The 107,250-nt window shown below is 46.6% G+C and overlaps 1 protein-coding gene across 5 annotated transcripts; it reads right to left on the bottom strand.

Annotated features, from left to right (window-relative positions):
• Positions 1-11,526: 11,526 nt before the first annotated feature.
• LOC115083925 (zinc finger protein 501-like) lies at positions 11,527-100,313 on the bottom strand. 5 transcript variants are annotated; one of them, XM_029588032.1, is made up of 5 exons: positions 100,127-100,313; positions 66,523-66,697; positions 61,941-62,132; positions 36,804-37,007; positions 11,527-13,742 (listed from the first exon to the last, which is right to left on the bottom strand). In XM_029588032.1, exons 2-5 carry the CDS (start codon positions 66,533-66,535, stop codon positions 12,538-12,540), a joined length of 1,614 nt encoding a protein of 537 aa, XP_029443892.1. In that variant the 5' UTR covers positions 66,536-66,697; positions 100,127-100,313; the 3' UTR covers positions 11,527-12,537. The 5 variants fall into 5 exon arrangements, with proteins under 5 accessions (XP_029443892.1, XP_029443891.1, XP_029443890.1 ...); XM_029588031.1 differs by lacking the exon at positions 100,127-100,313 and adding an exon at positions 84,355-84,418; XM_029588030.1 differs by lacking the exon at positions 100,127-100,313 and adding an exon at positions 84,286-84,408.
• Between the last annotated feature and the right edge of the window lie 6,937 nt (positions 100,314-107,250).

The raw sequence follows: 107,250 nt of genomic DNA, 5'->3' as shown, positions 1-107,250 counted from the left end.
CAGGAATTTTAAGAACCTCTAGTAGATATTTTTTCCAAATGTCCTTAGGAGGAACTGTAGGATCTATGGGAAAGTTAATAATATGCAAATTCCTCCACCGCACCTGATTCTCCAACTGCTCCAATCTATTGGTTAGAATGTGATTTTCTCTAATCATGGATTGTTGAACTGCAGATACAGTTCTAATTTCTATCTTAAGACTCACACAGGAATTTTTGTTCACAGAGACTCCACTTTCTACTATTTTCAGGCGATTATCTATCAAACCCAGAGAAGTAATCTCCAGGTTTATTTGTTTGGAGATTATATAATTCAGAGTTTGTATTGCCTCCCAAATTGATTCCAAAGTAATAGAAGCGGATCTTACCAGTTCAGGCAACAATATTCCAGGTGTACTGGTTTCTTCTTCCAACTGATGTAGAACAGAGGAGCTAGCATTGTCCACGGAATCCCAGGAGACTTCAAGAGGCACCGGGTCTTGTACCGATGCAACCACTGCTTCAAGACCCGAAGGGCTATCCTCTTTAACAATGAAGGATGCTGATCCACCAAGCAATTGTGCTGCTCTGGCCTCTGTGGGATTTACCGGGGCCATCCGTTGCTCCAGGGAAAAATATGTCAAAAGTTCAGGGAGGGAGTCGGATTCTGCTTCCTCCCACTCACCTCCAGCGAACCGTCTCCAGGATTAAAGGATCCCTGGCGCACATGGGCTTCCATTAGACCCAGGACTTTAGATGAAGAAGGTAAAGGCAATACTTCACACTCCCTGGCCAGGTGCATTCTGCCAGAATAAGGCATATTCAATGCAGTCCGGCGCCCAAAGAAAGCGTCTCAAGCGCATCTCATGCCATCGGCCATCTTGGATCCTCATCCAGAATATCCTTCTGGATTTTTTACAGGAAGGACTCTCAAGGGGTTTGGCTCTTAGTTCCTTGAGGGGACAGATCGTGGCTCTTGCATGTGACTGAGGGGCCGTATATTGCATAGGCCCTTCTCTTCATGACTTGCTGTGGGTCATTTTTGGAGGAGCCATTAAGCATCTTAAGCCTCCACTAACAATTTCTTTCTATCTTGAGACCTGAATTATGTGTTGTCTTTTATTATTAGCAATGAATATGAATACGATTCATATGGTGCCTTTGTTTCCTCCTTCCTTTCCTTTGAATCAGTCTGCTTGACTTCGTTTAAAGGAGCTTGGGTTTGAGTATAGGCTGCTTCATGCCTTGGATATGAGGGAAGTTCTCCAGCAATATCTCAAGAGCACTCATGCTTCAGGCAAACAAATCATCTGTTGTACTGTATGGTGGTGCATGGAAAAGTGAGGCAGCTACTAAAACTATTACTAATTTACTTGCATATAAGGAATGACATCAACGAACCTGTAAGTGTCTTTCTCCATGTGCTGGTCAGTGACCATAACCCATTCATCTGGAATGTTCTGCTTGTATTCAAGGAAAGGAAATTCTTAGGTAAGAACTCATTTTTCCATAGTTGAGAATGAAGACTTATAGTGCTGAAGTATAATAGAGGCTGATTCTTATTGAGCAAGAAACCCAAAAGAACAGGAAGAAACTGCTGGGCTCTTCACCCCCCAAAAATTATGATAGTGTATACTTAATGTTGCCTTAACATTTGTTTGGTTGAGAACAGTAGTTCATGACATCATTGCTTTTTGCATTATCTGGGATTCTGTGGTGTTTTATTTAATATCTTAAAGTACAGTTATTCAATCTAACAAGGATTACATAAGAACATAAGAACATGCCATACTGGGTCAGACCAAGGGTCCATCAAGCCCAGCATCCTGTTTCCAACAGTGGCCAATCCAGGCCATAAGAACCTGGCAAGTACCCAAAAACTAAGTCTATTCCATGTTACTGTTGCTAATAATAGCAGTGGCGATTTTCTAAGTCAACTTAATTAATAGCAGGTAATGGACTTCTCCTCCAAGAACTTATCCAATCCTTTTTTAAACACAGCTATACTAACTGCACTAACCACATCCTCTGGCAACAAATTCCAGAGTTTAATTGTGCGTTGAGTAAAAAAAGAACTTTCTCCGATTAATTTTAAATGAGTCACATGCTAACTTCATGGAGTGCCCCCTAGTCTTTCTATTATCCGAAAGAGTAAATAACCGATTCACATCTACCCGTTCTAGACCTCTCATGATTTTAAACACCTCTATCATATCCCCCCTCGGCCGTATCTTCTCCAAGCTGAATAGTCCTAACCTCTTTAGTCTTTCCTCATAGGGGAGCTGTTCCATTCCCCTTATCATTTTGGTAGCCCTTATTATTGAGGAAGTAATATAAATAGTAAATATATTTATATATTTTTTGTAATTTTGTGTCTTTAATGTAATTTAAGTGCATAAGCTTGCCCCTTACTTATCCATGTGTAACATTCAGTTTATTTTTAATCTTATATTTAATAAAGGCCTTGTATAGTATAGGCTTTTTCATGGATGGATATTGCACATGAGGAAGGCCATCTGTTTTGAATAACAGCATTACCACTGTGGTTTAATTCAACTTGTTAGTGAATTCTTGTTGTTCCTTGTATTGAGTTAGTCATTAACAGGATCAGTTGTAAATTTGTAAAACTTATTCAACAATAAATACTTTCACAAAATCCTACAGAGATGCCTTTTTTTTTTCTCAGCCGGGTAAACCGTTTAGATGGATAACTATTATGTTATCTAACTAAATGGTGTTATAATTCTTTAAGGTTGTGGACCCTGGATCGTAGTGAGAGCTGACTCCACCCACAGGGAGGAGCCCTGTGGGGCCTCATCAGGATAGGCATGGCCCCTGCTGAGACAGACACAGGAGAGATGAGACTTTATTAGTCTAGAACGTGGGTAATACCCACCGAGGTGGAAGAAAGACACAGTCCAGAGTTGAATAGCTGCTCGATGATGATATCCCTGGTAGTGGCCCGCAGAGCGGGGTACGCCAGAGAACTCCTCTGATGACTTGACTCTCTGGAAAGATCCTGTAGTGGCCCGCAGCGCGGGATACGCCGAGAATAAGTTGGTAGGTCAGAGAGGTGCAGGAGGGCAGTAGAGCAATGTAGATGATGGTACTCACTCCGAGGTGTAGAAGCAGCAGTTGGGATGAGCACGGTAGTGGTCCGAGGCACGGGGTACACCGGCAGTTCCGTCAGCAAGTCGAGAGATGTACTTCACAAGGCTGAACACGGCAGCATCTTGGTATGGACAGTAGTATTCTCCAGGCAGGTAGACTCTCCGAGGAGCGGATAGCCAGAAGGTGACAAGGCCCACGAGGAGCGGGTACCTAAGGCGCTCTAAGTCCAAGTGTTCAGGAACGAGTTCAGAGTAGCAGTGAAGCATCTCCAAGAGGAGTGGAATAAGCAGGAAGGAAGTCCTTGCTAACTTGTAGGAAGCTTAGGCTGGAGGATTTAAATACAGCTGGCGGATGACATCATGCGGAGGGGACACCCCCGAGGTTCCCGCCATAAAGTAAATAAAAGAGGAACTGGCGCACGCGTGCCTTAGGTAATCCCCGATTCAAGATGGCGGACGGGATCGCCCATGCCGTCCTGGGGACGCCGAGGAAGGCGGCGTTTGCAGGCTGAGGCCGCCATGGCCTTGAGAATCGCTGGTGCAGGAAAAAGAGAGGCGAGCAACAGAGGTTGCAGCCGTCTGTGACCGACGGGCACAACAAATGGCTTTTGAATATGGGCCTCTAAGAGTTCTTACACTGTGACAGCCTGAACTTTGCTTGCCTTATAATTTTGATTTCTGGCCTTCCCGCTGCAGCTGTCGCAAAACATGGCATACTCTTTCAATAAATTTGTTTGTTTGAGAAAAGAAAGACACATTTATATTTTTTACCACACCTCTTGCCTTCTCATATGTGTAATCTTTGGTGTTAGTACCTACCATGTTTCTGCTTGTGGTTTGCTAAACTGCCATTTGTACTATTTCTGTGGGATTATTAGATGCTCATGTTTCCATCAGCCCCAGAAGATATTAGCAAGGGTTTGTACCTCTCGCCACTGTGGTTTGTAGTGGTCTTTAGTGTCAAATTCCCCAAGCAGTGCCAGATTCACACCAGTCTTTTGAGTGAAAAGTGTAGCAGGAGTCAGGATAACTGGAGAATCTGGATTGGTAGATACAGGAGCCAGGGCTTTTTGTATTAATGGCAGAAATTTAAACTCATGAGCGACTTGCATGTTGTAGGGCAGATATGATTACAGATAAAATCTGAAATTAAAAGTTACTTGAAAATGACAGCAGAAAAAGACACAAATGGCTCATCCAGTCTGCCCAGCAAGGTTTTTCAGGGTTTTAACTGCTGCTCTAAGTAACTCCCGTGGCTTTCTGTTTAGGGTTGTAATTGCCACTCCATGCATGTTACTCCAGTGCTAGGTCTCCTTTGTATGTTCATCCCATGCCTTTTTGAATTTTGGTACTGTATTTCTTTTTCCTACCACCTTCATTGGGAAGGCATTCCAGACATCCACCACTCTTTTTGTGAAAAAATATTGTATGACATTGGTTCTGAATCTACCTCCTTGGAGCTTTGAATCATGCCCATTAGTTACAGAACTTACCTTCCATTGAAAAAGGTTTGCCTTTTGTGCATTACTAATCTCTTTCAGGAATTTAAGTATGAATTGTATCGCACTTGCCTCTCCTTTTTTTCTAGGGTATACATTTTTAGATCTCTCAAGTTTTATCTCATATGGCTTCTGATGCAGGTTCCACACCATTTTAACTTTGCAAGCCCCGGGACGCGCATAAGACCCGGGGCTTGCAAAAAGGGCGGTCGGGGGCGTGGCCAGGGTGCATGGTTTCGGATCGGGGGAGTGTTCGGGGGCGTATGGGCGGTCTGGGGTGTGGCCGAGTGCCCCGACACAGCAGCCTGTGTCGGGGCCTGCTGCGCCGGTGCGCGTAAGTTACTACTGCTCGGAGGCAGTAGTAACTTTTCAGATAAAGTTGGGGGGGGGGTCTAGATAGGGCCGGGGGTGGGATAGGGAGGGGAAGGTGCGGGGGGGGGGGGGGGGGGTGGAAGGAAAGTTCCCTCCGAGGCCGCTCCGATTTTGGAGAGGCCTCGGAGGGAACGGGCAGCGCGCGCAGGGCTCGGCGCGTGTAGAATTATAAAATCTACCCCACAGTGTATATATACGAAGTAATATTTAAGTGAAGATTAGAGCTTGGAGTTACATTATGGTGACATTGTTTCATAAAAATTATAAAAAAAAACAAAAAAAAGAATTTGGATAAAAGGTGTGTTTGGACATTTAATAAGCTACTTTTTGATACAATGTTTGAAGATATTTTTTAACTGTTTTTCACGCTCAACAACCAAATACAAAAAGGTTGGTGGTGGATAGTTCATGAGTATAAATCTAATTTACATTGCCTGTGGGTAATGGGAATATAGCAATATATGAAACTTCCCACTCCTTTAAAAAATGTTTGTTGAATATATACAATTAAATGGTATGTGCATTGAGTTGATTTTTGTTCAGCCAGAACATTTAATGAAGATGAACAAGTGAAGTGATTATAATTGAGTTGATGTATTTGTATCGTGGATCCCTCCATAAGTGACAAATTTACATATAGAAACATAGAAATGACGGCAGAAGAAGACCAAACGGCCCATCCAGTCTGCCCGGCAAGCTTTCGCACTTTTTTTTTTCTTTCACATACTTATCTGTTTCTCTTGGCTCTTAGTAACCTTTTTTATTCTATTTCCCTTCCACCCCCGCCATTAACGTAGAGAGCAGTGTTGGAACTGCATCTCAGTGAAATAGCTTAATTAGGTAGGAGTATTAACCATCGCAATAAGCAAGCTACACCTATGCTTATCTGTTTAGCCAGACTATTGTTGGTTGTTGCCTGAATATAGATCCACTTTTCTTCATTCCCCCCTGCCGTTGAAGCAGAGAGCCATGCTGGCTATACATTGAAAGTGAAGTATCAGTCTTGCACCCCTGCCGTTGAAACAGAGAGCTATGCTGGATATGCGTGAAGTGTCAAACTTTCTCCCCTGCCGTTGACGCAGAGAGCTATGCTGGCTTTGCATTGAAAGTAGTTTGGTTTCTCTATAGATGTAGTTTGGTTTCTCTATAGATGCCTTCTATTATCCGAAAGAGTAAATAACAGATTCACATTTACCCGTACTAGACCTCTCATGATTTTAAACACCTCTATCATATCTCCCCTCAGCCATCTCTTCTCCAAGCTGAACAGCCCTAACTTCTTTAGCCTTTCCTCATAGGGGAGCTGTTCCATCCCCTTTATCATTTTGGTCACCCTTCTCTGTACCTTCTTCATTGCGACTTTAATCTTTTTTGAGATGCAGCAACCAGAATTGTACACAGTATTCAAGGTGTGTCTCATCATGGAGCGATATAGAGGCATTATGACATTTTCTGTTTTATTCACCATTCCCTCCCTAATAATTCCTAACATTGTTTGCTTTTTTGACTGCCACAGCACACTGAGCCGACGATTTCAATGTATCATCCACTATGACGCCTAGACCTCTTTCATGGGTGGTAGCTCCTAATATGGAACCTAACATCATGTAACTATAGCATGGGTTATTTTTCCCTATATGCATCACCTTGCACTTATCCACATTAAATTTCATCTGCCATTTGGATGCCCAATTTTCCAGCTCAGTGACAGATATTTCCCTAAGTCTGGGTCTTCATGCTACCCCTCCCCTCCTCAACTGGCCTATGGAGCTGCATTTGGGAACCCTGGGCCTTCGTTGAAGGTCAAGCAGGCAGGAGCTATCACAAGGATTGGGGGAATGAGATTACCGGAGAATGAGAAAGTAGAACAGCCTGATGAATCAGGAAGCACAACACTCCAGGCAGCAAAGGGGCAAAGAGAGACCTCGAGGGCAGGCGGTGAGGGTGAGGCTGTATTACTGGTGCTAAGCAATGTGATAATATCTTCTACTTCCCCAGCTGATGGCAGTTCTGTAGTTGCAAGTTTAATCGGATCTAAGACTGTTGCTTTGGACTCCATTTAGTGTGCAGTGGTATCCCTCTGTCAAGCTATTTCTTTTTTAGCAGTTTTAACCTCACAATACAGAGTGTGAATGTAGACTCAGGAGTCCAAAACAACTGGCCAAGCCTAGGAAATCAAGTGGATTTCTGGACAGGTTAATCAGTTAGCAGCTGTCCAGTCATCTTTAGTTCAAGATAAAATAGTTACTAGTTGGAAACTGGAAAACTTTTCAAGACACCTCAACCTTAGTGGCCACTTCTGGTTAATTTTCCTAAAGTGGCTATTATGTCCCTGTTGGATCTATTCAAAAAGTATTTGGTGGAAAGTTTGAAAGTACCTGATAATCTTATTCCTCCTCGCAACAACATTTGCTTTCTACCCAGTGCCAGAAGATTGGAGGGTCAGATGGATGATCAACCTGATTGCTTTGCTGTAACAACGTGTTGAAGGTGAATGCAGGAGGACTATATAAGAAATGGCATACTGGGTCAGAGCAAAGGTCCAGCAAGACAAAGATCCTGTCTCTCAACAGTGGCTAATCCATGTTTCAAGTATTACATGTATGATTATCTCCCAGTTGGTGAGAGTGTGTGCCTAGGAACTATAACAGGAGCAGTAAGCACTCTGATTGCAGAGCTGCACCACAGAAGAGGACCACCACTGCATAGGACAGTGTTTCCCAACCCTCTCCTGGAGGCCCACCTAACCACTCAGGTTTTCAGGATTGTCACAATGAATGTGTGCGAGATAGATTTACATAAACTGGATAACCCATCGTAGCAATCTTGTTTTCCAACCCTCCAGAAGAGGGTTGGAAAACATTGGCATAAGGTGAGATAAGAGAGTTCGGGCACAGCACCTGATGCACAGCCAGACATGAAGCAGCAGCGAACTTGGAGCCAGTGAAACAGAGGAACTACTGGAAAGATGGTTTCGTGGTTGGAGACTGGGATTTTGATGATCTTCCTCATGCTTTTGGATACTGTTTGAAGGAAAATAGGATATCTAGTAGGTCCACCAATAAGTTTTGGGGACCAGAAAATGTCCGATTTTTTGGATCCCATTCTGTCCGACCCTGTTCTTCCCACTCTCCAGATTTTGTTCTCTCTCTCTCAATCCTTCCTAATCCTAAAGATTCTCTCCTTTGGGTTCACTGCCATCCCAACTTCTCTTCCTCCTCAATCTTGAATCTTTCATCCCATGCATGCCCTTTTGCCACTGCCCCAGCATGATTCTGGGTCCTGCCTATCTGCCCATTTCTCTAGAGCAAATGTCATCCTGATATTGTCTGAGAAATTCTTCACTACATTGAGTTGTTCTGGTAAATGACCATCACAGAAGCTGTAGAATTTCAAGTTAGCTACAAATAGGAGGTGAGATGTAAGTAGTAGCTCTAGGATTAAGGCTAAATCTATAACCCAAAGGAACTGATGAGAGTAATCAGTGGATTCAGTGCCAGACAAAAACAAGAGTGGTGAGAGGGCCTCGGACTGAAATATTCTTCACTTAATCTTGTCAGGTATAACATTGTCTATCTTTATAATTCAGATGGCATTTAATCTGCCACATTTTCATAGTGAGCAACCCAGGATTTACATTGTAGATTAAGGCATTCATTATCCAAACTCACGGGATGTTAACAAAAGCTCTCTTATAGTTAATCCCATGCTACAATGAGGTTTCAACCTTCCATACAGCTGGCCATAATATCTTTATTCAGCATTAACTGGTCTTTGGTTCACATGCTTATTTTTTGCTACCTGTCTGTTTTGTTGTCTTGATGTTATAGGATTTGATGGGATCGTATATTCTGTGTCTACTGTAGTGAAATTATACACTGTAGCTAGGTAAGTTGTTGGTTGGTAATTTTTAGGAACATTACTTGGGTCTCCCTTTGAAAGAAGTGTTATTCTTCTTTAGCCAGTGTGGTGTTAGACAGCCAGAACTGATAATTGATCTTTACAGGTTTCTACAAGTTAACATGTTTGAATCAACAGTTGAAAACTATCAGGGCCAAGGGGCACTTCCAATTTGGAACTTTAACCTGGTTTCTAACTCTTGTTATTTCAGGTCACTGCAAAGGTTTAAGGTCTGCTTCTCCCTGTATGCTGTTTAGCCATTCTGCTTCTCTATTGTGTTCTACAAGATCCTCATATAAATTTCTACAAATCTTTTATGTTTTATTTTTGGCTGGTGGTATTTTAACGTTACTAAAGTTCTTCCCAATTCCCTGTAGGACTGCTTTGGGTTCTCGCTATATTTACTAAGCATTTTTCCAATACGCACAAAATGGAAGGAAACCTTTAGGGGCCGATGCTATAAAAAACGCGGAAAGCAGGTGCTGAAAAGTCAGCACCTGCTTTCTTAATGTGCGCATGGCGCCTGGAAGGGGGGCACCATGCTATAAGCTACCGAGAATTTTTTTTTTTTTTTAACTTAAGAAGTACAGAAAAGAAGAAGTTTTTTCTGCTTTTCTTTACTTCTTTTACATGCGCTCAGCTATTAACGCCTGCTCTAGGCAGGGGTTAATACCTGAGAACTAAATGTGCGTCTGAGGTGCACACTTTTTTTGAATGCGGAGTGAATGAGCAATAGCCTCATTCACATGCATGTGCATGTGAGGAGCGCTATCGCATTCACTCCGCGTCAGACACGCGTTAAGTTAAATAGGTGCTAATCCCCCTATTGCATTATGAGGTGGATTAGCGCCTATTTAAGCCACGTCAGACTGCGGGTTATACAGTGCGCTCGGCTGAGCGCACTGTATTGCATTGGCCCCTTAGTGTTTTATGTTGATGTTTCTCTTTTCTATTTTCTTAGAATTGTGCAACTTTTATTTATTTTTTTTGGTAAATGGTATTTTATTGAAATCGTCTGACATTATTATAATAGCATAAGAATTTACAAATTGAAATAAATTACATTTTCAAAAACCAAAATTGTCTCGATTGCATCATTTTCAGTGGCATGTATGATTGGAAATACAAAGATTGCATAATGTGTACCTCAATCTGGCTTGGTGGGCCTTAAAGACCATCTAGATAGAGGAATCAACCTAGCCTCTATACCTGCTTTATTGTGTAGCCCTCCATTGAACATACGGATTCCACACCTGAGAGAACCTGGGAAACGGGGGAGGTTTGCAGGCTGTTAGCCTATAAAGTTCACACATCTTATCCAGCTTAGAGAGTACCGCTGTTAACTGAGGGGCACTAGGTGCTTTCCAAGCTGCTGCTATAACTCATTTGGTTCACTAGTGTCCATTCATATTTAGAGCATTCTGCGGGGATGTTCAATAAAGCTGTTTCAGGGGATAACTGTAAGGGAAGATGGAGTACGTGTTGGATAAGATGGGATACTGCTCTCCATAATCGCCTTATGGAGAGGGATGTGGATAAAAGATCCTTTTTGTCCACATCCCTTCCAGCATAAATCATCACTGCTGATGTGAGCTTTATGTAACCTAAAACAGGTGTAAGATGCCATATGAGTAATACTTTTATAGCTATTTTCGGATAATAGCACAGAAATCGAGCTGTTTAGTTTGAAAGAATATCCAATCCTGGTATGGATCCTTCTGGAGGAGGCTATAAATCTTGGAAATTCCTCCTTTAAGCCTGTCTGCCTGCTCACACCAGTGATCAAACTGGGAGGTCCCTAGGACTAGATTTCCCTGACTGTACTGTTATTTATTTATTATTCGAGTATATAAATTAAATCTTCAATTAGTTAGGCATGTATCAGCTTTCATTTTGGATTTTTCTAATTATTTTTTATGTCCTTGAGGTACTTGTCTGCCTGCCATACCACTGCACCCAGTGCTTTAATGTTCTCTTGTTTTTCTGGCCTTGTGTCCTTTTTGGTAAAACTCTTTCACCATGAGTAGTGTCTCCAATTGGGTTTATTTTTCACATACCTCAAACTGAATGAACCTCATTTCTAAGTCAGAGTATGGTGGGAACCATTTCAATCTTTTCCTGTGTGGATGTAATTTCATGTTTTCTTAAAGCTTCTATCGGTCATCTACCTTATCACATTCCGAACATTTAAAGCGTTTCCCCTCTGCTATGGGTAATTTCATGTAGTCTAAGGCTTCCTTTGTAATGGAAGTGTCTCTCATTTTTGTTTAACTTTTTATTTATGCATTTCAAATTACAATACTCAACATCAATCTTGAAAAGGAAAACCAGGATTAGACAAATAGGAAAAAAAAAAGAAAAATTATATAAAGAAATGTACATGTTCAGTTCAATTCAATTCCCAATCCTCAAATGAGGCTTCAAAACCACAACCCAAAGCAAAGAAAAAAAAATATATATATCCCACCAACTTAGCAGCAGCAGCTGCTTCTAGTGTCTCATCCAAACCCTCCCCCCACAAAACATAATAAGAGGCCCTCAAATAAAGTTGATACAGCTAAATTGGTCTCTTCCACAGAAACAGAAGATAATACATGACATCCCATCTCTGATTCATCTTCCTTTCTCTTAAAGGAGGAAGATAATAAGCCTTAGATACTGGAAGAATAAAATAATCAAGCAGCTTTAATACTTTCAAGAAATATTGTTTGAACATCTCCCTAGGAAATACCAATGGCTATTGAGGAAAGTTTATAAACGAAGATTCTTATGCCTTATAATGTTTTCAAAAGTTTCTATTTCAATTGACAATGATTTTTGTTTTCACAAGAGGCACTTGAATATACTTAACATGGCCAATTTCAAATTTAAATGGAGAAATTTGCTGATCAAAATTAGTTAGAGCTTTCCAGAAGTTGAATACATTTTTCCACAAAGGAGTCAACAGAGGCAAGATGGCGCACCCCAGACTTTCAATGGCTTCCCAAATGGATGCAAGATTACACTGAGTTGGTCTTACCAAAATTAAAATTTCTCTGAGCAGATTGAGACAATATAACATGTCCATGCAGAAGGAGAAACCTCTTCAAAGCCTCTGTCTTTCTCCTCTCCGAGCCAGTGTCTCCTCTGAGGCCCCAGTAATGCTTGGGCCAGTCAATGCTGGGCAGAAACACAAGCTGCAGCAGGACTCATTGGAAGGGGTTCTGTTAGGCTCAATGATGCCAAAAAGCCTGGGGGAGATGAAAGCTCATCTTCCCCTCACAATCTCTCCAGCAGCTCAGCTTCTAGTGGCAGAAGGCCATGGACAACGTGGGCATCCATTGGTCTTAAAAGGGGATGCTCCAGTGGAGCCACAAGGAAGATACCATACTGAGCCTTCCTCTTTCATCCCATATGTAGGAACAAAATAAGAAAAAAAAAAACCCTGGAGGTCAAAATGAAGTCACTCACCATGTTGCCAGTTGCATTGCATTAAAGATCCTCCTCCTGGAGTAATTGTTATAATCAATGTATGCTTATAAATTCTTCTTAATCAGGCCAGTGGCATTCAATATAATTGAGATTATTCTGTATCTTTCTGCCACATTTGCATGGTCACAGATTGCATTTCATGGTACATAAGGAGCTTCACTATCTCCATATGATTCACAGAATAGTTGCTGGCCATTTATATTTCTATCAACTTCTTCTTTCGCTTCTGGCATTTTCTCCTGAGTGGATCATTTCATGCTTTTTCAAGGTAGAGTTCTGATTGAAACTTTTATCACATTCAGAACACTTAAATGGTTTTTCACCTGTGTGGATCATTGCATGTCGTTTCAGGGTACATTTCCGATTGAAGCTTTTATCACACCCAGAACATTTAAAAGGATTTTTTCCTGCATGAATCTTTTCATGTTCTATCAAAACACATTTCTGACGAAAGGTTTTATGACAGACAGAACAATTATATGGTTTTTCTCCTGTGTGGAGCATTTGATGTTCTCTCAGATGAGATAACCTACTAAAGCCTTTATCACATTCAAGACATTTAAATGGTTTCCCTCCCCTATGGATCATGTCATGTCGTCTCAAGCTAGACTTCTGATTGAAGCTTTTATCACAATTAGAACATTTATACTGTAGCCCTTCGCAATGGATCATTTCATGTATTCTCAGGCTTACTTTGGAACAGAAACATTTCTCACACTTAGAACATGTAAATGTTTTTTTTTCTGTGTGGATCATTTCATGTTTTCTCAAGGAAGATTTCTGATTGAAGCTTTTATTACATGCAGAACAATTAAATGGCCTCGCTCCTGTGTGGATCATTTGATGCCGTTTTAAATGAGATAATGTAAAGAAACTTTTATGACACTCAGTACATATCAATGTCTTTTTACCAGTGTGGATCATTTCATGGTTTCTCAAGGAAGATTTCTGATTGAAACTTTTATTACATTCAGAACAATTAAATGGCCTCTCTCCTGTGTGGATCATTTGATGTCGTTTTAGATGAGATAACACACAAAAACTTTTATCACACTCAGTACATGTGAATGATTTTCTCCCAGTAAATCTTGGAGGTTGTGATACAAGAGAATTTTCCTCTGTAAAGTTTTTGAGCAAATTAGTATACATGTGTAATTTCTGTTTTATTGAATTTGTATGGCATCGATTTGTGCCTCTTTTTGAAATAAGAGTCCATTTGTCTTGTCTTTCCGCTGCAGGACATTTCATTGCCTTGTTAATTAGAGACTCATTGTTACAGGCTCTGCTGCCATCTGATTTAGGAAAAGCCATGCAAAAATTTTCTCTCTCTTTGTCAGATGGCAGGTTGTTTGTTGCAATAGTTTTAGGATCTCTCTTATAATACTTAATTTTATTTTTGGGTCCTTTACCTGCTGGATAAAAATAAAAGGCAAGGCATTATTTCTTGTTTTTTTAAAAAGGGAAAAGTCTTAGTGCTCTACTGGTAAAGCCTTATTATTGAATATCCTGTGGACACATACAGTAAGAAAGCTCCTAGGTCATTCTATATAATTTCAATTTCTCCCTCATTAAGGCTGATCATAGAATAGAGGGGTGACCAACTCCAGTCCTCATGGGTCACAAACAAGTCTGATTCTAGGATATTCCTAATGAATATGTATAATCTATATTTCTATGCACTACAGCCAATCTAGTCTAGTCAAACATGTCTCATGCATATTCATTAGGGATTTCCTAAACAGCACATTGGTTTGTGGCCCACCAGGATTAAAACCGGACACCCTTGTACAGAGATTTTCATTTTACAAAATATGTAATGCTTTTCTCTTTTTAAATTCAATTTGCTATACAAGGCAATACTAATAAAAAAGAAAACCAGTTATCTCAGTTAGAAACAAGATAATATAAAATCCTCTATGTATTGTGTAACAATTCACCTAACTCAATTATGGCCTGCAGAAGGTGAAAATCAGTAGACTTCTGAGTTTTCCCCAACTGGTGTTGGTGCAGACAAAAGCTCTCATTCTCTTCAAAAAAGGTAACAATTTTATTAGTAACTGACTCAGACTATTACTGGTTACATTCTGTCCTTGTAGGTAATCATAAGAACACAAGATATGCCATATTGGGTCAGACCAAGGGTCCAACAAGCCCAGTATCCTGTTTCCAACAGTGGCCAATCCAGGCTACAAGTACCCAAACATTAAATAGATCCCAAAGTACTAATGCTGGTACTTATTGATTAATAGCAGTTTATAGACTTCTCCAAGAACTTATCCAAACCTTTTCTAAACCCAGCTACACCAACTGCCTTAACCATATCCTCTGGCAATGAATTCCAGAACTTAATTTTGCATTGTGTGAAAAAGAATTTTCTCTGATTTGTTTTAAATGTGCTACTTGCTAACTTCATGGAGTACCCTCTAGTCTTTCTATTATTTGAAAGAGTAAATGTGATTCACCTTTACCCCTTCAAGTTCTTTCATGATTTTGTAGACCTCTATCATATCCCCCTCCCCCTAGCCGTCTCTTCTCCAAGCTGAACAGCCTTAATCGCTTTAGCCTTTCCTCATAGGGAAGCCATTCCATGCCCTTTATCGTTTTGGTCACCCTTCTCTGTACTTTCTCCAGTGCAACTATATCTTGAGATGCAGTGACCAGAACTGCACACAGTATTCAAGGTACAGTCTCACCATGGAGCAATACAGAGGCATTATGACATCAACCTTTTTATTCTTCATTATAATTCCTAACATTGTTTTCTTGACCGTCGCAGCACACTGAGCCGACGATTTCAATGTATGGCACCTAGATCTCTTTCCTGGGTGGTAGCTCATAATGTGGAACTACAGCAAGGATTACTTTTTCCCTAAATTCATCACCTTGCACTTATCCACATTAAATTTCATCTATCATTTGGACACCCAATCTTCCAATCTCACAAGGTCCTCCTGCAATTTATCACTATCCACTTGCAATTTAACTACTCCGAACAATTTTGTGTCATTTGCAAATTTGATCACTTCATTCGTCATACCCCTTGCAAGATCATTTATAAATATATTAAAAGGCACCGGTCCAAGTACAGATCCCTGGGGAACTCCACTGTGAAAACAGACCATTTAATCCTACTCTCAGTTTCCTGTCTTTTAATCAGTTTGCAATCCAAAAAAGGACATCTTCTCCTATCCCATGACTTTTTAGTTTTCTTAGAAGCCTCTCATGAGGGACTTTGTCAAACGCCTTCTGAAAATTCAAATACACCACATCTACCGGTTCACCTTTATCCACATGTTTATTAACCCCTTCAAATTTGTGATGCAAGACTTTCTTTGGGTAAATCCATACTGGCTGTGTCCCATTAGATCATGTCTGTCTATATGTTCTGTGATTTTATTCTTTATAACAGTTTCCACAATTTTTTCCAGCCCTGAAGTCAGGCTCACTGGTCTATAGTTTCTCGGATTACCTCTGGAGCCCTTTTTATAGATCGGGGTTACATTGCCCACCTTCCAGTCTTCAGGTACAGTGGATGATAGGTCAAATTCCATTTTTTTATTTCTTTCAGAACCCTGGTATGTATATCATCTGATCCAGGTGACTTGCTACTCTTCAGTTTCTCAATCTGGCCTACTATAGCTCCCAGGTTTACCATGATTCGGGCCATTTCATCTGAATAGTCACCCTTGAAAACAGTCTCTGGAATGGGTATTACCCCAACATCCTCCTCAGTAAACACCAAAGCAATAAATTCATTTAGTCTTTCCATGATGGCCTTATCTTCCTTAACTCCTTAATTATCTAATGGTCCGACCAACTTCCTCGCAGGTTTCCTGCTTCAGATACATTTTAAAAGGTTTTTATTATAAATTTTTGCCTCTACGACCAACTTCTTTTCAAATTCTCTTTTAGCCTGTCTTAACATTTTACATTTAACTTGTCAACGCTAATGTTTTGTTTTTGTTTTTTTTTTTTTTGAAGGAAAATCTTTTAGCTAAAATAGCCTCTTTCACCTAACCTTCTAACTATACTGGCAATCGTTTGGCCTTCCTTCCACTTTTCTTAATACATGGAATACATCTGGACTACACTTCAAAGATTTTTTTTTTCAGAGTCCATGCCTGTTGTACACTCTTAACGTTTGTAGCTGTTACTTTCAGGTTTTTTTTCCTATTTTCTCATTTTACCAAAGTTTCCTTTTTGAAAGTTTAGTGCTAGAGCTGTGGATTTACTTATTGTCCCCCTTCCAGTCAATTCAAATTTGATCATGTTATGATGACTATTGCCGAGCGGCCACACCACCTTTACTTCTCACCAAATCCTGCTCTCTACTAAGAATTAGATCTAAAATAGCTCCCTCTTTCATTGGTTCCTGAACCAATTGCTCCATAAAGCTGTCATTTATTCCAACCAGAAACTCTCTCTCTAGTATGTCCTTATGTTACATTTACCCAGTCAATACTGGGGTAACTGAAGTCTCCCATTATTATTGCACTACCAATTTTGTTAGCTTCCCTAATCTCTTAGCATTTCATCGTCTATCCCATTATTTTGGCCAGGGGGACGGTAGTATACTCCTATTGCTATACTCTTCCTCAACATACATTGGTTTTCTACCCATAACGATTCTATTGTGCATTTAGTCTCTTTCAGGATCCTTACCCTGTTGGACTCTATGCCCTCCCAGACATAAAACTGCCACCACCCAACCAAATTGCTCCTTCCTCATTGTGATATAATTTATACCTTAGTATGGTTATCTTCAGATATGTCTCACATGCCAATTAAGTCTCTCTCATCATTCACAGCTATACACTTTAGCTTTCTGATCTTACTTCTTAGACATCTGGCACTGGCCTACAGAAATTTCAAAATGTGGGGGTTTTTTTGTTTGTATTAATAGCCTTTTAGCTCAGGTGATTCTTTACTTATAAGCACATGGACTACTTTTATTATTGGAATTTCTGTTGGAATGCTATAACTCTCCTGCTTTATTAGTATCCTTCAGAGATAGTACTGTTGAGCAACTATTTGCTTTCCCCTTAGTTCTAGCTTAAAAGATTAGCGCCAGCAGCCTGGTTCCACCTTGGTTAAAGCGGAGCCTGTCCCTTAACAAAAGACTCTCCCTTTCCCCAAAACTGAATCCCTCTTTCTTGCACCATCATCTCATCAAAGCATTGAGACTCTAGAGCTCTGCCTGCCTCTGGGCACTTGTGTGGAAAAGGGAGAATTTCAGAGAATGCTACCCTGGAGGCTCTGGAGTTCAGCTTTCTACCTAAGAGCCTAAATTTGGCTTCCAGAACCACTCTCCCACATTTTCCTATGTCATTGGTGCCCACATGTACCACAACAGCCGGCTCCTCCTCAGCACTGTCTAAAATCCTATCTAGGTGATGCGTGACGTCTGCCACCTTCACACCAGGTACGTATGCTACCAGGTGATCCTCACATACGTCAGCCACCCAGTTATCTACATTCCCAATAATGTAATCACCACCAGTGTATTCTAATCCCAAAGCCACGTGTCTTGAACATCTTTCTCGCTGTGGATGAAAAACTGCTCATCCTATCCTACTTTCCTACACTTCTATCAATGTAATTCAGACCATTACTGCCAATGTATCCTCATATTACAATATCACTGGCACTACCCTGCACAAGACTGCCAAAAATCAGACAATTGCCAGAAACAGATTTCTATGGATGAAAATCTTTCTAGGCAGAAAGTTGTGGAGTGACTAGTTATCCCCATGTGGTAAACAAGGGGTTTTATTTGTACTGTCATTTGTTTTGTCCTAGGATTTGTGGTTTCTCCACAGAAAGCTCACTTCTTTTGAGATGGCCTGCAGGTGGTGTTGAATCTTTATTCTTTACATTGTAGTTCAAACTGAGGCTTGGGATGTTGTTCTACTTAGAGTGAGGCTTGAATAGCATAATCTCCTAGTATCCTTAGGGAGTGGTGAGACTAACATCCTGCAGTGCCATTGGTCAGAAAATTATTATTGGTCAGCAAGCCACTGGTCAGAGAACTATTTCTAATACTTTGTACCCTGATTGGCCCTTCAGAAATCTGAGAACTAGCTCTGAAGTTTATTTTATTTAAAATGTTTTATATTCCGCGTAAGTCTCGGCTGGGGAAAAAAGGAGACAGATCTCTGTGCTGAGGCCCTGTCACAGCTGATGTGAACAGCCCATTTCCTGAAACTCCCCAAGTACTAAGTACAGCAAGAAGTGTTTAGCTAACGTATGTTGTTTGTGTTATTTTTACATTCACTGTTCCTACATTTTTTTTTTTTTAAGAAATGTCAGTTTGTTAGCTGTGCCTGTTTTGGACTCATTAATGATTCTATTATTTTCTGTATTTGGTCTGGAGGTGGATTTCTAGGAACTGTGTGACACCTCCCCCCCCCCCCCCCCCCCCCCCCATGGGTCATGTGCAGTCTCAGTGTCCCTATTAAAAGCTTGTGAGTGGGGATTTGCCTAGAGGCAAGTGGAAACCCAGCTGGTGAATGTGCACAGGTGCAGGCAGGCCTGGGCAGTGCTCAGTAAGACCCTCAGGAGTGACCATGAGGTTAACCCTGAGTGGATGTTAGGGGTAGGACTAAAGCATTACGCGACACCTCATGAAATAAACACAGACAATTTAATGTACACACGTCATAAATAAAGGGAGGTATGATAGACTCTCCTTAAAAGCCCAGGACCAGGCATTTAGCTTGGCCCACCTTAAACCTCAGACAGGAAGTTAGTTCTGCTCCTTAGAACAGGATAAGGTAGGCAGGCCTAGGGAGAACATGGGGCCTCGGGGGAAGAGTAGGAAACCTAAGGAAGGACAATACTGATTATCTATGAATTGCACTGCTGCCTTTTTGCTTTTGAAACTGCTAAGGTAAGCAGAGCTGTTTCTGTTTTATTTTTCTGGAATTGATAAAAAGTTTGAGAAAACAGCCAGAGGTCAGCCAGAGTCTATTCTCTTGCCAGCCAAAGCCCTCTCACAGTGTCACAGGGCAATATAAAGATTAAAAGGATTCACACAAGGGAGAAGGCTCCTGGCTCAGTTTTTGGAAAAAAAAACTCCTTTCCTTAAATTTTGTCTATTAAAACATTTATATTGCACAAAATACAATAAACTATTGTTCACAAATTAAATATGAAACATGACTAAAAAGTAAGTGCCGCCAATCCACTTACACAACTTGTGAGCAAAGACTTGAGCGTATCACCACTCTAAAAAGTTGTGCGCACGAAAGGTATGCCCAAAGCTGAGCGCACACAGACATACTGTAGAGGACATTAAGGCACACACAGAAGTGCATGAAAACACTACCATTTATTTATTTATTTATTTAGAATTTTTATATACCGACATTCTTACATTAAAATGCAAATCATACCGGTTTACATAAAACAGAAAAAGCAGGAAAAAATATTTCCATAGTCAAATACAGAGAACATTTATAATAAAATTGTTAACAAAGGCATAAGGTAGGAACTTGAAAAAAGGTTACTTAACAGAAAACGTAAAAGAAAAAATAGTAAATGAAGCATAAAGAGTTGACGTCGGGGGAGGGGCATGGTCACACATCGCAGTCACCCATTTCCCCTCACCTCCTGATGATAGTTCCATTTCTTTTTTTATTATTTAAGATGGTGTTCACTTCTTGCGGGGGCCCAGGATGGAGGGTGGCCTCCCCGCTCGCTGGCGCCTGATGGTGAGGCCTACCATGGCCTACCACGTGGTGCACAGGCATAAAGCCTAGCTGCGGGGCCTAGCCCATCGGGGCCATTCAATCCACCAGGCTGCCCAGTTACTCTAATGCCAACGGGAGCAGGAACGAAGTCGGAATGGAACACCGAGCACAGAGACTGGAGGAAGTCCTAAAAACCCCTCTAATTGTCTGTTTTGGAAGGTAAAAACGACTTCCTTTTTTTTTTTTTTAAACTTACCTGAGCTCAGCGCTTACTGGCTGAGTACAGAGACTGTCTCCGGCTGCGGGGGGGGAGGGCATCTGCCGTCACCGCCACACTTAGCATCCTGCACCCGCTGCCTTTCAGCTGTACAGTCAGCTAAGTCCATGCCAGGAAACCCAGCTTCCGGACCAAGGCGCACATCTGAGGGACCATGAAAATCACCTCAGGAATTCTCAACTGGGGGAGGGACCACTTGGTATTACTGCAAGAGAGCAGGGCTTTTCCTCATTTAATTTAAAATTATCCTTCCAGAATCTGAAGCAATCCCATAGGGAAATACATATCCACCATCTGCTGGAGACAGAGAATACCGACAGGCTGGGGTCACTGCAGGAGTATATATACTGTGACGTCAGCTTTGCTCCGTCTCCATCTGCTGGCAGGGGAGGATAATTCACTGGTCCTGAGTCCATCTGTCTATATGCTAGGAAAGTAGAAATATTAAACCAATACTTAGAGTAGGGATGGGAATAGAGTAAATATAACCCCATTTGACCTGGATCTTTACGCAGGCATTCCCAGCATAGATCTTCCAGCTTCTCCCTTGATTACACTCCCACGTTATTATTAATCAAGCTAATTTATTATTATGTCATCTCGTTATCTTCCATGTGATTATCGTTATGCGAACTTTTCATGTTTTTTATATTATTTTGTTTATTATTATAACTTTCATTATATATTATTTCTCATTAGTTGCATCCATTACACTTCTTCTGTTATGCCTTTACCCTGTTATACCCCCGTTTCTTCCACTCCCCTCGCCCCCCCCGTTCACTGTATTTCTCTTAGTTCCATGTAAACCGATATGATGTACCCACGAATGTCGGTATAAAAAAAGTTGTTAAATAAAAAAATAAATAAAGACAGCGTTTGGGAGGAACTAGCAAAACAAAGTGGACAAGGCAATAGGGCCTGATGAGATACATTCCAGGATACTAAGGGAGCTCAGAGAGGTTTTGACGGGTCCACAAAGTCTTGCTCAATAAATATTTAGAAATAGGCATGGTGCCGCAAGATTGGAGGCACCATGGGAGCAGACAGGAGGTTGGAAACTACAGGCCAATAAGTCTTATCTGAGTGGTGGGAAAATCAATGGAAATGCTGCTGGAGGAAAATATAGCCAACTTATCTACAAGCCAATTAATTATAGGATCTGAGGGAACATGGTTTTATCAGAGGAAGGTCATATCAAAACAAGATTTTTTTTTTTTGGATTGGGCAACTAGAGTATTGGATCAAGGAAGAGCACTTGATGTGATTTCAGCAAAGCTTTTGATACTGTCCCAAACAGAAAACTCATGAACAAAAAGTGAAGCCTGGGAGTTGGTTCCATGGTGGTAGAATGGATTACAAACTGGTTGACTGACAAGACAACAGTGAGTGGTGGTAAAAGAAACCTATTTTGAAGAGAGAAGTGTGATAAGTGGATTGCCTCAAGGATCGATTCTAGGGCCATTTTCCTTCAATATCTATGAGCAACATAGAAGGGTTAGAAGGAAAGGATGTCTTTTTACAGATGTAAAGGAGTAGAGAATGAAAAGTGATTTAAGAAAGCTTGAGGCATGGTCCAGGTTTGGCAGCTGGGATTCATTCTCAACAAGTGCAGAAATCCAAAGGAGCTCTATGTGATAAGGGCAAGAGTCTGACGTGCACAGAATGGGAAAAATACATTGGGGTGAAGGTGTGGGATGATCTGAAAGCAGCAAAGCAATCTGACAAGATGGTGGCTAAGGCCAGAAGAATGCTGGGCTGCATCAAAAAGAGGCATAACCAGCAGGAAAAAGGATGGGATATTGCTCCTGTACAATCATTGGTGATGCCTCATCTGGAGTATTGTGTTCAGTTCTGGAGACCGTACCTTAAAAAAAAAATAAAAAATAGAGACAGTATCAAAGCAGTCTAAAAAAAAGCAACCAAAATGGTGTGGTGTCTGCATCAAAAGCCATATGAGATGAGACTGAAGGATTTAAATATGTATACCCTGGAGGAGAGAAGGAACTGGAGGTATATAATACAGACATTTAATTACTTGAGGGGTATAAATGATGCATGGGAATCAAGCATTTTCTAATGGAAAGAGAGAGGTAGAACTAGGGATCATAACAAGGGGACAGACTCAGGAACGTCAGGAAATATGTTTTCACGGAATAGGTGGCGGATGCATGGAATGCCCTCCCAGATAGTTAAGATTAGAACTGTAATGGAATTCAAAAGGGCTTTAGATAAAAAGCTATAATAAAGGCAACAAATCTTTATGTAAGAAAACTGAATAAAAGAGGAAAGAAAATAGATATGGTTGTCCACAGAATGGTTGAAAAATAAAGGCAAAAAGATTAGCATTCAAAAACTACAAAGATAATCAACAAGATGAACACAGGAGAGAATTTCTGGTGAACCTGAAAGAGAAGAAAAAAGAAATCAAGATGGCAAAAGCTTGAGTGGAAGAAAAGATTTCCAAAGAGGTAAAGAAAGGTGACAAGACTTTTTCAGCTATATCAGAAAAAAGAAGACTAGAGGTGGTATTAAGATCGAAAGGTGACAAGGGTCATCGTGTGAAGACAGATAAGGGAAAAGGAGAAATATTAAACCAGGAGTTGCAGCTAGTTTACCTGGAAATAACACAGCTTGCGATTTTTCAGGCAAGCGGCGTTATATTTATAGGAAAGTACCTAGTATGGAGCTACTTTTAAGGCATTTACTTTGCTGTGAATGCCTAATGCAGCTTTGTAAATGAACTACTAAGTTGTACCCTGAAGTGGTGTACAAGTTCTGGGATATACAAATGGCTGATGAAGCTTTGAAGTTGGAGGAATACAGAACTGAACACTGAAAATGCCGATAACCCTGACCATCCCAAGAACTACTCTCTGGAGGAGGGTAATACACTGAAAACAGGGATACTGAGACACCTCAAGAGGATATGCAAAAAAAAAAAATTCAACTGGAGCCAGTTGTGCTGAAGATAAAGAAAGGCCAATTGAATACACAATTGAATGCTGAACACTCACCACCTTAAGCTCCAGATAAAACCAGATAGTTTCCTGCAGCTCAAGAGCCAGTGAAAACTTCTTACCCTTCCTACTACTGACCATCTGAAAAACTGGCCTTCTCTCTCCTGCCCCCTCATACACAGACTCTCTCACCATGTCCTGCTGTGTCATGTGACCAATACTGCTACAGCACTACAAGGTAGTATGGGGGTAAGAGCAGAAGATTCACATACACAGACAGGCAGAAAGAACTAAGACCAGAATATTCAGACGTGCAAGAGAAGAGAACGCACATTCTAATACACCTCAGATCTGAAACATAGAAACATAGAAATGACGGCAGAAGAAGACCAAATGGCCCATCTAGTCTGCCCAGCAAGCTTCACACATATTTTCTCTCATACTTATCTGTTTCTCTTAGCTCTTGGTTCTATTTCCCTTCCATCCCCACCTTTAATGTAGAGAGCAGTGATGGAGCTGCATCCAAGTGAAATATCATCCAAGTGAAATATCTAGCTTGATTAGTTTGGGGTAGTAGCCGCAGCAATAAGCAAGCTGCACCCATGCTTATTTGTTTTACCCAGACTATGTTATTAGCCCTTATTGGTTGTTTTTCTTCTCCCCTGCCGTTGAAGCAGGGAGCTATGCTGGATATGCGTGACGTATAAGTCTTCTCCCATGCCGTTGAAGCAGAGAGCCATGCTGGATGTGCATCGAAAGTGAAGTATCAGGCCCATTTGGTTTGGGGTAGTAACCGCCGTAACAAGCCAGCTACTCCCCGCTTTGTGAGTGCGAACCCTCTTTTCTTCTCCCCTGCCGTTGAAGCAGAGAACTATGCTGTATATGCATTGAAAGTGAAGTATCAGGCTTATTTGATTTGGGGTAGTAACCGCCGTAACAAGCCAGCTACTCCCCTCTTTGTGAGTGTGAATCCTTTTTTCCACATTTCCTCTTGCTGTTGAAGCTTAGAGCGATGTTGGAGTCAAGCCTGTGTATGTTTATTTAATAAGGGTATTGACTCCAGGCAGTAGCCATCATTCTGGCGAGTCACCCACTCTTCATTGGCAGCCTCTTGACTTTATAGATCCACAGTGTTTATCCCACGCCCCTTTGAAGTCCTTCACAGTTCTGGTCTTCACCACATCCTCCGGAAGGGCATTCCAGGCATCCACCACCCTCTCCGTGAAGAAATACTTCCTGACATTGGTTCTGAATCTTCCTCCCTGGAGCTTCAAATCGTGACCCCTGGTTCTGCTGATTTTTTTCCTTAGGAAAAGGTTTGTCGTTGTCTTTTGATCATTAACACCTTTCAAGTATCTGAAAGTCTGTATCATATCACCTCTGCTCCTCCTTTCCTCCAGGGTGTACATATTTAGATTCTTCAATCTCTCCTCGTATGTCATCCGATGAAGATCCTCCACCTTCCTGGTCGCCCTTCTCTGTACCGCCTCCATCTTGTCTTTTTGAAGGTACGGTCTCCAGAACTGAACACAGTACTCCAGGTGAGGCCTCACCAAGGACCTGTACAAGGGAATAATCACTTCCCTTTTCTTACTCGATATTCCTCTCTCTATGCAGCCCAGCATTCTTCTGGCTTTAGCTATCGCCTTGTCGGATTGTTTCGCCGACTTCAGATCATTAGACACCATCACCCCAAGGTCCCTCTCCTGCTCCGTGCACATCAGCCTTTCCCCCCCCATCGAATACAGTTCATTTGGATTTCCACTCCCCATATGCATGACTTTGCACTTCTTGGCATTGAATCTCAGCTGCCATACCTTCGACCACTCTTCCAGTTTCCTTAGATCCCGTCTCATTCTCTCCACTCCTTCCGGCGTGTCCACTCTGTTGCAGATCTTAGTGTCATCCGCAAAAAGACAAACCTTACCTTCTATCCCGTCCGCAATGTCGCTCACAAAGATATTGAACAGGACCGGTCCCAACACCGATCCTTGCGGTACACCACTTAAAACCGCTCTCTCTTCAGAGAAGGTTCCATTTACCATCACACATTGTCTTCTGTCCGTCAACCAATTTGCAATCCAGGTCACCACCTCGGCACTCACTCCCAAGCTTCTCGTTTTATTCACCAGTCTCCTGTGCGGAACCGTATCAAAAGCTTTGCTGAAATCCAAGTATATGATATCGAGCGCTCTTCCTCTATCCAATTCCTTGGTTACCCAGTCAAAAAAGTCAATCAGATTTGTCTGACAGGATCTTCCTCTGGTGAATCCATGCTGCCTCTGGTCCATCAATTCTCCGGACTGTAGATAGTTCACTATTCTCTCTTTCAACAGTGACTCCATTACTTTTCCCACCACTGAAGTGAGGCTAACCGGTCTGTAGTTACCAGCCTCCTCTCTGTTCCCACTCTTGTGAAGCGGGACCACCACCGCTCTTCTCCAATCACTCGGCACCACTCCCGTTTCTAGGGATCTATTGAACAGGTCGCACAGCGGTCCCGCCAGCACATCTCTGAGCTCCCTCAATATCCTTGGATGAATCCCATCAGGCCCCATGGCTTTGTCCACTTTCAGATTCTTTAGCTCTTCCCATACATTATCTACTGTAAATGGATTTTCCTCTGTTCCGCTTCCCTCCAGTTTCTTGTTGTGTTGAGATGGTCCTTCTCCAGGGTCTTCTTTAGTGAACACAGAGCTGAAGTATTCGTTTAATATTTCTGCCATTTCTTCGTCTCCCTCCACACATTGATCATTTCCACCTTTCAATTTCACTATACCACTTTGGACCTTTCTCTTTTCGCTGATGTATCTGAAAAATGTTTTGTCACCATATTTTATCTCCTTGGCAATCCTCTCTTCTGCTTGACTTTTTGCCAACTTGATTAATTTCTTTGTCTCCCTCAGTTGATACAAATATTCTTCTTTGTGCTCCTTCCTTTGGGATCTTTTGTATTTCTTGTATGCAGTTCTTTTAGCTTTAATTTTGTCAGCCATCTCCTTTGAGAACCAGATAGGTTTCATTTTTCTTTTGCTTTTCTTTACATTTCTAACATATAGAGCAGTTGCCTTGGCGATTGCTCCTTTTAGATTGGTCCACTGTTGATCCACATCTCTCTCATTTTCCCATCCATTTAGTTCTTCCTCTAGGTACTTCCCCATTTCCTCAAAGTCTGTGTTTTTGAACTGTAAAACTCTGGTCTTTGTGCTCCTTTTCCATATTCTTTTAGTGATATTAAACCATACCGTTTGATGATCACTGGTGCTGAGGTGGGCGCCCACCTTGACATCAGAGACGATTTCTCCATTATTGAGCACTAAGTCGAGAATAGTTCCTTCTCTCGTGGGTTCCAATACCATTTGTTTGAACAAAGATACTTGCATGGCATCCAGTATTGCTCTACTGTTTTTAGATTCTGCAGATGGGATTTTCCAGTCTACATCTGGCATATTAAAGTCACCAATGATCACCACTTCCCCTTTCTTACCTATCTTATGGATGTCTTCAACCAGATCTCTGTCCAGCTCTTCCTTTTGGTTTGGAGGCCTGTAAACCACTCCAATATAAATGGATGCTCCATCATCTGTTTTTAGGTCTACCCATAGTGCTTCTTCCTTGCCCCAACTTCCTTGCAGCTCAGATGCTTGGATATTATTTCTGACATAAAGAGCCACACCTCCCCCTTTTCTATCCACTCTGTCCTTCCTTAACAAATTATAGCCTGGTATTGCCGTATCCCAATCATGAGATTCTGTGAACCATGTCTCTGTGATAGCAACGATGTCCAGTTCTGCCTCTGTCATTAGGGCCTGCAGATCTGGGATTTTATTTCCCAAACTATGAGCATTTGTAGTCATAGCTTTCCAGGTACTCTCTTTACGGTTATTGCTTTTCCTGTACTCCTTATGAGACTTTAGTTGAGATTTGTTATTCACTTTACTCGTTCCTTTTGCAGTTGTGCCATTGATGACAGAGTTATCCATCTCAATGTTTTTCTCTAGAATTTCTTCAGTTAATATAGGGAGGGCTTTATGTTCTTGTTGCATTTGATACTGTGTGTGTCTCCTTGTTACAGGTCTAATTCTACCAGAGCCCACTGTGATCCTGTTTTTTAATGATTTACTTGATGAACTGATTGAGTGGGGGGGTATACTTGTTGGATTCCCATCTGTCAAGAATGGGTGACTGTGGGACACATGTGTTATCCTACCTGAGTCTACTGTATTTCTTTTTCTTGACTCCTGGTTATTCTTTGGTGTTGGGGAATTATTTTCTGAGTAATGCAATATGGGTGTAATTCTTTTAATTGAAGCTAATTGAGCTTTAACCTCAGTCAGCTCCGTTTTCAAAGAAGAGAGCTGTGCACAGATCGGGCAAGCTCCAAGTCTCCAGATGCTTTCCCTCAGAATAAAGGCTCTACAACAGTTGCATTGGATAGTTCTCATATTGGTTAAGTTTTGGATTGGTATGTCCTTAGCTGTTAACTTACTAATTGATCTTGTTGCTAATGCTAATTTAGACAGTCTATATTAGTAATCTAATCCCAGGGGTGGGTGGGTAGATTAATTAAGAAGTTATCCAGCTAAATGAAAACGTAGTCACTTATCTGGCCAAATAACTACTTAGCCAGTTAGAATTTGGCTGGATAAAGAGGCGGCCCAGAGACGTTCCCGGGGAGGAGCTGAATCAGCCAGTTAAGTTATCTGGCTAACTCCGATATTCAGAGTTAGACAGAAAACCTATCAGGTAACTCTGGTCACGCCATAGGGCTGTCCTAAAGGTAGCCAGTTATACATAACCCGGCTGATAGCTGTGTATATTCAGCAGAATAACTCTGCTGCTGAATATACACTCCTTCAATACCTTCTTTTAAACTAATACTGCATCTTCTTCCTTTGCCTCCTGATGCCCAGAGCCCATCTGCTGTTTTGTGTTTCAAATCTTATTGAATTTTGACACAGTAATAAAGAGATTGACGAGGGCGGTGGATCTGCACACCCTCAGACACTGACAGAACAATAGTTCCATGAGCAAACAAACAGCTATTTGACCAGCTGCGAATATAACCCCACCATGTAACCCACCCAAAACCCTGAACACAGGCAGGCAAGTCAGTGGTGATCAAGAAAGAATTAAGCCGAACCTTGTAACAGCCAACAGAAATAAGCATCTGTCATTGAAGACCGTTTAAATAAAAATTCCGAATTCTGTGAGGCAAAGTTTGCAAATATAATCCCATATTTTCAAAAAAGATTTAAGCATGATAGTCAGATCAATTTTTCAATATGATATTCCATGGCACACAGAGTAAAGGTATCTTCAAATGGGTAAGTGTAGGCACCTCAGACAAAAGCCAGTTATGTAGAATAACCTTTTTTGCTAAGAGAGACATTTTATGTACCCAGAGTCTAAGACTGCTATTGGCAAGTACAACACCATGTAAATCGTCAAGCAAAAAGATCCGAGCTTCGAATGGGAGAGTAACCACCGTAACCTCTTGAATATATTATTGGTCAGTGCCCCAAAATTTCTGTAAACCGGAACAATTCCAGAAGAGGTGGTCTCAGAGTGCCCCTATCACAAGTACATTTAAGGCATCTATCAAACTGTGTTAGTTTCATGTTTACAACTCTCACAGGAGAGATATAAGCTTGCAGAGGCCTGTATTGGTAGCAATTAAGCAAGCCATGGTAATAAACTTGGCATAGACATCACTAGAAAAAGTAATGCCTAATTCTTGAGACCAACCCTCTATTATATTATGATAGATTATAGGTGATTACTTCTGCATCAGCTTTTGGTAAAAATAATAGAATGCCTGCTGGGATCCTCCCATTCAAAAGTCAGAGCCTATGGACATCATGTAATGCCGAATTTGGAGATTTGTGAAAAAATGTTTATTGTCCAATTCATAAGTGGTCTGTAATTATTGGAGAGAGAAAACTGTTAAATCTTCATTCAAGAGAATCACCAAAATAAGAAAATTACTTCTTACCTGCTAATTTTCGTTCCTGTAGTACTATGGATCAGTCCAGACAGTGGGTTATGTCCCCCGTCCAGCAGATGGAGTCAGAGCAAACTTTGGAGGGTGCTGGCATATAAGCCGGTGCGCCCCTCCTGTATCCTCAGTATCGAGAATATCAAAGCCAAGGCAGAATACTGGACAGAACAAGGCAGATGGATCAAGCAAATCCCGGAATAATAAACTGTAAACAGTGAAGAACTATGCAACGTGCAATAAGAACTGTCCAAACATATAAAAAAAACCCACAAACTCGCAGTCAGAAAGCCCCGAAGGGCGAAGACCCATGAGAACAGTAAGACAGGAGAGATGAGCGAGCAGGTTCCCCCCAGATCCCAGAAACGACCAGGGAGGGCGTCTGGACTGATCCATAGTACTACAGGAACAAAAATTAGCAGGTAAGAAGTAATTTTCTTTTCCCTGTACGTACTAGGATCAGTCCAGACAGTGGGATGTACCAAAGCTTCCCTAAACCGGGTGGGTCCCCGGGAAGCCTGCTCGAAGAACCCTGTCCCCAAAGGAACCAGACTCAGATACCTGTACATGAAGCCAGTAATGTCTGGAGAACGTGTGAAGAGACTTCCAGGTCGCCGCTCGACAGATTTCCTGCACAGAGACGAGCTGGGACTCCGCGCAGGAGGCGGCCTGGGCACGGAGAGAATGGGCCTTGACACCCATCGGGGGTTCTTTCCCGGAACCGATGTACGCCGAAGTCACCGCCTCCTTGAGCCAGCGCGCAATCGTAGTCTTGGACGCCTGACGCCCCTTTCTAGGCCCCGACCAAAGCACGAAAAGGTGATCGGAGACCCGGAACTCATTAGTCACCTCCAAATAACGTAGAAGGGAGCGCTTCACGTCCAGTCGCTGAAGAGACATGGGGGCATCAGCCGGGAAGGCCGGCAGCTCCACTACCTGGTTCACGTGGAAAGAGGAAACCACCTTAGGCAGGAACGAAGGGACAGTCCGGATGTGAAGCCCGGAGTCCGTGAACCGGAGAAAGGGCTCCCTGCACGACAGAGCTTGCAGCTCGGAGATGCGCCGCGCCGAAGCGATGGCGACCAGGAAGACCGTCTTCAGGGTGATGTCTTTGAGTGTAGCCTGCCGCAGCGGTTCGAAGGGTGCCCCCCCTAGGGCCCGCAACACTAGGTTGAGATTCCACGAAGGACAGAGCGGGCGCACCGGCGGGCGTAGGTGCTTAACTCCCCGGAGGAACCGCGAGATGTCCGGATGAGACGACGGGTCAGGCCTTCCCGAAGCACGAGCCAGCGAGGCGAGCGCCAAGACCTGAACTCACAGGGAATTGTAGGAGAGGCCCATCTCCAGCCCCTCCTGTAGAAACGCCAGCACCTGATGACGGGAGACCGCTGTCGCGAGAGCACCCCGCACCGAGCACCAGACCTCAAAAACCTTCCATACCCGCACATACGCAACCGATGTTGAGGTCTTCCGCGCCTGGAGGAGCGTATCTACCACGGGACCAGCGTAGCCCTTGCGCAGGAGGCCCCTCCTCTCATAAGCCACGCCGCAAGACAGAAGTGTTCCGCCTGCTCCGAAAATACTGGGCCCTGGCGGAGCAGACGTGGGAGGTGCGAGAGTCAAAGGGGCTCGCCCACCGCCAGGCGAAGAAGGTCCGCGAACCACGGGCGCCGCAGCCACTCCGGAGCCACTAAGATGACTCGACCGCTGTGTCTCTCGATCCTCCATAGCACCTTGCCCACGAGGGGCCAAGGGGGAAAGACGTAGAGCAAGAGCTGAGGAGGCCATGGAAGGACGAGGGCGTCGACGCCCTCCGTGCCGCGCTCCCGCCGGCGGCTGAAGAACCGAGCAGCTTTCGCATTGACCGCTGACGCCATGAGATCCAACGCGGGCGTCCCCCAGCGTCGGACAATGAGAGTCATCGCCTCGGAGAGAGACTACTCTCCCGGATCCAACACCTGACGACTCAGATAGTCCGCCTGGACGTTGTCCACCCCGGCGATGTGAGAGGCCTCCAGACGTTCCAGGAAACGTTCCGCCCAAGCCATCAAATGAGCCGCTTCCAGCGCCACCAGTCTGCTCCTGGTGCCCCCTTGCCGGTTGATGTAAGCCACTGTAGTCGCATTGTCCGAGAGAACTCGGACCGCTCGTCCTCTGAGCATGGGCAGGAACTGCACGAGAGCCAGCCGTACCGCCCGGGTCTCCAGGCGGTTGATTGGCCAGGCCGCCTGTTCCCTCGTCCACAGGCCTTGCGCCGAGCTCCGGAGACACACTGCCCCCCAGCCTGACAGACTGGCATCGGTCGTAACTACAATCCAGTCCGGAGTCTCCAGGGGGCATCCTTGGGATAGGTTCCTGGGATCCAGCCACCACCGCAAGCTGGCCCTGGCGGCCGGAAGGAGAGGAAGAATCGCCTGATAGTCCTGGGAGACCGGCTTCCATCTCGAGAGAAGGGACATTTGTAGGGGCCTCAAGTAAGCAAAGGCCCAGGGGACGAGGCTGATCGCGAACGCCATGGAGCCTAGGACCTGAAGGTAGTCCCGCGCCGTGTGCACTTGAAGAGCAGAGAACCTGAGGATGAGCACCCTCAGGGCTTGCGCCTTGTCCGGCCGCAGGAAGACCTTGCCCTGTTCCGTGTCGAAGCGCGCTCCCAGGAAGTCCAACTGTTGGGACGGTAGCAGACTGCTCTTGCTGAAGTTCACTACCCAGCCAAGAGACTGTAGGAAGGACACCACTCTGTCGACCGCCGCCCGCCCCTGCGGCAAGGACTTCGCTCTGATGAGCCAGTCGTCCAAATAAGGGTGGACCAGAATGCCTTCCCTCCGTAGTGCTGCCGCCACAACCACCATGACCTTGGTAAAGGTCCTGGGCGCGGTTGCCAGACCGAAGGGCAGTGCCTGGAACTGGAAGTGTTGACCCAAGATCTTGAAGCGAAGGAACCTCCAATGGTCCGGGCGGATCGGAATATGAACATATGCTTCCGTGAGATCGAGGGAGGCTAGGAACTCCCCCTGATGAACCGCCGCGATGACGGAGCGGAGCGTTTCCATACGAAACCTGAAGATCCGCAGCATCCTGTTGACCTCCTTGAGATCCAGAATAGGGCGAAAGGAACCGTCCTTTTTGGGAACTACGAAGTAAATTGAATAATGTCCCGAGCCCACCTCTCCTGAGGGAACGGGCGCAATGGCTCCTAGATCCAGGAGCCGGTCCAGCGTCCGCTGTATCCCCAGCCGCTTGACGCTGGAGCCGCAGGGAGAAAAGATGAACCTGTCCCTGGGCAACCGGACAAATTCCAACGCGTAACCGTGTCTTAGGATGTCTAGAACCCAGCGGTCCGTGGTGATGTTGGCCCACTCCCCGTAAAACTGGGCGATGCGACCTCCAATCCGGGGTAGCGAGGAGAGGGCCGGCCTGGCATCATTGTGCTGTCTTGCCGGGGGCTCCCTGAGCCGAGGAGTCCCTGGAGGGTCTGCGGCCCCGAAACGGCCGAGTCCAAGACTGCGACCGGGTTGACGGTGTCCTCGGACCTTGCTGTCTGGAACCCCTGTAGCGCCTCTGAGTGCGGTACCTGTTCCTAGGAGTCCCTGCGGACGGACGAAATGACCGATGACGGTCATTTCGTCCGTCCGGGCAGTCTGTGGACCGAGTCCGTCTCGGGCAGTCTGTGGACCGAGTTTTCTCCCAAGGTCTTGATAATCTGATCCAAGTCTTCCCCAAAGAGGTACCTGCCCTTGAAGGGTAGAGCTCCCAGGCTAGCCTTGGAGGAAGCGTCCGCCGACCAATTCCGAAGCCACAGGAGGCGCCTGGCGGACACCGCCGATGTCATGGTCCTCGCCAGGACCCGCAGCAAATCGTGTAATGTGTCCGCTCCGTAAGCAATGACCGCCTCCAGCCGGTCAGCCTGGGCCGCCTCATCCGGTGGCAACTGCTGGGAGGTGAGGAGCTGTTGGACCCATCTAAGACCGGCCCTCTGGGTAAGGGAACCGCAGATGGCCGCTCGGGCCCCCAGTGCCGAGACCTCATAAATCTTCTTGAGGGCGACTTCCAACTTCCTGTCCTGAATATCACGGAGGGCAGTGCCCCCCGTGACCGGAATCGTGGTCCTTTTTGTGACGGCGGAGACCGCTGAGTCCACCTTGGGAACCTTCAGAAGATCTAGAAAATCGCTCGGGAGGGGATAGAGCTTATCCATGGCCCTGCCAACCCGAAGGGACGCCTCCGGGTTATCCCACTCCCTCACGAGGAGCTGTAGGAACGAATCATGAATCGGAAACGTTCTCACCAGGGGACGTAAACCCGCTAAGACAGGGTCTCCCTTAGAAGTAGCGGAGGCCACAGAAGGCGCTGGAGGCCCCAGGGGCTCGACCGGGGGGTCAAGGTCTAATTCTTGAAGCACGTGGGGAATGAGATCCGCCAATTCCTCCTTGCGGAAGACCAGCAGAACCCGTGGGTCGTCGCATTCCAGGTGCGCTGCTAGAAGTGTCTCGTCGTCCGCCAGCAACGCCGGGTCGCCCCCCGGGCCCGGCAGGGGCGCGGGCGTGCTCGGGGGAGCCCTGGGGGTGCCTCCCAATCCCGCAACCCAATCCCGCAACCGACACACCTGCGACCTTTGGAACCTTAGCGGGGGAGGGCGCGGGGACCGAGCCCCCCTGGGGATTCAGGCTCTGCAGGTACGCCTGGTGCATGATCACCACAAAATCCGCCGAGAAACCGGGTGGCCCTGCTGGTGGGGTGGGAAGGGGGTCCCTGGAGAGCCCGGAGGTGGAGGGAAGAGGTCCCGGATCCAGGTTCGGGGGCGCCAGTGGCAAAAAATCCTCCGTGGTTTCCTCGGCGTCAGAAGTTTCCAATTCCAAGATGGCCGCCGCTCCCGCCAAAGACGAGGGCGGGGCCAACCCTCGAGGCCCGCGGCGCTCGGAGCGCGGCGGAGAAGCAGTTGAGGGAGCGGTGCTAGTCTCCCCCCCGGGGAGGCACCTGCCGCAGAGACCGTCCTTCGATGCGGCTTGTCCCGGGCCGCCACAAGCAGAGCAACGGACGCGCGGCATAGCGAGCGTCCGGGGAGGGGGGGGCCCAAGGCACCCGAGGCAGCCACGAGAAATCTCGCCGCGGGAGGAGCGGGCCGTCCGCGCCCAAGCTCGACTCAAGCACAGCCCCAACAGCCCCGAGGGCGGCAGGGGAATGAGCCGTCCGTGCCGCCTGCGGTCCCGGGGAATGTGACGTCGCGGGACCGCGGGGAGAGGGTGAGAGACCGCGACTAGGGTGAGGGGAGAGGCTGGCCCCACCAGCATCCACCTCCGGAGAACACCAAACAGAAGCTGCAAGAAGAAATACAAAATCTTCCCCCAAAACACTTACCCTGTACCCCTTCGAGGTAGTAAGAAAGAAGGAGAGAGGGAAAGAAGAGGCAGTCCAGATGGCAAGTATTAAGGCGAAGCCAGCTGAGCTGGCCCGCCACAGAAAGGAACAAAACTGAATCCTTTACTATTTTTTTTTTTTTTTTGCTAATAGCTTGATCCACCCGAAGAAAGATAGAATAATGAAAAAGAGTGACAAGCCACTAAGTAGGGAGAACAATGGGTTCCCCTCCTCACATCTGCTGGAGTCAGAGAGATACTGAGGATACAGGAGGGGCGCACCGGCTTATATGCCAGCACCCTCCAAAGTTTGCTCTGACTCCATCTGCTGGACGGGGGACATAACCCACTGTCTGGACTGATCCTAGTACGTACAGGGAACTCAAGTTATTACGTCTGGAGTGATTCTCCAGATCCTCCAGTTTGTTTATCTGCTAATGTTTTCAGGGTGCTCAGTTCTTTTTCCAAGATGGCCACACTGTCATCTACAGGTGAAACATTAGCTTCTAATGCAGTAAGCCTTTTCCCTGTCTTGGTTAGCAAGACATAAGCTTCATCGAAGCGAGGATCTAGGGCCACTGCGTTTGCTACTTCAGTGGTGTTGAGCAGACATGGTCGGGGAAGCCGCGCTGCTATTGCCCTCTGCCATCTTGCAGTTGCCAGCCTGCGTGCGTTCCTTATCTTTCCATACGAGTTCGGACATAAAGGCACTTCAGAGCTCATCGCAAAAGTTATAAATAGGGCGCTGCTGCACTCACCCGCTAAGAAGTAGCCGACAATAGAAGTAAAAAGGTCACAAATAGATTAATTGGCAAAAGAGGGGGTGAGGTCCCAGAGCAAGTCAAAAGCACTGCTTCCCCTCATCACGCCACATGACCTCTCCCCCCATCTGCTATTTTAAACCATGGGAGATACTACACAGCCTCCTGCCTGCCCCAGAGCCTGCCTACTGCTGTTAAAGACCGCGGCAGCAGTGCTGCTGGTGCTTACACTGGCTGGCACACGCCCTTGGCACTGCACGAAGGAGCACAACAAAACAGCTTGCTCCTTTGTGCATGCCCGAAGTGAAGCCCGCAGATGCCTTTCTACCTTGCTACTCTCCCCTAACTACATAAGGAAGGTAATGTAGCAGGAACACCTCATCATAGAGAAAATAGGACAAGGGCTACATGGAAACCTCAGTTCCTGCCTTGTATCCAAGCTCTAGTGCTTCTGCTCCATGCCGCACTCCTAGCTCCTGTCCAGCCCCTAGGCTCCACCATCATGCCTCAGTCCTAGCCTCTCCATATACACACGCCTCCTGTCCAGGGTGTCCCTTGACACATTTCTAACTAATGGCATGGTATCAGCAGATTTCCCATTTATGTAAGGTACCAGGCAGGGCTGCCATCTTTCTACAGCCAAGGAAAGGATCATGGGATTGGCTAGTACCTGTGGAATTGCCCTCTGAGACCATAGGCCAAATTAGGCAGAAGTAGAGGCTGTTGGCTTGCAGCATGGTGTAACTTCATCCTACCCCCTCCATCTAATTCCCACTCTTTGTGATGATTGGGCCAGAAGGAGGAAAAAGGCAGCATCTTAGGCCTTGTCTTCTTCTGCCATCCTGGGTCTAACTAGCATAGTGATAGCTCTTCATTGGCTACCTGTACAATCCCGCATCAACTACAAAGTCCTAACATTAATACACTCCACCATCCATTCTAATAACTCTGGTTTGATAGATGTAACTCTACAATCACACAGGCCACAGAGTTCATTAAGCTCTCAAAACAAAGTACTACTAGCTGTGCCATCATTACAGAATACTCGCCTAACAAAAATAAGAGACCGCATGTTCTCAATAGCAGGCCCAATGCTAATGAACTCTCTACCCAAGTATCTAAGACTGACTCCAGAAAAAGAAATTCAAACATGACCTAAAAACATGGTTATTTCAAAATGCATAAAACCTGACTTAAAATCACCTGAACACAGAACATGCACCCCTCAAAGTCATTAAGAACCTATCTTCTGAACTAAATACCTTATCCCAAATGTGTCAATTTTTAAATTGTATGTTGTTTGACCTCATTAAGTCAATGTATAATATATACGTAAACTGTTGTGATCTTTATTTGGAACAACGTTATATAAATGACTAAATAAATAAGTTACTGATTACAGATGAACTATCATTTATCACATCTTACTACTCACTCATTATGGGAATTTCTCTTCTCTCTGGGTCAGGCTGTCCTATGGCATTCGGCTCTTCCTCTTTTTTAGTACACAGTGTAAGTGCAGCTGTGCCAAGATTGGGGTTATTTTTCATTTCCTCAGGATCAGAGTAGTCACTGCAGCTGTACGACTCATCCTCTTCGTTAATCCCCGATAAAACAACAGGATCAGCAGCTATAGAATCTGAGTATATTTGTAAACAAATGCATCATTATTCAAAATGTGAAATCATCATCCTGTGAAAATCAACATATCAACTCAGGTTAGACTGAGACCGCAATGAACATGGGACATGTTATATCTGTACTAGAGGTCATGAGATGTGGTGAGCTGGCGCAGACGTGTTCTCTGCTGCTGTGGGAGCCTTCCCCTCCTTTTAAATTCATCAGCATCTAAAATTCAGCGATACTTTGAACCAGCCTTCACCACGTGACTGTTGAATATTTCTGCAAGAAACTGAAGAAGTTGTGGAGATAAGCACGTAGACACTGCTAGAAACATTGGTTGCAAGGATAAAGAAAAGCTAAACTGAGTGAAATCAAAATGAGGGAGACTTTGCCTGACTTTCATAGGCCTTCTGCAATGGAGCCCTTGGTAAATTAAATGGCAGCTGCAGTGGTTTTTGCTCTGAAACGTAAATGTTTTTTTCTGTATCATTATTAAATTTTTGAAAAAAACAATTATTCAAGAAAACTTGGTTACAGAGAAATAGTGCTTAGTCAGAGCATAAATGAATTTAACAACAAAATTTATTAAAAAAAAAATTAGAAAAAAAATCAAAGAAACTCATGTGCAATTAGCAGACATTACCAAAAGCTTGAAAAAGGAGGAAATCAAGGATTTTAAAGGTTGAAGACCAAGTTCACACCTTGGAATAGGTGGGGACTGAACTAAAAACAGCAATAGAAAAGTTGGAAGTAAAACAAAAACAAAAAAAAACTTGAAGATTTGGAAAATTGATTCCGCAGAAACAATCTATGTCTTATAGGCCTACCGCAGGCTGTGATAGATGCAATTATCGATCTTGTGGAGACCTGGCTCTCTGCTGAACTACAGCAGGGAGACAAACGTGGCCACTTGTGGACAGAAAGAGCACATTGTTTGGGTATGAAGCCCGGTTCTGGAGCCTGCCCTTGAGCTGTGATCGCTAAAGTTTGAACTTTAAAATCAGAAATTATGCATGCTTATAGGAATTCAGAAGAGCTCATGTATGAAGGTCATAACATTTTGATATTTCATAATTATTTGGCTTCAGTTGTTGCAAGAAGGAAATCTTTTTCTCGGATAAGTGTCCAACTTATGAAGAAACCAATTTGTTTCACATTGCAATGTCCTATGCGATTTAGACTGATCCACAATGGCAAGCTGGTGATCTGTGAAACAACGTTGTTTGCAAGGTCTGGACACTAGCTTTACCGAGAAACTGATGCAGTTATCTATCATCTTTTGGATTACAATGGTCATGTAATAATGTTATGGACCGAGTTTTGCAATTTGTGACAGAGACTGGGAATAAGCTGTGTCACTTTAATGATTACAGAAGGCTGAGATGCCTGTTGGTTTTCATTTGGTCTGGGTTTGATGCCATAGAGGCAAAAGGCCCGGCGACGCTTAAAGCCTCGGGACACATGTAAGGCCCGGGGCTTGCAAAAAAGGGGCAGGGAGGGGGCAGGTGGGGGTCAGAGGCTCCCGGCACAGCAGCCAGCCAGTGCGCGCAACTAAGTAAGTTTTAAAACAAAAGAAAAAAAGAAGAAAAAGGTAGGGGGAAGGGCGGGGGAAGGCAGCACGGCTCAGCGCGCGCAAGGTGCACAATTGTGCACCTCCTTGCGTTCACCGACCCCTGATTTTATAACATGCGCGCGCCTGCAAACTACCTTTGTTCGGGTGGATTGGTATTTTAGTGGATTTTGAAGGGGTAAGTTGGGACTGAATTTAGTACAGTTTGTGATTTAACAGGGGGTTAAAAATGGGGAAGGAGGAAGATAAGGTGTTGATTCCAATTCCACTATTTTGATTTGGTGGATATATAAAGAATTTATTTACAGACCACTAAACTAATAGCTAGGAGACCTCAGCCATCACAGTATGATGTGTAAAGGAAAATTAGTTTCTTACCGCTCCCCAGCCGGAAAACTGGAATCCGTGGCCACCACCGTCCAGCTGGGAACTAGCAGGGACACACCACCAGGACAGGCTGGATCTCGTGTGAGACGTGAGAAGAAGTAGCAGATGAAACTCCTCTGACACCGGCTTCCAGTGGGATAGCCACGAGGACTGGTAGTCGAAGAGACAATAACCGCCTCACCCGATACTGAAGCTTGCATATCCGGTCCTGGGCTAGGAACACCTTGCCCTGTTTTGTGTCGAATAAAGCTCCAAGGTATTCCACGGACTGGGGGGTACCAGTCGACCCTTTTTGAAGTTAACGACCCAGTCCAGCGACTGCCAGAGCTGTAAGACCCTGGTCACTACCAGACGGCACTGGGTCTCGGACTTGGCTCCAAACAACCAATCGTCCGAATAGGGATGAGCCAGGAACCTTCCCGGCGGAGCTGCGCTGCCACCAACATCATCAACTTTGTGAAGGTCCGAGGAGCCGTAGCAAGACCGAACGGAGGCGTCCGGAACTGGTAATGCGTTCCCATGATGCAGAACCTGAGAAAACGGTGGAACGATTGCTGGATACCGAAATGAAGGCACGCTTCCGTGAGATCCAGAGAGGCCAGGAATTCGCCTGGACGTACCGAGGCAATCCGCGAGCGAATCGTCGCCATTCTGAAGGGAGGAACGCGAAGACATCGGTCTACGCCCGTCAAATCCGAGATAGGCCTTGACGTGCCGTCTTACTTAGACACGATGAAATAAATGGAGTAACGGCCCTTGCCATGCTGAGCGGGAGGTACGGGGGCAATAGCCCCCAGGCTCCCCAAGCGTCGAAGGGTGCCCTGCACTGCTGCCCTCTTCTCCAGACACTTGCAGGGCGAGACCAGGGACACGTCGGATGGAGTTCGAGCAAAATCTAACGCGTAGCCGTGTCGAATCACGTCGAGGACCCACGGATCCGTCGCTACCTTGGCCCATTCCCCGAAGAATAACGTCAACCTCGCCCCGATGTTTGTAACAACGGCTTGAGGTTGAAGCGAGGGATGGGCCGGCCGTATCTTATTGTGAAGCTTTGGGCCCCGTTCCTGACGGGGTACCTCCCTGTCCCCGGAACCGATTCCCCCGAAAGGACTGCGGCCGCTGAGGGGAGCGGGAGGAGACCGACCTGTAGGAAGACCCTGCAGACCTCTGAGGACGCGACCTCCCGTGAGGACGCGACCTCTCGTTTCCCCGAAAACGGGACCGCCCAACGAATACGGACCGAGCTCTGGACCTGCCCTCAGGCCACCTTAAGCCCTGTTCTCCCCAAGAGACAGCATCAAATCATCAAACTCCTTGCCGAAGAACAGCTTGCCCTTGAACGGCAGCGCATCCGCCGCCCAAGTGCGCGGCCACAAACGACGGCACGCCGAGACGAAAGGCACCATGGCTCGCGCCGAAGTGCGAAGAAGAGCATGTAACGCCTCCGCCCCATACGCGATCGCTGCCGCCAAACGATCCGTCTGTGATGACTCCTCTGCAGATAGATCCGCGGTGGCCTGACAAACCGGCTCCCAGCGCAGACTGGCCCGCATGACGAAGTTGGCACAGATGGCGGGCTGGACTCCCAAAGCTGAGACCTCAAATCTCTTTGGGCTGCGCCTTCAGCTTCCAAGCCTGTATGTCTCGGAGAGCAGTAGCCCCCCGTGACCGGGATCCTCGCCCTCTTCGTCACCGCGGAGACCGCCGCATCCACCGTTGGGAACCGGAGGAGATCTAAACCATCTTCAGGGAGCGGATAGAGCTTATCCCTAGCCTTACTGACCTTGAGGCATAAGTCCAGTGTATCCCATTCCCGAAACAGGATATCCGTAGACGAAAAAGAAAAGGAAATGCCACTGCTGGGCTCATGAAAACCCCACAGTACCGGGTCCATATGGGCTTCCTGTCGGGCTACCACTGGCGGCGCATCTATCCCCAGCTCATGGAGCCTGGCGGGAATAAGTGGGGTAGTTCTTCCCTGCGAAAAGATGGACCACCTTAGGGTCGGCCTCTTTCACGGCCTGCGCCCCTTTGCCCGCGGAGGGCTGAGTGGGATCATCTCCTGTCGGCCCTTGGGTCCCCGACGGAAGCACTTCCGAGTAATCCTCACCTTCCTCTGACATGGAGTCGCTGTCGCTGTCAGAGTCCTGCGGGACCCCCCTGAGAGGCCGCTTCCCTTTGGGTGGAGCGTGGGGCAAATTCGTGGGGCCCTTGGACCCCTTCTTCGGAGGACCGGACCGAGACGCTCCCCTGGCCCCTTCTGGATGACTGCGCTCACGGCTTTTATAGTGGGGGAGTTTGCGCAACCGCAGCGCAAAATAAAAAACCTCAGAAAACTCCCCGGAGCCCGACGAACTCGACAAACTCTCATCTACACTTGTAGCCTCAGGGGACCCGATTCCCCGAGACATCCCCCTCCCAGTCGGCCCCTGCTGCAGGGAAAACGCGGGAAGAGGGCCGGCATCCCCTGCCGTCTCCCGCGCGATTTCGCGGGTGGGGCCTAAAATGGCCGCCACTCCCGCGCTGGGCGGGAAACTCCGGAGGCTTGACTGCTGCTGTACTGCCGCGCGGCAGCGAACAAACGGGCCGAGAACGGCTGCTCCACGGCCTCCCAGAAGGACCTATACCTCCCAGATGCAAGAGGAACACGGGTCCTCCCTAGAAAAGCGCGCGCGCGCCGAGCCGCAGGCCTGACAAATCGATCCCTGAGGCATTCGCGCGATCGCGGCGCGAGAAGAAATCAAAGTAAAATTAAAATTAAAATTTACCCCCCCGGCAAACGGCGACCCCACCCCGAGGGACCCCAAGACAGAGCCGAACGTAAGGGAGAGCCGGCGGGACGCAAAGTTCAAAAGAAAACTTTTTTTTTTTTTTTTTTCCAAACCTGTCGCTGTCCTCGGTCCTGGGGCCCTGCTCCAGCGGGGGTGAGTGAACCGGGCTCCCCGGTGTCACCCCCCGACGCTGCCACTGGAATAGCCGGGTCCTCAACCCTGGCAGCGGCCTCTACCAGGGGGGGATAGTCCCCTCAGGACCTTCCAACCCCCCTGGGAGGCAGGGCGGACGGGACTTCCTCACAGGAAATTGAAGAAAAATAAAGAAAAAATATTTTGTAAGAAACAAAAAGACTGGAACTATAGCCAACCAGTACTGACTGAACAAAACACAGAAAAGAACACTCAACCCTGACTAACTACCAGTACCAGGGCAGGCAGAGGCTGTGACTGCACCTGCACCATCTACTGGAGACAGAGTAAGACTGAGGGGCTGTGACCGGCACAGGGGCATATTTGGCTCCGCCCACAAGTTTTAGTCTGTCTCCATCTACTGGTGCGGAGTCACAACCCAGGTGTCCTGGACTGATCCTGGTACGTACAGGGAAGAACTGTTTTCAAAATTGAAAAAAAAAAAAAAAGACTTAATATTGTTAATGCAGTTCATTGTGCTACATGGAATGTGTCAGGTATAGGTTCTGTAGTGAAAAGATACACGATTTGGCAGAGGCATATGGTTCATATAGTCATGCTACATGAACCTCCAACTTGACCAAATAAAGCATCAGAAACTCAAGTGCCAGTGGGTGGGTCAGGTACGGTATGCTTCATCAGGGTTAGAAGGGCTAGAGTGGCAATCGCAATTGAGAAATCTATTCCGTTTATTGATCATAAGGTTATGCAGGGTCCCCAAGGGAGATTTATACTGGTAGAAGGTGTACTGTATGATAAATCTACAGTATTATGCAATGATGACATATCCAATGCTTGTTTCCGTTCCTTTTGTGAACTGATGCCAACCTGTGCCTGCCCAGGTGACTGCCCTGCTGTCTGTGACCTCTCGATAACATCCTGAGCTCTCAGCATTTGCCATCTTGCTACTGCCAGAAGTGTCCATTTCCCAGTACTTACATTCCCAGGGAAGAGGCTGGACACAACTCCCGGTGACGTTAAGCCTCCAGGCTGACTGCACATGAAGGAGCTTCTCTCCTTTGTGTGCTCCTTCATGCACTTAAAATTCTTATTTTGTTTCTGGAATTTGTTCTTTTTATAAGCTGAGTGGTTGTTGCCTAGTTTTGGATAACATCTGTTTTGTCAGGGGTTATTCTAGTCACTGCTGGTAGGGACAAATGTGGTAATTTATCTAACTGGAGATATTATAAGAGGTATTGCAATGCCTCCTTTTTGTTGCCTCTTCATGCTGTTGTGTCCTTCGGCTAGCGAGTTCCATCAGAATAGAAAGATCATATTAATCAATGCTCAGTCTGTTAAGAAGAAAGCATTTTTTTTTTTTTTTACTTAAAAGCAATTAAGGATGATATTGTTCCTTTTCTGGTTAAGCTTGTAAACTTTTTTTTTCAGGAGGGAAGGCTTCCTGAGGAACTCAAGTGTGCCTCTGTCGACCTTCTATTTAAAACAAAAAAAAAAAAAAATCTTTGAATGCTAGATGTTTTGAGAGTTATCAGCGAATTTCATCCCTGCCTTTTCTATCAAAGTTCACTGAAATGATTGTCTTGAAATAGCTGCATGGCTACATGGAAGACTTCCTAATTCTCAATGTATACCAATTTGGATTTCAGAAATCACTTAATATCAATAATCCTGTTAATTTCATCACTGAAGGTCTTCCACTGAGGTCTTGATTTTGACCTATGCTTTGTGCTGGTCCTACTTGATTTCTTGGTAGCGCTTGACACTGAATCATAAAATTTTGTTAACCACACAGACAGAAGCTGGAATTTCTGGAAATATCCTGGCCTGGTTTGTTTCTTATCAAATCAGCAACACAAGGTGACTATCTAAACTGGGCCCTCTAACTGGCACACAATTGATATTGGAGCACAGCAGGGTTCTGCTTAATCGGCAACCCTTTTTAACATCTTGTCCCTCTCTGTCTTGTGCTTTCTTGCTTGGTGTGCATATGGATGATTTTCAGATTCCCCCCTCCCCCGACTAGTGTCTTCTTCCTAGTCTGACATAAGAAAATTATTCCTTACCTGCTAATTTTCGTTCCTGTAGTACCATGGATCAGTCCAGATGGTGGGTTATGTCCCCCGTCCAGCAGATGGAGTCAGAACAGACTTCGAGGGACGTCACCAGCATAAGCCAGTACACCCTCTGCTGGAGCTCAGTATAACGTATAGCAAAGCCCAAGTAGACCAGGAAAAGTCTGGATCAAGTTACTTAAACATACATTAAAATATGCAACAACCAGATATAGTAATAAACAGCCAACTAGCGGCAAGGCGCCCAACTTGTAGGGAGCTGTGAACAGTGACAAGAACGAACTGAGGAATACAGAAGATAGCGACAGAAAGCAGACCCGAGCAGAAGCAAAGATCCCAAAGTGGTGGGCGTCTGGACTGATCCATGGTACTACAGGAACGAAATTAGCAGGTAAGGAATAATTTTCTTTTCCCTGTACGTACCAGGATCAGTCCAGACGGTGGGATGTACCAAAGCTTCCCTAAACCGGGTGGGCCCCTGAAAGCCCTGCTCGGAGAACCTGCCGCCAAAATGCCCAGTGGATGACGATGCCAGGTGTAGTCGATAATGTCGCGAGAAAGTGTGCAACGACTTCCACGTTGCTGCCCGACAAATCTCCTGTGAGGAGACAGAACGAACTTCCGCCCAAGAAGCAGCTTGCGAGCAAGTGAGCTATAACTCCGCGAGGAGGAGTCCGTCCTGCTCCAATGTAAGAAGCTGAGATAGCTTCCTTTAGCCATCGCGCAATCGTTGTCTTTGAGGCCTGGCACCCCTTCTTCGGACCCGACCAGAGAACGAAGAGGTGATCAGAGATCCTGAAGTCATTAGTCACCTCCAAGTAGTGGAGCAAAGTGCGCTTGACATCCAACAGACGAAGGGTCCGGGACTCGTTGGGTCCAAAGGACGGAAGTTCCACTGTCTGATTCAAGTGAAAAGACGAGACTACCTTCGGGAGAAACGAAGGCACGGTGCGCAGGGAAACTCCCGAATCCGAGAATCTGAGGTAAGGTTCCCTGCAAGACAAAGCCTGTAGCTCCGAGATACGACGCGCTGAACAGATGGCCACAAGGAAGACAGCCTTGAGTGTAAGATCCTTGAGGGTCGCTCCACGTATCGGTTCGAAAGGTGCCCCTGACAAGGCACGAAGCACAAGGTTGAGACTCCAGGAGGGACAAGGATCCCGCACTGGTGGTCGTATGTGCTTGACCCCTTTGAGGAAGCGTGCGATGTCCGGTTGAAGGAGGAGAGAACCGTTCCCTTGCACAAGGGAATTCAGGGCCGCCACCTGGACTCGAAGGGAATTATATGCGAGCCCCTTATCCAGACCATCTTGAAGAAACTGCAGGATTGAAGGGACCGACGCCTCCATGGGCCGAATCCCTCAGGTAGAGCACCAGATTTCAAAAATTCTCCAAACTCGGACGTACGCAACAGACGTAGAAGATTTGCGGGCCCGCAGCATAGTTGAAACTAACGCCTCCGGGTAGCCTCTGCGCCGGAGACGACGCCGTTCAAAAGCCATGCCGCAAGACAGAAGAGTTCGGCCTGCTCGAAATATACCGGACCCTGGTGCAGCAGACGAGGAAGATGACCTAGTCGTAGTGGACCGTCCACTGCCAACTGTAGGAGGTCCGAAAACCAAGGCCGGCGCGGCCACTCCGGGGCGACGAGAATCACAGGTCCCCGATGATTTTCTATCCTGCGGAGAGTCTTGCCTACCAAGGGCCACGGGGGGGAAGACTTAGAGCAGCCGGTGAGTCTGCCACGGAAGAGCTAGGGCATCCACCCCTTCCGCGTAGTGTTCTCTTCTGCGACTGAAGAAATGTGGTGCCTTGGCGTTGATGGACGTCGCCATCAGATCCAAGTGCGGTGCGCCCCATAGGCGGATCAATAGCCGCATCGCCTCGGAGAGAGACCATTCGCCAGGATCCAGCTGTTGACGACTCAGGAAGTCCGCCTGAATGTTGTCCACACCGGCGATGTGTGAGGCCGCGATCCGGACGAGATGCATCTCCGCCCATTCCATCAGGAGGGTCGACTCGAGGGAGACATGCTTGCTCCTTGTGCCCCCTTGCCGGTTGATATAGGCCACGGTGGTGGCGTTGTCCGAGAGAATCCGTACTTCTCTGTTCTGCACCAGCGGAAGGAAATGTTGAAGCGCCAGACGTACCGCCCTGGTTTCCAGGCGGTTGATCGGCCAAATTGCTTCTACCGGGGACCACGTCCCCTGCGTGGCACTTCGATCGCAGACGGCGCCCCAACCCACGAGCCTGGCATCGGTGGTGACTACCACCCAATTGGGTACCTAGATAGAGACTCCGCGCGCCAGATTTGCTGGAACCAGCCACCAGTCCAGACTGGCCCTGGCGATTGGTGGCAGAGGCAGGACAACTTGATAATCCTGAGACACTGGTTTCCACCTGGAGAGAAGAGACTCCTGCAGAGGACGCAGATGCGCAAATGCCCAGGGCACTATATCGATGGTGGAGGCCATCACTCCTAACAGCTGCAGATAATTCCAGGAGGTGGGTTCCGGCAATGCAGAAAAACGACAGACATGTTCCCGCAATGATTGAGCCTTGTCCGGGCGCAACACCACCTTGCCCTGAAGCGTGTCGAAGCTGGCACCCAGGAAGTCCAGACGCTGCAAGGGTACAAGGGAACTTTTGGAGAAGTTCACCACCCAGCCCAGGGAGTGGAGGACCTGGACAACCCTGGCCACCGAGGCCTGCCCGTGGTGGAGGGACTTCGCCCCTGAATCAGCCAGTCGTCCAGATAGGGATGCACCAGGATGCCTTCCTTCCTCAGGGCCGCTGCCACGACAACCATGATCTTGGTGAATGTACGAGGTGCGGTTGCCAAGCCGAACGGGAGAGCAGTGAATTGGAAGTGCTGGCCCAGAACCTTGAAGCGGAGAAAACGACGATGCGCCGGCAGAATGGGAATGTGCAGATAGGCTTCCGTCAAATCCAGGGAGGCCAGAAATTCTCCCCGGTGAACCGCCGCAATCACTGATCGAAGTGTCTCCATGTGGAACCGGCTGACTCACAGAGACTTGTTGACTTTCTTCAGATCGAGGATGGGCCGAAAGGAACCGTCCTTCTTTGGCACGACGAAGTAGATGGAATAGTGTCCCAAGCCCACCTCGCCGAAGGGGACGGTGGAAATGGCCCCTATGCTCTGCAGCCGATCCAGGGTTTGTTGCACTTCCGCCTTCTTGAGGTCCGAGCCACAGGGGGAGAAGAGGAACCGGTCCTTTGGAGGGCGGACAAACTCCAAGGCGTAGCCGTGTCTTATAGTGTCCAGGACCCACTGGTCTGCGGATATACATACCCACTCCTCGTAGAACTCCGCCAGCCGACCCCCTATCCTGGGAGTGGAGGGATGGGGCGAATCTGGCATCATTGGGTAGACTTTGGCGGGGGGTTACCCTGCCCTGAACTGTCACGCGCGGGTCTGCGCCCACGAAAGGAGAGCGGCCAGGACTGGGGTCTGGAGGAGCCTGGGCGAGTAAGACCTATAGCGCCTCTGCGCTCTGGTCCTCGTCCGAGAAGAAGCAAATGACCGAGAAGGCCGATGTCGATCTTCAGAAAGCCTGTGGACAGCATTCTCCCCCAGAGACTTGATGAGTTGTCCAAGTCATCTCCAAAAAGAAACTTGCCCCGGAATGGCAAGGAGCCCAAGCTCGACTTGGAGGAGGCATCCGCCGCCCATTGCGCAGCCAGAGAAGCCGTCTGGCCGCCACTACCGAACAATGGACCGCGCCAGAAAACGGAATAGATCATAAGAGCATCCGCCCCGTAGGCTATGGCGGATTCCAAGCGGTCGCCTGTGCGGTCTCCTCTGGAGGTAGAGACCTGGAAGTGAGTACTGTTTGAACCCACCGAAGGCTGGCTCGCTGCGTCAGAGAGGTACACATCATGGCCCGCATTCCCAAAGCGGAGACTTCAAACACCTTTTTAGGAAAACTTCCAACTTGCGATCCTGTGTATCCCGCAGGGCCGTGCCGCCCGTGACCGGGATCGTCATCCTCTTGGTACCGCTGAAAACAGCCGAGTCCACCTGGGTACCTTGATGAGATCCAAGAAATCTTTCCGGTAGCGGGTACAATTTCTCCATGGCCCTCGTGACTTTCAACTAGGCTTCAGGAGTATCCCACTCCCTGGTGAATCATGGATGGGGGAAAAGCCCGAGGTCTAGGGCGAAGAGTGGCGAGGACTGGATCCCCCTTTCTTGCTGAGGTGGCAAACTGCTGGGGCAACCGGAGCCGGCGCATCTGGTGGAGGGATCAAGGTCTAGTTCCAGAAGAATCTGAGGATCAGGTCATGCAGCTCGTCCCTCTGGAAAATGCGGAGCACCAGTGGGGGTCGTCCCCGTCGGGAAGGCAGATCCGACTGCGTAGGATCCGAAGGGCTCCAGGGAGCTCCCCCGATGGAGAAACCGCTTCCCGTACCCCCCAGGGCAGACTGTGGGCGAGGAAGCGGCCCGGGGGCCCCCGACACTGAGCCCAGCAGGTCGGGGGGCGCAACATAAGGGAGCCGAGGAGACCCTAGGGCCTTAGTCGTGGGGGGGCCCCCCCGGGAACCCCAGCCCCTGCAAGTACGGCGCTATGCATGAGCAGAATGAATTCTGGGGAAAAACTGCGGCAAGCTGGGAGGTGGGCCCAGGGAGGGGACCTCTGAGGGCTCTGGAGCGGGCAATCCCCCCTCCGGGGATAAATTTGGGGGAAGAGACCTCCCGAAATTCCCTCCGCTCTTGTGCCGAATCTGTTGCAGCAGCGTGCAGCAAATCTAATATGGCCGCCGTTCCCGCCAACGGTGGCGAAGTGGCCAGTCCGCGCCGCGGGGAGGGGAGGAAGGAAAACGAGGCGAGTGGCTGCAAGGTGCCTTCCCCTCCAGGGAGACACCTTGCGCAAATCCCCTCCCGCGAGATCCGGGACCCCGGTTCGCCGCAGGCCGCACATCGGGACGGCCGCGGCATGAAGGAAACGCTGGGGGTAAGGCAGGCACTATGCCTCGGGGGGGGGGGCTGAAAGCACAGAGAGGTATCGCGGGGGGGGGGGGGGCCCGGAATGGCCTGCTCAACCCGCCCAAAAAGTCCCGCAGCGCTGAAGAGGAGCCCTGCCTGGGCTAGAAAAACCCCGCAAAAGAGGCCGCGGGACCGACAGCCCACACGTGGAGAGGCCAGCACCACCGGCATCCACGGGCACTAAGAATGCTGTTGGGGAAAAGCAGCAAAGGAGGAAAAGCAAGCAGAGAAAGGCAGACAGAAAGACACGCCTCCACAAGAAGTTAGGGCTTTTTTTTTTTTTTTAAACTTTAACTTGATCCACAAAAGAGCTCAAAGAATATAACAGGAAAAAAATAGAAGGAAGAGAAAAAAGGAAAACCTAAAATCCTGTCACCCTGGGGGAGCCGATGGATCCCCCCCCAACTCTCATCTGCTGGAGTCAGAAAGATACTGAGCTCCAGCAGAGCGTGTACTGGCTTACGCTGGTGACGTCCCTCGAAGTCTGTTCTGACTCCATCTGCTGGACGGGGGACATAACCCACCGTCTGGACTGATCCTGGTACGTACAGGGAACTTTCCTTTTCTTTCTCCGTTTCTTTCCACTATTAAGAGTGGTTATCATACAATAGACTCCTTAATGTTGTGAAGACCGAGATTATGATTTTGATAGGAGATTCATTGAGGGAGAAACCTCTTATACTTGAGGGCCGTGAATTATTTATTTCATCACAAGTGAAGAGCATAAGGATTATTTTGCATCCTAGGTTGACTATGCGTCCTCGAATAAATGCAATGGTTAAGGCCTCTTTTTATAAGCTGAGGGTACCGCGCAGGTTGAAACCTTTGTGTTATGACTGTCTCTGCCCGATGTCTCCATTCCGCCCACCTTACCTTTTTTGCGACTCCTCCCGCGGTTGATGGACGTCTGGCTGCAGCGGCGTCTGGCTGCTGTCCTCGGTCCGGCTTGGGCGATGCATCCCGCCATGTTGTCCAGGTATATATCCCTTGCCTTTACTGACGGGACAATATATGCCTAAGAGTGTTTGCCTGTCTAATTGATATTCAAGCTTCCTTTGTTTCTTCTGGGAACTTCCACAAGAGAACACCGATGCTCCCAAACAGCCATCCTTTCCTCCCCACCTTTGGTTTCTACCAGATTGACCTGTACAAGACTTCATGCTTTCTGCTGCTATGCATCAAAACAAGTTGCTGCAAGATGCCGCCAAACATAAGAGTGCTGCACCGCAGTCTGCAACCTGCATGTACCTCATGGTCTCAGGCCCAGCGCTGTGCCCATGACCTGCTGGGGCCTTCCAGCGTGGCTCCTGGCATCCTGCCACTCTAAGCAAGGGCCCGTAGCAAACTCGCTGGCTTTATAGGGCCAGCACCAAGGATTTCCTGTGGCATGGACTGATGACATCAGTACTGCTCTAACATAAAAAGGTAGCTCACGCCTATGGGCAGATGTCTGAGCAAGAGGTCCTGATTCTCATTCCTCTACATCTGGCTATTTTTGATCCTACCATAAGAACATAAGAAGTTGTCATGCTGGGTCAGACCAAGGGTCCAGCAAGCCCAGCATCCTGTTTCCAACAGAGGCCAAACCAGGCCACAAAAACCTGGCAATTACCCAAATACCAAGAAGATCCCATGCTACTGATGCAATTAATAGCAGTGGCTATTCCCTAAGAGGTAGATTTTACAAGGTTGCGCGTGGGTGTACATGTGTGTGCGCTACCCGGCTCACACACATGTACACCCACGCGCCACCATGTACACCCACGCGTACACCCATGTACAAGGTGCACAATTGTGCAAGGGGGTGCACAATTGTGCACCTTGCGCGCGCTGAGCCATGCTGCCTTCCCACTCCTAACCCTACTTTAACCCCCCCTGACCTTTATTTTACCTTTTGCGCCTGCCTCTGGGACGGGAGCCTGACCCCGCCCTACCCACACCCCTTTAGTAAAGCCCCGGGACTTACACGTGTCCTGGGACTTTTGAAAATATGCCTGGCGCGCGAAAGGCGATTTACGTGTGTAACATTTTTGAAAATCCGGCCCTAAGGAAACTTGATTAATAGCAGTTAATGGCCTTCTCCTCCAAGAACTTATCCAAACCTTTTTTGAACCCAATTACACTAACCATATCCTCTGGCAACAAATTCCAGAGCTTTATTGTGCATTGAGTGAAGAAGAACTTTCTCTGATTAGTCTTAAATGTGCTACTTGCTAACTTCATGGAATGCCCCCTAGTCTATTATCCAAAAGAGTAAATAACCGATTCACATCTACTCGTTCAAGACCTCTCATGATCTTAAAGACTTCTATCATATCCCCCCTCAGCTGTCTCTTCTCCAAGCTGAAAAGCCCTAACTTCTTCAGCCTTTCCTCATAGGGGAGCTGTTCCATCCCCTTTATCATTTTGGTTGCCCTTCTCTGTACATTCTCCATCACAACTATATCTTTTTTGAGATGCGGCGACCAGAATTGTACACAGTATTGAAGGTACGGTCTCACCATGGAGCGATACAAAGGCATTATGACATTTTCCATTCTATTAACCATTCCCTTCCTAATAATTCCTAGCATTCTGTTTGCTTTTTTAACTGCTGCAACACTCTGAGCAGACAATTTTTTTTTTTACTTATAATTTTATTTATATTTATCACCCATAACACAAGCGATAGAAGATACAGAAACTTAGAACAATACTGTAATCCAAGGAAGTTTCCCCCCCCCCCAACCCCCTCACTTATCCATGAGCTCAGGAGTTATAACCGAAAGCAAAGCCAAAAGTATGCAAAAAATACCAGTGAACAGGCATCTAAATACAAAAGTGACCACAGTGAAAGGTTTTCAGAAACGAACAACTTAACACATAGGAAATAGCAGTTACAGTTCAATTGGAGATGATCAGCGCTTACATCGTCTGTTTTTCCCATTGCAGATAAGGTGCCCAGACCTCCCGGAATTTAGAGGAAGTTGTGTGAAGTTCTGCAGTTATAGCAGCCATCTTGCAGGAAAAATGTACTCTCTGCTGTACCATTCCTAAGGATGGTACCCCTGGTTGTTTCCAAGAACTAGCAATTGCTAATCTAGTTGCAATAAAAACTTGTTGACAAAAGCGGGTATGTGTCTTATTCATAGCAGGTGGAGGGTGGTGAAGGAGCATAAAGCCAGCGTCCAGAATATGGCGAACTCCCAAAAGACATTCAATCCACTGTGCTGCAGCAACCCATAAGACCTGTACTTTGGGGCAGGCCCACCATACATGAAAAAAGGTTCCAGTTTGTCCACACGCTCTCCAACATAAAGCTTCAAGTCGAGGATATCGGCGGTGTAAGGCTTGTGGAGTGAGATACCAGTGCGTAATCATTTTATAAACAGTTCGCCTGAAAAGAGGCAGACACTGAGCATTTACGAGCCTGTTGATAGATTTGCGACCAGTCTTTGTTTGTCAATTGCAGTCCCAAATCCATCTCCCAGTGACGAGTATGCGGGAAAGGTACATCCAGCGTTTCGAGTAAAAGAGAAAAGAGTTTAGAAATTATTCCTCGAGTTTTATCAACCTCCGGCACAATAAGTTTCAAGTGTAGATTTTCCCTGCTGAAGAGCAGATGATATCGATGGGGTACGGAGAAAATGTAATACTTGGCTCCCCGCTAAAAAGTCTGTTGAAGGCAGTTTATATAGAGTTTGTATGTCCCTCCAAGTCATTAATGATCCGCCCTTGAGTAAATGCTCAACACTGTGGATGCCTTTCGCTTTCCAGGCTTGGAATGCGCTATTTTGACGTCCTGCTGGGAATTGTAAATGATAATATAGACTGGTAGAATGATAGTACCCCCGATCTCCAAGCAATTTCTTCTTCCACTTATCCCACAGTCTTAACGTGGTGTCCAAGGCTGCGGTCCTTGTCCCATTCAGCAGCCAAGTATGGCATGGTTGCCACACCAAGGCAATCAAGGGCATACCCCCAAAAACCTTCCCTTCAAAAGTAGCCCATTGTTTAGGGGAGCCCCTCCTGTGCATATCAGAGATAGCAGCAAGTTGGGCCACCACGTAAAACCACTCCAAATTAGGAACACCCAAGCCTCCCCTGTCCCGGGGTTGAAACAACAATCGTCTAGATACCCGGGGTGGTCGCTTGCACCAGATGAAATCAAATAAAAAATTTTTTTTACCAAGAGTGCAGTATAGATGAGGAGATAAAAATGGGAATGGTATGAAAAAAATAATGAAATCTGGGTAAAACATTCATTTTTATAATAGCCACCTGGCCCAGCCATGAATACTGTTCTCTGTCCCATTTTTGGCGATCCCTTCTTACATTTTGCAGTAGCGGTATAAAATTAAGGTGAAATAAATCATTGACATCAGTACCTAGATGAACCCCCAGATATTTTAGGGATTTGTGGGCAATCCTAAGAGGATAATGTGTCGTCAGATCCCTAATTACGTCTTGGGAGGCAGATATATTCAATATCTCCGTTTTATCCATGTTTATTTTAAAGCCTGAAGCGGCACTAAAGGCCTGAAGTTCCTCCGTAACTTCTCTAATTGATATCGTGGGGTTAGTAAGGGTTAAGAGGATGTCATCGGCAAAGAGAGATTTTTTATCTGAGAGGGCCATAGTGGGATTCCCGTAATGTAGGCAGAGTTCCGTACCCGTGTAGCAAGGGGTTCCAAAAATAAAGCAAAAAGGGGAGACAGGGGGCAACCCTGTCGAGTTCCTCGCTGTACTGGGAAAAGATCCCCATAGCCCCCATTAACCTTTATCCTAGCACCGGGATCCTGATAAAAGACATTGAATCCAAGGTAAGAAACCAGGGCCAAAAGACATTTTTTCCAGTGTTGCAAATAAAAAATCCCAATGGACGAGGTCAAAGGCCTTCTCTGCATCAATGGCCAATAACACTAGAGGGGCCTTTGTCACCTTAGCCCACCAGAGGGCATCCGTGACCTTCCTAACATTGTCAGCCGCCATTCTATGTGGTATGAAGCCAACTTGATCGCTATGCACTAATTGAGGGAGAAAAGAATTAAGTCTAAATGCCAATACCTTAGCCAAAATTTTCAAATTGACATTAATCAATGAAATAAGAACATAAGAAAATGCCATACTGGGTCAGACCAAGGGTCCATCAAGCCCAGCATCCTGTTTCCAACAGTGGCCAATCCAGGCCACAAGAACCTGGCAAGTACCCAAAAACTAAGTCTATTCCATGTAACCATTGCTAATGGCAGTGGCTATTCTCTAAGTGAACTTAATAGCAGGTAATGGACTTCTCCTCCAAGAACTTATCCAATCCTTTTTTAAACACAGCTATACTAACTGCACGAACCACATTCTCTGGCAACAAATTCCAGAGTTTAATTGTGCGTTGAGTAAAAAGAACTTTCTCCGATTAGTTTTAAATGTGCCCCATGCTAACTTCATGGAGTGCCCCCTAGTCTTTCTACTATCCGAAAGAGTAAATAACCGATTCACATCTACCCGTTCTAGACCTCTCATGATTTTAAACACCTCTATCATATCCCCCCTCAGTTGTCTCTTCTCCAAGCTGAAAAGTCCTAACCTCTTTAGTCTTTCCTCATAGGGGAGTTGTTCCATTCCCTTTATCATTTTGGTAGCCCTTCTCTGTACCTTCTCCATCGCAATTATATCTTTTTTTGAGATGCGGCGACCAGAATTGTACACAGTATTCAAGGTGCGGTCTCACCATGGAGCGATACAGAGGCATTATGACATTTTCCGTTTTATTCATCATTCCTTTTCTAATAATTCCCAACATTCTGTTTGCTTTTTTGACTGCCGCAGCACACTGCACCGACGATTTCAATGTGTTATCCACTATGACACCTAGATCTCTTTCTTGGGTTGTAGCACCTAATATGGAACCCAACATTGTGTAATTATAGCATGGGTTATTTTTCCCTATATGCATCACCTTGCACTTATCCACATTAAATTTCATCTGCCATTTGGATGCCCAATTTTCCAGTCTCACAAGGTCTTCCTGCAATTTATCACAATCTGCTTGTGATTTAACTACTCTGAACAATTTTGAGTCATCTGCAAATTTGATTATCTCACTCGTCGTATTTCTTTCCAGATCATTTATAAATATATTGAACAGTAAGGGTCCCAATACAGATCCCTGAGGCACTCCACTGTCCACTCCCTTCCACTGAGAAAATTGCCCATTTAATCCTACTCTCTGTTTCCTGTCTTTTAGCCAGTTTGCAATCCACGAAAGGACATCGCCACCTATCCCATGACTTTTTACTTTTCCTAGAAGCCTCTCATGAGGAACTTTGTCAAACGCCTTCTGAAAATCCAAGTATACTATATCTACCGGTTCACCTTTATCCACATGTTTATTAACTCCTTCAAAAAAGTGAAGCAGATTTGTGAGGCAAGACTTGCCCTGGGTAAAGCCATGCTGACTTTGTTCCATTAAACCATGTTTTTCTATATGTTCTGTGATTTTGATGTTTAGAACACTTTCCACTATTTTTCCTGGCACTGAAGTCAGGCTAACCGGTCTGTAGTTTCCCGGATCGCCCCTGGAGCCCTTTTTAAATATTGGGGTTACATTTGCTATCCTCCAGTCTTCAGGTACAATGGATGATTTTAATGATAAGTTACAAATTTTTACTAATAGGTCTGAAATTTCATTTTTTAGTTCCTTCAGAACTCTGGGGTGTATACCATCCGGTCCAGGTGATTTACTACTCTTCAGTTTGTCAATCAGGCCTACCACATCTTCTAGGTTCACCGTGATTTGATTCAGTCCATCTGAATCATTACCCATGAAAACCTTCTCCATTACGGGTACCTCCCCAACATCCTCTTCAGTAAACACCGAAGCAAAGAAATCATTTAATCTTTCCGCGATGGCCTTATCTTCTCTAAGTGCCCCTTTAACCCCTCGATCATCTAACGGTCCAACTGACTCCCTCACAGGCTTTCTGCTTCGGATATATTTAAAAAAGTTTTTACTGTGAGTTTTTGCCTCTACAGCCAACTTCTTTTCAAATTCTCTCTTAGCCTATCTTGTCAATGTCTTACATAGGTCGATAGGACCCACACTGAGTGGGATCTCTCCACGGTTTTGGTATCACTGTTATGCCGGCCACATTAGAGTGTAAGGGCAATGAATCTCCTTCACGTAACCCATTAAAGAAATCTGTAAGGGGTCCTGCCAGGTGCGTGCAGTACTTCTTATAGTAGCCCCCCGTAAAACCATCAAGACCCGGTGATTTGCCCGCCTTAAGATCTTTAATGGCAGCTTGTAATTCGATGACATGAATAGGACTATCTAAGAAACTTTGTTGGGATTTAGTAAGGGTGGGCAAGATTGTGGATTGCAAATAATGGTCAACATGTGTAGGTGTAATAGCTTGATCTCTACCATACAATAATGTATAAAATGTGGTAACACAGTCCCGGATATCTTTTGTAGTAGTTATAATTTTTCCATGCCGGTCCTTAATCTTAGCTATGTTGGACTGGAGCACGTGTCGTTTCAAATGTCTCGCTAGGACCCTACCCGCCTTATTATGACCCTCAAAATAACGTTGCTTAGCACGGTCCAAATCATAAGCTATCTGCGCAGAGTCCAACATATGTAATTCAGAATGAGCAGCTCTCAGTTTTGTAAGATTATGAGGGTTTGGGGTCTTGGAATGAGTTCGAGTTAAAAGGGTAATAGTGCAAAATAGTGCAGTACGCCGCGGCTCTTTTTGTTTCCGCAATGCTGAAAAAAGCGCTATAAAACACCCCTGCATGACCACCTTAGAACCTTCCCATAGGGTGCTCACCGCCTTAACCGAGCCCTTATTTAAAGTGAAGTAAACCCGTAGCTGATCCAAAAGGATCTTACTATGAGTAGGATCACGCAATATTTCTTCTCGTAGCTTCCAGAAACATAATCCAGTATCTGGATTAGCCATAAGAATATTAATCCACACCGGAGCATGGTCAGACCAGGTTATATCCCCGATGCCTGCATCAAATACATGGTTTTGTATCCCTTTATCAACTAATACAAAATCAATCCGGGAGTACGTATTATGAGGGTTAGAGTAGAACGTATAGGATCTGGAGGTGGGATTTCGTTGCCTCCAAATTTCAGTAAGACCCCAATCATGCATAAGATGAGATAACACTGCTGTGGCTTTCCAACCTCCCGCACTTCTATAATTTGAGGAATCAAGCCTGGGATTACGCACAACATTATGATCCCCTCCCATATTAACAGGCCCTCTGCAAAAGAGGTAAGAACCTCCGCTAATGACTGAAAAAAGGAGCCTTGATCCAAATTAGGAGCATATATATCGATAATGGTATACAGCTGTTTATCTATTTGCAATTTTAAGAGTAAATAGTGACCCTGGGGTTCAGCAATATGAGATTTATAATCAAATGTAACATGTTGAGCTATAAGAATGCCCACTCCAGCATACCTAGAGTCTTTGGTACTGGCTGCAAAATAAGAGATAGGGTATCCCTGAAATCGTAACAATTTTTCATGATGCTTGCGAGCATGTGTTTCCTGGAGCAATGCTATATCGATCTGATGATGATGATGTAGGTTGTGTTGCAATAACTGACGTTTAGTAGGAGTGTTAAGTCCCTTAACATTAAGGGACCACAAGGTCAGGGCCATAGGTGATGCCAACCTACCAAAAGAAAACCCAAACTCACATAAACGCCATCCCTGTTCCCTATACAATACCACAAAATGAAACAATATTTCCCCAAAGAGCTCATGGATAACAAACCTCCCCCCCCCCCCCCCCTCGTTACCATATGTATCCACCATTTGGATACCTCCTTGTCCCAGGGGTCTCAGCCTCCAACAAGCTAGCCGCGGTCCCGGCAGATAACAGATAAACACTTCCAAAGCAGAGTCCCGAACATGAGTAAAACAACTTTATAAACAAGTCCCATTTCAGAGAATAGTCCAGTATGAGAGTGATCTCAGCCCTCCTAACAGAGAGTACATCCATCTAGATCCAGAGAGAAAGGTATCATCAAGAAGAGCTGCTGATCAGCGCACTGGTGAGCTAGTGTTCAACGTGAAGGATGTATCTGAAGGGGTGCGTCGCTGTCACTCCAGGCGTCGCGTGTTACTAACTCTTTGCCAACGGGGAGTCTTCACCGCATTATGCGGTCTGATCGCGGAGCTGAGATAGGCAAAGGAAGATGAGCCTTATCAAACGCCACCGCCACGTCCTCCATATTTCTCACTCAATGAGTGACCCCTCAACGGTAAACTGAAGGCCGAAGGGAAATGTCCACCTATAGCGAATGTTACGCTCACGTAGGGCCATAGTAGCGGATCGCAGGTCGAAGCGTTTGCGAAGGGTGACTGCTGCGAGATCATTAAAGATAGTAAGTTTGTGGCCTTCCCATAGCCATTCGCGTTGTTTTCGTGACATCCTATATAGAAGCGATTTTTCTTTGTAAGTTTGAAGACAGACAAGAATCTCTCTTGGTTTTTCCGCCATTCTCGGTCCCAGAGTCCGGTGAGCCCGTTCAATGTGAAAAGAACATTCTGTCTCCGCGGCCTCCTCTCCATCTGCCGACCCGGCCGCCATTAAGTAATGAAACACTTTCAGGGCTACCTCCTCACAATCGGAATATTCAGGCGCTTCAGGTACTCCCCTGATGCGCAAATTATTTCGGCGAGACCTGTTCTCCAGGTCTTCCACCTTATCAGCTAAGGTGGCCTGTACAGCTGCACTGTGCCTCTGCTCGTCCGCCATTTTTTGTAGCGTGTCTTCCTGCCTCTCCACGCGCACATCTAGCTCGTCCACCCTTGTCCCCAGCGCTGCCAGATCTTCACGTACCTCCGAAATAGAGTGCAGGAGGTCCTTCTTGTGTTGCTTCATGTCTGCTTGTATTTTGATAAACCAATCCCTCATTTCGGAGCGTGAGGGTAATTCAGAGATAGCTGCCGGGGCGGCATGGTCGAGATCAGATTCTAAGGCCGCTCCCGCGGCCTGGTCTGCCATAGACTCGCCATTCTCGTCGCCAAGTTTGGCATAGCAATACCGTGTGAAATCGTGAGTTTTCCGTTTGAGCCATCCAGATCGAAAACACAACCAGTTGGTAATAGGCGAGGTGAAAATATGGGGAAACGCTTAAGGTTCGGGTTGTTTACACAAGACAGTGTAAACGGCCGACAATTTTAAAGTATTATCCACTATGATGCCTACATCTTTTTGCTGGGTGGTAGCTCCTAATATGGAATCTAGCATTGTGTAACAGCAAGGGTTTATTTTCCCTATAGGCAACACCTTGCACTTGTCCACATTAAATTTCATCTGCCATTTGGATGCCCATTCTTCCAGTCCTGCAAGGTCCTCCTGTAATGTATCACAATCCGCTTGTGATTTAACTACTCTGAATAATTTTGTATCATCGCAAATTTGAGACCTGGCCTTGTTCCTGGCTTTGCTTCTTTCTGCTGCCTGCCCTGATCCTTGCTTGTCTCCTGCTTCTGAACAGACTCCGCCTGCCTCAATCTTGCCTGCCCCACCAAGTTTCTGCCTCACAATTCTGTTCTGTGCCTTGGCCCTGTCAGTCAGCAATCCCAGGGTCCATGCTTCCAAGCTTGTGACAGTTACCCATGCACTGTGAGCCATGTTATTTCATCTTGCAGGAAAAAACTAACATTCTACCAGGCCTTTCCCTAGACTCCTTGGCAGGGTCTTTCATTCTTAAAATGATTGGACTACTAGAACTTCCTTCATAGAATACAACTGGGTTTTCATATTCTGGGCACTTACTTTGTTTTCACCAGATGCCAACCTATTAAAACATCTGTACTCTGGCACTAGTCCTATCTTCTTGCGCCCCATAATAGTCTGGCACTAGTCCTATCTTCTTGCGCCCCATAATAGATCCTTGATCCTACTACAGGTACTAACAGCACCTTGAATATGACTCTCAATTTTCCTCCCCTCCCAATCATTTATATTCCTACAACTCAATGAACTATGCATAATCCACCTTATTTTTTTAACCTTAACTATCCATGTTGTTACTAAGTAGTACATTTAAAACAAATCTTAGAAAATATTTTTTCACTCAATGCACAGTTAAGCTCTGGAATTCATTGCCACAAAATGTGGTAAAAGCTATTCTTTAACAAATATGTTGACAAGTTCCTGGAGGAAAAGTTATTAACCAGGTAGACTTGGAAAAAGCCTAGGCATAAGCAGCATGGAATCTATCTACCGCTTGGGATCCTGCTAGGTGCTTGTGACCTGGATTGGCCTCTGTTGGAAACAGGATGCTGGGCTTGATGGACCTTTGGTCTGACCCAGTACGGCAGCTCTTATGTTCTTATGCACATGCTCTACCTCCATGTTCTCTGTTCTGGGAGAAAGAAAAAAAAATCTTTTAATGCTACTGTAGCTGTAAATTGTTTATCTGGGATTCCGAGTGACCATGGCATTAATATTTATAAACCTGTCTGATTTAAATTTGATTGTAATATGTTGATTTAAATTTAATTGTAATCCATCCTGAGGCCATTCCTGGGAAAAAAGGGGGAATATCAAATGTTTCTAAATAAGTAAACTTGACCTACCATTCCCCTCCTGTTTGTGTTTGCATTTCGAGAATGCTATTCTTTTCCTACCACAGTGGTCTCTTCATTCTCTTCCCCTTTCTAACACGCCTGGCACAATGATTTGCTCCCACTTTGACCTCCTTATTGCTGTCTGTAGCTCCTCTCTCCCCCCCATATCCTCTACTCCTGACCAGGCTCGCAAAATAAATTTTTTTTTTAATATCTAGGTCCTAACCTCTTTAGCCTTTTTCTCTGTACCTTTTCTAATTCTATCTTGAGATGTGGTGACCAGAGCTGCACACAATACTCAAGATGAGGTTGCACCATGGAGCAATACACAGGCATTGTGATATTCTCTGTTTTATTCTCCATTCCTTTCTTAATAATCCCTAGCATTCTATTTGCTTTCTTGGCTGTTGCTGCACACTGAGCAGAAGATTTCAACACCTGAGTTCTTTGTAAACCGGCATGATGTGTTTCATGAATGTCGGTAAATAAAAAGTTAATAAATAAATAAATATCAACGATGAGGCTAAGATCCTTTTCCTGAATGAGGACTCCTTGCATCACTTTGGGCTTGTCCACATTAAATTTCATTTCCATTTGTATGCCCAGTCTCCCAGTTTTGCAAGGTCCTCTTGCAATTTCTCACAAACCTCTTGTGATTTAACAAATTTGAATAATTTTGTGTCATCAGCAAATCTGATCACCTCACTCATTCTTCCCATTTCCAGATAGTTTATGAACATGTTAAAAAGCTGTGGTCCCAGAACAGATCCCTGGGGCAGTCAATTATTCACCTTTCTCCATTGGTAAAAGTTACCATTTAGCCTGTCTGTTTTCTTTTAATCAGCTCTCAATCCACAATAGGAGGCTGCCCCTATCCCATGACTTAATTTCTTAATATGTTGTTTCTGACTTCCAAAATGCATGAAGCTTGTCTTTGAATGAGAAATTATTTTAGTAAATATTAATATTGCTTCCTTAGTAATCCTTATAAGGCTGGATAATTACATTTTAAGATTTTAAAGAACACAATGATAATACCAAATCCCAGTGTTGTAAAATGGAAGAGGCTTTCATAGACAAATGTGTGTGTGTGTAAAATAGCCAATGCAGAAGAATAAACTGAGTTGAGCAGAAGAATAAACTGGTTAGAGCAGCAGGCTGTGAACCAGGGAAGCCAGGGTTCAAATCCTGATGCTGCTCCATTACCTCAGGTATAAAAAAAAACCTAAGGTCATGAGCCCTCTGGGGACATGGAAATACCTACAAGTATCTGACTGTAATCTGCTTTGAAGTGCCTGAAAAAGTGGAATGTAAATTAAATAAATATCATTAGTGATGTAGCTGTTTATTCCATTTTGATAACACAACAATGTACATCACCTGGGTTCACTTTTTACTACTCACTCATTATGGGCGCTTCTCTTCTCTCAGAGTCAGCATGTTCTTGTTTAATATCAAACGCAAATACAGATGTGGTAACGGGGAGACTTGTGCTAGGACTTCTGTTTTCTCTTGTCTCAGAGACAGATTGATCACGGTAGCTGCATGGCTCATCATCTTTAATGCTCAAACTTTCAGGATCAGCGGCTGCAGAATCTGATGTGTGTAAGCAAACCCAAACACATCATCATCATTTTTTCTTAATGATGTGGCAATGAACATGAGAACACCACATCTTATAGCGATAAAGTCACTAGAAAGAATGGGCATACTGGCTACTACAGACTGCCCTAGATCTGATTTTAACATGTTTTGAAGCATCAACAACAGCCTGACAGATTCTTGCTAAGGATTTCTCCTCAAGAGGAGAAGATCACATGGATCTCTTCAGATCGTTAGAAACCATTACATAAATTGACTCAAACAGCTATAACAGTATTCTAAAGCCAGACATGAGTCCTGGGACAAGAAGCAGGCAGCACGCTGCCCTAAGACCGGGATAACTCTACTCTTCAGCTCTGAGGTCTGAAAGAGACTCCATTGGAAAGCTGAATTCTTCCTACTGGGCCAGCTAGCAGGCCGATCCAGTATCAGGTGCTCCAGCCAGCATGCCGTTCTACACAGTTTGGATGCACATTTTAGATGCGCTAGATGGTGTCCTATTCAAAGCATGCATTAGCACATCCATAACACATGCATAGGCAATAGCGCCAATCCCATGTAAATTGCATGTTAATGACTAGATTAGCTAGTACCCCCGATCCATTAACATATGCCCAAAACTAGTGCATCCATTACAAGCTTTTTTACATGTACATTTTAGCACCTACCCTGTCCCAGGCATTAGTGTGGTGGCGCTATTGTTAGTGGTCGCATCGGGAAAGTTTGTGTGTGATTCCTACTATATCAAATGGATTTTCTACGCTTTTTTGGCCTGCTGACCTCTCTCTTGCATACGAAAGCAAGAATAAGGAATGCCAGGCAAAAGAGTGATTCTTTTGGATCTCCTCAAAAGGAACTGGGAACTCCCTGGTTCTGTTGCTCCAGTCAACAGAAAAGCTGATACCACTTATTTGGTCCAGTCAGCCCCAGGATTCCAGAAACCTAAGCTGGATCACCAATCTGTGGTTGTAGAATCTGCCCAAAAGAGGGCAAAAAGGTCAAAACCCCACTCTTCCTTTCCCCCAGGTAAGGAGCAGAAATTCCTGGATGCCATTGGCCGGCGTGTCTTCCAGGAATCAATGCTCATCTCTCGGATCACCTCTTACCAGCTGTATATGACCCAGTACAACAGGGTCTTATTCAAGCAAATACAGGACTTTGCAGCGTCCCTGCCACAGCAATTCCAGGAACAGCTTCAAACCCTGGTACACAAGGAAGCATGAAATAATATCCTTTTATGATATCTTCGACACCTCTTCCAGAGTATCTGCAACTGCTATTTCGGCAAGAAGATGGGCCAGGCTTAAGTCTTCGGACTTGCACCCTGAGGTACAAGACAGATTATCTGATCTGCCCTGCATAGGTGACAATCTGTTTGGCGAACAGATTCAGCGGACGGTGGCAGAACTTAAGGAGCATCATGAGACGCTTCACCAGCTCTCTCGATGCCCTCTGAGTATTCCTCCAAACAGCCATTCAGTAAGGATACTAAAAAGTCATTCTTCCATCCAAAGAAGTCCTATCCACCATCTAGATCTCGTTCCACGAGACCTTTCCAAAAGACCCATTCTTGTCAGCCTCGTAAACAAAAGCCACAAGTAGCTCCTTAGCCGGGCCCTGCTTCTGGCTTTTGACTCCTGCATAGAGAGCAGCAGCCAGTTTCCACTGCCTCAGATACCAGTGGAAGGTCAATTGTACCATTTCAACAACAGGTGGCACACAATCACCTCAGACCAGTGGGTCCTTGCCATAATCTCTCAGGGTTATCAACTGAACTTTCTCTCCATCCCACCGGACTCCCCACCTCTACCGACATGGAGAACATCCGACCACTCACTACTCCTGGAGCAGGAGGTCTCCCTCCACCTCCAGACCAGAGCAATAGAGCCAATGCCCTACTCCCAACAAGGCCTAGGATTCTATTCCTGTCACTTTCTAATCCCCAAAAAAATCAGGCGGCGTTCATCCAATTCTGGACCTACGTGCCTTCAACAAGTACCTCCACTGAGAAAAGTTCAAGATGGTAACCTTGGGTTCTCTCCTTCCTCGTCTCCAAAAAGGAGACTGGCTCTGCTCTCTTGATCTCCAAGATGCGCACACACACACACACTGCGATAACTCCATCTCATCACAGGTTCCTGAGATTCCTAGTAGGCCCCAAGCACTATCAGTACCGAGTGCTACCATTCGGCCTGGCTTCTGCACCATGAGTCTTCACCAAGTGCCTCGTAGTAGTAGCAGCCTTCCTCAGGACTCAAGGTGTTCACGTATACCCCTATCTAGATGATTGATCAGGGCTCCCCACTTAGCAAGCTGCTCTGTCCTCCCTACATCTTACTTTACACACTCTGATTTTGCTAGGATTTCTCGTCAACTATGCGAAATCCTGCTTAGTCCCATCTCAAACTTTATCATTCGTAGGGGCAGACTTGGATACCTTGCAGGCAAAGGCATTGCTGCCTCGACAGCAAGCTCTCACTCATCTCTCTCGCACACCAGCTACAGTCTCAGTACCGCACGACTGCACGCCACTTCCTCATCCTGCTGGGACACATGGCGTCCTCAGTACAGATTACTCCAATGGCCCGCTTGGCCATGAGAGTCATGCAGTGGACTCTGAGGTCACAATGGACTCAGTGCGTCCAACCTCTATCAACCACTGTCCAAATCACCGACTCATTTCGTCATTCTCTAGCCTGGTGGCAAAAATCAGATCAATCTCCTCCAAGGCCTACCCTTCCAGGCTCCAGACCCTTAAATAATTCTCACCACCGATGCTTCCAACCTCGGCTGGGGAGCCCATGTCACCGATTTGCAGACACAAAGAACTTGATCTCCAGAGGAAGCCAAACACCAAATCAATTTCCTGGAGCTGAGAGCAATCAGAGATGCTCTCAGGGTGTTTCAGGATTGCCTTTCCAATCAGGTCATCCTGATTCAGACGGACAACCAGGTGGCCATGTGGTACATCAACTAACAGGGAGGGACGGGCTCCTACCTACTGTGTAGGAAGCTGCACAGATATGGGAGGAGGCCCTCTCCCATTCGATGTACCTCAGGGCCACCTACTTGCTGGGAGTGGACAATGTGTTGGCGGACAAGCTAAGTCGCACTTTCCATCCGCATGAGTGGTCCCTCAACCCCACAATAGCGGACTCAATATTCCAACGTTGGGGTTATCCTCGCACAGACCTCTTTGTGTCACTTCAAAACCGCAAAGTAGAGAACCTTTGCTCTCTCACTCGCAGCCAACACTCTCAGTCAAGAGATGCGTTCTCCCTCTCATGGGCAATCGGTCTCTTATATGCATTCCCTCCACTTCCACTTCTATCAAAGACTCTCATGAAGTTACGTCAGGACAAAGGATGCATGATCCTGATAGCACCTCACTGGCCTTGCCAAGCTTGGTTTCCAATACTTCAGGATCTCTCCATTCGCAGGCACATTCCCTTGGGAATGGACACGCTTCTGATCACTCAGAACGACGGGTGCCTACAAGAGACTGACGGAAACATGGGAGTGGGCCTTGTTGTACCGTGCCCTGAAGAGCTAAAACAGCATCCCCAAAAGAGACTGCTTCCATACCTGTTTGGTTGACTTTAGAAGGAACCTTAAAGCATCTTAGCTTTGATTTTTATTTCATCTCTCTTGCTGACAGTTATGTTCTTGCCATGCTGAATTTTACTACTGAACTGTACGTTTGCAATGGCTCTGGAAAAATTGTATTTATACCCGGGTTGGAGGAGCTTAGATGTGGTGTAGGACCCGGAATTTTAGATGTTCTTGGAATGGGTCTGTAAAAATTATAGTTCAACCTGATTTGATGTGTTTTGATGAGTGGTCCCTCAACCCCACAATAGCGGACTCAATATTCTAATGTTGGGGTTATCCTCGCATAGACCTCTTTCTTCGCTTCTGGTCAAAGCTGTTTTAAAAAGACCCGATCGAGGGAATTGTTAGAGAGCCTGGAAATGGAGAGGATGAGGGAAGAAAGAGTTGGCGGTGTGATGGGATGGGGTGGGGAGAAGTTGGGGGAGATAGGGAATGAGGTGTGTGAAGTTGGACTGTGAAATGGAGAGAGGCTGGAGGGGGGATATGGGAAGAAGAGGGTGGGGGATGTGTGAGAAACAGGATGGAGCTGTGATAGAGAGGTTCGAGGGGACAGAGGTGTGTGACAACGGACTGGGGAGATTGAGGGTATCTGATAGGGAGACAGAGGACTCAGGGGTTGTGTGAAAGAGATGCTGGGAAAGGAGGGATGGGCATTTGTGTGTGTATGGGTAAGCAGGATGGCTGTTAGGTCAGGAACACTTATCTTTCCTCTCTCCAGATCACCCCGCCACTCAAGATCTCAGGACCTCCCGTCTTCCCCAATCTTTCCTACCTTTCATCTCCATCCAGATCTTCACTCCTCCTCCTCCACTCTCAGCCTCAGTCCTCCCAATCCTTCACTGTCCCGTGGTTGAAAGCAGCAGTCAGTCAGAGCCAGCTGGCAGAAGAGGCCTTCTCCCCGGTCTGATATGCTTCCGCTCTCCTCTTCCTCACCACGAGATAATTACCTGTCAAAAGTAAAGAAAAGAAAGACTTTGATGGTCTCAAAGATTACAGGACTAGCCAGGGGTGGACTGACAGTATCTGGGCCCCTAGGCAATAAGGGTCATTGGCCCCTAACCACCCATCCGAGGCTAGGGGAACTGTCCTATTGTGCAAGTGGTCAGTCAGCCCTTGGAACTATCCCAACGCCTCCAGGCCAACTGTTGCACCTTAAGGGCTGAGTGAGACATTATCCTGCTGCTAGGGTGGACCTGAGCCAACTGTGAGGGGGCACAGGCCCCAGAGGCCTACCCATAGCTATGCCTCTGCCTGGCTCCCAGATTTTTTCCAGCCTTAGTTCTATACCTCCATTACCCCTTTCATGAAAGGGGTAATGGAGGTATAGAACTCTGCCCGCTTTCCCTCGAATCAATGGGAGGAACGAATGCAGTACCAGCGTGACCGCCCTGGTCTCCAAGCAATTGATGGACCACTGTGACTGAGCTTTGGACCACTGTCCCTGCACCGAGCAGCCCATGCAAACTGCCCCACAGCCGGATAAGCTGGCATCCGTGGTGACAACCGTCCAGTTGGGCATGAGCAAGGACACTCCGCGTGTCAGATTGTCTGAGCTGAGCCACCACTGCAGACTGGACCTCGCCTGATCCGTGAGTGGGAGGTGAAACTCTTCCGACACCGGCTGCCATCGGGAGAGCAATGCAGATTGCAATGGACATAGATGAGCGAAAGCCCAGGGCACCAACGCGAGCATTGACGCCATCGACCCCAACACCATCAGGTAATCGCAAACCTGAAGAATCCGTAGGGACAATAGACGGCGCACTTGACCCTGAAGCTTGCACACACGTTCCTTGGACAGAAACACCCTGCCTCGCTTCGTGCCGAACAGCGCTCCCAAGTATTCCAAGGTCTGGGTGGGAACCAGCCGACTTTTGGCGAGATTGACCACCCATCCGAGTGAGCGCAAGAGCTGTAGAACCCTGTCGACGGCCTGTCGGCATTGCCTTTCGGATTTGGCCCGGATTAGCCAATCGTCCAAGTAGGGGTGTACCAAGAACCCCTCCCTCCGAAGCTCGGCTGCCACCACCACCATTACCTTCGTGAACGTCCGTGGAGCGGTGGTGAGGCCGAAGGGGAGAGCCTTGAACTGATAGTGTTTGCCCAGGATACAAAACCGCAGGAACCGCTGATGACACGGCTGGATGCCGATGTGAAGGTAAGCCTCCGTGAGGTCCAAGGACGCCAGGAATTCGCCCGGTCGAACGGAAGCTATCACCGACCGGATCGTCTCCATTTTGAAGCGTGAAACGCGAAGACATCTGTTGACCCCTTTCAGGTCTAGGATGGGTCTGAAAGTGCCCTCCTTCTTTGGCACGATGAAGTAAATGGAGTACCGGCCTCGACGGTGCTGCCCCAGGGGTACGGGCACTATCGCGCCCAGGTCCTCTAGCCGTCGCAGCGTTTCCTGGACTGCCACTCGCTTGCTGTGACCCTTGCAAGGGGAGACCAGAAATTTGTCCGCCGGAATTCGTGCAAAATCTAAAAGCGTAACCTTGTCTTATTACGTTGAGGACCCACTGGTCCGTCGTTACTCTGGTCCATTCCCCGTAAAAACGCTCCAACCTGGCTCCTACATTTGGCACGACCGATGGAGCCGGCTGAGGGGAATGGACCCTCCGCATTTCATTGCGAGGCTTTTGGACCCGGTCCCGACGAGGGACCGTCTCGTCTCCCAAACTTTCTCCCTCGAAAGGACTGAGACCACGACGGCGATCTCGAGGAGCCAGACCGGTAGGAGGGCCCTGACGATCTCTGCGGCCGCGATTTTCTGGGCCCTCGGAAACGGGCCCTATTGGAGAAAGAGGTTCGGGTCCGGTGCCTGTCCTCCGGGAGCTTGAATGCCCTGTTTTCTCCGAGCGACTGCATCAAATCATCCAGTTGTTTACCGAACAACAACTTCCCCTTAAACGGGAGCGAGCCAAGATGAGCCTTCGAAGATCCATCCGCCGCCCAATTTCTGAGCCAAAGGAGCCGGCGCGCTGAAACTGCCGAGACCATGGCCCTAGCCAAAGTCCGCAGGAGGTCATGCATAGCATCCGCGCTATATGCGATCACCGCCTCCAGGTGGTCTGCCTGCGCAGACTCTTCTCCCGAGAGACCTGTATTGGACTGAAGCACCTGAGCCCAGCGCAAACCAGCCCGCAAAGCAAAGTTACTACAGATAGCCGCGCGGACCCCCAGGGCCGAAGCCTCGAACACCTTTTTAAGCTGGACCTCCAGTTTTCGATCCTGAATATCCTTAAGAGCCGTGGCTCCTGTGACCGGTATCGTGGACCGTTTCATTACTGCCGACACCGCGGCATCCACTCTGGGAAAACGAAGGAGTTCCAGCGCGTCATCCGGCAATGGATACAGCTTGTCCATAGCTTTACTTACCTTCAGGCCCAATTCCGGAGTATCCCATTCCCGGAAGAGGATATCGGTCGCCGAGAAGTGGAACGGAAAAGCCACAGCCGGCCCCGTAAGGCCCAGCAGCACTGAGTCCATCTTGGCATCTGTTCGAGACCCCACCGGGGGAGCATCCACCCCCATTTCCCGAAGGATAGCCTGGATAAGCGGCGCCAGTTCCTCCTTCCGAAACAAGCGCACGACTTTGGGGTCGTCACCTTCCACCGCTGGCGCTCCCTTTGGTGGACCCAGGATGCACCACCTCCTCCTCGGCGGGACCTCCGGTTCCCCCCGGGGCCCCTACGTCCGGTTCTTCCTCCGCTGACGAGGCCGAATCGGAGTCGGTGTCCTGGGGAATTCCCCATAAGGGCCGGTGCTCTCTGGGCGGGTCCGCGGGTCTCCGGAGACCCTCCCCCGCCCTCTTCTTCCGGGGTTCCGATCGACTGTCCGAACCCCCTATAGCCGACCTTCCTCTTCTTTTGGTCTTCTTATATTTTAAAATTTTCTGAAGTAGAACTGCAAAATCAGAGGAAAAGGAGGCCTCTGAATCCGAGGCCTCCTCTAGACTCTGACCCATTGGCGAATCAGCCCCCCCCCCGGGGGGCCCGCTGTTGTGGGGAAAGCGCGGGAGGCAAGCCGGCATTTCCCGCGGCCTTCCTCGTGACTTCCCTCACCGTAGCTAAAATGGCCGCTGTTCCCGCGCTAAGCGGGAACGGCTCAGAACCGCATTCTCCCTGCCCCACGCCGGACCCCCCGACCGACCTCGGACAGCCCCTCGCCGCCCGACACACAGTTTGAACAAACTCCCTCTCACGAAACCCGTGAGCACGCCGAGCCGCACTGCCTCGGCCCTCAGCCGGGAACTAAATTAAAATAAAAATTCAATTCAGCGGCCCTGTCCGGCGAAAACGCCCCCCCCCCCGCGACAATCACGGAGCGTGAGGACGGCAAGCCGGCAAAAACAAATCACAACTTTTTTTTTTTTTTTTTTTTTAACTTTACTTGCCACTGACCCTGGTCCTGATCCTTCTTCTCCAGCGGGGGTGAGTGAACCGGGCTCCCCAGTGTCACCCCCGACGCTGCTGCCAGAAACAGGCCGGGTCCTCAACCCTCAGCAGCGGCCTCAACCAGGGGGGGGATGGTCCCCTCAGAACCTTACAACCCCCTGGGAGGCTTTCAGGACTCGGATGACTTTCCTCTTCTGACTTGCTGCTTTTTTTTTTTTTTTTTTTTTTTTAAACAACCAGAATTCCCTGACTAGCTAACCCACTAACCAGGTATACCCAGAGACTGTGGGTGGACCTGCCCCATCTGCTGGAGACAGAGAAAGACTGAGGGGCTGTGGGTGGCGCCTTACTATATGTAGGGGTGCCCGACAAGTCTTGCTCTGTCTCCATCTGCTGGTGCGGAGTCACAACCCAGGTGTCTGGACTGATCCTGGTACGTACAGGGAACAGGCTTCCATTTACAGACCTTCATCCTCCACCCATTCATAAAAAGCCACCCAAATCCCAGGAAGTCTCCCATTCTCACATCCACACTCCACCCATCTCAGGAAGGCTCCCATGCATGCACACACATCAACCCACCCATCCCAGACAGGCTTCCATTCACACCCCTCCACCCATCCCAGGCAGGCTTCCATTCACTCACACACAATCATATATGCATCCATTTGACTAATTTGCAACCTTTCCTGCACCTGATTCCCATCTTCTGTTTTGAATTGTGCCATTTTTCTTGTTTCTCGATCATTCACCATGTCCGTCTCAAAAGGGACCACACAAACCCCCAAGATAACTCATCTTGCGCCTTTTCCCCAGGTAGGCAGGGTCCACAGGGCCTCTTATTCTTCCTCCGCTGCTGCATGGAGATTTATCTAATTCATTGGGGAGAGCAGCCATTCTGAGGCTCCTCCTGCATGTCGGCAAAACATTATTCAACACTCAGGGTGCTAGCACTTTCTCTATGCCCATCCTGTGCATCAAGAGATGAGCATGGAAGTGGATGCAGATTCTGGGGCAGGGGTGAGTTCAGTCTGTCAATGATTTAGAGGTCTAGGGAGTTTGACTTTACCGCGGCAATTTATTTTTCTCTGTGGATGTTAAATATCCACATTAGAATGAATAGGAAAATTAGGACTTACCTGATAATTTTCATTCCTGTAGTACCGAGGATCAGTCCAGTCTGCTGGGTTATGCCTCCCGTCCAGCAGATGGAGTCAGAGAGAAACTGAAAAGGCACCACTCATATACCCTGGTGCGCCCCCTGCGATCCTCCAGTATAATCCATAACAAAGCATTATGAAATTAGAAAACAATGGCAAATTCTGTGACTAGCTCAATATAAAGATGAAACGTACATGAATATGTGGAAAACGAGGAAACCATGAAAACAACCAAGTGCCCGTAAAAAACGGAACCCGAAAAACAACTGTTGCGGGACTCTACACTCTTCACTGACATGGGCGGGCGTCTGGACTGATCCTCGGTACTACAGGAATGAAAATTATCAGGTAAGTCCTAATTTTCCTTTCCCTGTACGTACCAGGATCAGTCCAGACTGCTGGGAAGTACCCAAGCTGCCCTAAACAGGGTGGGACCCTGCCAGTCCCGCACGAAGCACACCACTGCCGAATGAGTCCACCGTCGGAGCGCGCACGTCCAAACGGTAATGTCTCGCAAAGGTGTGCAACGTCTTCCAAGTAGCCGCTCGGCAAATTTCCTGCGAGGAAATAAACCCACTCTCTGCCCACGACGCAGCCTGGGAGCGCAGAGAATGAGCCTTAAGCCCCTCCGGAACGGCGCAACCCTGGGAAATGTAAGTAGACACAATCGCCTCTTTCAACCAGCGTGCTATCGTAGCTTTTGAAGCTTTATTTCCCTTCTTTGGACCACCCCACAAGACAAACAGATGATCAGACAACCGAAAAGGGTTGGTAACGTCCAGGTACCGCAAGAGCGTCCTTCGAACATCCAACTTGCGAAGTTCCGGTTGCCGCGACGCCTCAACCCCGTCCACCGCAAAGGCCGGTAGGTCCACCGTCTGGTTGACGTGAAAAGCGGAAACTACCTTAGGCAAAAACGAAGGAACGGTACGTAGAGAAACCCCCGAATTAGAAATACGGAGAAAAGGTTCCCTACAAGACAACGCCTGAAGTTCCGAGATTCGGCGAGCCGAACAAATAGCGACGAGAAAAACAGTTTTGAGAGTGAGATCCTTGAGAGTAGCTCTTCGTAGGGGTTCAAACAGAGAAGTACAAAGGCCCCGGAGAACCAAATTTAAACTCCAAGAAGGACAGATAGGTCGCACCGGGGGACGCAAATGTGTAACTCCTTTTAAAAATCGTGCAACATCCGGATGCATGGCAATGGAAAATCCGTCAAGTTTACCGCGGTAACAGCCTAAGGCTGCTACCTGCACACGCAGAGAATTATAGGATAAACCCTTCTTCAGACCCTCTTGCAAAAAAGTCAGAATATGAGACATCGTTGCCTTCCGCGCCGGCACTTCCAGACCCTGACACCAGGAGTCAAAAACCTTCCATACCCTGACATAAGCAACCGAGGTAGAGGGCTTACGAGCCTGCAGAAGAGTAGTAATGACCGACTCGGAATATCCCTTCTTTCTCAATTGCTGCCTCTCATAAGCCAAGCCGCTAGACAAAAGCGATCGGCCTGGTCGAAAAATACTGGACCCTGCCGAAGGAGTCGAGGCCGATGACCAAGCCGCAAGGGGCCGTCCACCGCTAGATTGATGAGGTCGGCGAACCACGGCCTCCTCGGCCACTCCAGAGCTACGAGAACGACGGGTCCCGTGTGGGATTCTATGCGACGCAATATTTTCCCCACCAACGGCCACGGTGGAAACACATACAGAAGAACGTGCGCGGGCCAGGGAAGAACTAGCACGTCCACGCCCTCCGACCCGTGTTCCCTTCTGCGACTGAAGAAGCGAGCTGCCTTGGCATTCAAACGAGTTGCCATGAGGTCCAACCGGGGAGTTCCCCACCGGCGACAGATGAGTCTGAGTGCCTCGGGAGATAGTTCCCACTCTCCCGGGTCTAGTCGTTGCCGGCTGAGATAGTCTGCTTGAACGTTGTCGACTCCTGCGATGTGAGACGCCGCAATCCGAGACAGGTGCTGCTCTGCCCACACCATCAATTGGCTGGCTCCGGTTGCTACCGGTAGACTCCGTGTACCGCCTTGCCGATTTATATACGCTACCGTGGTTGCGTTGTCGGACAAAACCCGAACTGCTCTGTCCCGAATCAAAGGCAGAAAGTGCTGTAACGCTAGGCGAACCGCCCTTGTCTCCAAACGATTGATCGACCACTTTGTCTGAGGAGGCGTCCAACGTCCCTGAGCGGACTGAGACTGACAGACTGCTCCCCAGCCCGTCAGACTGGCATCGGTCGTGACAATGATCCATTGAGGTGGCTCCAAATCGGTGCCTTGGAGCAAGTGGACCGGATCCAACCACCATTGTAGACTGGTCCTTGCTGGGGGTAAGAGTGGCAAAGGTATCTGAAACTCTTCCGATTTGGGGTCCCAACGAGACAGAAGCGCCCTCTGTAGCGGCCGCATATGCGCAAACGACCACGGAACCAAATCCAGTGTGGACGCCATATATCCAAGAACCTGTAAGTAATCCCATACCACAGGCAGGGGAAGGGCGAGGAGACGGCGAACGTGCGCCATCAGACGCTCCATCCTTGCCTGTGGGAGAGAAACCTCTCCCACTTTCATATCGAACGAGGCGCCCAGAAATTCCAAATTCTGGGAGGGGATCAGATGGCTCTTGGGGTAATTGACAACTCACCCCAAGGAGTGGAGCCGGTGAAGGACTGCCTGAATCGCATCTTCACAGAGACGTCGCGATTTTGCTCGGATGAGCCAGTCGTCCAAATACGGGTGTACCAACACTCCGTCTCTCCGAAGACTCGCCGCCACCACCACCATTACCTTGGTGAACACCCTCGGAGCTGTCGCCAGACCGAACGGAAGAGCACAAAACTGGAAGTGAGACCCCAGGACCATAAAGCGCAGAAATCTTTGATGGAACTCTTGTATTCCTATGTGCAAGTAAGCCTCCGTGAGATCTAAGGAAGCCAAATACTCGCCTTTGTGTACCGCAGCGATGACCGAGCGCAGGGTCTCCATCCGAAACCACGGTATGCGCAACGCCCTGTTGACTCGCTTGAGATCCAGAATTGGCCGAAATGTGCCCTCCTTCTTGGGAACGATGAAATAGATGGAATAATGGCCCGTGCGTTGTTCGGCGGGCGGCACTGGCACTATTGCTCCCAGCGCTTGCAACCGCTCCAGGGTCTGAGCAATCCGCTGTTGCTTTACCAGAGAACCACTGGGAGAGATAAGGAACAAATCGCGCAGGGGCCTTGCAAAATCCAAGGCGTAGCCGTGAGATATAATGTCGAGGACCCATTGGTCTGAGGTAATTGTGGCCCATTCCTCCCGAAAGTAAGAGAGTCGTCCTCCTACCTCCGGGACGGAGGAATGGACCGGCGTCCCTTCATTGAGCCGCCTTAGAGGTGGCGAAGGTATGAGACGCCCCTGCGCGTGCCGGCCTTCTACCACGAAAGGAAGGAGTCCATGACTGGGAACGCGTAGACGGCTGTCGTGTAGCAAAAGAGGACCCCCTTCCCGATCGAAAACGGCGTTGCCCGCGAAATCATCTGCGGAAGGTACCCGAAGGGCGAAAAAATCTAGGCTTGTCCTCTGGCAACTTGAACACCTTATTCTCCCCCAAAGATCGAATAAGGTCTTCTAACTCGGTGCCAAATAACAATTTGCCCCGAAAGGGAAAGGAACCGAGTTGGGCCTTGGAGGAAGAGTCTGCTGCCCAGTGACGCAGCCAGAGTAACCTCCGTGCCGACACAGCCGAAGACATAGACCGGGCCGAAGTGCGGAGGAGGTCATAAAAGGCATCCGCGGCGTAAGCCACTGCGGATTCTATACGGTTTGCTTGCTCTGCTTCATCCGGAGGCAGATCTTGAGATGTCAACATCTGTTGTACCCAGCGAAGGGTAGCCCTTTGTACCATGCAGCTGCAAACGGCCGCCCGTACCCCCAAAGCTGAAACCTCAAAGATGCGCTTAAGCAACGTTTCCAGCTTCCGATCCTGAAGATCCTTAAGGGCCGTACCCCCTGTTACGGGAATGGTGGTATGTTTAGCCATGGCAGTGACCGCCGAATCCACCCTTGGCACCCTAAGGAGCTCCAAGGAATCAGCTGGGAGAGGGTAAAGCTTATCCATAGCGCGGCTGACTCTAAGAGTTGCCTCCGGATTATCCCATTCCCGGGATACAAGCTGAAACAGTTTATTGTGAAAAGGAAAAGCATGCGCAGGCGTGCGGAGCCCGTCTAATTCAAAATCCCCTGGCTGGGAATTGGAGTCAACCTGGGATACTGGAATCTTTAGTTCCCGAAGAACATGGGCAATCAAAGGATCCAGTTCTTCCTTATGAAATAACCGGAGTATCTGAGGATCATCCCCCTCAACCGGGTCCGTACCCCCTACATCCATATCAGGATCCGGCGTGGACGGATCCTGTGAAAGGGGGACCGGAGCCACATGCTGAGGGGGTTTTGGAGGGGGAGCCGAAGGAGCTGGAGCAGCCTGCTGCGGAGGTTTAGGAGGAGCCGGGGCTGCATCCCCCAAGCCAAAGAGACCAGTAGAAATTCTCCCCCGTTTATCTGGGGCAGGAGTACCCTGTTCCCATTCCGTTTCGGCCTCCATATAAGCCTTGTGGAGCAAAAGTACAAATTGTGAGGTAAAAGGATGAGGCCTCTTTAAAGAACCTCCTTTTGCTCCCCCCGGTGGCAAATTAATAGGCCCTGGTAACCCGCGGGGGCTAAGGTCCGGTGGGGACAGGGGGGGGAGGTCCTCCCCTTCGTCCGACAAAACCGCGTCGCGATCTGAATCATTTAAAATGGCCGCCGAATTCTCCAAAATGGCCGCCGCCCCCGGTATCGGCAGCGCGGACTGCCGAGGTTTGGCCGATGCTGCCCTTGCCCCAAGCCGCGGGGAAGAGGAGCTCCCGGCCGCGGCTGACCCCCGCGAGGAACCCTCACCCCCGGGAAGGCACCGGGAGCAAAGACCCTCGCGGGAGAGCAGACGACCCGGCTCCCCACATGCCGTACAAACAGTTCCTCGGGGCATGCTTTTTTTTTTATTTATTTTTTTTAAACCAAAAAACGGCGCGAAAAACGGCGCGAGCGGGGGCTGGGTGACAAGCCACCCCTTCCGGAGACCACAGTGAGGAACGCAGGCAGTGGACACAATTACCTCGTTTTTTTTTTTTTTAAATTGCTGCCACCGGCAGCTAAGATTACCTCACAGACAATTTGCTTGTGGAGCCTGCAGGGGGTGTAGCACACCCGACTAAACTTACTTCTCCGAGGAATTAAACTTCTCAGGAGGCGGATAGGGAGAGTGACCGGCCCACCGATTAATCCTCCCCTCCTCTCACTGGGTAAGGCTGAAAAAACCCCGGAAAAGGCTGTAGGGCAGTGCCCTGCCTTGCCTGCTATGGCTCCACTTATTAGTACCAAATTAGGTACAAACCATTAATTGATCTAGTCACAGGATTTCTCCTCTATATTAAATCAAACCTGATAGGGAAACCCCTTCACAAATCAATTTACAGGAGATCAGGACCGCAAGGTTATGCTCTCTCATCTGCTGGAGTCAGAGATATACTGGAGGATCGCAGGGGGCGCACCAGGGTATATGAGTGGTGCCTTTTCAGTTTCTCTCTGACTCCATCTGCTGGACGGGAAGCATAACCCAGCAGTCTGGACTGATCCTGGTACGTACAGGGAAATTAATTTAAGGGGGTTCCTCTCCTCCCAAGACAGTAGAGAAGTTTGAGGGGATTTTTGCCTTGCAAGTTTCTCCTGATTAGATTATAAGTTCCTCAGAGACTCATATTTTTGTACAGTGCTATGTACGTCAAATAGCACCACAGATGTGACCAGTAGTAATAAAGGCAAATTGCTCTGGACAAGTTTGTAATGTTTGAAATTGTATCCTGTTCTGATGATGTTGCCATGGAAGGACCAGGAGGGGGTGTTAGGAGGAATGATGGCTGCCGGGTGTTTGGAGACTGCAAAGGAAGGGGAGGGGGGTGAGAAGCAGCAGCAGGTACATCAGGTCCAGATAACTTTATTGGCAGCACAATTTTACATGTGCTGCCAAAGTAATTATACAGAATAAATAAAAATGCCTCCAGCCAGCCTGCAGGAAGTACTAGAGGAGAGAGGCAGGAATCTGAGTGAATCGATGCAGGCTGGGCTCACCTTTCCATTTCCAGAAACATTAGGCAAATATCTGTGTGGAGTGAGACCACAGGAAAGAATAAACAGAGTAGGAAGTGAGCTCCTGGTTTGGTGGTTATATTACAGCAGCGGTTCTCAACCGGTGCGTCGCGACACACCAGTGTGTCGCCAAGCACCGGCAGGTGTGTCGCGTGGCTCCCGGTCCCTCCCGCTGCTCGTTCTTCCCTGCTGCCGTTGCCGCCGGGCTATCAGCACGTTCAAGCCCAGCGGGAACGGCAGCGGTGCAAAAAAAAAAAAAAAAGCTGTGGCATCCGCGGCTGCCCTTTTCTTCTTCCCGCGCCTGCATCCCCCCCCCCCCCCCCCCCCGGAACAGGAAGTGATGCGCGGGAAGAAGAAAGGCCGTGCCGCGTGATAAACTAGCAGGCACGGCCTTTCTCACGCGGCACGGCCTTTCTTCTTCCCGCGCACCACTTCCTGTTCCGGGTCCGGGGTGGGGGGGGGATGCAGGCGCGGGAAGAAGAAAGGCCGTGCCGCGTGATAAACTAGCAGCGGCCGCTGCTAGTTTATCACGCGGCACGGCCTTTCTTCTTCCCGCGCACCGCGTATCACTTCCTGGTCCGGGGGGGGGGGGGGGAATGCAGGCGCGGGAAGAAGAAAAGGCCAGCCGCGGATGCCACAGATTTTTTTTTTTTTGCACCGCTGCCGTTGCCGCCGGGCTATCAGCACGTTCAAGCCCAGCGGCAACGGCAGCGGTGCAAAAAAAAAAAAAATCTGTGGCATCCGCGGCTGGCCTTTTCTTCTTCCCGCGCCTGCATTCCCCCCCCCGGACCAGGAAGTGATACGCGGTGCGCGGGAAGAAGAAAGGCCGTGCCGCGTGATGAAGTAGCAGCGGCCGCTGCAGCATCGGCCCCCAAGCTATTGCAGCAGACGGTAATCGGGAGAGGAGAGAGCAGCAGGAGCCTCCCGCGATCGATAGAATTCTTCCTTATTGGCCTGCGGGGGCTGGAGGAGCAGGAGCAGCTACCGTTGGGGGGGGGGAGGGAGAGAGAGAGGAAGTGAGTGACAGAAAGAGAGAGAAGCAGCCAGCCAGCCTGTGTGTGAGAGAATGTGTGTGATTGAGAGCCTGTGTGTAAGTGAGAGAATGTATTTGATCGAGAGTATGTGTGTGATTGAGAGAAACTGGTCAGAGAGCTGATGTATGTGTATATGTGAGAGACAATGAAAGTGACTGCTCAAGGAGATGACTGATGTGTATGTGAGACAGTCAGGGATGTGTGTTTGTGTGTGTGTGAGAGAGAGAGAGAGAGAGAAAAAGCATGGAAGTGAGAAATTGGGTATGTGAGAAAGCATGGGAGTGGGAAGCCTGTGTGTGTGCATGTATATGAGAGAGACTGGTTGGTAAGGTGACGGTGTGACTGGTGTGTATGTGAATGTGAGAGAGAGAATGTGATTCAGGGAATGAGAAGCCTGTGCACGTGGAGAGCGAGCATGGAAATGAGAGAGAGAGACTGGTGTGTGTGTATGTGTGTGTAACAGAGAAAGTGATTATGGGAATGAGAAGCCTGTGCATGTGAAGAGAGTGAGCATGGGAGTGAGAACCTGGGTGTGTGTGAGACACAGCATGGGAGGGAGAAGCCTGTGTATGTAAGACAGAACATGGAAGTGGGAAGCCTGTGTATGTGTGTGTATGCATGCATGAGAGAGATCAGGTGACGGGTGTGTGTGTATGTGTATGTGGGAATAAGAAGCCTGTGCATGTGAAGAGTGAGCATGGGAGTGTGTGAGATACAGCACGGGAGTGAGAAGCCTGTATATCTGAAAGAGAACATGGGAGTGGGAAGCCTGTGTGTGTGTATGCATGAGAGAGATCAGGTGACGGGTGTGTGTGTATGTGTGAGAGAGAGAAAGTGATTATGGGAATGAAAAGCCTGTGCAGGTGAAGAGTGGGCATGGGAGTGAGAAACCTGTGTGTGTGTGAGACACAGCATGGGAGTGAGAAGCCTGTATATCTGAAAGAGAACATGAGAGTGGGAAGCCTATGTGTGTGTGTATATGCATGAGAGAGATCAAGTGACTGGTGTGTGTTTGTGTGTATGTGAGAGAGAGAAAGAAAGTGATTATGGGAATAAGAAGCCTGTGCATGTGAAGAGTGAGCATGGGAGTGTGTGAGATACAGCACGGGAGTGAGAAGCCTGTATATCTGAAAGAGAACATGGGAGTGGGAAGCCTGTGTGTGTGTATGCATGAGAGAGATCAGGTGACTGGTGTGTGTGTATGTGTGAGAGAAAGAAAGTGATTATGGGAATGAGAAGCCTGTGCATGTGGAGAGAACAAGCATGGGAGTGAGAGACTGGTGAGTGTATGTGAGAAAGAGAAAGTGATTATGAGAGTGAGAAGCCCATATATGTAAGTGGAACACGGGAGTGGGAAGCCTGTGTGTGTGTGTATGGCATGAGAGAAACTGTTCAGGAAGGTGACTGGTGTGTTTGTCAAAGACTGGGAGATGATTGGTGTGTGAGAGACAGAAACTGGTCATGGGGGCATGACTGGTATGGTGTGTGTGTGTGAGAGACATGGGCCCTAAGGAAGAGGACCATGAGTATAGAGCTTAGCCACTACTGCTGCTTCTGGTGTGTGCTACAGCCTGCATGGAAGAGGAGTAGGACAGCTGCTGGAGGGGGTAAGTAAAGGTGGCTTTTTAAGTTTATTTTTCTTGATTGACTGCCATTTTAATTATTTAATATTATGTGATGTGTCTGCTTTTTTTGAAATATTTTATTGGTGTTTGGAGAATTTTTAATAGTTTTTATGAGTTTTTAATTGTTGGATGTTATTCTGTTCATAGTTGTTGTGAAACATTTATTCTGCTTATTAGTATAGTTTTACAATTATTTCTGTGTGGGGATCTATAGCTGCTTGTTAGTTCTGTTTTCCTAATAAGAGGTGTATTGGTTTTTAGGGCCTGATTTTAATATTTATAGTGTTGCCTTTTCATAGATAGGGTTGCTCCTGTTTGAGTGTATTCCATAATACAGGTGTAACTGTGTGTGGATTAGTTTATGTGCATTACTACAGATCCTGGGAGTATGTTAGGTCGGTTCTGTGTCTGTTACAGAGATATTTTACTAGCATGTAAGTGTTTTATCAGTCTTATTTGTTGCGTTTTCTCAAGAGGACATGCATTGGTGGTAAACTGCTGTCTTTTCATAAGTAGGGCTATTGAGCCTGAAAGTACAAGGAGTTTGAGTTGCTGTTACTGAGATGACACCAGAACCAGAATATCTTTTTTGTAGATGAGTTGAATGGGGAATGTCATAATTCTGCTTTACATCCATTATTGTGGATCAGGGGGGTTCCCGTGGATGCAAACTGTACATTTACATCTAGCCCTGTGACGATCATGGGTCAGTGTGTCACGCATGTGAGAACCATCTGTCAGGTGTGTCCCGACAGAAAAAAGGTTGAGAACCACTGTATTACAGTACCATCTGCTGCTTTTACGGTTAACTTAAGCTGCTAGAGCTCCTCAAAGGGGCCTGGACTGGAGCCTGCTCATATGCCGCAGGCCCTCTCCTAGAAGATTTTAGTTTTAAAAGTAATAAACCTTCAAGCATTTCAAAATGCCTCATTCCCATGCTTCAGTTTAACATCATTACAAGTAGTGAGACTGAAGTGATTTCTTAATCTGTGTACAGTGACCTCAATTTTCCATATTCAAATATGATCTCCAACCAGGCTGCTGGCAAGAAATGCTGCAACTACACTGCCAGTCCACACAATGTGAACAGGATCAGGGATCTTTTTTAGTTTTGCCTTTTCACAAGTTTATTTTTATCTGGTTTAATAAATATTTACATTAGTGTTCATTTTTGAATAGATTTGTATTATTTTATCTTGTTTTTTTCTTGAAGATTTTTAACGATAACAAACCTTAAATCATTTTAAAATCCCTCATTCCCACATTCCGTATTTACTGTGCAGTTTTAGCTACTTTTTTTTTTTTTTTTTACCCAATCTGGAGACGTTTCACAGTGGATCTAGTGATGTTCTTTAAGTTACAGTTGGGCAACACTGCCCATCCTGGTCATGGATATTTGTTGTAGACGCTCAGAATCTCCGCCATCAAAGAAAGTTTCAGGTGCGTAAAAAGACAAGAGGCAAAGAACTCCGTTTTTCTGCTATTTCCTTGTCCTGCCTGAGCAACTCTTCTTCCTTTCAGTCATCTAGTGCCCACTTGACAGGCTTTTGCTTCACCCTCCTTAGAGCCTGTAACATTCCAAAGTATATTTCTACTCCTCCACAAATTCTCAAATCTGCGACCACCAAAAAAGCAAGAAATCGGCGACAGGCTTCCTCTCCAAAAGGGAATGCTTTGTCACTTGAGTTGCAGCCGACCTCTGATTATGTCCTATTCAGGAAAAAGTTAGTCTTTGTTAGCTTTAAAAGCTTTTCCTCCTGAGTAGATTTAATTGTGCACAGCATTCGCCCTGCTATGCTTGTGCTGTAATTGGATTAATTCTGTATTTGTTGTGGGACTATAAAATATTTATGTCTTATATAATCCACTTAGGACGGTTGGTCTATTTAAGCAGAATATCAATTTTTGAAAATAAATGTACTTGAAAACAATTTTTATTATTAGTTTTTGCCTCTCTGGCAAACTTTTTCTTAAAGTCTCTCTTGGCCTGTTTTACATCTAACTTGGTGCTCAGATTTTTTGCGGCCTGGATTTTTCACAACTTTATTTTTGTTTTTGAAGTTATAAGAAATACAAAATAAAACAGGAGCAAACAAAACTAACGGAAGTTTGTGCTAGTTTTACAAAATGTTAGTTGCCCAAAAGCAGATGCAGCACACGAATTATGAATCCTTTGTTCCTTCACAATTTCAAGAATTTACACCATTCTTTCCAAATGGTGTTAATATTTTTTTTTTTTTATATTCAGGAGAATCAAACCAACCCATCTTATGCAATCTAGCTCTTCTGTAACAAATTATGTGCATGAAGTTAGAGTATCTAACTTTTGGATTGTTATTAACAGACACAGGGCTAGGAGACTCCACTACTGCAATCCAGTTCTGATCAGATAGGCCTGCACCAGCCATTTCTCTAGAGTCTTCCTTTTGTAGTGACTTTGTGGGGAACACGGAAGACATTTTTCCTTTTTCCAGTGGATAAGATACCCTGATCACCTGTTTTTCTGAATAAAGCCTGCTGTTCAGAGTAGAAGCAATACCTTGTGTTGCAACTAATAAGCTCTTATCTTTTCTGTAGAGTTCAGAGTGCTTTGCAAACATTTAGCCAGTAAGGCTCCAGATGCTGTCATGGTCGGTCGTGACCACTCATCCCACCTTCCCTCCCTTTATACATGCCCAAGGGTCAAGAACCAATTAATATAAAGCTTTTTGGACACTCGAACCAAGTCATATAACTATCAGCAATTCCCAACTGCCTACCACATTCAGAGGGCAGTCTAAATTCCTACTCCCCCAATGCCTGCAGTGTTGGTAGTTAGGCTGGCATAGTAATCACTGGGCTCCAGCCGTGTCTCAAGCTAGGATGCCTTTATTGGGATGACTGCACTCAGTGTATGCCCCTCCGGGCTGCATCATGCACATGTCCATCAAGCTCCCACTGCCAGTGTGTCTGCACCAAGCACATGTGCCGCCCCCCACCCCCCTCCCCTTTCCATGGGTTCCCACCATTTCTTGTAGTTAGGATGCTATCAATGTAGCTGCACTCAGCAAACACCCACCAGGAGTCAGCCCTGATGCCACCTCCTATACAAACCATAGTCTTCCAAGACCACCTGAAAGCAAGTCCTCACCTACACTGAGCTAGGGACTCCCACCCCCAGAGATAAGGCACTGTCTGGCTATGCCTATTCTATACCTCGAATTTGGTGTGGGTACCTCATGCTTTGAACGTGTATTTGTGAATGTTGACCTACAACATGAATGATGCCTTTGTAAACCGTTGGTAATCTTCTTTTGGAATAACGGTATATAAAATGCCTAAATAAATAAATAAAATAGAAATAAGTGTCCCCTGGCAACAACAAAAATACAGTGTTTGATAAAAGAACCTTAGAATAAAGCTCAGCCATGTCCATGAATAAATAATCCATCGAATCAACAGTGTAAAAAAACAAAAACCTAACAAACTAACAATGGCCAATGTTCAAAAAAAAACAAGGTGAACGTCATTAACCTCCATGACTAAGTAAAGTGCTGCAGATGCTGTATTGTGGAGGTGGTGCTTTTTACAAGGGCAAAGCCCCTCTCCCGCTCTAGAAGCCCCCTGGCCATTTACGTCTTATTGGGAATTTTTTCCACCCGTATTTCTGACGAGGCGGCCAGAGAGACGTGGGGGGAGGAGGAGCAGCGCTGGCTCTTTCGCACGGGGGGCTTGTAGCCTCTTAAAAAGTTCGCAGACCCTTCTCTCTCTCCCCCTCCCCCTCCCCCAGCAGATCTGTACGTCCCCAATTCCATCCTCCGCTCACTCAAACGAGAGCAGCGGCGGCGGCGGCAGTCACGGTGGGGCACGAGTCAGTGCGCGCCCGGAGGTCCCAGCCCTTCGCAGAGATTTCTGCTCTAAAAATAGAAAGCACAGGCAGGAGGTGGAGGAGGAGGAAGTTTGGCTTACGAGAGGTAACAGCCGCAAAAACAGAACTAAAAACAGGCGAACAAAAAAGATTTACTCTTCCCTCCGCCCTCTCCTTTAGCTGGCACCCAACTTCTAAAAGTACACTCCATCCCTGTTTCCAGCTACTTCCTGCAATAAGCGCAATTACAAAAGGAAATCAGAAAAGTTTAGATGGGTCTTGCATCCCATTCTACGTTACCATAGGCGGGAACCCCGCCCGCGTGCCAGCGAGCGTACAGTTTGGCGCCCAAAGCTTGCACGCACTTACCAGCCTTTCTCCAGCTTGCAGCAGCCGCGCCCGCCGACTTCGCCCCAGGTGCATCTAACTCCCCCCCCCCCCCCCCCGCTCGGAAGGATCTAGAGCCGTCGCCCCTCCCTGCCTGCAAGTTCCTCCGCCCCGGCGCTTTCCCATTGGTTGCATCTTACACCCAGTCTGGCTGACCCCGCCCCTCGACTCTTCCTATGGGATTGGTCGGTGGAAATTAAAATGTCTTTAGGGAGTTCAAAGTGGCAGCCTGCTGCTAAGGTCTGAGGTGTTGACACATCGAAATCTCCCATCAGGTTGAAAATGTCGGCAAATTAAGCCGATGCAAAACCGTGCGCTCAGGCTAGCGCACAGGTTAACCCGGGGTTAACGCGCGTCCATAACTCCTTATGCGCATCCAAACCAGCCCCCCCAACTAATAGCGCTCATCTCATGTAAATGCTGTGTTGATGAGGCTATTAGTTATTACGCTGATGTAAAAAATAACTATGTGCCCTTTTTAACCACCAAAAATTAATGCCAGCCCCGCACCTGCCATTAAGTTTTGAGGAGTCCCAAAAGTAGAACTAAAAAGCAGAAAATACTGCTTTTCTGTGGTTCTTCTGACTTAATATTGTGGTGATATTAAGTCAAAGGATCCACAGAAAACAGTAACCTGAAAAAAAAAAGGCGTGGAAGGCAGTCAGGTTAGGAAAATGGATGCTCAATTTACACAGCAATTTTTTGCTTCAACGGTAATAGCTAATAGCCTCATCTACATGGCATTTACTTGGGATGAGTGCTATTAGCTGCACATTTTGTATGCACTAATCCCCTTATTGCATCGGGTGTTAGCCTAGCGCGTCCAATTGTTGGTTCAGCTGTGCAATAGCCTGAGCGTATGATATTGAAACAGCCCCTGAGGATGGGCTACCTAAGCATGCTGGATTCCTTCCTGGATAGAATCTCTTCTCCCTAATTCTGCACAGGCTCAAATCTACAACCCCCAGCAGCACCCAAAACATCTTGTTTCACTTTCACAAACTGTCAGGCCAATTCAGTAAAAGTCGCGGGAGAGCGGGCGAGCGCCCTGTCTCCCGGCACGCTCACAGGCCGCTCTCCTGTGCGTGTGATTCAGGGGGTAAGAAGATGCAAATTAGGGCCCGCGGTAAAAAGAGGCGCTAGGGACACTAGCGCGTCCCTAGCGCCTCCTTTTTGACAGGAGCGGCGGCTGTCAGCGGGTTTGACAGCCGACGCTCAATTTTTCCGGCGTCGGTTCTCAAACTCGCTGACAGCCAGGGTTCGGAAAATGGACACTGGCTAAATTGAGCATCCATCTTCCGACCCGCGGGCCGCCAGCCGATTACAAATTTTTTTTTTTAAATGTTTCATTTTTTTTAAATTTTGGGGCCTCCGACTTAATATCGCTATGATATTAAGTCGGAGGGAGTACAGAAAAGCAGTTTTTTCTGCTTTTCTGTACACTTTCCCGGTACCGGCAGAAGTTAGCGCCAGCCTTTGGGCAGGCGTTAATTTCTGAAAGTAAAATGTGCGGCTTGGCTGGAGGGTAAAGTGACTTGCCAAAGGTCACAAGGAGCAATTAATTAATCCATTAATCCGTGGTAGTTAGTCGGCAATGCAAATGGCTCATAACTACAGAATCCATTCACAGAGGGAATGCCGCGAAGAAACTTACTGGCCTGACTAGGCCTCAGGAACGTGGCTGCCACCAGACGTCCCTGGGTAGGCAGATAGGCAGCTGTGGGTTTAACAGCAGTGCACTGGCGCCTCGCATCAGGTAGGAGTTTGGTTCTCGCTCGCCCAATCCAATGTCTGAAAATCCGGTGGCACTTGCCATCCCTTAGCACCCATAGTAATGCCAGTAGGAAAGGGGCATCATGAAATTTCTCATTCTTTCAGACACAGGTAGACTTAAGAACATGCCATACTGGGTCAGACCAAGGGTCTATCAAGCCCAGCATCCTGTTTCCAACAGTGGCCAATCCAGGCCATAAGAACCTGGCAAGTACCCAAAAACTAAGTCTATTCCATGTTACCATTGCTAATGGCAGTGGCTATTTTCTAAGTCAACTTAATTAATAGCAGGTAATGGACTTCTCCTCCAAGAACTTATCCAATCCTTTTTTAAACACAGCTACACTAACTGCACTAAACACATCCTCTGGCGACAAATTCCAGAGTTTAATTGTGCGTTGAGTGAAAAAGAACTTTCTCCGATTAGTTTTAAATGTGCCTCATGCTAACTTCATGGAGTGCCCCCTAATCTTTCTATTATCTGAAAAAGTAAATAACTGATTCACATTAACCTGTTCTAGACCTCTCATGATGTTAAACACTTCTATCATATCCCCCTCAGCCGTCTCTTCTCCAAGCTAAAAAGTCCTAACCTCTTTAGTCTTTCCTCATAGGGGAGCTGTTCCATTCCCCTTATCATTCTGGTCACCCTTCTCTGTACCTTCTCCATCACAACTATACTTTTTTGAGATGCGGCGACCAGAATTGTACACAGTATTCAAGGTATGGTTTTACCATGGAGCGATACAGAGGCATTATGACATTTTCCGTTTTATTCACCATTCCCTTTCTAATAATTCCCAACAGTTTGTTTGCTTTTTTGACTGCCGCAGCACACTGAACCGACAATTTCAATGTGTTATCCACTATGACGCCTAGATCTCTTTCTTTGGTAGTAGCACTTAATATGGAACCTAAAATTGTGTAACTAAAGCATGGGTTATTTTTCCCTATATGCATCACCTTGCACTTATCCACATTAAATTTCATCTGCCATTTTGATGCCCAATTTTCCATCTTCACAAGGTCTTCCTGCAATTTATCACAATTTGCTTGTGATTTAACTACTCTGAACAATTTTGTATCATCTACAAATTTGATTACCTCACTTGTCATATTTCTTTCCAGCTCATTTATAGATACATTGAAAAGTAAGGGTCCCAACACAGATCCCTGAGGCACTCCACTGTCCACTCCCTTCCACTGAGAAAATTGTCCATTTAATCCTACTCTCTGTTTCCTGTCTTTTAGCCAGTTTGTAATCCACGAAAGGACAACGCCACCTATCCTATGACTTTTTATTTTTCCTAGAAGCCTCTCATGAGGAACTTTGTCAAATGCCTTCTGAAAATCCAAGTACACTACATTTACCGGTTCACCTTTATCCACATGTTTATTAACCCCTTCAAAAAAGTGAAGCAGATTTGTGAGGCAAGACTTGCCTTGGGTAAAGCCTTGCTGACTTTGTTCCATTAAACCATGTCTTTCTATATGTTCTGTGATTTTGATGTTTAGAACTCGTTCCACTATTTTTCCTGGCACTGAAGTCAGGCTAACCATTCTGTAATTTCCCAGATCGCTCCTGGAGCCCTTTTTAAATATTGGGGTTACATTAGCTATCCTCCAGTCTTTTGGTACAATGGATGATTTTAATGATAGGTTACAAATTTTTACTAATAAGTCTGAAATTTCATTTTTTAGTTCCTTCAGAACTCTGGGGTGTATACCATCTGGTCCAGGTCATTTACTACTCTTCAGTTTGTCAATCAGGTCTACCACATCTTCTAGGTTCACTGTGATTTGATTCAGTCCATCTGAATCATTACCTATGAAAACCTTCTCCAGTACTGGTACCTCCCCAACATCCTCTTCAGTAAACACAGAAGCAAAGAAATCATTTAATCTTTCCGCGATGGCCTTATCTTCTCTAAGTGCCCCTTTAACCCCTCGATCATCTAACGGTCCAACTGACTCCCTCACAGGCTTTCTGCTTCGGATATATTTTAAAAAGTTTTTACTGTGAGTTTTTGCCTCTACGGCCAACTTCTTTTCAAATTCTCTCTTAGCCTGTCTTATCAATGTCTTACATTTAACTTGCCAACGTTTATGCATTATCCTATTTTCTTCTGTTGGATCCTTCTTCCAATTTTTGAATGAAGATCTTTTGGCTAAAATAGCTTTTTTCACCTCCCCTTTTAACCATGCCAGTAATCGTTTTGCCTTCTTTCCATCTTTCTTAATGTGTGGAATACATCTGGATTGTGCTTGTAGGATGGTATTTTTTTAACAATGAACACGCCTCTTGCACACTTTTTCCTTTTGTAGCTACTCCTTTCAGTTTTTTTCTAACTATTTTTCTCATTTTATCAAGGTTTCCCTTTTGAAAGTTTAGCACGAGAGCCGTAAATTTGCTTACTGTCCCCCTTCCAGTCATTAAATCAAATTTGATCATATTATGATCACTATTGCCAAGCAGCCCCACCACCGTTACCTCTCACCGAATCCTGTTCTCCACTGAGAATTAGATCTAAAATTGCTCCCTCTCTCGTCAGTTCCATAAAATTGTCATTTATTCCAACCAGGACCTTTATATCTCTAGCATGTACCGATGATACATTTACCCAGTCAATATTGGGGTAATTGAAGTCTCCCATTTTTACCGCACTACCAATTTGGTTAGCTTCCCTAATTTCTCTTAGCATTTCACTGTCCGTCTCACCATCTTGACCAGGTGGACGGTAGCATACTCCTACCACTATAGTCTTCCCCGACACACAAGGGATTTCTACCCATAATGATTCAATTGTGCATTTAGTCTCATGCAGGATGTTTATCCTGTTGGACTCTATACCATCCTGGACATAAAGCGCCACACCGCCTCCCGGGTGCTCCTCTCTATCACTGCGATATAATTTGTACCCCAGTATAGCACTGTCCCATTGGTTGTCCTCCTTCTACCATGTCTCTGAGATGCCAATTAAGTCTATGTCATCATTCACTGCTAGATGAATAATCAAATACTGTGAAGCAACTACCTCTCCTGAATTAATCACGAACCAAGGAGAGAGGAGATTCAACTCACTCACCAAATCTAAAAAACAAATCTCCATAAACTTGTTATCAAACAACTAATTACCCGGCAAATGACAATATCATAAAGCTTGTTGCTCTAGTGTTGTAATCTGCAGCCTCTCACCACACAATGGGTCGCAGGCTGTTATCAGCTTACAGAGCTTAATTTGATGTAATCATTTACTGTCATTTGTCCACCCACCAAATACCTTTATTCAATAACCCATCCTATAGACCTATTACTATTTTCTCAAAATGTAAACTTTGACTGAACGAAAACGTTCTTTGAAGGTCAAGTTCATCACAAAATTGAATACTTAGCCATAAATTTTCCATCGAGCAGCTACAATACTTTGCTGTTCAGTTTCAGCTTCCCAACATGTTTCGACTGAAATATCAGTCTTCTTCAGGGGAATTGTGATATCTCGAATCAGGCCAACATATTCATTATCTCCTAAAAATTAAAAAACCATGAATTAAAAACACTCAAAGCAGACCACACAGCCAGATATCTAAACTAAACCGATATCTAGCGTAAACCATCATTCATTGTTGCAACGTATGGAAATATGCTCCACTTACCCGGACCAAATTTACCGGTCTCTCTAAAGATTCAAAAATGGCGCCTCAGCGTCCTAGTTGGTCTCTGCAGTCGTACTCACTCTGAATTTAAACACGTCCCGTACATTCTAGCAACCGGAAATCCGGATCATCTATGCCCAATAAGCTACATTACCCACAGTTCTATGCTCTTAGACCGCCATAATTTCTTTAAAAGACTGACCAGTCAATGTCTTTGTTTAATCCTTCTGGATCAACCGTATTGAAATAGTAGATCCATTTTTGCTCTCTTTGAAGAAGATAACCATCAAAGTCTCCTCCACGACTCTTAGGCAACGGTTTTTCTATTTTGGCACATTTTACACCTACATGAAGGGTTCAACGAACTTCCCAGGTTTGCCTTTAAGCGGGGAAGAAACCTGAGAGACATGATTGTCCATTCCGATTTCGCAGATGAAAAAAGTGATGGACAGAACAGAGATCTTGGTATTAGAGGACACTTCCCTTGTGGGAATTGCACTGTGTGCACTCAATCTTTTGCAGGCAGTGTTTTACCGTTTTTTGCAAATGGTAAATTTCATTTTCGTTCTCTCACCAATTGCGAGTCTAAAGGTGTGATTTACGGGTTATGGTGCCCGTGTCCTCGTTTATATATTGGCAAAACCATACGTTCTTTAAAGACCCGCATGATCGAACACAGGAGTGCCATTACACGCGGTAAGGTAGAAGCGCCGGTAGTACAGCACTGCCTTTCACATTTTCACACGTTCGATGATCTAACATTTGCTGTAATAGAAAAACCGTTGCCTAAGAGTCGTGGAGGAGACTTTGATGGTTATCTTCTTCAAAGAGAGCAAAAATGGATCTACTATTTCAATACGGTTGATCCAGAAGGATTAAACAAAGACATTGACTGGTCAGTCTTTTAAAGAAATTATGGCGGTCTAAGAGCATAGAACTGTGGGTAATGTAGCTTATTGGGCATAGATGATCCGGATTTCCGGTTGCTAGAATGTACGGGACGTGTTTAAATTCAGAGTGAGTACGACTGCAGAGACCAACTAGGACGCTGAGGCGCCATTTTTGAATCTTTAGAGAGACCGGTAAATTTGGTCCGGGTAAGTGGAGCATATTTCCATACGTTGCAACAATGAATGATGGTTTACGCTAGATATCGGTTTAGTTTAGATATCTGGCTGTGTGGTCTGCTTTGAGTGTTTTTAATTCATGGTTTTTTAATTTTTAGGAGATAATGAATATGTTGGCCTGATTCGAGATATCACAATTCCCCTGAAGAAGACTGATATTTCAGTCGAAACATGTTGGGAAGCTGAAACTGAACAGCAAAGTATTGTAGCTGCTCGATGGAAAATTTATGGCTAAGTATTCAATTTTGTGATGAACTTGACCTTCAAAGAACGTTTTCGTTCAGTCAAAGTTTACATTTTGAGAAAATAGTAATAGGTCTATAGGATGGGTTATTGAATAAAGGTATTTGGTGGGTGGACAAATGACAGTAAATGATTACATCAAATTAAGCTCTGTAAGCTGATAACAGCCTGCGACCCATTGTGTGGTGAGAGGCTGCAGATTACAACACTAGAGCAACAAGCTTTATGATATTGTCATTTGCCGGGTAATTAGTTGTTTGATAACAAGTTTATTGAGATTTGTTTTTTAGATTTGGTGAGTGAGTTGAATCTCTTCTCTCCTTGGTTCGTGATCATTCACTGCTATACATTCTAATTCTCCCATCTTACACAGAAACATAGAAATGATGGCAGAAGAAGACCAAATGGCCCATCCAGTCTGCCCAGCAAGTTTCGCACTTTTTTTTTCTCATACTTATCTGTTACTCTTGGCTCCTAGTAACCTTTTGGTTCTATTTCCCCTCCACCCCCACCATCAATGTAGAGAGCAGTGTTGGAACTGCATCTAAGTGAAATATCTAGCTTAATTAGTTAGGGGTAGTAACCGCCGCAAAAAGCAAGCTACACCCATGCTTATTTGTTTACCCAGACTATGTAATTCAGTCCTTGTTGGTTGTTGTCTGTATATAGATCCACTTTTCTTCATTTCCCCTGCTGTTGAAGCAGAGAGTTATGCTGGATATGCATTGAAAGTGAAGTATCAGGCTTTCTCCCCTGCCGTTGAAGCAGAGAACGATGCTGGATATGCGTGAAGTATCAGTCTTTCTCCCCTGCCATTGAAGCAGAGAGCTATGCTGGATATGCGTGAAGTATCAGTCTTTCTCCCCTGCCATTGAAGCAGAGAGCTATGCTGGATATGCGTGAAGTATCAGTCTTTCTCCCCTGCCGTTGAAGCAGAGAGCTATGCTGGATATGCATTGAAAGTGAAGTATCAGGCTTATTTGGTCTGGGGTAGTAACTGCCGTAACAAGCAAGCTACTCCCCGCTTTTTTGTGAATGCAAATACTTTTTTCCACATTTCCTCTTGCCGTTGAAGCTTAGAGCAATGTTGGAGTCTTAGAGCAATGTTGGAGTCCCATTAACCGTGTGTATGTTTATTGAATAAGGGTATTATCTCCAGGTAGTAGCCGTCATTCCCGCGAGCCACCCACTCTTCATTCACATCCTCTAGACTTTATGGATCCACAGTGTTTATCCCACGCCCCTTTGAAGTCCTTCACAGTTCTGGTCTTCACCACTTCTGTTATGGTAGTGGACCCTTGGTCCGGGACGAGAGAACACCCACCTGCAGTACCCAGGTGAACTTCGTCTCCAGGAGGTGGAAGTTTCGAAGTATGGCCAACCCACACGGTGACCTCAGAAGAGCCGCTACACAATCCGGGTTCCGGCCAGGAATAGACAGGCAAACACAGTCCAGATACCAGGCAAGGATCAAGGCAGGCGGCAGGCAAACTCAGTCCAGATACCAGGCAAGGGTCAAGGCAGGCGGCAGGCAAACTCAGTCCAGATACCAGGCAAGGGTCAAGGCAGGCGGCAGGCAAACTCAGTCCAGATACCAGGCAAGGGTCGAGGAGGGCGGCAGGCAAACTCAGGCGAAGTCGAAAACAGTCCACATGTCAAACCAGGATACAAAGAGAGCAGGAAAACAGCCAACCTCAGGAACCTGTTGCGAAGGCATCCAAACCTTCACTGAGGGAGTTTAAATCTCCCTCCCAGATGACATCATCTTCTGGGGTCGGCCTCGATTCTGCGTCACGGCCCCTTTAAGAGGCGGGGCCAGCCGCGGCTTCTCTGACGCTGCTCTCCGATGTCTTGATGCCGTCGCGCTGCGGACCGCCACGAGGAGAGACCCGGCCTGCCCGCGTGGAGGAGGGTAGGGGGTCCGGTCGCGTGTGAGCGTGATCGGGCCTCACAACAACTTCCTCCGGAAGGGCATTCCAGCATTAGCATACAAACATTTCAAAGTTTGTTTTTTGTTTGTATTTTCATTCTGCTTTTTAATTGATAGGGATAAGTTAGAATTTTTTAGCTCAGGTGAGTTTTTAGATACAGGCACTTGGACTACTTTTCATATTATTGGAACCTCGCTGTCGGGATGCCCTAATTCTAATGCATCATTAGTATCCTTTGAAGATACCTCTCTCCGAACCATGTGCTGCTGAGCGACTGTCGGCTTTCCCCTTTGTTCTATGTGTTCTATGTGTATTACTTTACACTTGTCCATATTAAATGTCATCTGCCTTTTGGATGCTCAGTTTCGCAAGGTCTTTCTGCAATTTCTCATAATTTGCTTATGATTTAACCAGTCAAAATATATTTAAGTCATCTGAAAATGTGATTACATCTCGTCATTTTCTTTTTCAGATCTTTCATAAATACAATAAAATGCACTCATCCCAATACAGATCCCTACAGCACTCCACTTTTTACACTTCTCCATTGAGAAAACTATTAAGTTCTACTCACCGTTTCCTGTCTTTTAACCAGTTCACAATCCACAACAGAATTGTTATGGTTGAGCGGTGTTTGGGTGGATCCTTGGGTGCTGTGACAGATGACCACGCCCATGGGGAGGAGCCCCGTGAGGAGCCACAGTACTAGGCTAGACTCAGAACGCACAAACACAGTTAGTTGTTTATTATATAGTTTGAAGAGTACCACCAAAGGTGGCAGTAGTGAGGCAGTCTGGTAGATGCAGTCTCAGGGACCTCGGCAGAGGGAGCCCTTCTCACCCCGTTGGTCTTGGCAGGTTCCAAAGCAGGTTTCCCAGCAAGGAAGTTTTTACTCTCCCTGTTTTTACTCTCCCTGTTTTAATGTAACTTCTCATTTCCACTTATACGTTAATTGGTTTTTTCCCCTTGTTCTAATGTAAACCGGTACGATAAGACCTGGTCTTGAGTGTCGGTATAGTAAAAGAAGTTAAATAAAATAAAATAAATAAGGAAGTACTGTGTATGAGATAGACTGAGAGTTAGAGTACTCACTAGGTGTTTGCTGTAGATATGCGATTCCACCAGGTTGTAGAAGGTAGTGCAGGCAGGGAGAGCAGGCCCTCGAGGAGCGAGTACCTGTTCCCTGTATTGCACCTGAAATAAAGCAGAGGGCCCCCGAGGAGCGGGTACCCAGGTTAGCAGTTACTCCGAAGGGTAGAGAGAGAGCTTCCAGCAGCAGCACAGAAGCGGCAGAGTAGCGTAGACAGGAATGGATTTGAGTCCTTGCTAACTCAATGAGCTAGCAAATTCGAATAGGTTAAATACCCAGATGGCGTGACGTCAGCAAGGGGGAACACCCCTGAGGTTAGCACCAAGGTTGGAATAAGGATGTAGGTGACGCCCTTGCACACACCCTAGTAAGTACCTGGGAGGAGCATGGCGGAAGGCTGCACCATAGCCATTTCGGGGATGCCGGAGAGGTGGGCTTGTAGACACGGCGGTAGCCATCTTTCCTAGGTAAGCGGGAGGAGCCGTGAATAAGGTGAAGCAAACAGGGCGAAGCCATCTAGCACCGACGGACGCAACAAGAACATTGTCTCCTGTCCCATGACTTTTTAATACCTTTAGAAGTTTCTCATGAGGGACTTTATAAAACTACTTCTGAAAATCCAAATATACTATACATCCACCAGCTCACCATTATCCATATGTTTAAGTAACTGTGTTTGTTAATTTACAAAAAAGTAGGGGCTGGTATCCTCTGCATCTGATGAATCATTATCTATTGTAGAGCGCCATCAAGAACTATGGCCGGGGGGATGGCGCGCCGGCAGGCGCAAGTTACGCCGGGGGGGGGGGATTTAGATAGGGCAAGGGGGTGGGTTAGATAGGGGAAGGGAGTGGAAGGTGGGGGGAGCAGCCTCGGAGGGAAAGTGGAAAGCCATCGGGCCTCCACTAGGGTTCGGTGCGCGCAAGGTGCACAAGTATGCACCCCCTTGTGCGCACCAACCCTGGATTTTATAACATGCGCACGTCAGCACGCGCATGTTATAAAATTGGGTGTACATTTTTGCGTGCCGGGTAGCGCACACAAATGTACCCCATGCACGTAAGATTAAAAATTTGCCCCTATCTGTTTTGCAAGGTTTGAAATCCCTATATATTTTTCCTAGCTATACAGCATTTTTAGAATCCTTGCTAGCCTGTTTTTAAGTAATTATATTTGTTAATTCAAAAAAGGTCTGGTATCTACAGGAGCTGTTTGTTCTCTCCCACCCCAGGGTCTTTTTTTTTCTTAAATAGTTCTTCCAAGGACATGGTTTAAGTGAATAAGACCTAAGTACCAATCTAATAACTTGTATACTGGTCACTATTAACAGAATTTATTTTATTTGGTGTAGCAATTGTACTTATGTCCCCATGCCTCCCATTTGAAGATTTAAGGGGTTGCCAATTTGCTTTCAGCTGCTTGCAATGAAAAAGCAGCTGATTCATCTGAAAGAAGAATTGTTCAAGTTTCAAAAAACCTCCCCTAGCTTCCACAGAGGATTCAGAAACCCAAGAATAAATGGTTTACACTGGGCTCTGGTAGAACAAGACATGCAACTATATGACACTCAATTTTATCAAGTGTGCAGCATTCTGAATATCATCCCCACTCCCACAGAGAAGTCAGACATCCAGGATTCAGAAACCCAGGAATGAATGGATTACAGTGAGCTCTGGCAGAATATGGCCTGTGATCAAGAGACACCCACTCTTCTTGCCGTTACCCTTACATAATGCCTTTTCTGTATTTGATAATGAAGAAGCTCCAACAACAGAAAATGAAGTGATGTGTGAAAGGAATGTAGTCACCTAGTGTAACCAGAAACCCTTAAATATTATAAAGTGTCATAAAAAGAAGATTCTCCTGCTGGGAGACTCAGTCATCAGAAGAATAAATCTGGGAATACAGTTAGCTAAATGAAAATTAAAATTTGCTTGAAATATGGGAAAAAGTATATGATGTGAACTATATTCCTCAGTTATATGATACTAGTCAAAGCCCATTGCAGGAAAGAGCCTATAGATTATATTTTGATGAGCACACTTTGATCTGATAATAATTTCCATATGATTAGTAAGATTTCATAGATTCTTTTATTTTTATAAGTTTTAATTCAAGGACTTTTGCTCTCTATATACAAGGATCTACATTTGTCTTTGGAAGGAAAGAGGAATCTAAGTGAAAAATTCAGATCATACATTATCAGGCATTTAAACTAGAGGGCTGGAGGTGGCCAATGAAATTGGCATGTTCACCCCCAAGCAATACAGGAAGTGGGAGGAGGAAATAAAAACAATCAACTCAAAAAACTAGAAAAGGTGGCTAAGAAGAGCAACAAAAAGAGAGAAAAAGATGGAAAGCTATGACTACAAATGCTCTTAGACTGGGCAATAAAATCCCAGATCTGCAGGACTTAATGGTGGAGGCAGACTTGGACATTGTTGCTGTTACAGAGACATGGTTCACTGAGCCTCATTATTGGGATCCGGCCATCCCAGGCTATAACTTGTTAAGGAAGGACAGAGAGGACAGAAAAGAGGGAGGAGTTGCTTTATATGTCAAAAACAATATTCAAGCAAATGAAAGGCTGTCCCAAAAAAAGAAAATGGTGCTTCCATTTACATCAATGTGGTCTACAGGCCTCCAATTCAGACTGAACTGGACAGAGATCTGGTTACAGGCATCCAAAAGATGGGAATGAAGGGAGAAATGTGGTTCGGAGATTTTAATCTACTGGATGTGGATTGGCGTATCCCTTCTGCAGAATCTACAACAAGTAGAGATAGTTGATGCCCTTCAAGGAGCTCTGCTCAAACAAATGGTAATGGAATCCACGAGGAAGGGTGAGATACTCGACCTAGAGCTCACAAATGGGGATAATTTCTCTAATGTCCAGGTAGGTGCCCACTGACCACCAGTGATCATCAGAAAGTATGGTTTGATACTGCAAATAAGATACAGAGAAGTCACAAGACCCAAGTTTTGAATTTCAAAAATATGGACTTTGTCAAAATGGGGATGTTTCTGGAAGAAGAACTAGAAGACTGGGAGAAAATGGGTGAGGAAGAACAATAGTGGGTCAAATTAAAAGGAGCTATTACAAAGGCAACAAATCTATATGTTAGAAAAGTAAATAAAATTAAGAAACTCATCTGATTCTCAAAGGAGGTGGCTGAAAACCCCCCACCAGCATTCAAAGGATACCAAAGACAGCAACACAGGGAGGAATACTTGGAGAAACTGAGGGAGACAAAGAAAAATCAGGAAAGCAAAAGGTCAAGCAGAAGAAAGGATTGCCAAAGAGGTAAAATGAGGGGCTAAAACATTTTCAAATATATCAGAGAAAGAAGGAAGGTCCGAAGGGTATAGTGAAATTGAAAGGTGACTGGGAGCAAATCCACTGGGTCATAAATTCAGTTTGATGTCCCTTTAAATGTCGCTTAAGGGACCACGTGATTTAAAGTTAGACACTAAAACAGATGCTGAACAAAGTGGCAAATGACTTCCCACTCATAATATCCAATACGGTGTCTCCCTCTTAGTACATATTGATCAATTACACTTCAAACCAAGTTTAGTCTTATGGCATCATCTCAATGCTATTCATCCTGGCTGAAGTGGTCCCTTAAGCAACATTTAAAGCGCTATTAATCTGATTGTTATGATCCAGTGGATCTCATTAACATTTAAACATTTTATCTGATGGTTTCCTCTGAGATGGTTTGAAGAATTGATTTCAGCTAATTATAGTACCTGTAATTTTTTATGTTATATTTTTGATAGGTAATTAATGTCTATTTAGACATAATTTTGTGAACATTTTTATAAGGATAACAATAAATTGTGATATGTTCTATATGAACTGTTACTTTTTATATTTTGATTATTAGAATTTTGAAACAGAAGAACAGTTTATAGTGTTGATCATAGTATCAGATGGGATTCAATGCCAAGAAGTGCAGAATCATGCATCTGGGATACAGTAATCCAAAAGAGAGGTATGTAATGGGGGTGACAGACTATCGTGCACACACTGGGAGAGGGACCTTGGAGTGATAGTGTCTGGTGATCTGAAGGCAGCGAAGCAATTTGACAAGGTGATAGCTAAAGCCTGAAGAATGCTGAGCCTCAAAGAGAGAAACAACCAGCAAGAAAAAGGAGGTGATATTACCCTTCTACAGGGCCTTGGTGAGGCCTCACCTGGAGTACTGTGTTCAGTTCTGGAGACCATATTTCAAAAGGGACAGAGACAGGACGAAGGTGGTCAAGAGAAACGTGATTAAAATGTTGGGGGTCTATATCAGAAGACTTATGAGGGGAGGCTGAAGGATCAAAATTTGAATACTCTGGAAGAAAGGAGGTGCAGGGAAGATAATATACAGAGCTTCAGATAGCTGAAAGGTTTTAATGATGCACAAAATTTGAACCTTTTCCGTTGGAAAGCAAACAGTAGGACTGGGAAGTCAGAAAATGAAAATCTAAGGACACACGACTCAGAACCAACATCAGGAAATATTTCTTCATCGAGAAGGTGATGGATGCCTAGAATGTCCTTCCAGAAGAGGTGATGAGGACAAAAACAGTAAATGAATTAAAAATGTATGGGATAAACACTGTGGATCCCTAAAGGGTAGAGGTTGGAAATAAAGGAAATGGTGCATGGAGCGGCAGTGACTACCCTTAACAGAAGGCATGGGGATTACTACCCTTAACCAATTAGCTTTCATGCATTTATCGCTACTGCAACATCATTCTCTGCTTCGACGGGGAAAAAAAAATGGAAATTGGATTCAGATGACAGCCAATGCTGGGCCCCAACTTTTATGTTCTGGAGTACTGATATGCAGACATTAGGGGAAAAGCTCAAGACTGCTTCTATGGCCATGTCCAAAAACAAAGCACGTTCAAGCAGCATGGTCTGAATTATCACGTTGGTTCAAGTAACATCACACTGAGAAATGCCAGAAATGGGGATAGATTGACTAAATTTTTAATGATTCAAAGATTATTTGGAATTGTTTTACTTGCAATCAGAAAATTCTAAAACAAAAAAGAAATGTGTTTTTAGGGGCCTATGATTAAACTTGGGCAATGCAACGCAAGAGAAATGTTTGTGGCCAGATCCAAGTGGCGAAGCACATAGCCCGTTACTATGAAGGTCCTTATATTATAATAGAATTTTTGCAGGTCAGAACAGTGTGTGTTTGTAGTAATGAACATCAATGAAAAAAAATGTACAAATACAGTAAGGGCCAAATTTTAAGATGTATGCGCGGGCAAAACAGATAGAGGCAGATTTTTAATCTTACGTGTGCGAGGCACATTTGTGCGCGCTACCCGGCACGCACAAATGTACACCCGATTTTATAACATATGTGCGCTTCCGCGCGCATGTTATAAAATCCAGGGTCAGCGTGCACAACGGGGTGCACACTAGTGCACCTTGCGCCCGCCAAGCCCTAGGGGAGCCCCGATGGCTTTCCTCGTTCCCTCCGAGGCCGCTCCAAAATCAGAGTGGCCTGGGAGGGAACTTTACTTCCGCTCCCCCCACCTTCCCCTCCCTTCCCCTACCTAACCCGCCCCCAGCCCTACCTAAAACTCCCCCCATACCTTTATTTTACAAGTTGCACCTGCCTCTGGGCAGACATAGGTTGCACGCGCCGACCAAGTTCCGGCACGCGATCCTCTGGCCTAGCGGCCCTATGGAGGCCTCAGAGATATTTTATTGGCTTTTTTTGATCATAACTGAAAATGAGAAGTCCTAATTTTAAATAAAAAATAGCAGCATAAAATCCTAGTTTACTAAATAAAAAAAAGACATTAATAATCATAATCAATGGTGTTTTTAATATGTAGTCCAGGAGCTTTAATTCTGCAGCAGTTTGTTCTGTTCTGATAACACTACACTTTACCTGTAATCGCATCTTAATACTCACTCGTTATGGCAGGGTCAGGATGTTCTATAGCACACGGCTCTTCCTCCTCTTTAATGATGACTGAAAACACAGATGGGATAAGCGGGAGGTCGATGCTGGTCCTGGGGTTATTTTCCTTTCCCTCAGAGAAAGATTGATCGCTGCAGCCGTGCGGCTCATCCTCTTGTTTAGTGCTCAATAAACGTTCAGGACCAACAGCTGCAGAATCTGAGTATATTTGCAAACATAAATACATCATTGTTCAAAATGTGAAAATCAACATTATACCAACTCATGATAGGCTGAGACAGCAATGAATATAGAAAACGTTATGATATTTGTATTCTATGAAATGGAAAGAGAAGTGAGACTACATAAAAAGACAATTCTCCCATTCTAAACATAAGACCATAAGAATTACTAAACTGGGTCATACCAAAATGTCTGTTTAGTCCAGTGTCTTATATTCAGCAATGGCAAGCAGCAGGTGCCTAGAAGAAGTGTATTTATTTTATTTTTATTCAAAGTGGATTACATTCAGATACTCTAGGTATTTCTTTGTCCCCAGAGGGCTCAGAATCTAAATTTGTACCCAAGGCAATGGAGGGTTAGCTGACTTTCCCAAGGTCATAAGGAGTAGCAGTAGCATTTGAACTTTGGCGTTTTATAGCATGCTGCTCTAATTACTAGGCACTCTGTTATTAGAACAGGACACATGGAGTACCCTCCATTCACTGCCACACCCTTCCAGTTTCTAGAAGGGATTGTTACGAGCGCAGCCTCTGGCAGTTGATACGAACCGAGGGCTTGGGGCCTTCGGCTACTCTTATGAGCGCGAAGGCGCAGTCGTTTCTGAAGCAGGTGTTGTGAGCCCTTGAGCCACGGCATGGCTCAGGGAGGAGCCACAAGACACACCGCGGGAGGTGAGCTGGTGCGAGCACGGGTAACAAGGAGCAGGACAAGGCTGAAGCGAAGACAAGGATACATGTCTGACCCTCTACTAGACCTGCACGCCCCGGGATGACTAACAACGCAATGTTAATTGATGAACAGTCCTCCGACCGTTCCAAGCCCTTTCGGACCTGCCACTGGGTAACAGCAAAAGGTGGCAGGCCGGACAAAGGACGAGGACAGACAGAGTCCTTAGAACACAGAAGACTTAGACAGGACTGAAGCGAGGACAATGCAGACGAGGGCTGAAGCGAGGACACTGTAGATGAAGGCAAGGATCAAGGCCACTGGGTCGAGACTACGACACAGCACACCCTACACAGTCCACCCGCGAGACTGGTCGCGGACCATGCTGGTGCGGAACAGGTTCGAACAGAGTCTTGACATGGTCGGATGCGAATTACAATAGGCTCCAAAGACCTGGACAAGATTCAAGCACAGGATTAAATGATTCTCAAGGATTAAAAACTTAGGACTGAAGCAGAAGTCTTCCAGAGGGTTGCACTGCGGAGATGAAGATGGCCTTTGTACCGTGAGATGCCCTACACAGCCCGCCCATGGGCTGGTTGCAGACCATGACAACGGCACGTCAGGAAAGTGGATATCAAGGAACCAAGGCAAGGAGGCAGAGGTGAAGACAAAGGCATCAGGAAGGACATCGGACATTAGGAAGTACGAGCAAAGAACATCAGGAACATGAAGACATCTGAAGACATGGACGAAAGACATCAGGAACCTGAAGACATCTGGAGGCCCAGACGAAGGACATCAGGAACATGAAGACGATTGGAGACCTGGTCGAAGGACATCAGGAACATGAAGACGAAGCCGTCAAAGCAGGAGAAGACCACGGAGGACCTGGACCGGTCAGAAGACACAGACAACTGTGGAACCCGATCCGAAGGCCTGGAGTGACAGAAGAGGAGCCCTTTTATAGGGCAGACACAGGAAACGAAGACCAGCTGGATTCCGGTGGGGCCAGGAGCACTTCCTGTTACTGGCCCACTAAATTCACAGTAGAGGCACGCGCCGGCACCTAAGGAAGGCAGGAAACAGGAAGCAGCACCACGGACAGCGGCACTCTCCTGCATGTCGATGCAGAAGGACAGGCATGCTTCGGAGCAGCCTCCAGGCCCTGAAATGATGTCGGAGCAGCAGTGGCCCTCTGTTGCCACTCAGGAGGGACTTCGGTGGCGACTCCTCGCCGGCAGAAGAACTGGTAGGTTCGGCCACGAGGCGGCGGCAGTCCCAAGCCTTCCGGGCAGTGTCTGGCAGCATCCAAGCCCCGGCGGTTCCCTCAACCACGTCGGGTAAGCCAGCGCGACTGAGAAGGTAGGGAATCTGCCTGTATGCCGCGGGCAGATTCACAACAGTACCCCCTCCTTAAAGACCCCCTCCTCAAGCCTCTTATCAACAGCTTAGAGGAGACAAGGTATCAGTCCAACTGACAGGGGAAGATCAAGGGTCCAAGAACAGACGTTGGAAGATTCTTGGCGAGGAACTGTAACGATGGTAATACTGTAGCGGAAGACATGGTGCAGAATGTTGAAGATCCAGACCAGACGTAGATGAGGCGCTGAAGTCATAAAACAAGCAGGGCATGAGATTGCAGCACAGCAGACTTGCATCTCACGTTCTAGTGACCAACGAGGCAGAGTTCAAGGGCAAGACGTCTAGGATGAACAGAAGGCATAGACGAGTATTAACTTGTAGTGAAGACCAGTTCTTGGTGCACAGTGGTAACATGGAAAAGAAGAAGCAAAGTTCAAGCTGGATTCTATAGCTGTAAAGATGGAACTCAGGAGAGTAAGTGGACAACTTACTAGCTGACTTTTGGATTGCCGTGGAGTCAGGAGGACTCGAATGAAAGTCCGATGTACATAGTTCAGAGGATGGAGAATTTAATACCGAGGGAAGACTCTCCGCGAAGGTTGTGACCAGGAGACCCACAGGATCTTCACCATTGGAAGCCCGAGATCCCCCCGGGAGGAGCCCTTGAAAATCCGAGCCGCTTGGACTTAGAAGCGGGCACCTGAGGATGAGTATACATCAAGAATTCCAAGGACATGAGTTGAACAGGAAGTCGGATCTGGGAGACCCACAAAATCTTCACCATTGGAAGCCCAAGATCCCCCTGGGAGGAGTCCTTGAGGACCCGAGCCACTTGGACTTAGGTGAGGTCTGCGGAAGATGGAAGTCCAAAGCTGAGCAGGCAGCGGAGATTAGAAGCTCAGGATTGTTGCTTCCCGGCTGGCATGGCTGAATAAAAAGAGTCTTTACAGATTGGTACGAGAGTGCATCTTGGGAAATCCATAAATACCTCAGGCACTCACAACGTAGTGAAGTCACTCTCAGACTTGATGGTCAGTAGGTGTCACTATAATACTTATGCAAGGGACTGTTTGCTGAAGATGAATGCTCCAATGACTGTGAAGGTGAAGTTCCCTTAGGACTGGGTCAAGGAGCCACTACGACACATGGAGCTTCAAGAGACAGGCTCGAAGACAGCGGAGAATTTCATGGATATGCAGTGAATCTCCACAGATGGATAGTTGAATGAAGGCACCGGGGATGAAGAATACTCAGTGACTTTGTTGAGCTGTACGGTAAGCTTCCTGGGATGATGAGCTGAAGATAACCATATGGATTCCTTTGAATCCACGGAAGTAAGGTAGACTCACCCTGTGGTGACAAAGTCTCTTCAGGAAGGTCAGCAGCACGGTGGTGCAAGCATACTGGACCACTGGAAGATAGTAATACATTCCTTAGCTTGACAACGAGGTGGTACAGCAGAGCAGAGGGCAGGAAATCAGGATCCTCCAATCCAAATACTGGTGGCTTGGAATATAACGTGAAGGATGCTAGAGGACCCATGGTGGCAAGCTCAGGGTGCAGAATAGCTGGTGAAGGTGATCTTGGGTAGGATCCAATTGCATAGAGCAGAAACTGGACCAACTGTGGATTCCAGGTGATTCGCAGGAAGGTGACATCTGCGAAGAACCAACAAGTAGTCCATAGCTGGAGTCTCACTTGCGGATATGAAGAGACGTCTAGTTGAATATGGCTCCTATGGCAAGCACCAGGACAATGCAAGCAAGAGCAGAGTCAGAAACGAGGAGACGAAGACGAACCTAGGGTGCAGGCGCCTCCTGCTGGTAATAAAACCCTAGACGTGAATTGTGGAAAGAAACTTCAGGCTGAGAAGACTACAGAGCCAGCACTAGGCCAGTGCAAGCATGGGATGAATGGACAGAGATGAATTGAAGACAGGTCATGGGTGCAGGCGCCTCCTGCTGGTCGGAAAAGCCCAGACCTGGAGTGGTGTAGAGTACACTTCGAAGACACGTACTCCCTAATGCTTGGAGATTCTCGAAGTTGAGGATGCTGGTTGTTGGATGTGGAACCTGGGTATAGGCACTTCTTGCAGGTCGTATGAATCCCAGGGAGCTGGACCACATCGGAGTGAGAAGAATGGAGATGAACATTGGAACCGTGGCAGGGGACTCCTACCAGTCAAGGAAGTTCCAGGACGAGTGAACGCAGAGATGGTCTGGATGCAGGCGCCTCCTGCAGGTCATGGGAACCAGACAGCTGTAGCGGAGAGATAGCAACAAAAAAAAAAAAATGGACTAAAGCAAGCATTAAATATCCAGGAACTAAGGTGAAAACTCTCTGGGCAGAAGCAAGTTGAAGAAAGTCCAGAAACTGAAGAAAAATTCCCAGGCAAAAATCAAGGCCAAAAATTGTCCAAAAACTGGAGCCCGTCGGGCACAGCTCACCGAGCTCATGGCCTTCGGATCCTGTTATGAGCATGGCCTACACAGTCCACCCGCGGGACTGGTCGCGGACCACACTGGGCTCGAAGCAGACTCCAGGAGGGACAGTGGAAGCTGATACCGAAACATGACAAAGATTCTGAAGAGGCCTGCACCGGGGTGCTCCCTACACAGTTCACCCGTGGGACTGGTCGCGGACCACGCTGGTGTGGAGCAGGTTCAAACAGAGTCTTGACATGGACAGACGCGCATTGCAATAGGCTCTGAAGACCAAGACAAGATTCAAGCACAGGATTCAACGATTCTCAAGGATTAAAAACTTAGGAATGAAGCAGAAGTCTTCCGGAGGGTTGCACTGCGGAGATGAAGATGGCCTTTGTACCATGAGGTGCCCCATACAGCCCGCCCATGGGCTGGTCACAGACCATGACAACGGCACGCCAGGAAAGTGGACATCAAGGAACCAAGTCAAGGAGGCAGAGGTGAAGACAAAGGCATCAGGAAAGACATCGGACATCAGGAGGTACGAACAAAGAACATCAGGAACATGAAGACACCTGAAGACACCTGAAGACACGGACGAAAGACATCAAGAACCTGAAGACATCAGGAACATGAAGATGACTGGAGACCTGGAAGGAGGACATCAGGAACATGAAGACGAAGCCGTCAAATCAGGAGAAGACCACGGAGGACCTGGACCGGTCAGAAGACACAGACAAATGTGGAACCCGATCCAAAGGCTTGGAGTGATGGAAGAGGAGCCCTTTTATAGGGCAGACACAGGAAACGAAGACTAGCTGGATTCCGGTGGGGCCAGGAGCACTTCCTGCTACTGGCCCTTTAAATTCACAGAAGAGGCGCGTGCTGGCCCCTAAGGAAGGCAGGAAACAGTAAACAGCACCACGGACAGCGGCGCTCTCCTGCATGTCAACGCAGAAGGACAGGCAGGCTTCGGAGCAGCCTCCAGGCCCCGAAATGACGTCAGAGCGGCAGCGGCTCCCCGTTGCTGCCTGGGAGGGACTTCGGCAGCGACTCCTCGCCGCCAGAAGAGCTGGTAGGTGCGGCTACCAGGCCGCATCAAGATGGCGGTGGCAGTCCCAAGCCGCGCGGGTGGTGTCTGGCGGCGTCCGAGCCCCAGCGGTTCCCTCAACCGCTTCGGGGAAGCCAGCGCGACCGAGAAGGTAGGGAATCTGCCTGCATGCCGCGGGCAGATTCACAACAGGGATGCATTGTACTCAGAGTGACATCCCTATTGAGTTAAACACCCCATGATTGATCTACATTCCATACGTGTATCTAATGCCTTTTTGAACCGAGATTATTTTCCTCTACCACATCCTGTAGTAATGAGCTCCACAAATTAAACTATAAATCGTGCAGAGTCATCTATTTTTGTTTAAGATCTGTCACCTGATAATTTTAGTGGGTGCCCCAAAGCTAATACCTGTTGTCCCAGCCGACCTCTCTCCCATTCCTCCCTGCTCAGAACACGCCCCCTGGCCCACCCCTGTCTCAGGACCCGGCACTTGTGCGCGTGTTGCCATTTATGCGCCTGGCCGGGCCCTTTTGGAAATGCGCGCGGCACGCGCAGGGCCCGGCCACGTGCCTAAGTGGCGATTTTTACATGCGTGGCCGATTTAAAATTCGGCCCAATGAATCTCGCTAGGAAATCTTAGGCCTTATCTTTGTCCAGTCCTTCTCAGCTGCTTCCAAATTTGTGGAACCAAGTGCATGCTCCTTTTTTGATGCACTGCCGCCGGGCATCATTTTTCATAGGGCAGCTGGTGACATCCGTGAAGTGGACACGGACACAAAGCCCAAACAAGCAGGTGCTGGCAAAACACGTACACGATGCAAGCAGAGAAGTAGCCAGAGATGCTGTAAAGAGTTGTTAAAGGCACATAGAGCACACAATGCAGACGGGGGGGCTGCCACCGAAGCAGACCTCAGTCCTTACCCCCTGCTAGCAGGTTGCTGCCTTCTCTCTTGTTATCTGCTCCTCCGAGATGCCATTTTTCACAGAGAAGCTCATCCGTCCGTCTAGTTCTTGCCGAGACCATTAGTTCTCGCTACACTTTTGGAATACATCCAAGTTTCAATATGTTATTAAATCATTTCTTTTTTTTTTTCAAAGTTCAGTACGCTATGTTTACATAAGAAACAAAACAACAAACCTAGAAGGTAAAACCAAAACAAGCTGATGAGCAAAGTTCCTGCCTGGGAACATTGGATTAGGTATATACAGGAATCTGTTTTCACATTAAACAGCTTCATCAGCTTCTGCAGTCCTTTCCCAGTAGCTTTCCTTTTCTTCAGTGTAACTCGGACCTCCCTCAGACCCTTTCTGCTAATAGCAGTCAGTTCTTTAAGAAGGACTGAAGCCACTGATGTAATTGCTGATGGACCTCTCACTTT

Source organism: Rhinatrema bivittatum, chromosome 2, assembly GCF_901001135.1.
Source record: "Rhinatrema bivittatum chromosome 2, aRhiBiv1.1, whole genome shotgun sequence".
NCBI classification, from domain to species: Eukaryota; Metazoa; Chordata; class Amphibia; order Gymnophiona; family Rhinatrematidae; genus Rhinatrema; species Rhinatrema bivittatum.
The sequence above is the reverse complement of the archived record's forward strand: the minus strand, read 5'-3'. Positions and strand labels throughout refer to the sequence as shown.

Bases quoted from the DNA above. Each gene is read 5' to 3' on its own strand.
- LOC115083925 (XM_029588032.1), bottom strand. The intron at 37,008-61,940 runs GTGAGTAGTAAA...AAATATACTCAG, and splicing joins AAGAGAAGCGCCCATAATGA to ATTCTATAGCTGCTGATCCT. The intron at 13,743-36,803 runs GTGAGTAGTAAG...ATTTTTATCCAG, and splicing joins AAGAGAAATTCCCATAATGA to CAGGTAAAGGACCCAAAAAT.